Source organism: Stegodyphus dumicola, chromosome 8 (assembly GCF_044657685.1).
Source record: "Stegodyphus dumicola isolate Sdum_Otavi_A_Nest chromosome 8, ASM4465768v1".
Classification (NCBI taxonomy): Eukaryota; Metazoa; Arthropoda; class Arachnida; order Araneae; family Eresidae; genus Stegodyphus; species Stegodyphus dumicola.
The window spans coordinates 34,702,172-34,813,120 of NC_140775.1; the positions used below are offsets into that span (position 1 = coordinate 34,702,172).

At 32.0% G+C, this 110,949-nt stretch overlaps 3 protein-coding genes across 5 annotated transcripts; 2 read left to right on the forward strand and 1 right to left on the reverse strand.

The window, feature by feature from the left end:
• Window positions 1-10,350: 10,350 nt before the first annotated feature.
• On the forward strand, window positions 10,351-45,441 carry LOC146995704 (spermatogenesis-associated protein 7 homolog). 2 transcript variants are annotated; one of them, XM_085821735.1, is made up of 10 exons: window positions 10,351-10,656; window positions 13,326-13,397; window positions 16,274-16,363; window positions 21,961-22,008; window positions 23,383-23,507; window positions 30,704-31,102; window positions 37,042-37,250; window positions 38,248-38,325; window positions 38,523-38,580; window positions 44,831-45,441. In XM_085821735.1, exons 2-10 carry the CDS (start codon window positions 13,379-13,381, stop codon window positions 45,134-45,136), a joined length of 1,332 nt encoding a protein of 443 aa, XP_085677861.1. In that variant the 5' UTR covers window positions 10,351-10,656; window positions 13,326-13,378; the 3' UTR covers window positions 45,137-45,441. The 2 variants fall into 2 exon arrangements, with proteins under 2 accessions (XP_085677861.1, XP_085677860.1); XM_085821734.1 differs by having other exon boundaries at window positions 10,351-10,622.
• An 11,351-nt stretch (window positions 45,442-56,792) lies between these two features.
• Neurochondrin (neurochondrin) lies at window positions 56,793-59,627 on the reverse strand. The gene has a single exon (XM_035355426.2). It carries the CDS (start codon window positions 59,364-59,366, stop codon window positions 57,315-57,317), a length of 2,052 nt encoding a protein of 683 aa, XP_035211317.2. The 5' UTR covers window positions 59,367-59,627; the 3' UTR covers window positions 56,793-57,314.
• Window positions 59,628-59,763: 136 nt separating this feature from the next.
• Window positions 59,764-107,841, forward strand: LOC118185554 (RRP15-like protein). 2 transcript variants are annotated; one of them, XM_035355425.2, is made up of 5 exons: window positions 59,764-59,897; window positions 80,295-80,682; window positions 96,813-96,898; window positions 102,749-102,905; window positions 107,505-107,841. In XM_035355425.2, the coding sequence occupies exons 2-5, from the start codon at window positions 80,350-80,352 to the stop codon at window positions 107,622-107,624; spliced, it is 696 nt and encodes a 231-aa protein (XP_035211316.1). In that variant the 5' UTR covers window positions 59,764-59,897; window positions 80,295-80,349; the 3' UTR covers window positions 107,625-107,841. The 2 variants fall into 2 exon arrangements, with proteins under 2 accessions (XP_035211316.1, XP_035211315.1); XM_035355424.2 differs by lacking the exon at window positions 59,764-59,897 and adding an exon at window positions 60,456-60,730.
• The last annotated feature ends 3,108 nt before the right edge of the window (window positions 107,842-110,949 follow it).

Sequence of the window (110,949 nt, forward strand, 5' to 3'; positions counted from 1 at the left end):
CTGTTCACCTCATCCATTAATTTTGGAGACAGAATCATGTCTAGAGACATTTTTTTCTGAGGACAGTATTTTATATAACAGGAAAAAAATAATAATAATGCGTCTCCCTCAAGGTGCAACGAGTACTGATAAATTTAATTGAAATTACAATTACGATTGTAGTTAATACAAATACAATGTTACTTTAACGGTTAGAATTACATTATAGTTCCTAATGGCAAAAATATGAAATGAGTGTTATAGATTAGTATACTTATCACAATATTAAACTTTTAATACCGTTTTATTTTATTTAGCTTATCACAATATTGAGCTTTTTAACACCGTTGGTACTGAAAAAAGGTTTTACTACTGTCATGAAATGTATATTCGATAATAGTTTCTCATTGATGTTTTTCTTATATATTTTTCTGCATAATTCATAAATGTTTGCAATGGAAATAATTCTGAGGCTTTTATAATACTTCTAAATTTTCATGAAATAAAGTTCCATTAAGGTTTACTTGAAGGAGACTCTCAATGCAAGCACTCGATAAGAAGTTATGCTACATTTACATATTATGAAATGGTTGAATGTACAGTATTTACTTGTAACAGCGGTGCTCAATATATCGCGTTTTCTGAAAGAATGCATATGTTGCCTAAAATCGAATTTAAATCACTATAATCAGAATAATTGGCTAAAGTATTAAATTGTAATTTTTACAGCATCAATCGAATTAGTGGATTTTATTGAAGATAAAAATGTGTTGATATTGACAAGCTATATTAGTTTTTGTACTATAATGAATGCTAGCTAGTAGCTATATGAATATAATGCATGTACTATAATGAATGCTAGCTAGTAGCTATATGAATATAATGCATGTACTATAATGAATGCTACCTAGTAGCTACTCTAGCTAATAGCTAGAGTAAAACTCAGGATATGGTAACATTAAATAAATAAATAAATAAAATTTAAAAAAAGAAGAAGAAGCAGAAAACAAAAGCGAAAAGGAACTGAATACATTCGGAAAGAGAAGGCTTACTATGGTGAAACATTAGAAACGTGTAGACAAAGTGTTAATACTTATATGTGAGAAAATACTAAGGACAAATTAAAATACATCATAACTACGTTTGGTGCTTTCTATATTATTTGTATCAATATTAATATAAGTACCGAAAAATACTTAAAAAATAGGTATTTTCGAAAATTTAAAGGAACAAAATTGCAGTCTGAAAATTTATAGCAGCGGAACTTTTGAAGTAATTTGATGCCTTCTGAAGGTCGCCATGAACATAACAATTTATAACTGTCAGCTTTTACAACTTGGAAGCAGATAAACTCTATTGTTTGGTAAACCGGACTGTCTAGTAATGTTTTCGGTACTGTCTAGTTTCCGGGAATGGCGATGTATGCAAGCTTTTTCCTCTTTCTGCCCTAAGAATAAACAGCTCATAGGGGAATTCTGAAAAATATATAACCCTTTCATATATGTACTCCTACCCTGATATTCACAATAGCGTTTCTTTATTTAGATAGCTTTGAGCATGCAAATTCAGTAAAAATCAGAAAAAAAGTACCATACTTATAACAAAGCAGGTTATCTCAGTAAATGAAGGGAATTAAGTACCGGCGATGGCAAGATTTTCCCATGGTTTGAAGACTAAGTAATTTATTCCTTTCAGAAAATTTTCTCGGAAAGCAAATCATCACTTACGGATAGAAGAATGTTCTAAGAACTACGGGATAAATTTATAATGGGAATAAAAGAATGAAAGAAATCGGAAACTCTTTTCTAGTAATCATTTTACTCCTCGAAAGTTGGTTTCAGTATCACCTTTTTAAGGAAATGACACATGAAATGGATTTCAGAAACTGAATCTCGAAATCATCAATAACTATCCAATATTCTGCATTTGTAAATATTTATTTAATTTGCATTTCAACCAAATGTTGAAAACAAAGCGGAAAAAAATCTCCTTGCAAAAGGAGAAAAAAAAAAAGATTCTTATTCTTTTACAGTGATATTCCATTAAATTATATCAGAAAATCATATCACTGTTGGATGCAATAAATACTAATTTCAGACATGTTACCTGTTTATGTTGTTAACTCTCTTTTGCAACTAAACACTGGTAGTTTTGCCTAAGTTTGAATTCCGGCGAATGCGTTCGTTGCTTGGTATTTTGGTGAATTTTAGGTTGAATATACCAAACCAGTTTCCCTGAAAAAGTCATCTACAAACGCATCCTTTTCCTCAAGCAGGTGCCCATCGTATGCTGCCTGACGAATATGCAAGAATTTTTCTTCTTTTACACAGCTTTCATAATCACATATTACCCACCAGCGGCCTAGCGGTAAAGACGCTGAACACTGGTAGTTCGGTCCGTGGTTCGAATCCCGCGAACGGGCTGTCTGCATGGTCGTTTTCGTGGTTTTCAACATGTGTAACGTGTATACGAGCCAGTTTCCCTTAGAAAGTCCTCCACGAAGGCATCCCTCCATTTAGGCAGATAACCCTCGTGTGCTTTGCCTTTAATAGTACCATACCAATAGTACCATAATCACATATTATATTATTGAACATTTTTAATTTGCAAAACTATAAGTTATGGAAAACTCTATGACATATTTATTTAGATTAATAAAAAGATAAAAATTAAATGCGTCATCGGCATCATTTTGTTAGTAATATCATTATATAATCTATTTTACTTTTTTTTTTTTTAGTGTACTGGGGAATTAAAGAAAATTTCTCAAAAGTATCATCATGTTTTCGTAAACTGATATATAGTGTTAAATTATTATATTAAATTTCAGTTTATTATAGCAGAAATCGTAAATAGCTGCATTATGTATAGCTCTTGCTTCACTGAGCTTTCGGAAGTTAATCTGCGTCCATCCGCATAATCGAGAAGCAGGTCGATTTGTTTCTCAGTGCAATCGCTGTGGGATCTTAATTCTACTGACCGATGTTCTATAAATTTAAAATATTTTGCCCTGCCTAAATTCTGTAGCTCTCTACATTCTAAAACTTTTGCCGTTGTCAAGTGCCAAATTCTTAGAATTTCGCCATCCCTAAATTTTCTTGTTCGATGCCTCTTTAAATTCTAAGAATTTTTCAGCCATTAATCTGCCTCCTGGCCAGACGTGTTTTTCGATGCCACATATGTCACTGAAAAAGGTTGAAAAATCGGAATTTTAAAAGCAAACTTCCTACTTTTCATCAAATAAATTTTATCGATTAGCAGTGTTATGGAAGCATTAAAACATTTATGTAATAAATACACAAATACTTCAGAAACATTTTTTTCTCTCTACTGAAGAAAGGCCTGTCTCTGACTACCTGCGAATTTGATTAAGTTTTATCCAAAATCTACGTCAAAGCGTTTCTTTTTGGCCTAATATTTAATTTTACATTGGCATGTTCCTGTCCCTGCTTGATGTTGACAAGATTTATTCAAAACTGACTGTTCTTATTTTTTATTTTAAAACAAACAATTTAAATGGAAATCCTCAGTTTGCTTTTATTTATTTAACTAATAACATTTGATAATGTGAATTGAGATCTCTAAGTAATTTGCGTATTTGAAAACAAAAAAATTTTAAACACCAACTTTGAAGCTTTTGTTTTGGTTTGCTTTATTTTTCCTTCAAAGCAAGGGAGAGCTATCTGCCTAAAGGGAGGAATGCCTCCGTGGAGGACATTCTAAGAAAAACTTACTCGCGCCCACATTATGCACAGAGAAAACCACAAAAATTCCACTTTGAAAGGTAAAAGTGTCTAATTTTTTAGAGCGAGATTTTCCTAACAATGAATTTTAGCAATTTAATACAAGTGCTATATTTAATTAAGAATTAAAACAATGTTCTTTTGTGATTTACGTAAGGTAACTCTTTCTGTCAAAAATAATCATATGAAAATGCACCGAATTTCAGTACCATGTAATTTAGTTCGGAAACTGAGAGGTATCTGTGACATCTTGTCTATATGTAGAAAATTTTTAATAAGGTTATTATGACTGAAATTTGTTTCAAAATATTCAATCAACCAATAAATGCGATGAAGGTAAACTCCCCTTTTATAAATATGAAACAAGATAAACGAAATAAATTTGTGGTAAAATGAATTACAAACATTATGTCGAAATGACTGACACTGAGCATGTGTTTGTTATTTTAATAGTAATTTAATTATCAATTACATGTAGCTTTCAATAGGAATTAGGTATTTTAAGCCTCTTATAAATTTTTTCTTAGCGTTAAAGCTCGATAACATGAATCAAAAACAGAAAATTAGTTAAACTACACTGTCTCACTAGTCGTAAGATTACATTACTGAAATATGCATATAAAAACAAATTAACATTCTATAAACGTACATTAAAATACCGAAACGCAATAAAAATTAATAACATTTATACTTAAAAAGCAACAAAGCCGGGCTCATGTGAATCACCAGAAGAGGCGCCAAATTGGCTATGCGAATTCGAAAATTACTTTAATTATTAGGGGAAATAAGCTTCGTCAAACTTAAATCAATAAAACAAACCAAAAAATTGCAAGGAAACCTGGAAATTAATGCAATATGCATTTCAGTGTTATTTCTTATTTATCAAAAACGAATTTTTTAACGTTTTCATTTGAAAATTATAAATAATTGGCTACATTATTTCTCTGAATTTATAAAACTACGATTAAAAAATACTTTAAGAATTATGGTATAATTATGCTATAAGAGTTATGACATTTTGATTTAATACAATTACTTCTGCTTAATACAAGTGTAGCTATTTTTATATTTATATGGACGCGTATTGACCTTTCTGCCTCAGGTGAAAAAATATCTTGGCACGGCAATTAAGTTTAGAAATATGCACAAAATTAGTAACAATGCAATACAAAACTTCCTTTTCTGTTTTGGATTTCCAGAAAAAAATATCTTTTTTCGTCTAACCAAAGCATGGACACAAAACGTGTTCCTTCCTCCGTAAAGGCAAAAGCAGCCCATCTGCTTAATCGCCTATAGGCGGTAATCAAAGGACAGTAGGAAGCCATCACTTAAGTGAAACGACTCGTTGATCGCCCTACAAGGAGGAGGGAAGAAAATCTAACAAAGGCCGTTTTCAGGACAATTTTGGTTCACTCTAAGTGAAAAAAAAATTGTAAACATGGTTAATTTTTTCTGCAGTTTTCGAGACGTAAATAGATTTGAATGCGAGCCGCCCGGTGGGTTAATCTTCCGAGAACGTTCCTTCTTTAGCTCATATTCCAAGAATATTAAGTGAATACAATTATTGCAAAAGCAATTGAATATTCATTTGCACTACGGCTTGGTAGTTTACTAACGAGTTAACAAAACTTAAATTCTGCTTTTTGTGTCTAACAATACAACAATATTTTAAATATTTAGAAATAAAATATTAAATTAGAGATTTAATTGGAGCCTCACCAGTTGCCTAGCATTTGAAGATTGTTAAATACTAATTGTTTGCTGCTCAGTCTAACCCAGGCTGCATTGTTAAATACTAATTGTTAAATACTAATTGTTAACCAAGATTGTTAAATATTAATTGTTTATTAAAAGTCTAACCCAGGCTGCATGGTTGGTTTTTGTAGTTTTTTATGTTCTCTTTACAAAGATTCTCTATGAAAGCATCTTAATCGAATAGCTCCCATGTTCTTTCTATGTTCAAATAACCAACTAACCTAGTTTAAGCGCGATTTCCAAGTGAAGTTACTAGTAAAATCCGAATACTCATTAAAAATCACGTAGCTAGCCAATCGGGAGTAACATGAAAGATACGGAACCAATAATTGAAATGTTGTTACGGTACGCTGTTTCTTAACTTAGATGGTCATTCCTTAATTAAATAGCCCACCAACGGCCGAGCGGTAAAGACGCTGAACACTGGTAGTTCAGTTCGAGTTTCGAATCCCGCGAACGGGCTGGCCGCATGGGCGGTTTCGTGGTTTTCCAAATGTGTAACGTGTATACGAGCCAGTTTCCCTTAGAAAGTCCTCCACCAAGGCATCCCTCCCTTTAGGCAGATAGCCCTCGTGTGCTTTGCCATAATTAAATAATCCAATCCTTAATTAAATATAATTGATTTGTAAATTCTACTAGAACTTACGGTAAGAATTGAAGTGGAAATAAGTAATATGGTGTGCAATCTTGAATAATATAAAATTAAAAATATTTGCATAGAAAAATGTTTGCATTCAGACAGAAAGTTTTTTGAAATATTTGCAATTACTTTATAAGAAGGATTTATTAATAACCGTAATAATTACTTATTATATTACTGATGATTAGGATTCAGTTCTTGACAATTACATTCTAAATTAGAATTTTAAGGATATAATGAAAATACGCTAAAAACAATTTAAAATAAATTTTAGGAAAATACATTTTAGGAAAAAAAATGAGTTGATTTTTTATGTTTTAAAACTTCTTAAATTCATTTAGTAAACATCGTATCCTCGTTGTTTATTGAATCCAGAATGTTGGTGTCGTTTATATAATTATTCTTACTTGTCCACAGAATCTGCTGACTTATCCAGCCATTAAGTAGCTGCAGATCATTTCTACATAACCATTGAACTTCCATTAATTCAGTCTCTAGAGGGTTGTATGTTTATATCCTAATTTGACTTTTATAAAAAATGATTATTCTAAATATTATGTTTCTATAAAAATATATTGTGCTTTAAAAATATGGATAATAGTATCAGCCGCTCTTTCAGCCACTTCAAAAGCAACAGTTTGTTTAGAAATAAATTATGCAGTTAATGTCATAAAATTCAAATAAATATCAAACGAAAATTCTCAGTTTTAGACAATTCGATTTAAACGAAGTAAAGTAGCAGACGATAAAACGCCGAAGGTAAAAATTCACTCTTACAAAAACTTACTCTTAAATTTTTTAAAAAAAGAAAAGATACGAGAGAAATTTTAAAAAAAATAGTTAAAAATTTGAATAATATCATCTATAATTTAAAAAATAGCCTTTCATATAGTATTAATAAACATTTATTACGCGTCATTGAGGGAAAAATGTCATATAATTAATTATCCGTAAAATTTTACTTCATGTTTAAGGTTAAAAATAGCTGTGGCAATTCAGTGTAACAAAAATCCATAGACCACATTTGGCGTTATTATCGCTCAAAAAAAAAAAAAAGATGCCAAATTTCAAAACGCGAAGATATGTAAATTCGTGTATATCTTAGAAAATTTTGAATAAAAAAGTCTAATTTTTTGCAGATGTGCTTAAAAATACACCTACTTTATGATGCTGGTAAAAATTTTATAGGTTATAATTCAAAATTTTTTTCGAAAAATCTATAAAAATTATTTAAAAATAGAAATTTAAAAAATAAAACGCAAAAAATGGGTAAATTTTATTTGGAATGAACCAAAATTCCGAAATGTGAGAGAAAAAATCAAAAAAGTTTAATAAAAAAAGAGATATTAATAAATATTTGCCAAATTCAATTAACATTGAGGAGCTAAAATTTTGAGAGCTAATATTTTAAAAACTATTCGTACGATTTTTACAAAACTTGGCATTCTGGCATAATTTAAGTCGTAGAATCGAAATATGTAAAAACATTGGTATGTTATTTCAGAAAAAGTCCGATTTTGTGTCAAAATACCTATGTTAGAATAGTACTATATATAAATCTAATATATATCCTAAGTCGCGCTTTCGAGACATGAAAAACGTAGTTTGAATTTTGTCAATCGGCTAAGTAGAACGGGAGATATAGCACTGTCCCTTTTTTTTTTTTGAGCAGTGTACTTCGTCACCTGATTAGCTCTCATTTTCGGCGAAGTCAATTAGTCTCTGCGCTGCTTTATTTTCGACTGGAGATTTTGCTTTCTGAATTTTTTCAATAAGTGCGACCACAGTTTCAAGAAGTTTCTGAATATTTTCATCTAGCACCCATGATATGGAATTATCAATAGTTTTGGGAACCTACCTTGGGGGAGTTAAAATAATTTTCTCCCCGAATAGAAAATATTTGAATATATAAAGTAATGGGGAAGACAAATCTAACCAAAATAAGATAATCCCTTAATTTTTTATTTTTAAAATTTACATTACTCGTATCCCACAACAATTCTCTCTATAGAAATCTATTAGTTGAAAAATTTTAGTTTCGCTCCAACGAAATGCAGCCATGTGTATTATTCCAAATGAGGAGAAAAGCACGTGATAACTCAAAGCAATCTTATTGGCGAGAGACACCGATTTTATCGTACGCTAGTGAGCAGTAACAACACCGACTCGGTGTTGGCAGTGAACACCAGTTCTGAAATCTCGGCAGAGAACATGACCGATTTTTGGCGCATGCGCAGATCCTTAAAATTGTTGCTCTACGAGAAAGTCGGCCGAGAAAATCGCTAAGTGTAGACGGGCCTCAACACTTATAAATGTAATAATTACTTAAAATGATCTTTCAAAATATATTACCTAACTATGTTACTTCTAATTAACATTTCTTACATGATAAACAATTTCTCAGATTGAATTTTCCTTTATAACTTAAATACATATTTTGAATATAATGCCACTCATGATATGTCCCCATATATATATAAAGGAAAATATATCACATTTGGTAAGTGATTGTATATGATACAAACTAAACAACGGAAGCAAAGGAAAATGAAATGAGTTAAATCAGAACTGTTAAAATGAATAAATTATTAACTTTTATGCATCCACTTTTTATTGATATTTTATAAGAAACAATACATATCTTAACAGAATTATTTAATAGGTAAATATATACAATACATGTTATAGTTCCAGAGTTATTAATACTGAACTATATATGCTAAACTAAGAATAGTAATTATTAAATTAGAAAGAATTATTATTATTTTATTGTTCACTTTCAACCAAATATGATCATTATTAAATTAGAAAGAATTATTATTATTTTATTGTTCACTTTCAACCAAATATGATCACTATTAAATATCATGGTTTACTAAATCCCACAAATTTACAGGAAAGGTGTAATAACATAGGAGCTGAGACATGGTAACGTACAACTTCAGCATTCCATAAGCCGAAAAATAGCACTTCTACCTACATTGCTATCATATCATATGAGCTCATGCTCATCTAAAGGCGTTTTTTTTTTTTCCGTGTATACCTAATATTTATCTTTACTGTAATGCGACCACGCTAACCATATGCAGTGTTAGTGTTTGCCAATAGCTCAACACGTAGTCAAGCCATAAAAAAAAAGCATCGTAAGTACACTCTGTTGAAAAATGAACCGCCATTTTTCTTTATTTAATACACCCCCCCCCCACTAATCACATATGAAGTTTGTTGCTTCAGTAATTATGTTTGACACATGCACAATTATATACAAGCCGCCATTACGAAATATTGGCGATCAAGTATCACGCTACAAAATACGACATATAATCCAAGGTTTCTAAAATATCCTAATTTTTGAAAGGTTTGCAATTAAATGGTTTTATCATTTCAATAACTGTTTGCGTAAAAAAATATTATGTAATTATTAAGAATACTGTTTGTAACAAACCTTTCTTTCTTTCAAATTCAAAAATTCTGCTTTCAAATTTCTCTCAAAATCATTGGCTATAAAATGAATGGAACAAATATGTGCAGTATTTGGATTCCATTTCCCAGCTCGCCTACAGCGTTGAATCCAAATACTTTTTACTTCTTGATTTGAGGGAAATTCATGGTATGTTATATCCTTAGTATCTGGATTACATTTTGTTTTTATGTAACTATTATTGCACACAGCTACAGTAGATCGTGTTCCAGGCATTTTAAATCAAACATTTAAACAACACTGCTCAAATACAGCAGAACAGCGTCGATGGGAAGGAATTTGGGTCTACGAGTGACGTGTTAGTGACGTCATAGAGCATGCGCAGTAGCTTTCGCTTTAAAAATGCGCCAACCTTATAAGAATGTGTGTGTGTGTGTGATTACGGCAAAGCCTCGAGGGCTATCTGCCTAAGAGGAGGGATGCCTTCGTGGAGGACTTTCTAAGGGAAACTGGCTCGTATACACGTTACACATGGGGAAAACCACTAAAACGCCCATGCAGCCAGCCCGTTCGCGGGATTCGAACCTCGGACCGAACTACCAGTGTTCAGTGACTTTACCGCTCGGCCGCTGGTGGGCCCCTTATAAGAATGTATTTTACTGATCTTGCATATGATCGTCCACCTCTAGATAGTTCGTCCAACTCTGTGCATGCGCTAGCCACACAATTTCGCCAAGACCGTAAATCGCCAAATTTAGTCATGGGTTACATTTCCTAGGGAGGAAGTGCCCATCGGAGCAGAAAGACTTAGCGGCTGCAAAAAAAGACATCTGCTTACTTTGTCTGTATAGCTTGTAAACAAACAAATTTCAAGTAATATTCGCAAATGACGAATCAAATTTAAAGTTCTAAAAATATGATTTGAACTCATAAGCAAATTTTTACCAGATAAGATGAATGAGTTAATTAATGTACATTATATCAACAAGCTCCTTGATGCCTGTAAATGATCTGTCCTTCTAAGCTTACTTAAACAAACTGACTCTGTTTTTAACATGACTTGCCAGCATATTAATTAAAATGGGTAACTTTATATTGGATTATAATTTAATTAAACGGTACATTCTTAGAAATTTTCATTTATGTTGGTTTTAATTCCTGCTTTATGAAGGAAAAGTTTTGTTTGTGAATTTTATAATTATTATTAAAAATTTTGTTGTTCTGAAAGAATGCTTTATTGTAGAAAAACTTTTTTGATAAAATCCTAGTATACGGTGCAGCCTTGGCGTGATTTTGAGAATTATCGCCAACACCAAAAATAACCCAAAGAACGTCTATGTATATACTATATACTATCACTATATGCATAGTATATACTATGTATATTCTTTGAATGACCCGTTTACTACTCATCGTATATGTCCCGTTTTTACTGCTCATCATAAAGTCACCAAAAGTAGCCAAAGCCCGTCTGCACCGGATACTTGGATTAAACCACTTCCCCCCCCCCCGAAGTGATTTTTAAAAGTTGTTTGATTTTCATTGTAAAATTGCAAATTATGATGGAGTTAATACTTAAGGTAATGTTGAGATTAGCTCTGAAAACTTTCTTAGGGTTGTTAAGATAAGTTATGAAGTAAAATGCAGTAATTTCTCAAACAGCAGTGGCATTCACACATGTGTTTGCTTGATATCATTAATTGTTGAAGGAATGTATACATCTTATTTGTTTGAAATATGCTGTAATGTGCCATTTTTATTCTTTATTTATTTATTTTTGTCAGACAGATTACAATACAAATCATTAAAGGAAACTTTTTTTTTCATATTCAGCGCATTAATAAATTATAATTAAAATATAACTATTAGTGCTTTATAGGTGATTATAACTGAAATAAAACTGAGTATTTCTTTGTGAATTCTTTTACAATAGAAGCACTCTAAATGCTCGTCTATCTGAACATTGACTAGTTATCCCACCAACCAGGTTTAATGCTCACCCTTGTCCCAGTAATGTATGGCTTACTGGTCTTCCAGATGGGAATGTGTTGTGTGGGCTTTACTGAGTGAACTGTCCATGTCTTTTATGCAGGGCTGGCACTAGAGCTGGTGCAACCAGTGCAATGGTACTGAGCAACTTTTTTTTTTTTTTTTTTTTTTTAATTGAGAGAAGCATCCAGCAACAAAATTTAGAGAAGGCAAAATTTTTACAATTTAGAGAGGCACCAAATAGCAGAATTTAAGACCCGCAGTGATTGCACCAGGTGGCAAAATGCCTAGTGCCAGCACTACTTTTATTTAATGTCAATGCTTCCATTCTTGCCACTGTTCTGTAATATTGTCTTATTGCCCCAATCTGTGCAAGAGTTGTACCATGGGATAGTACATAATAAAAGATCCAATGGAAAAGTAATAACTTCCGTTAAAGAGGCAAATGTACATTTTCTGGCAATTTACTGCTGTAGGGGATTTCTTTCAAATAGAAATACATAAATGGGAACATTACTGATCTTGAGAAAAACAGGTTCTAAGGTTGACCGATGCAAAAAACAGCCCCTGTTCTTAGTCATTGAAATTGCCAATTTCAAATGTTGCCAATGGTTACACAGTCACTACCTTAAAAAAGAAGTACTCATAAATGTTATTTCTTAATAATGTAATTTCTTAATGTTATTTTTTCTCTTTTAATTAAAACACAGCTATTAATTTTAATAGACCATTTTACTATGGCCTATCAGTAGTTCTAATCCCAGCAAACGGCTTAGCTGCATAGGTGTTTTCGTAGTTGAAGATATGAATGAATATGAGCTGGTTTCCCTTAAAATGTCTCCAGAAAGCCATCTCTCCTCTTAGATAGATAGCTCTGATGTGTTTTGCTGTTATCAAATAATCTAATTCATACATTTTACAACTTTCCAGTCAACATAGCAGTTTCCAGAAATTCTGAATATTAATTATTTCCTTTTGTTTCTTATTTCTGCTTAAATGTTATTCCTTTATATATCTGTTGATAAGGCTCATTCTGAATGTTATGTATTAAATAATTTTCAAACTGACAGCGGAAGGCTTATATAGGAATTAGGTTTAATGGATACATGAAGTAAACAATACTTTTAGAGCACTGTAATATTATGTTCAATTGAGAGTTTTAGCTTTCTCAGTTTTTGTTTTACTGTATTTTCTCATGTAATATTCCCCTTTTCTTTATTAATTTTATTGTCTAAAAACCAAGAGGGGAAAAATTATGGAAATAATGTAATTTTGAAGGAGGCAGTTACGGTAAAAACATAATGAATGAAAAATAGTTATGGGTAAATTACAGGTAACTATCACAATATTATTTCATTAAAAGAAATTTATATTCTGATCAAGATATATAGTAATATTAACATTACAATAAGTAATAAGTAATTTTCATTTCTACTTCTCCGTAACTTCAATCTCACTTGCTTTTATTGTTATCTCTTAGCCTTATATCATCCAAAAATAATTAGAGAAAATGGACTTGCAGCTGACTTAGCGAAATGGCAGCTAAATGTCAGTTCATACTTGCTTCACTGTGCTGGGTTGGTTTTTGTATTAACCTGGCATAAATTTCAACAGTTAGAAAAGAAAGATTTGGCATGACCTTTACTTTCAAATACTTAAAAAAAGTTCTGGACCTGGCTCTAGAAATATAGGGAGCGTGCATGAGAAAATATGGTAACACTTTAATAATAGTGAAATTTAATAAATTCATGATAGTTTATAGTTTTGTTAAAAGCAAATAAAATAAATTGTTTTCCAGATGACTTTTTTGATGCAGAGCCACCTACCAGTGGATATGTGAAATTGAGCCATATGAACAACAAAAGTTCAGGTTGTTAATTTGTATTATATATATTTCTTAAAAATTCAAGATGTAGGTTTTGTTAGCAATGAATTATTATGCATTTAAATATAGTTTTTTTAATTTAATATATACACATCTACTCAGTTATGTTCAAAATTATTTTTGCAGGCATAAAATCACTGATTTCTGAAATCTTTTGAATAAATTTGAATGAGTTCATTCAAGGTGATGCATAATATCATAACACATTAATCCTTATTGAAAAACCAAAGACAAAAGCCTACAGCTTAAAACTGTATAATGAAACAAATAAAATTCAAACAATATCTGACAACTAAGGAAAAAAAAAAAAAAAAAATCAAACAAGTTGAAAATAAATGTGTTTTGATGTTAATAGGAAATGTGATCTCTTTTAATGCATGCACACTGTCATAAAGTGGTTTTATAATCTCAATTAAATTAGAGTTTGATGGAGTAAAAATTCCACTCATCCATTAGTATTGTTCTTCAAGACACTGAGATGTCAAAAAAAAAAAAATTGCATTACATAACTACTTATCCAAGACTATCTTTTAAATTCTCTAGAAAGATTCAAATTACAGATCAGGAAATTTGGCTAGCAAGCTTATTCTGTGAGTGCCTTCCATTTAAAAAATTCATTAACTGCTTGCAAAATATGGTCACATTTTGTGGTCTTTTCCCGAATGCACTTGCCATGTGTTTTGGCACCTGTGAAATAGAAGCCAAACACATTCCGAAACTTTGTGCACATAACAGCATTCCAAGACTTTGTGTACGTAAGAGAATACATGCATAAAAGAAATGTTTTCTGCTATACTAGTAAATATTTGTCTCCCATCTAGTGTCTCCATCCATTTCAGCTTAATGTTGCTTTAATAATTAAGAATGAAATAAATTCTTTATAATAATAAATGCTATTGTAATAATATTATAGTGCTTTGAAATAAGTGGTATGTAAATGCTATGAATGAAATAAATTTATTGCTATCTATAAACTTTCCTTATAACAAGATATTTTTACAATTAAAAATGCATCAAAATGTTTAGCAGGTGCATAACAGAAGAGTACCCATTTTATTATCTATGAAAAGGGAGTCAAATTCATGTGCTTCTATAAAAAATTCTTACATAAAATTATTAATCTTTATCTTAGTATCTTTGAATAAATACGGATCATGCCAAATGCATGCAGAGAAATGTCATCACTTTTAGTATACTACCATTAGTCATTACTCTTTTGTATACCATCTAATGTTCACTGTCACAATATTATATTCCATAATATGCTGGTGATAATATTTCATGTACTTAGTTTCCTTCATATAAAAATACATTTAGAATCAGGTGTTAAAATTAATATTTACTCTTCACCGAAGAAGAAACAGGCCCATTGGTATAGATTCCAACTTTTATATTCTCTTTATATCAATGCAAGCAAGGTCTCTTTTTTGTTATTAGTTATAAAACTTAAACTTCTGGCTTCTTTCATAAGTGGTGTCTGTTTTACTAACACATCTGTATATATTGACTGTCCCAACAAAAGTGCCACATTTAATATACCTGAAAATGAGCTATGAGCTTTGTGTCTAGAAAAATATTTTCACATACTTACAATAGTTGAATGTTCTGATATAGGAATGGTGAGTATGATTTGATCTGGCAACACTGGCATTTTATCGTTGATGCATCTTCATTGCAGCTTAGTCGACATAGAGTCCTTACACAAACGAATAGTAAGTTTTGATAATGAAAACTCATTACAAGAATGGCTAGTGCTTTGCACTATTAGGGATGCAGGTTCAACAGCAGACATTAAATTACCATGCTGTCAATACTACAGTCAAATCAGTTGAAAGCATTGCTGTTGTGCACAACAGTGCTATTGCAAGTCTCCCAAAAAATCCAAACTTGAAACAAAACAATTTACCGAGGAAATCGAATTTGTTATTAGTTAACTCTGTTGGCAGATATATAAAAAAGTAATTATAAATTTCTTTGAGAGAGTCTGGTGCTGCTGAGCAAGTCGTGGAAGACGTAAGCCAGGCATTTTTTTAATTCTTAAATCGGAATATTTACCTATTGTAAGGTTGTAAGTATAAAAATATTTTACATTTTCTGAAAATAAAGCATTATTCTGGATATATTAAATCCAGTGCTTTTGTTGGGACACCCTGTGGCTTACTACAATGCAAAATACAGTAATTGCTGCATTCTGTAAACTCAAGCTACCTAGCAGGCAAGTGCTTACTGTATTGTGCAGTTACAGGCAGAAACTGATTTTGAAAAGCAGTTACTTTTCTTCTTCAGTTATGTTCCTATTTTCTCCAATTGATCCGTATATTTTATTTATTTTTTCAGTGTTTTAAATTGTTTCTGTCTTAAAAACAAAACAGCTATCTTGTAACTTCTATGATTGTCTGCCCTGCTTCTAAAGAGCTGACAGCTTTCCATTCAAAAATTCTTTTTAAGTGATATATCAGCTGGGAGGAACGGAATTACTTTAACTCAGTATGTACTGAAATCAGAATCTGGATTACAGAAATTTATTTGAAAAATATTCTTTGTGCAAATTGCTGGCATGCAGTTAGATCATATCATGCCATTATTTTCATTTTATTAACAGACTATTGAAATTGGATTGAATAACAATTAGGTTTATCTTTTTCTCATGTAGAAAAAAATAAATCAGATTAATTTATTATTTCATGAATTATCATTATTTTTATGTATGTAAAAGTATTTTAGACATCAATATTTATCTTAATTAATATATATTTCGTGATTAATTTTATGTTACATAAAACTATTTAATTATATTTAATGTATATTTTATTAAAGTTATTTACTTAAATTTATATACATACATGTATTTTTAATCATAGTTTTGTGTCCAGAAAGCCAAGATATTACTAGTCAATATCTTGCTCTTCAGCAGATCGATGCTCATCAGCGTATGATAGCTAGAGCTAAAGGTTTGTATTTTTCTCATTTCATTTTTTTAAGTGTAAAAATGATATTTTATAATCGCCAGCTGATTATGCTTTATAATTTTAAATTACTCTTATTGTTTTAAATCATAGTAATTCCATTCTAGAAAGATGATAGAAGCTGAAATAAATCTTTTCATAGATGTAATATGAAAATAGGGAAGCAATTCCAAATAATTAAGTATACAAAAAAAAAAAAAAAAAAAAAAAAAAAAAAAAAATTGTATGTAATAAAAATTTTAATCATCATGGAAGAAAACAAATATGATACCAAAGAATGTTTCCTGCAATGAAAGAGACATGTGGGGACAGTGCTAAGGTTCACAGATGCTGTGAAACTATAAAATATGGAAAAAACATGAATTCTAGAAAACGGCATTGTGAACATGTTTGTGGGAAATAATGGTGTATAAATTATTTTTGTGCTAATTAATTAAATTCATTTTATTTACACAATTTAAGTAATATATAAGGTTGCCTATTTCTTTAATCAATGTTTTATTCAGTTCATGTTAAGAGAAGATGCTTTGGTTTGAGTGAATTTTGGATGCATAAAAGAAATATGCAAGTTTGCAGTTGCTCACTGTAAATAGAGTTTACAATGCATATGGCTTATAATGCATATTGTATCAGTTAAATCTTACTGTATGTATGTACATTACACAAATGCAGTACAAAGTCCGAGATCCAGATAATCTAATATCCAGAATGATCTGAAATCCGGACCTCAACCCACCACCAACCATTTTTGTTATAATTTTTTTTTTTTTGTATGCTTTATGCATGTGCATTTGATTTTTCTCCCCTCATAATAAAACATGCGGTAAGTCCCGATTCGTAATCTCGCTTCGGCACTAAATAAAATGAATAAATTGAAGAAATAATCATTTTGGCATAAATTTGTATGATCCATAACTTGACTCTGTAGCTGAGTATCTGCTTAGCCTACATGTCAAACGAAAATATTCTACATAGAAACTGATTGTTGTTTCTATGTAGAATGTTTGAAACAATCAATGTAACTTGTTGATTTTACACCAACTAATATTTTATATCCTTAACTCAGGCCTGGGGAATTATTATTTATTATATTTTTCTTTCATCACCGCATGTTTAAACAGATGACAATTTGAGTAATGACTTGTGCAGCGATGTTTAAACAATTTTTTTTTTGTGTTAATAATTGAATAATGAAGAGTACTGTAATCTTTTCTGTTGAATTATGCTTGGCACTGATTACAGATTAAAGTTAAATTCGCTAAGAAATGTTGATGAGGAAAGATTTAACAAAAATTTCTTTTCATATGCTAAAAATAGATGCTGTTAATGATACTCATAGGCTAAAAGATTACATGTAGTGCTCTTTGAATTAAGAATAACTGATTTGTTTTTCACATAAAGACCAGAACCAGCACCATAGCTCACATGGCCACACCGTGTGGCAGAATTTAGGAAAAAAGATTAGTTAACAGAAATTTTTCATTGCGATGACAATGCCCCAATCAGCAATCTATTTAACGGATGGTGAAATCTGTAGTATGGTTCTAAATCCAGAAAATACACTACCAATACAGTCAAAAGTCGTTAATTCAGACACCCATATTCCGGAATGATCTATAATCTAGACCTCAAAGCTAAAAACTTTCTGCGCATAGGCATTTACGCGTGTGCATAAGACCTTTACGACTGCACATATGCGTGTGTGCAAGCGCAGAATACGTTTTCACATGCGCCTTTAGTGTAAAATGGATGGTATAAGCTAAAATTATCTAATTATCTATTTCAGTTAATGTTGATGATTGCGTTGTTCCTTAATCTTCGAATTGGATCCGGCTTATTATTTTTTGCAGACTGTAAGAGCAATTTTATAAAAGTAAGCTTGAACTTTCGATTATGTCAAATAGAATTACCGATGCTGAAGCTCCCAAAGGATCTACAAAACGAAAGTATGTTTCGATGTCCATCAAACAAAAAGTGGAATTGCTGCAAAAAATGGATAAAGGCATATTCTTTGTTTATCTAACCATTCCGAAATCTGTTTATCAATTTCACGTTGCTCTGCACAGGAGGGGGGAACGTCGTGGCGCGCAATGAACTGGAAGTTGATCTGTCAGCACTATCCTTATCTTCAGAGCAGATGTTTTTATTTTATTCGGCTTATAATTCCTTACTAAATGTAGTATTTCATCTTGATGTACTCCGTCTTTGATATGATTTAAATCAAATTCCTCATCGTTATAAATATCATGAATACAAATCAAATAGTTTTCTGGTTGCAATTTTCTAATTTCGGCTATGCGTAATGTCTGCTTTACGCATGCGCGCGTTGAAATGTTTAATAAAGTAAACAGATAAATGTTAAGCTTTTTTTTTGTAAATTTTGATACCCTTTAGATCATAATTGCTCATTATTTTATAAATTATGGTTTCATATTTTTAATTTTATAATTTCTGCATGCCATCGTACCAGATTTAAACTGATGATCTATAATCCGGAAAAATCGATAATCCGGAATTGCCGAGTCCGGATTAAAGACTTTTGACTGTAGTGAAGAAAGTGACAGAGAAGTTATTGAAAACAAAATAATTTCACTTGACAGGTTAGTCGGAATTCTCGACCCAGCAATTATAGGACTTGAACAATGGAACTTTGTAACTGAACAAGAAATTAAATTTATCTATAGAATTAAAAAGAAAGCACAAAAAATAAAACTATTTAGCAAACTAACATTGAAAGACATGTTTAATAAAGTAAACATATAAGTATTAAGCTTTTTTTGTTATTGTTGTTGTAAATTCTGATACTCTTTAAATTATAAATGCTTCATTATTTTATAAATCCTGATCCATATTTTTAATTTTATAATTCCTACATGCCATCTTACTAGATTTAAACTGATGATCTAATATACGGAAAAATCCCAAATACAGGATGGCCGAAGTCCCAACGAGTCTGGATCTTGGACTTTGAACTGTAGCCTGTTTTATGCAGCTTTGATTACTCTATAAGTCTTTGAATATAATGTCCATAAGTCTTTGAGTATAATGTCCACAGATGCAGGAGCTTACTGCATATATAAATAACATATAGTTAACAAAACATAAAATGTGCTAATAAATGTAAATGATAAAATCAATTTGAAATTGATTTCCCTATTTAAGTTAGATCAAAATGCCTGAAATTTAGTAGTAGTAAAGTTAATTGTTTTAATAAAACTGTTTCATTATTAGCTTTTTTGACTGTTCATGCATAAGAGGTGTGATTATAGGTTGGTTTTGAAATTGTCAAATTACCATATATTCCGGCATATAACACGCACTTTTACTATAAAAAAATATGATCGAAATTTATGGGTGCATGTTATGTGTCAGATATAAAAATGATAGCTTAAAAATAAGGAAAAAATTAGATTTTTACATGTACCACCAAAATGCTGCTTATTTAAAAGAAATGACATACCTTATGAAATTAAACATTGTCATTATCTGATAACATGAAAAGTTCATCATATGTGTCTTCCATTATATCTTCAGGCATATCATCAAATTTAGTTTTCATCTTCATCATCATTGTTATTTTGATCCATAAATAAATACCGTATTTGATGGCATAAAAGACGCACTCCTATTTAGAAGGCCCCACACACATGTAGATGTAGAAAAAGTTATGTGTGTCTAGACCTTTATCCAGGCTAAAAATAGCATTCAGTACTGAAAGTTAACCCGTGTCCTTCACGTATAAGATGCAGGTAACTTTTTTGAGACCAAATTTAGGAAAAAAAGTGCATCTTATATGCCGTCAAATACGGTAATCATTATCGATTCATCTTTCATCGACACCAACATCTTTGCTGCAGCACAATTTCTGTTTTCTTTCGCAAAATGGCTCAGTAGGCTCGATGTAGGTAGGAGTGTAGTTGAATTCTATTGACTGCAGAGGAAGGATCCTATTGGGTACACTGTGATCAACAGTGTGCTGGGGGGAGGGGCTAATCTCTTTTCAGATCCATACTAATTTAGAAGGGCGGCTGAAGGGGTGGGGAAGATGAAGTTCATTAGAGAATTAAAATAAGCCTGCTATGAATTTAATTATTGGTTAGGTATTAAAATTATTTTTAGTTATTCAAGCTACAGGTATTAAACCATGCAGTTTGATATATTACAATCTGTTAATGCTTAAATACGGTAGTAATTAATTTAAAGTTTTTTTTAAATAATTTTTAAGCTTTAAAATATGAAGAGAAAAATAAGTACAAATTAAGTACAATTATAGAATGTCCCTGAGGATGGCTTTGGGCTTTTTTCTGTGATCTGTTGAATTAATGTTGTAATTTTTAGAAGAGTGCTTTTACAAACATAACCCCAGACTGGGCATGCATATGTGTGTATGTCACATAACATGGTCTTATAAATCAGTAATTTTTTATCAATCGCCAAAAAACTGTTTCGAGCGATTAAGGTGCTGAGTGTGGATTTACTATCTCGAAACTTTGTAATTATGTGTTTAGTGTGGGGCTTTCATGTTAAATGATGATCTAAGATCCCAGGTATTTGACTTCCTTAGCCCAGAGAATAGGAGTATTGTAAAAGGAACATTGCCTTCAATAAGCAGTAAACATAACAGCAATGGTTTTTCCACATTGATTTTTATTTTCTATTTGGAGATCCAGAACTCAGGGGAGTGTATGTGTGCTTGTAGCTGTTGTATTGCTAAGCTAATAGATGCATTTTAGGTGAGGATCGCAGTGTCATCTGGGTATATAGTGAGTGTTGTGTTCTGTGCGAGTAGAATATCGCTCGCATAAATATTAAAGAGCAACGATGCCAGGAGCACCCCTTGGGGGACTCCTGCATAAATTTTTTGTTTGGTGGATAATGTATCTTTGATGCGAGCGATAAAGTATCTATCTGAAAGATAAGAATAAAGTATTGTAATGATGTGCTCTGGGAAGCCCAGAGTGATTAATTTGTAGATGAGTCCATTGAGCCGAACACAATTGAGCACCTTAGTTATATCAAGAATAGCAGCAGTATTAATTTTTGCTTGAAGTCATGAAGATATGTTCAGTTACCCTGTATAACTGGTAGACAGCTGAATGACGCTTTCTGAACCCATATTGCTGGGGGATCAGGAGTCCTGGATTTTCTGCATAATTTGTGATGGCTTTCAGGATAACAAAAAATATTGCTTTTATACTAACTGCATATATATATAAGCAGTTAGTATATATGTATATATATTATATTATAGAGACATTAGGTTATTTTAAGTAGGAGACGTGAAAATTGAGCAATGCCCTTGCCGGGACTCGAACTTGAACTACTCGAATATGCACCGAGTGTACTAACAGTTACACCATGAAGGTACATATCAAGATTTAGGAGGGGCGGAAACAGATACCTCTCATGTAGTTTGCTATAATACTTAGTAACCTGATCCAATACCACATTAAAAATGGCTTTATATATATATCCACATACATACTGATAATTTAAAATGGTATCATTTAAATATGTAACTTATTTTTCAGATGTGCCAGTTATTGTTTTTGAGTGATTAAGCTATTGTATATATTTTGCAGGTTGTGTAGATACGTCACATCCTAGATCTCTGCAGAGTTACATAAGTGGTAAGTGCAGAATAAGTTTTAATCAATTACTTTTATGTATATTTAATATATTGTTATAATAATCATTAAATTTCTTTGATTATATTTTTACATAAGAAGAATAATATGTCTAATATGGTATATATATATATGTTTTTGCCAGTCTCTTGTAAACATTTTGATGCAATTCCATGCTTCATTTTCACAGAACTCAACAGCAGGTGTCCAGTTTAGTAGTTTCGATAAAAATTATTACTTCCATAAATATACTGTTAATTTTTATTGAATTTGAAAATCTATAATTTTAAAAAAATTTTCCGCATAAAGGGTCTACTCTGAAAAAAAAAAAAAGAAAAAAGAGGGGGAATAAGAAAAGCTGTTTCAGCAAAAAATTGTCATTGTTCTTTCTAAATTATATATGTGTATTTTTCTTGTTTATTGAGATTTCCAGGATATTTCAAACCTGTTTTTCCATAAACAGGCCAGGTTAGGTTACTGGAATATGGTAAAGCTGACAAAGGCTATCTGCTGAGGAGTAAGAATGCTTTTTGTGGAGGACCTTCTAAAGGGAATTGGCTCATATTCACATAACACGTGGGAAAAAATATAAAAACCAACCATGCAATTAGCTTGTTCAGCTGGATTCTTGTAGAATACCAGTTGTGTTAACCACTTTGCCCCACTTTCCATAGACAGACCTTCGAGAACACTTTTTACCTTTTACAGAAATTAAAATTTCCAGTCAGATATAAAGAATTAACTATGTAGAGAATACTTGTAGTAGCAAAAAGGGGCTTCTTTTGAAAGAAATTGTAGTAGGAAAGTGCTATAAAAATAACAATGTTTAGCCCCAAATAATAAATCTCATCATGATATATAACAAGATAGCAACCCTAATGATTTATACAGCTTAAAAGAGTTATGATTTTATTACATCCAGAATAAATATAAAAAACAAAGTTTCACCTTAATTTTATATTACACAGAAGCTGTCAGTTTCATTTAGCACTGCTGAAAACATTTGTAACTTCTCATAATGTCATATGAATTCTATCAGGTAGAAATCTAGATAGTGGCACACAGTACTGTATTCCTTTCAGCAATTTGCACTGCTTCACAACCTTACAACAGATTAATTTTTCCCCCTAAAAAAAGATCAGTATAGCATAAAAGCAACACAGGATTGGTGGTTTGTTTTTCCCTTTTATATGCAATGACTTTACTGTATAGCCATTTATGATGCAATATGAATATACTATCATAAGTTTTAAGTAAAAATAGCAACTGCATAAATTTTTATTACTTTAATTGGATTTATTTAATGTATGTTTCTTTTTATTTCATTGACACACTGAAATTATTTTGTTGAGTAAAAATGTTCTAATATTCTTTAAGTTGCCGATCGAAAAAAGAAGAAATTATGGCAGGATTCCTGTAAATCATCAGCATTTCAAGGGAAAGAACAGTATGATATAAATCAGTCAAGTTCTTCAAGAAAGCCTATTAATCTTTCGGAAGAGGTATTTTTGTGTACAGTATTTTAAAAAATTAGTATATGAATGTTACACTTCATATCATGTTTCTGAACTGTATCTTAAAAGCATATCACATGAAAAAAATTCTAAATTTTGTTGCATTTTTCTCTCCTTGAACATCAGTTGTTACATTATTTTCTTCCTTCACGTTCAAACGGGGTTCGTGTGGGTTTGGAGTGAATAACGAAGACACTTGATGAAGTATCAAAACAAACTTTATTTAGCCAATATTAATCAGGACAGCTCCAAAATCACGTTTACAGTCATTGAACTGTTATAAACACGCTGACACGTTCAGCAACACAGCCTTCACACTGTCAGGCAATAATGGTAGAGGCAGCTTCACTGCAAAGCACTCGAGTACAGCTCCCAACTCTGCTTGGTCATTCTCAGAACTCCACGTACTCTCGAGACTCTCCACGTGATGCACTTGACGATACACAAGAGTATAGCTTTCGACTCAGCACAGTCTGAGACAAAACTCAATGATGCACTAATTCACGATGCACTAAAAGACTCTGTCGATGGACTCGATGACCAACTCGGTGCTAGACTTCGAGACACTCACTCAATGACTGACTATGAGCTCGCTAGACAGGCACACACATTAACTGACTGTGGACCAGCAGGATTTTATATAGCTTTCGGCTTGTATTCGAGAGCATTCTGGGCTAAACTGGAAAGAATTCGTTCCAGAAGGTTCTCCATTAGTCCATGGTATATAGCCAATTCTGTCACCACACGGGCAATTTCTCGCCAAATGTGGCGACCCTGCCTTCCCTTGCCATTTTATGGCAACCCTAAAACTGCTTTGCGGGGAAGCCATCTCACCGCACCTTGACATTTCGTAACACTGCCTCCTCCCAAGGACTGCATGTCCTGGGCAGTACAACCCTTGGTCAGAAGCCAAATTCGATGCAAACAAAACATAATAAAACAAACAAATAACATAACTAAAGAAATAAATATATACACTATTTACAAATTAGATACACAAATTAAACACATCACAATTTTAAAAGAAACAAATATTTACACTATGTTCAAGTTATATACGCAAATTAAACACATCACAATTTTAAATTATACAAATTAAAGTTAAGAATGAATTTCAGTCTCAGTCTTTTCATTAAAATATACCCGGGTCAAATACTTTTCCACTGCAGTTCTTAGATGCATTTCTGTTTTGCATATCACAATTTGAAGATATAGTCCTTTCAGGCTTGTCGTCCACAGGAAGATGTGAAACAGTTTGTTAATCACTCTGTAGTTTATTTGCATCGTGTGTACAGTTCTTCTCAGTAATTTTAGCAGTTGGTACATGCTTATTTATTTCTATTTCCTGAAAGCCAGTTCCGATGTTTACACCAGGGTCATGAATGGAATCTGATTCTTCCCAAACACAAGTATCCTCGCTTAAAATCAAGTTCATGTCTTTACAACTTGTATTAGGACACACATACTCAGTTTGTGAAATGGGAGAATCTTCTTGCAATATTAGTGCACTCTGTGTAAGCTGTGCATTAAATTCTTCCATCTCTGCATCACATGTATTTTCAGATGGTTCAATTCTTGCTAACTGCGACTTCGTAATTTCACTATCAGTTTCGACGAACTTAACAGTCGCATTTTCACTTTCTTCCACTTCCACTTCAGGCACTTGGGAATCAGGAGCTTCTTTCACGTCTTTTATTTCTTCATGTTTTCATTCTGTTTCTTTAATCCCGTTAGATGCTTCATCCATCATTTCTAGATCTTTCTCAGGCAGTTTGTTAGTTATTTCCTTCATTTTTTCATCCTTTGATTCTTCAGAAGCCACTTCTCTTATTTCTACCTCATCTTTTATGGCTCCAGTTTCTTCTGCAAGTTCCACTTTCACCTGTTGGAGTTGTTCTCACACCTTTTCTTGGCCGACGTTTATTTCTTCTTGCCCAGCTTTCATATCAGCCGTCATCTCTTCATATCCAGTTTTTATCTCAGCACATCCAACTTTTATCTCAGCATATCCGACTTTCAACTTCTCCTGTCCGGCTTCCATCTTTTCTTGGAATTCAGCAAAGGCAGTCACGATCTGTCTTAATAGATCTTCCATTGGTCGTGTCACAGGCATTCACCCTTAAATCCCACTTCTGACACCAATTGTTGCGTTTTTCTCTCCATGACACCAGTTGTTACATTATTTTCTTCCTTCACATTCAAATGGGGTTTGTGTGGATTTGGAGTGAATAACGATGATACTTGATGAAGTATCGAAACAAACTTTGTTTAGCCAATATTAATCAGGACAGCTCCAAAATCACGTTTACAGTCGTTGAACTGTTATAAAAACGCTGACACGTTCAGCGACACAGCCTTCACACGGTCAGGCAATAACGGTGGAGGCAGCTTCACTGCAAAGCACTTGAGTACAGCTCCTAACTCTCCTTAATCATTCTCAGAACTCTACATACTCTCGAGACTCTCCACACGATGCACTCGAGGATACACAAGAGTATAGCTCTCGACTCAGCACAGTCTAAGACAAAACTCGACGATGCACTAATTCGCGATACACTAAAAGACTCTGTCGATGCACTTGACGACCAACTCGGCACTAGACTTTGAGACATTTGCTCAATGACTGACTAGCTCGCTATACAGGCACACACACTAACTGACTGTGGACCAGCAGGGTTTATATAGCTTTCGGCTTGTATTCGAGAGCATTCTGGGCTAAACTGGAAAGAATTCGTTCCAGAAGGTTCTCCATTAGTCCATGGTATATAGCCAATTCTGTCACCACACGGGCAATTTCTCGCCAAATGTGGCGACCCTGCCTTCCCTTGCCATTTTATGGCAACCCTAAAACTGCTTTGCGGGGAAGCCATCTCACCGCACCTTGACATTTCGTAACACTGCCTCCTCCCAAGGACTGCATGTCCTGGGCAGTACAACCCTTGGTCAGAAGCCAAATTCGATGCAAACAAAACATAATAAAACAAACAAATAACATAACTAAAGAAATAAATATATACACTATTTACAAATTAGATACACAAATTAAACACATCACAATTTTAAAAGAAACAAATATTTACACTATGTTCAAGTTATATACGCAAATTAAACACATCACAATTTTAAATTATACAAATTAAAGTTAAGAATGAATTTCAGTCTCAGTCTTTTCATTAAAATATACCCGGGTCAAATACTTTTCCACTGCAGTTCTTAGATGCATTTCTGTTTTGCATATCACAATTTGAAGATATAGTCCTTTCAGGCTTGTCGTCCACAGGAAGATGTGAAACAGTTTGTTAATCACTCTGTAGTTTATTTGCATCGTGTGTACAGTTCTTCTCAGTAATTTTAGCAGTTGGTACATGCTTATTTATTTCTATTTCCTGAAAGCCAGTTCCGATGTTTACACCAGGGTCATGAATGGAATCTGATTCTTCCCAAACACAAGTATCCTCGCTTAAAATCAAGTTCATGTCTTTACAACTTGTATTAGGACACACATACTCAGTTTGTGAAATGGGAGAATCTTCTTGCAATATTAGTGCACTCTGTGTAAGCTGTGCATTAAATTCTTCCATCTCTGCATCACATGTATTTTCAGATGGTTCAATTCTTGCTAACTGCGACTTCGTAATTTCACTATCAGTTTCGACGAACTTAACAGTCGCATTTTCACTTTCTTCCACTTCCACTTCAGGCACTTGGGAATCAGGAGCTTCTTTCACGTCTTTTATTTCTTCATGTTTTCATTCTGTTTCTTTAATCCCGTTAGATGCTTCATCCATCATTTCTAGATCTTTCTCAGGCAGTTTGTTAGTTATTTCCTTCATTTTTTCATCCTTTGATTCTTCAGAAGCCACTTCTCTTATTTCTACCTCATCTTTTATGGCTCCAGTTTCTTCTGCAAGTTCCACTTTCACCTGTTGGAGTTGTTCTCACACCTTTTCTTGGCCGACGTTTATTTCTTCTTGCCCAGCTTTCATATCAGCCGTCATCTCTTCATATCCAGTTTTTATCTCAGCACATCCAACTTTTATCTCAGCATATCCGACTTTCAACTTCTCCTGTCCGGCTTCCATCTTTTCTTGGAATTCAGCAAAGGCAGTCACGATCTGTCTTAATAGATCTTCCATTGGTCGTGTCACAGGCATTCACCCTTAAATCCCACTTCTGACACCAATTGTTGCGTTTTTCTCTCCATGACACCAGTTGTTACATTATTTTCTTCCTTCACATTCAAATGGGGTTTGTGTGGATTTGGAGTGAATAACGATGATACTTGATGAAGTATCGAAACAAACTTTGTTTAGCCAATATTAATCAGGACAGCTCCAAAATCACGTTTACAGTCGTTGAACTGTTATAAAAACGCTGACACGTTCAGCGACACAGCCTTCACACGGTCAGGCAATAACGGTGGAGGCAGCTTCACTGCAAAGCACTTGAGTACAGCTCCTAACTCTCCTTAATCATTCTCAGAACTCTACATACTCTCGAGACTCTCCACACGATGCACTCGAGGATACACAAGAGTATAGCTCTCGACTCAGCACAGTCTAAGACAAAACTCGACGATGCACTAATTCGCGATACACTAAAAGACTCTGTCGATGCACTTGACGACCAACTCGGCACTAGACTTTGAGACATTTGCTCAATGACTGACTAGCTCGCTATACAGGCACACACACTAACTGACTGTGGACCAGCAGGGTTTATATAGCTTTCGGTTTGTGTTTGAGAACATTCTGGGCTAAACAGGTAAGAATTCGTTCCAGAAGGTTCTCCATTAGTCCATGGTATATAGCCAATTTTGTTGCCAAATGTGGCAACCATGTCTTCCCTTGCCATTTTATGGCAATCCTAAAACTGCTTTGTGGAGAAGCCGTCTTACCACGCCTTGACATTTCGTAACAGTATTTAAAAAAATTAGTATATGAATGTTACACTTCATATCATGTTCCTGAACTGTATCTTAAAAGCATATAGCATGAAAAATATACTAAATTTGGCCCAGAATTAATATGAGAATTTATGTGAGGAAAATATGATTGATTTAATTATATTTATTGCTTATTATGATGTAGCATGCACTTTTACATAAATTTTATAGAAGGTAGTTTATTGCACACTGTATTTTCTTTATTGTTTTATTTAATTTTAAAATTCTTTTTTTTATTAAATTAAATTTAATTCAATTTAATAAAAATATACTATACTGGTTCGTATAATATAAGTAGTAGCATAAAAATGCTCAGGCATAATTTTTGAATCAGTTTCATTATGGATTCAGACTAATGAACAATAAGGCTAGTATTAAAATTGCCTCTTCTCATAAAATGTTAACTTTTGTTTTGATTAAAATGAATTTAATGATAATAATAAGTCTTTATGCAGATATAAAACTGCTTACTAAATGCTTCAGCCATTTATTTATCAAAAAATCTGGTTGCAGTTAGAATTTTAATAACTTGTAGTACATTTTATTTTATTACATTTAATTAAAAAATTAATAGTTGTGGAAGAAAAATTTTCATCATAGTTTATGCATCATATTCCCATTTAAACATACCCTCATCTAATTTGTATTGATTTTTTCACTAAAGGATTCATTTATATTGCATAATGATATATATATATATAATCACTTTAATGTCAATAAGTAAGCAATTTATAATATTAAGTAGTTGTATATTCTTTTCGAAAATCATTTCAAGTAATAATGAAGTAATATTTTAAATTTTGACTTTGTATAGGTTTATGTGAAGTTCCAAAGTGTTTAAAATCATCTATTTATAATAATATAATAGTGCATATTGTTATGATATACTAGTGCATGTGCTTTTATCCAGGGTACAACCATAACAGTTCAGTGAAAAAACAACTGTTGGACAGTGTATACAGAATGGTTCAAATGGTCCTAGACAAATTTTAAATGTAGATCAAGAATACAAAACAAACCATTCTTATTGAGGAGCATGTAACCACAAATGCCACTTGAATGTACTAGATATACAAGAAGAATATTAGATAAATTGATGCAAGTAAGGTAATATGATATATTTATTAGAAATATGTATGTCTGCAATTTCAGAAGAAGTTCTTTCCATCCATGACAGTACATGCTTTGCAGCACTGATGCATGGATTGGCAAATATGTTAAATAACAAGCCTCTCAATGACTTTTATGTCAAAGTCAATCAATATCAGAGGCTATGGAGCTTTCATATGCAAAGCTTCTGAAATAACCACACAGGAAGAAATCAAACAGAGACAATTCCAATAATTATAGTGACCCCCTTCAATAAAATAAAATTAAAAAGTTTTTCTATCTGGCAAACCTCAGTGGCTTAAAAGATCATAATACATGCTGCCCAATATAATTTCTGGCTAAGAATACTTTCTAGCAGATATGGGTGGCATTTGCTGCTATATGTTCCTTTGTAAAAATGGTTTATTTTTGCATTAGGTTTAGAATTTACCTTAGATTTTGTAACCATGCTATATAATGTGATATTTAATAAATATGTATTACAAAACAAATACAATATAAATTAGTTGATAAATTATTTACAGTAAGGTATTACCAGATTATTAAATATTATCAAAGTATAAAAATACTCTGCATCATATATTTACTGTATTTTACTCTCTATGGTATAGATGAAAATAAATGATTCTGGTGGATCCTGCTTGATCAAGAGGAAATAAAGCAATAAAAAACACTGTTGCAGTTTTACAAAATAATAAAAAATTCAAAATCATGCTTCTTCAAAATGCTACTTAAGCAATAAAACACAGCCCTATCCGCAATTCTGTCTTCATTCATCCCCAATTTCAGACCAACATTCCATATAATTCAATAATATATTACTTTACAGTGTTCATTTCACTTCTTTGCTTCGTAATCAATAGCCAAATGGATAAAACCTTCATGACTGAGGGTATGCTCTGACCTGTTTTTGGCTCCTGGTATCTAAAGAGTTGGTTGCATACTGTTTTGTGGTTTTCTGTATTTTCCCTAAAAATTGTAGATGTCATTGAAGCACACATACTTTGGAAAAGATTTAAAAAGATTCTCACCTCCTTTTCAATTTTTAATATTATATGTGTAAATGTGAAATCCCATTAATTTTTATATTTATGAAGTATGATTGATAATATAACTGTTTCTTTACTAGGATAATAGTGAAAGTTGCACTGCATTGTCTGTTGATAAGGCAATACAAACTGGTATTCCACTCACTACATTTGGAAGCAAAACAGCTGACAAGATATCCTGGTATTTAGAAGCATTACAACAGGGAGAGCTGATGGCAGAACCTTTTATTTTCTTAAATGGCTCTACAAGAATCTCAGAACATTATAGTAATATAGATTCTGGAAAGCGAAAACAGAAGAGGCTTGTTAAAGGAGACATAATGCAGTGGCACAAGGAACATTTTATACAACCGAAAAAACCTTTTTCACCAAGAATTTTAGCTGATCCTGTTTCAAAGTCAAAAGTAAAAGAAATGCGATGCTATAATCCACCATTCAGGAGGAGGAGGAGGCAGCAAACTAGCTCACATTCATCAGATGTAAAGTTGTATATTTTTCTTATATTGTTTTCTAATATCATATATTTTCATTTCATGTAAGAAAATTACCAATGAAAGGCATAATAATATTTTGGGGAAAAAATTACAAGTTATTCATGAATACTTTAGGTTAGGAAATTTAGTGGAAACAAAGATTGGTTAGAAAAACTGTGCTGCTAAAAAAATACTATTATAAAAAAATATGGGTACTTTTTAATTATCTGCCCCTTTTCAAAATGTCACCACCATTGATGACGAATTTTTCACCAAACTAAGGTGCAAAAGAGAACAACCATTTTCAAAAATGTCAGCTCACTAAGAATTATATAAAACAGCAATCAATTGTGAAATTTTAAAATGTAAGAAACATTCATAATAAAATGCTTACCTTTCTGTGTGTATGCTGTTCTTCCTATGAACACAATGATCTGTTTAGCTTGAAAAACAATTAGAGAACTGCAGAAACTTGGCATCATGCACAACTTAACACTGTGCACACTTTCAATTCTTTATATGCATACAGTGATCTATTTTCACTCAGAGAATTACACGAATTTGGCATTGGTGTAGAAATTTTTATCCATAAAATTTGATCATTTATGAAGTATGCAGTGTCATTGAATGCAAATTTGTGCTTGCTTTACTATTAGGCAAAACACCATATTTTAGAAGAAATGCTACGCTTTTTCATCAGCCATCAAACTCCACGTGATTACAATTCCTTATTTAAAAAAAAAAAAAAAAAAAAAAAAAAAAAAAAGAACTCAATGCAACAAACAAGCACTACTGTGTAATTTGAGAAAAACATGGCTGTTGTTGAAAATAGGCACTCTTCTGCTGCACATTCATGTGCATACATGGGTTGTCATGTAAATACATTTTAGTGATGCAATGGGTTGCCTGCTTTGGCAACACAACACATTGCCTGGTGAATACTTTACAGGAGAGTGTAAATAATCAAAAAGTATCAAATGCTTGCAATGAAAATGAATATGTGGTTAAGAATGATATGATAAATTGGTTATGGCTGCTGTCACTAAGAAAAGATTATAATTTGAAGAACATTTATGATGTTTAGGAGGCTGATCGTTGCTATTGGTCATTACCTATTAAATCACTGATATTTAAAAGTTGTGCTGTATATTATATTATAAATGTATGTGTTGTATATTATATTATATTATAAATATATGTGTTGTATATTATATTATATTATAAATGTGCTGTATATTATATTATAAATGCATTATAAATGCTGATGGAATTTTTCTGTGCTTTAAGTCAGTGATTTAGGTATTGGCATAGACATGCATTTTAAAGACAGTAAACATTTGTAAGGCCCATAACATAAATAACAGATTTAATCCTAAAATTAATACAGCTTAATTTCCTTAGCTTAAAAAAATAAAACTAAAAATTACCATTTAGTTTCAGATTTATTAAAATTCAGATTTTATATTGTTTACCTGAAATTTTGGTACTGTTCTGTTATTGGGACCAGATTAAAAAACGTATGTATGCATGTGCATATATGTGTATATCATACACACACATTTGTATGCATATATAAACATACATAACCATATACATCCATTTCTGAATCCAATCCTGATAACAAAACAGTACCAAATTTTTATGAGATTTGATGATAGAAAATTCTTGAATGAACTACATGTGCATTTCTTCCAGTTACTCATTCTTAGTGTTCATCAAAGAGGTGATTCAATCTTACTTTGCCATACTGGTTTGTAATTCATTTTTGTTTCTTTTCAGTTGTGAGAGAGAATGTTTATATCTACAGTTAATTACTATTAGTGTCAGATAAACTTTTAACACTATCTTCACATTAGGAAAATAAAATGCCAATGTATTATCATCTAAAATAGTGTTTCTTAACTGGATTTACTCCAAGGACTGGTAAAATATTTCGGTATGTTCTCGCGGACCGATAAGTTGAATAATTCGACCCATTGGCACAATTTTTTCACATAAATGAATCATGAAGACAAAAATAATTTTTAAAGCATTTTATTTGTTATAATTTGCGTATATACATTCAACTTAGTTCATTGCATCGTTACTTAGTAATATTGCATCGAGAATAAAACTACCAAAACTTAACTAAAACTCCAAGAAAATTCGAATATGAATGATATATTTATTTTTTTTTAATTAATATAATAGCAAAAACAACAATGAATCAAAATGTAAACAGCGTAGGCAGATACAAAATAAGCAAAAAATAATTTACCAAATTAAAGGAAATTAAAACTAAAATCAATGATATTGCTGCTGGTCTCTGTTGCTGACTAAAGTGCCAATCCTAGACGTTAAACCAGTTACATCAATACGTAGAGCAGGCCCAAGAGCAAGTCGATTTCAATGTTTCATCTTAATAACAGTCATAGCCAAAAATGTAGTTTCACACAATTAAGTTGAGGAAAAAGGCAATAAAATCTTCAACGCCTTTGCATGAAGATTGAGGTGTTCTGTTGCAGTCTTTATCCAGAACTGATATATATTTACTGAATTGAACTGTGATTTAAGTCCTAGATCTATAAGCTAGTTCAATAAGTTCTGTTTCCTCGACTGTAGTAAGATTGTTATGGTAATTATCAATAAATGGATTAATTATCCACAGATTACCTGAACGCACATCTTCTTCTGGGGGATAATACTGATCAAAAGTCATAGAAAGTTAATTTAAATGCTTCAAAATGATGCTGGTAATGCTCTTCTGATCCATGTCATTAGCATTAATGTAATCAGAGAAAGAAACAAACATATCAAAAGTGTTTTCTTCCGCACGTTTGTACCAGAGTTTCATTTTCTTCTTGAAAGCATCAATCTTATTGAAAAAGTTGAAAACAGTATTATTTTTATCTTGAAGACTTAAATTTAGTTCGTTTATCAGTGAAAATATGTCTGATAGATATGAAAGCAAGGCTACCCATTCTTTGTTCTGAAAATTTCTGCTCAATAATGATCCCTTCTGATTTAAAAACAATTGTACCTCATTTCTCAACTCACAACCAGTTAAGGATTTTTCCTCTGGATAGCCTGCGTATTTCGGCATGCAACAATAATTGTACATGATCCGATATCATTTCTTGGCATAAAGTTATAAACAATCTTGAATTAAGGGCGTTACTTCTGATAAAATTTACAATTTTTACCGATTCCAGAAGAATGTCATTCAGTTGTGGGGACAATTTCTTACTCATGATGAATAATGCAGTGAATGACTACTACTAATTCTTTTGATGCTACGTCTGTTATTCTCTTTGCAACACCTGTATGTGTTCCAGTCATAGCAGCAGTGCCATCAGTACACAAACCAATGCATTTTTTCCAGTCAATGCAGTTACTTTCAACGTAATTGTTAACTGCCTTAAATATTTCAGCACTGGTTGTTTGGGATGGTAGTTCGATACAGCACATCAATTTTTCTCTAATATCATTGTTTGCATAGTCAGTTTGACGAACATAACATAATAATATGGCATTATTTGAGATGTCAATCGACTTATCCATTTGGACAGCAAATCATTTCAATTTACGAATATCTTGCAGTAGTTGACTTTCTATGTCGTATGGTAATTCACATATTCTTCATCCAATAGTATCATTAGACAGAGGCAGAATTTTCATTTTATCTGCAGCAGATTGGCCCAACACACCTCTATCAAACAAAGTTTGACAAGTTCTTCAGTAACTGAGTATGGTTTCTTCAATTTGGCAATATGCAGAGCAACTAAATATGATTCTTTTAAAAGTGATTTATCAACCGAGAAACATTTTTTAAAAGCATCCTTTTGACATTTCATCTCCATACTTTTTCTCTGGAAAACATCCAGGGGTTTGCTTTCCAGTTGTGGGTACTTCATTTGTAAATGCTGCAAGAGCTTGGAAGGTTTCATGCTTTCATTGGAAAGAACATCTCTACAAACAACACATTCAGGTTTTCGACAATTTTCTTCTGATTGTGGGCAAAGGACAAAACCATGGTTCAAATAGTCTGTGATATAGTGCCTTACAAAGTTTTTTCTTTTTTAGGCAGATTGTGGGCTATATTCACTTTCATCTGTATTCGAAGGTGAGGATGACGTACTTGGTTTTAGATGGAGAATCCTTTCTTTGCACGAAATTTAGTAATGTGCCTTTTGTTTTCTTGTTACTCACCCTGGTTATTGATTTTTAATCTACATAAAGTTAAAGAAATAGTAGTTATAACGCAGTATTAAATTCAGTGGTTATTAAAAACTTACACTGATGTATAGTTTTCAGTTGTCCAAGCATGCAGAAGAATGTAAGCAAGATAAAAAGCGAAACCTAACCAAAGACACCTTAAACACTACGATAGATATTCAGCATTCAAGTAATCGGCAATATTCAAGACAGACAGGGGCACACTAACTGGTGTACTAATTGTACGGCATTGGCAATTTATGAAAGGCGATTAGGTACATAGTTGCCAGTTTGTTATATTTTTCATCATCGATCATATTATTTTCTAAACTAGTAAACTATTGTTATTGTAATGTAGGTGCTGTTGTAAAATTGTTTGTCAGCCGATATGATACTTTGGGTTTTGGACAGATAGCTGGATATTTTGCGGACCAGTGGTTGTGAAACACAGATCTAAAAGATGTTACAATCAGAATTTATGAGGATTTTTTTGGATTTAGAACCAGTATTAGAAGTCATCATTCCTCTTCTGCCTAAACATAATATTCTACTTTTTTAGAGGTATGCGTTAATTAATTTTATGCACCAGTATTGATTTCTTTTGGAATAAATATTAGCATTTGCACATTATTTTGTAAAACTTAAAATGAGCACAATCCAGGAAACATACAGCCACCATTCAAGAAAGGTTCAGCAAGCCAGCACGTGAAGTCACCTATTCCAAGGTGGTTTGAAATTGTAACTAGTTCTGCTTCATGAACCTTTCTATCTGACCCATTTTGAACTGTTGAATGTTAAACCCTGAGTTTAACATGTGGAGAGAGTAGCAAGGAATGACATGATCTTGTAGAAAGTACTGAGTATTGATTTACTAAAGAACAACAACAAAAAAAAAAAAAAAAGGTTTAAAAGTATTTGGATATGCTACAGATTGCCTTTGAAAATATGTCAGAACAGTAAAAGCACTATTAAGAGGAGTTGTGAGAAATGAATGGGATATTTACTGAATATAGAGATATATGTTTGATATGGCTAAGTTCACATTTATTTATTTGTTTCATGCCAGTAATGAGTTATTTCAGTTCTTCCAGGATTTTTTGCTGGCTTTCACATTTGACATAATAAAAATGGTTCAGTTCTCTCATGCTTCCTTAGATTTTCTATGTTAGGATTTCCTTCTTTCTTTGATATAAATATTGTTCATTTTACCATTCTTCTCAATATTTGTAAAGAGCAAAAATTGATGTGAAGCTTATGTTTATATACTCCTTACGTCAGTAAATTATAGCAGTCAGTATTAAATGCTCTTACATAAATATTTAATTTACTTTGCTTCATCTTTTTTTTTTTTTTTTAATTTCTTTCCAATTCTTGTAACATTTTAGAATTGATGAAATTAAGTATTGGGATTTATACATTTTTGTGATTGTAGTCATTTGGTTTAGAATAGGCATTTCATGGCTATTTCTCCAACTGGTCTAGCTTGTAAACATGGCAATGATTGCTGAAGATGGTTGATTGTTCTAATTTGCTAAAATATCTGTGCAGGAATGATGACACATGTTACGATTGTAAATGAGGAGAGGGTAATTACAGCTTTGAGGTAACAGTGCAAAATGAAAAGCAAATTATCTGTGATGGATTGGCAAACTATGAGAGTTGGAATGCCAATTTTCTTCTCTTTCTTTGCACTGCTGCTATTTTTTTCTGTTTGCAATAAGAATTAATCTTGATAATTTTTTTCCATCCAGACATTTGAAAGTTATGATGAAGAAACAGATGATGGTAAAGATGAAACATTAAATATTAATGCAGGCAATTCATCTGTTGAAGAAGAAACACAGATAAAAAAGTCTGCAAATGAACATATATCTTATCCAAATAGTCCATTTAATCCTGTACTGCAGAACTACAAAGAAAAGTATCAGAATTTCATGGATGACGCACAAGTGTTAAATAGGTAATTAAATTTGATTTAGTAAGAATAAAATGAATAGTATTTAGGTATTAGGTCATTCAAGCAAATGAAATTTTATAGTTTCCAGTTTTATAGTTGTTTAATTTTAGTGTTGTAAAACTTGCATTAAATACAAATTACAACATTCCCTTTCCTTGTGTATGGATTTTGTTGTTCAGAGGCCTATATTTAGAGTAAAGAAGCCATCAATTTAGTACAACACACTTTATTTACATGAATAATGAATAAAAAGATCACACAGCATATATCATCTCACCATCTCCGTACGCTCGAATGACGGACGTGTTGGAAGAAGAGACAGCTGCGCCAGCATAATTAATATGCATGCACATTAAAAAAAAGTTTGCTCGCCTCTCCCCAACAGATTTCTTAGATAAAATTCTAACAGCAACTGTAACATGATAAATTATTTTTGTTGCATTATATATTAGCTGTCAGAACTTCATTTTCCAGTAATAAAATAATGCCAATAAGATATTAATTGCTCAAAGAAAGCATAATAATATGTCAGTAAGATGGCTGAAGGCCACACATGTAAAGATGCTTATTAAATTAATTTGTACCAAATATACATATACTGTGATTATTTCTGCAATGTGTAGATAGCTATTGATTTTTTAACTAAATCAGAAAGGAAAAATGTATTAGCAAACTTTAATTTAAACAGTTTTCCCCCCTTCCCTTTTTAAGTGTATCATTAATATATTCTATAAGAAACATACATTTACATTAAGCTAGTATCAAATTCCAAAAAGGTAGAGAGTTTAAATTATAGAAGAAAATAACATAAGTTTAATTTTAAAATATGTATATATGTATTAATTTGGATCATATTTTTAGATAAATGTTTTCATGTTACTCTTTTATCCTTCTAGTATTGTCAGGTGTGTCAATCCGTAAATTTTTATAAATGCTGTATTAAAATTATTTAAAGTGTTTGATGATTTATCTATGCTGACTGATAATATTTTTATTACAGAAATGAAGAAGATAAATACCTTAGTTTTCTTAGTAAAGTCACAGAGGATATTTTACGAAGTGGTATCTACTCTGATAAGTAAGTTTATAGATCATTAAAATTAATCAAAGTGCGACTTCATCCTGATATTAATATTCAGTTAGAAAATTAAGTTTTTATTTTCAATTCATAATTGAATTTTGTCTTAATTATAATGTTGATGTTTCTTAGATTACTTAATAGGCTACTGGTATTTTTAAAATTATTTCTAATGAGATTTAAATATTTTACTTTAGGGCTATTCAGCAAGCCTTTGAATTTCATATGCAGTTCTTTGAAGACAGTGTTGATAAGGTATTTTCTTTTTATATGTATTGTAATATGAAAATATTATAATTTTATATTCTAGTTGTGCTATGACATATTTACTTGAATATTATTCCTACTTGAATACATATTTACTTGTTGTTCTGTTCTAGGACCATTTAATGGTAATTTGTTATTGAAATTTTTTTTTTTGCATTTTGCACTACTTATACTTTTCCTTTTGAATATCTTTCATCGAACAACATCTTTAAAATCAAAGATCTTTGAATCATATTGCATTATTTACTCACTTCATATTCTACTTAATATAAAACAAACCTTATTTTATTTTAGCTTCTCTAAATTTTTGTTTAAACTCTTCAACTTGATGAAAAGATCAGTTAATACCTTGGTGTGCAAGAATTACAGATAAGTAAAAAATTAGCAGAACAAGCAAAACCAACTAAAAGATTCACAGAAAGGTTTCTTAGAATCTAGTGTATTAAAGTATATGTGTATATGAAATATGACATATCCTGGGTTATGTGGAAGGGTATGAATCACAAGAGCATTGCATTTCAGTTGCCTGTGATTCACAAGTGCAGGTAGAAGCTAGGCCAGCAGAGATGACTGACGTATTGTTGAACTTAACCTGTTACGCTACCATCCAGTTTTGAGGTCTCTTACCTTGCCACCATCCACTCAAGAGAACTTTCAGTTTGCTGTGTATTTTGAGTGCCCCTTGTCACATGGACACTATATAGACATCTATGCCTTCTCAGGGATTCAAACCAGGGCCCACTGATATAGAAGTCCATTTCAATAACCACTATGTCGGCTGGGCAGCTTCCATGCTTTGAATGGTGCTGGGTTGCTATCACAGTGTGGTATGTTCAGCAGATAGTTGTGTAAATGACATCAAGTGTGACTGGTGTGGACGAGGAGTTAAGGATTGTACACAGCATTGCGTTATTGGAAACAGCTATCCAAAGGTTACTAGTGGTTGGCCACAAGCAACAATGACAACTAAGAGCCAGTATTTTGACACATTATACGAAGGCTATCCAGAAAGTAGATTACGTTTTGGAATAAAAAAATAAACAAAGTATAGGAAACAAATTTTATTATATACAGATGAAAGCCACACTCAAATACTACTTTTCTACATAGTCACCATACAAATTAAGGCATTTATCGTAGCGATGTACGAGCTTGGAAATTCCTTCGTCGAAAAATTCGGCCGCCTGCGCCTTCAACCACTTCGTTACCTCTTCTTGTCTTCCATCTTGCACAAAACTTGTGGTAACCAAGCTTTTCGCTGATGATTTCGTGCAACAAACTTCGCGAAATTTGTGGAAAACTCAAAGAAAGTTCCGTTATTGTCAAATTTCGATTTTCACGGACTTTAGCATCGACTTTTTCGAGAAGTTCGGCGGTCACTATGCTGGGTCTCCCACTTCGATCTTCGTCGTGAACATTGGTTCGGCCATTTTGAAATCTTATGACCCACTGACGCACTCCACCTTCAGTGATAATGTTGTCCCCATACACTTCACGAAGCTGCCGATAGATTTCTATCGGTTTACAGTTTTTTGCAGTCAGAAACCTTATTACTGAGCGCACCTCGCAGGATTTTCAATTAACGCAGACATTTCAAACCGTCACAGTATCTGAACGAAGCACAGCACGAACCTCTCACTAGCACGGCTAGATGCAGACTGAGCTGCGCAACGCTCTGACCCCAAGATGGCCGCGCTAGCCCCGCCCCTAGCGGACACAGACGGAAACGTAATCTACTTCCTGGATGGCCCTCGTATTATCAAGATACATTCAACACACTACAGTCAAAAGTCGTTAATTCGGACACCCATAATCCGGACCTCAAAGCTAAAAACTTTCTGCGCATGCGCATAGGCGTTTATGTGTGCGCGTTTAATGTATAACATACGGTATAGGCTAAAATTATCTAATTATCTATTTCAGTTAATGTTGATGATTGCGTTGTTCCTTAATCTTTGAATTGGATCCGGCTTATTATTTTTGCAGACTGTAAGAGCAATTTTATAAAAGTAAGCTTGAACTTTCGATTATGTCGAAAAGAATTTCCGATGCTGGAGCTCCCAAAGGATCTACAAAACGAAAGTATGTTTCGATGTCCATCAAAGAAAAAGTAGAATTGCTCCAAAAAATGGATAAAGGCATATCCTTTGTTTATCTAACCGTTCCAAAATCTGTTTATCAATTTCACGCTGCTATGCGCGGGGGGAGGGGGAACGTCGCAGCGCACAATGAACTGGAACTTGATCTGTCAGCACTATCGTTATCTTCAGGGCAGATGTTTTTATTTTATTCAGCTTATAATTCCTTACTAAATGTAGTATTTCATCTCGATGTACTCCGTCTTTGATATGATTTAAATCAAATCCCTCGTCATTATAAATATCACGAATACAAATCAAATAGTTTTCTGGTTGCAATTTTCTAACTTCGGCTATGCATAATGTATGCTTTACGCATGCGCGCGTTGAAAGAAATGTGTAATAAAGTAAACAAATAAATATTAAGCTTTTTTTTTTTTTTTTGATACCCTTTAGATCATAATTGCTCATTATTTTACAAATTACGGTTTGATATTTTTAATTTTATAATTTCTGCATGCCATCTTACCAGATTTAAATTGATGATCTATAATCCGGAATCGCCGAAGTCCCGAAGAGTCTGGATTAAAGACTTTTGACTGTATTAGACATCTGTTAATGTATTTTACCTCGGTCAGCAGATTTGCATAAATGGTTTACGTTTTTTAATACCTGAAACACAAGGGCAAGGGGCCAAACAAGGGGAAGTTCTTTTCACAGATGAAAACTGATTGAGTCTCATTAGCAATTCTGGATGTCTAAACATCTGTTGAAAGCATGAAACATGTAATCACCTCTCTAGATTTGCAGAAATATGCTAGTTTAAAAATGGAGGGAATGGTGGCAATATGGAAGTTTCATATCTTTCGAGGTGGTTCAGTCACTAGTGACAGATATTTTGCTGACATTGTTCCTTATGCATATCTTTTCTGGATTATTATTGCTTTTCATGGATGTTGGTGCTACGCGTCATTGTACAGTGGCTGTAGCTTAGCTATCACAAAGAAGATATTTGGTGCACAGGATTGGCATGCGCATTCCTCGTATGTAAATCAAGCCAAATACATGCCAGACATTTTTAGCAGATGCCCAACAAAATGTTGCCAGCAATGATACTGCAGCTCTGATTAGCTGTATAAGAGAAATGGGCTATGGTGCCTCAAGAACGTGCTGATGCCTCATACCGAGCATGAACAGATGATGCACATCCCATATTGCTGTCAAACATGATCATATCACTAGCTGAGAACTACATTTTTCTTACCTGCTGCTTATTATACAGATTTTTTTTGTGTTTTGCAGTATTGTGCTGAAAGCTCACTTTTGAAGATCTGTTGCATTGCCTTTTAAAGGAAGTTGTTCACAAAAATTCAGTCTTTTGGTCTATGATACAGATTAATGTAGTTTTACATCTCATTATTGTGCTATCCTTTCTTCTATCAGTTTGGAGCACTGTTTTATGACAATGCATGTGAAAATATGTTCTTCTTATCTTAATTTTTGCAGCTAGTATGTTTTCAGTTCTTACATTTAAAAAAAGGGCATGTTTGTAAATCTAAGACAGATATGTTAGAGACTGCTATGCATTCAGAAAGGTATCTATTACTTACATATTAGAACATCCACCTTAAATGGAGTTTGGCAGTTTTTTAACCAAAAAAAATAAAAAAGAATGATGATTTAAAATTTGAATATATATATATATTACATATACATATTAAATTTTAATTAGGTATTAATCCCAATAATCAATCAATAAATTTTCTTTTACTAAGTTGGTTTGTTTTTTCTTTTGTTGTTCAATTTTATAATAGTTGCTCCCTTTAGCAATTTTGTGGCAAAATACTGTATTCCTGCAGAATATTACTAAAGTTTCTTTCACCAAAGCAAATCCCACAAGTACATATTTTAAACATAGAGCTTAAGGCCCCCCCCAAAAAAAAATTGGGCTACAATAAAAAGAATGTGTATGGAAATTGTGATGTTTCTCAAAACTGAAGAATTGTTATATGCATGATTATCACAGTTTGGTCTCTTCAACGAAGTGGTTGCAACAATATTTAAGCACCAAATATTTTAAATAAAATTTATAAAAACCATTTGGAATCTTGTATAGCTATATTTATTTCATTTAAACTCAATTATAATTAACAAAAATATTTAAAACATATCTCCACTGTGAGAATTTTGCTGCATTTATCTTCTTCACAGGAACCTTTTTTCAACGATTTTATTTCATCTGAAAATTTGTTATATCAGGTTTCCACAAATATAAATTTAATACTGCAAAATGAAATGTTGGAGAAAAGCCATTTTAAGTTGCTGTGTGATATATTGTGGATTAATTTCTCGTACTCTGAATATTAATCAAGCTATTACCAATCCTAGTAGACTTGCCAGAATGTTTGCAGTTAGAGAAATCTCTATCATGAAGCTTTTTAAACTGTTTGTTCATAATTGCACTAATGTGTGCATATTACAAAGATTTTTTATTTTTTGAAATCCAGTATTTCCTTTCACAGAAAATAGATAACATAATTGCTAGTAAGTCCGTCTTCAAAACATGCTAAATTCAACAAAAGTTTATTTTGACACTAAACTCAACAAAAGTTTATTTTTACAAACTATAATGATAATATATTAAAATATTAGCTATTGGATTATTTATATAGTATTCCATAGATTACGAACCATGTTTTATTGAAAATGTACAACAATGCTATCTATTGTATAAACTGAATATTATGTATATCTCTCTAACACTTACATGGAAATAATGCCATAATTTAGAGAGAAAATCATTGTTGGAGAATCTCTATATTTATATATACACTGATGGGAATTCAAATTTCGCACTTCATGCATAGGTGTGGTGCTAGAACTTGGAAATCAGGTTTGCTTCAAATGTGTGCTGTAAAGATCATGAGCATTATTTATCTCTGAAATTTGACGTATTGAGTTGATGTTAGCCAAGAATGCCTTTAAGACAAAGAAGCCCTTATCAACAGCTCACCGAGTTTGAACGAGGTCATGTAACAGGGCTACAAGAAGGTGAATTTTCTCTCCGCAAGACTGCAGAAAGACTTGGCCAGAATGTATCCACTGTGCATGATTGTTGGGAGCAGTGGTCAAGAAGATTGCATTCCAGGCAGCCAGGTGTAACTCCTGAGAGGCAAAGCCACCGTATTCGGTGTACGGCTGTGGCACATTGTACTGCATCTGCAGCAGAGATACGAGCTGCAGTTGGTACCACAGTGACACAACGAATTGTTTCAAATCCGTTAGTTCAAAGACAGCTCCGAGCCAGGCGCCCTGTGGCATGCATTCCACTGACTCCAAGCCATTGCTGTTTGCAACTTCAGTTGTGTCAAACTTCAGTTGTGTGGAATGAAGATCTGTTGTGTTTTCTGATGAAAGCAGGTTCTACCTTGGTGCTAGTGACAGCCGTGTGTTGGTCAGGAGGCCAGGGAAGTGCCTGCAACCTAACTGTCAGCAGCCTAGACACACTTGTCCTACACCTGGAGTCATGGTCTGGAGAGCAATTTCCTATGACAGCAGAAGTACTCTCGTGGTTATCCCACACACACTGACTGCAGATTTGTATGTCAGTCTGGTAATTTAACCTGTAGTACTGCCATTTATAAACAGCATTCAAGGGGGAGTTTTCCCAACAGGATAATGCTCGCCCTCGTACCACTGTCGACATGTTACTTTGGCCTGCGAGATCACTAGATCTGTCGCCAGTTGAGCACATATGGGATATCATTGGACGACAACCATCATCCACAGCCAGTATTTACAGAACAAGTACAACAAGCATGGAACTCCATGCCACAAAGTTAAATTTGACACCTGAATGATACAATGCATGCACATTTGCAAGCTTGCATTCAAAATTCTGAAAGTTACACCGGCTATTAATATAACGGCATTTCACATTTCAAACGCATTTTTTTTAGTTTAAATTAACCTGTGATCTTGAAAATTTAATCAATTAAACATATTAGCTAGACAAATGCATTTTCCAAATTTCATTTCTCTACAATAAATTTTCCTTGGTGTTGGCATCCCCCCATCAGTGTATTTATAAACACAAGCACTGTCATTAAAATGCATTTTTTTACAATAATTTGCAAATTATGTTACTTTACTTTATTTAGGATAAACTACAGTCACTTCTTGAACAGGTGTTGGAAGGTTTAAAAGTAAGTAATGATGATTCAGATGAGTTTCTACACAGGACTCCATTATTTTCACTCAGCAGGCCCAACACACCTCCTGAAAAAGAAGATCATGACATTGTAATGAATGGTGATGAGCATTTAAGAACTGAAATAGATATCCTTACACAAAAAATTGATGACTGTAATCGTAACATTCACTCAAGAGATCAGTCTGAAATTTCATCAAGGGATGATGATGTACTTCTAGATAATATTTCACAGTTAAAATTAACAGACTCCTGACAAATGATAAATTATAATTATGTTGTGACAATAATTTAAAAATTGAATGCTAGATATTTATTTTTATGATTGTTATAAAGATCATAAAACATGCATAATGAACATTATGCATGTAAATTTTGTTAGAATATTCACATATCTTTCAAAAGATATAGCTTTATGATATTTTTTATTCAAGATGTTTTAAGTCTTTCATTTTTTTATATACACATAAAAGTAATATTTATCATACATTTTATGTGTACATATATGATCAAGCTCAAGTTTATGTAGATGTGTATTTTATAATTTCATCGTCTTCTCTAATAAAAAAAATTAAATATTTTTATTGTATTCAGTAATATATGCATAAAGGCAAGTACTGTCGTGTGCAAAAGTTTAAGACCACACATGGAAAAATCAGATTTATTGGAATTTCGCAACAAAAGCATGTTATAAATGAAAAAATAGACTTGCAAGGTTATTGAAGTGTAGTCAGTATTTTGTCAGACCTTCTTTATTTTTTATCACTGTCGCAATCCTTTTAGGCATGCTATAAACAAGAGACTGGCAGTAAGCTTGAGAAATCTCTGTACACCACACATGCCTTATATTTTCAACAAGTTCTGTAGCAATGGATGGTAGCTTCTCCGTGACTTTATTTTTTACAATACACCACAGATTCTCTATGAAATTCAAATCTGGGCTGTTACCTGGCCAATCAAGCACTTGGATTTGAGTAGCCCTCAGATAGTTCTTAACATTCCTTGCTCTGTGACACGGGAGCCCCATCATGCATGAAAATTGAACTTCTGTGAACATCCAAGTGAAGCTTCAACTTGTCACGTAAGAAATTAAGGTACCAACTGCTGTTCATTGTGGCTTTATGTTAGCAGCAGTACCAAACACAGACATTGCAACCCATATCATCTGGCTTGGAGGGTGTTTGACCGAAGTCGTATATCTCTCATCATATCTTTTTCCAAATGGGCAGCCAATACATTTAGCATGTGCAGAAAATTGCTGCACACTTGACTCATTAGAAAATAACACTGTAGTTCACTGTTGTTCGGTCCAATTCTGATATTGTCTGGTGAAAGTCAATCCTTCCTTTTTCATACTTTGAGTAAGTCAAGGTTTCCAAGCATGTTTATAGGAAAATAAACCATAATCTTTAGTCAAATGTCTTGAAATAGTAATTGAACTGACGTTAGTACCCTTTGCAGGCAGAACAGCTCTAATTTTATTGCAGGGGGTTGTTGGACATCAAGTGATCATCCTTATCACACGATCATCACGTACGCAAATTTTTCTTGGACGACCGCTTCTCTTAAGATCTGTATAATTTCCCGAAATTTTGAATTTACTGATAGATTGATGCATGCCTGTCTTGCTGGTATTTACCTTCAAACTTATTTCACATTCAAAAAAGCCAACTTCATGCAGGGCAGCTATTTTTTCCCATTTTTTAACAGTAAGTGAAGGTTTTTTTACCCATTACAAGAATTATACAACAGCACTGTGTATGCAAAATCTAGTAACGAACTACTGATAAACGAGACCACATTATATTTATAGCAGTAGAAAGCGTTTGATGCAATCAATGCGTGAGATAATGCAATCACGAGCGAAAATGGTGCTATTTGTTAAAATACAGGAAAATGTCTAATGGTTTTAAACTTTTGCACATGACTGTACATATGAAACATTACACAATTTTATATACATACTAAGTCATTACATAAAATTTACTTAAATCTAATTAAAAACAATAAATAGCTTAATTCCCAGATTATCTCAGGTGTAAATACAGAAACTTAGTATATAAAAAAGTATAATTTTAATAACAAATAAAATAGAATAAAAAAGTATAATTTTAATGTAGCATATTAACTTTTTCTATAGAAAAAGTATTCTTAAATCATATTGTTGCATGCGTACGGGTTCGTTATGAATTGAATGCAAAAGTGCGATGAAAAATGAATAAGATTTATTATTATCACAAATAAATAAAACAAAATACTCAAATTTTCTCAGATATTCTTACAGTATTACAATATCTCACAGTAGTTATCTTTTAACTACTCAAACGTTCAAGAGAACTTAATTCAAAACAGCTAAAGAAAGCTAATCCACGAATTCGCTACAGTCAACAAGAGTGGTCTTCTAAACAAACTCTTAAAACAACAACAAACTAACTACAATAACAACTACTAATTGAAAGGTTTTCTTGCCCCTTATATAGGCTTTTTTTTTTTTTTTTAATGCGCGAGAATTTTCTAGCCCTTTCTCGAAATCAAAAAGATATATTTATTTATTAAATGTTAAATGCACATGCTCTTGTATTTTTAATTTTCCAACTTAGCTTTCCTTTAATACTCGTCATGCGCTGCACTACACGGGAAATAAAACAATTTAATTTAAAAGTCTACTAACATCAGCTGTTTAAATACCAAATTCGTAACAATATTCTAATTCAGAAACTGTAACATTCGAAATGCATTTAAAAATCTTTTATTTAATTAAAGCCATTATTATTATTAACTCCAACATGTGCATAATTTAAAGAGATGCTTTCTGATTACTTGCACCTTGATTAAAAGTCATCAACTCATTCGTGGAAAACATTTTGCTACCTTCACTGCTCATAGATAGTCTTCTGTTTACAAACAGTAACAAAAAGCAGTAGTATTTTGTAGGAAAGTAAATTTTTGAGAAAAACGAAAATTCATAAAGCCGAAATTTACAATTCTACAGCTGTAGATACCGTTTAGCAAAATGAAGGTTACACATAGAGTGTGCAAATCCATGTGTATTGAAACACATGCATGGTATGTACATATAGGATTTGACTGTTGTCATATACATATTAAAAATTTGGCAGTTTTAACCAAATGTTTAAATTGCAGGTGTTGATTAACTGAAAGTACATATTTCAGAAGGGCATTTTACCAGTATAAATTAAGAAGTGATTAAAATCTTTTATTTTTCCATTTAAACTCCGAAATTTTTATTTTTTATTTAGTGATAATATACTTTTAGAACTATAAAACTTAGAAAGGCAGATTTTTATTTAAAAAAAAAATTCCATGTGTTATAATACTGTACCATGTGATTTCACCATTTCACAGATTGTGTTTTCTCATAAAATTAAGCAGTGATAATTATGTAAAGGTACTTTTAAAAAATTCAGCATGTTTCATGCCAGCCTAAAAGTGCTTAATAAATAAAAAATATATGAAATATAAACAGCAGGAACACAAAGTTTACTGAGACAGTTTCACTATCAGAAAACTTATTTAAATGATAAAATTTTAAAAATATCCTTTGGATATTGCAATCAAACTGTTTTTAAATGGATATCTTGTTTTGCAATCAATTCTGATGGGTACTTGGATTGGAATTTTGGCTTCTAGTGATGAATTGTTCACATAATGAAATTTAGTAATATGTATAATACACATACATATAGAGAGTATGCAAAAATATTCAGAATGAAAACACTACAAGCAAGCATTCTGTAATTATGAGTTAAGGGCTTCCTATGCCTATTTGCCAAGTGGCTTCAATCTGACTACAGCAGATTTTCCTTTCATTTTTTTGCTGTTTGACTACAAAGAACAGAATGTACATGAAATTTTGTACAACTAGTTTTTCCATTTCAAAAATGGCAATATGTAAAATGAAGACTGTCGTGACATGGTCATCCACTGATGAACAGAAAAAACGAAAACACTGAAAAATTGTTACATGTGGTGAAGATCCCTGACCAGATTTCTAAAAGAACTATTATAATTCATTTAACAATTCTTTAGGAAGAATGTGGTCTGTGCTTTATACAGTTAAAAGTCTTTAATCCGGACTTCGGCGATTCCGGATTATCGGTTTTTCCGGATTATAGATCATCAGTTTAAATCTGGTAAGATAACATGCAGAAATTATAAAATTAAAAATATGAAACCGTAATTTATGAAATAAAGAGCAATTATGATCTAAAGGGTATCAAAATTTACAATAAAAAGCTTAATATGTATTTGTTTACTTTATTAAATATTTCTTTCAATGCGCGCATGAGTAAAGCATACATTACGCATAGTCGAAATTAGAAAATTGCAACTAGAAAACTATTTGATGTGTATTCGTGATATTTATAATGACAAGGAATTTGATTTAAATCATATCAAAGAGGGAGTACATCGAGATGAAATACTACATTTAGTAAGGAATTATAAGCCGAATAAAATAAAAACATCTGCCCTGAAGATAAGGATAGTGCTGACAGATCAATTTCCAGGTCATTGCGTGCCGCGATGTCCCCCCCCTTCCCCGGAGAGCAGCGTGAAATTGATAAACAGATTTCGGAATGGTTAGAAAAACAAAGTATATGTCTTTATCCATTTTTTGCAGCAATTCTACTTTTTGTTTGATGGACATCGGAACATGCTTTCGCTTTGTAGATCCTTTGGCAGCTCCAGAATCGGAAATTATTTTGACATAATCGAAAGTTCAAGCTTACTTTTATAAAATTGCTCTAACAGTCTGCAAAAAATAATAAGCTGGATCCAATTAGAAGATTAAGGAACAACGCAATCTCCAACATTAACTGAAATAGATAATTAGATAATTTTAGCTTATACCATCCGTTGTACATGAAACGAGCTTGCGTAAACGTGTTATGAGCATGCGTCGACGTATATGCGCATGTGTTAACGCATTATACGTTGACGCATGCGCAGAAAGTTTGTAGCTTTGAGATCCGGATTATAGACCATTCCGGATTAGACTTTTGACTCTATATATATATATATTTTTTTTCTTTTCCCAACAGTAAAGAAAAGTGTCAAAAAGTAAATCTCTGATGAGAATGAGGTGCAAGAAAACAGAAAATTGTTTTGTGCAAGTAAAGCAATATTATTGAAACTGATAAGTTCTTTGATATGCATAACATAATAATTTTAGTATCTTTTTATGCGTGCTTTTTAATGTGTATCATTTAAGTTCTCTCTTTAAAAACAGTAAACTCTGCATATTTTTTCCCTCTCCCAGTTTTCAAATGGTAAAATCAATAGGAAAATGGGGGGAAAATAGGCAAGTAAATATGATATACATACTGTAAAGGGCCTTATTTTTGTGATCCCGTCATAATCGCAAAAATTTAAGCCTCGCGAAATACTTTTCTTTTCCACCTCAAATAATTAATAAAAATTCAGAAATTTTTCACTTACCCATAATTTAATGATTTATTGCACAATTACAAGTTTTTTCTTGACAACTTTCTTTTTTATAACTATTTTTTGAATAATATACAACAATATTTCTCTAATATAAAACAATAAAATTAATAGAAAGCAGCTCATTCACTTAGAATACTTTTTCTCTCATGTTTGGCTTCAATACCGTTAAATACGCGCAAAAGCCAAGAAATGTGAATCGGTTGTAGTCGTGATATTCGCAAGTTCACAGGTTCTTTTTCGTCTAGAAATTGAAGCTCATTAGAATACCACTCAATAAACTCATTCTTGAGCAAATGCTTGAACTCGCCATTTAGACGGGAACGAGGGGGGGAAGAACTTTTCAGACAAAAGGAAGTTTCTTAAAATGCTTTATGCAAAAGATGTACTTTTGGAATTTTTCAACTTTCTCAACTTTACTTAAGTACTTTTGAAAGTTCTGTTCATATAAAATTCGCGAAATTTTCAGCTCACGAAATCACTGATATATTCATTTTCACGAAAATTACGGCCCGCGAAAATAAAGGCCTTTACAGTATATATAATTTAAATTATTACACCAATATTTGTTCACTCTGGATTCTTAATGCATATGCACTTTTCATAATTAATATTTTAAATGTGTCTAGAATGAATGAATGATTCTTTTTAGTTTTTCTAATACCTTTCAGAAATGAGACATTTTACAAACTTATGTTCCAGTCTAGCGTGATGCCTACTTACAAGAAAATTTACAATTAATCTATGGCTGGTATTTACATGATTCAATTAAGCAATTTATATTTCTAATCATACTGTTAAGAAAAATTACAAATTTAATCTGATTTGGGGGGGACAATAGGAATTACAATGAAAGGTACTTACTCATTATCCACGTTTCCACAAAAAGTTGCCAACTTGGTAAAAAATCTTAGTTCATTAATCTTTATGGCTAAAGGATAATATTCTGTTGATAAAATAATAATGAAGCATTTTTGTAAGAAGCAAGAAATTTATGAGAAAAAAACAAAGATAGGCAATTGATATTTACATTTTCACAACCTGTTCAGTGAAATCACAATAAAGTACATTAAGTGCATAAATTCACATGCACTTGGAGGTGGCTCTAGTCACATGTATACTCAGAGATATGCCCAAAACACAGCAATTTTACCATATGTTGAAACTGGATGTGCTGATAGTCTGAAAATACCAAATGAAATAACAAAAACACAACTTTTATATTTCAAATTGTAATAGTTAATATTGCTTCATGTTTAACTATAATTCAAGATACAAACTATACTTCTAAAATAATCCTCTCAGATGATCTGTAAAATAGGTAACAAGTGATTCAACTATAGTTTTATGCTGACAAAGAGCTGGGAGTCAGAATATGATCAACAGTAATCTCAAAACTTCGGAATGACGATTTTGTGTACACTTTACCACAAGCTACACCCAATAAATTGTACATTTTAAAACTCAGATAAGCATTTTCAACCACTTTTTAGTAATTTAATAAAATACATCCTGTAATTTAAATTTCATTTATTTTCAACCATTTTCATTCTGAATTTCATAATTGCTAATTTAGAGAACAAAACACTTATTTTTTATACTAATTTCTTTTACAGTTTCAGTGGCGTAGCGAGGGGGGAGCAAGGGGGTGCAACGAGCGGCGCCATTTCGTCTCCAAACAAGATTTTCCGGAAAATTTCAGTTTTTATTTTGATCGATTTCTGGAAAATATATTTAAAATTAATAACTATTGTAATATAATTAATTATTTTCTTGATTTGCCTGATAAAATGTGTAATAAAATGTTTGCAGTACATCAACCACAACGTTCTTTCTGACCACTATATTTCTCCAAATTAGACATATATTTGTATTTTTTTAAACGAAATGCACGTATATCTCCCACTTTTTATTTTAAAACGATAACACGACCTTGTCCCGAATTTCTCAAACATATCTAGTTTCCAAAATCCGATTCCATAATCTGGAAATGACATTTTGGGAAAATCCTAAAGCTTCCGCTACAATGAATTGCGTTTGACTCTTCTGTAAACGACTGATGGCCTTCCTGGCTACCGATTCAACTAAGTCATTTTGCTGAGACATCGTATATTTACTTCTACAAAGCATTCAACGCATGTCAATTGTTTTTAATCTCCTATTACAAAAGGAATACTGCAGGTCACTCCTTACTCCTTATCTAAAACGCATAGTTTTCGACGTCACAGACTAAATTTGCATATTCCCAACTTTGTAAACGTTATAATTTTCCTTTATAATCTCTTCTATTTCCTTTTATTCAAAAAGGTTATCGATTATATGGTTATTTCATACCGAACCCACAATATCCCCTAATTGTTTTGAGCAGTGAATCTGACTGCCTGACATTACTCCGCAGTAGAAAAGAAACGGAACCTAAAACTCCACTACAGATCTATAGAGAAAATGTTTTTCCAAACCGAAGAGTCGCACTTCAAATACTACTATTTCATTATCAAATGCTAACTACGAACATTCGTTCAGCAAATTAAAATAAATTTTCATATATTTACGAGGGGGAGTCAAATGAAAACCATAATTATTTTTTTAAATATTATTTATTGGTCACACAGGGTACAGAAGTAAATCACTTTTCAACATAGTCCCCTCCTCGTTCAATGCAAGTCCGCCAGCGCTTCAGAAGAGCCTGAATACCTGCAGGAAAAAAAGTCTTTTGGGCGTCGGCGCAACCACTCGTGCACCACGTTGCGTACCTCTTTATCGGAGTGGAACTTCCTGCCGCCCATTGCTTCTTTGAGATGACCAAACAGATGGAAATCGCTCGGTGCGAGGTCTGGCGAGTAAGGGGGATGTGGGAGGTATTCAAATTTCAGGTCTGTGATGGTCGCAACCGTTGCACGCGTCTTATGGGGCCGTGTATTGTCGTGTTTCAGTAGCACACCAGCTGACAGCAATCCACGTCGTTTCGTTTTGATGGCAGGCCGGAGCGCCGGTCTTCGTGCTTTGAAGAGAAGGCAATTAAGACGTCATCAAAATAAGGTACACAAAAGTCGAGACTGTTTCATACCTGATTCGTAAAGTGTTTGAACGTTTGAGCAGCATTGCATAAGCCAAAAGTCATGACCGGAAATAGTCCGAAAGGCGTAATAACTGCAGTTTTTGGAATATCAGCTGGGTTAACAGGTACTTAGTGATATGTCCGCTCAAGACGCTGAGCGTCTTGGTTTAGCGGCAATTTAAGGTCCGGCAGTTTCAATATAATGTAGTATATCGCGCTTGGGTTCGGAAATACGCATAAGTGGGCGCATGTTTGTAGGGAATTCTCTGAGATGTTGATGCCATGGGGAGTTACCCGAAATCAGTTTAATGTTCAAATCTTGACTATTGCAAATTAATCCCGGATAAGTTAAGCTGGTTGTGAAATCTAACAAACGGCGATTCTTAAGATCGACAAGCAAAGAAAATTTTTGAAAAAAGTCAGCACCAATAATATGACTTGAAACAGTAGCAATAATGAATGGCCATTGGTAGTTGTGGCACAATCCTAAATGAACAGATATCAGGCGTTCACCAAAAGTTTGAATAGGAGTTCCATTTGCTACATAAAGTTGTAACTTGGTAAGGCATTTTTGTTCGTGAAAATGTGGTGTAACGACAGAAACACCAGCCCCGGTGTCTACAAGAATCCTGAAGCCCGAATTCTTTTCGATGACGAAAAGGTGTGCAAAATTCCGGCCGCTGCCGTTCACAACTTCGAACAACTGCCCTTCTCATTTCCCTGGTCGTTATAAGGTGAGCGGCATTTGTTTGCCTTGTTTCCAAATTTGTGGTGGTAAAAACAAATACCCAGAGGAGGGCTTTCATAACGTTTCCTCGGTGGGCTACGATGTGTATTTTGACCACGTGATGTGGAGCGGTTGCGCTGAAAAGGTTCAGCTTGGATGGCTACTAACTGAGCAACCTTTTTGGACAAATCACCAATTTGAGCTGTAATGCCACAATACCTGGACCAGGAGCCTGCACTGCGTGTATTTGCGCTGGAATGGCCAGCTCGTGAATTTTATCAGCGATTTCGGGAAGATTTTTAAGTGGCTCGCTACTGGTCGCTAAAATGGTTTGCATGTTAGATGGGAGTCTATTCATCCATAATGTTTTAAGAATGTAATCCGTTAGGTTACCGGTGGCTAAGTCTGACATTTTAGACAGCAATTGAGAAGGCCTCATATCACCCAACCGTAAATCGTGCAACAACTGCTTGATTTTAACTGTGCCGGATTCTTCATAAACAGAAATTAATTTTTTTTAAGATTTGTATTTGTTAAGATTTGGATTCAAAATTATTTCATGAGCTGATTGCAGTACCTATGATTCTAAGAATCCCATTATGTTTCGGCTACGCGGGGCTTGACGTCAAAAGGGACAATTCTCAGAACCCGCACAATTCCAGGAAATACACGTAGCTAGATTACCATTCTCACATACTACAAAGACCTTGAACGCCAAACAATAATCGATTATCGCTCAAATTGGGATCACAAGATCCTTCAGAAGCAGAACTTTCGTATGATTGGTTGTCTGTACCCGGGACCGAGGTCCAGCCGAGACATTTTCGGTGAAGTTTGAAAAAATCCCACGTAGCCGCAATAGGTTTCCGTAGCTAGGTGGGACTTCGCTTCCAACAGGGATCTTTTTTCTAGGAATCCTCCCATTTAAACCAGTGCTACCAGAATCTCGTTTCTCAGAAAAGTCCCATCTAGCAGGGACTGTAGCCATATGTGATAACCTCTTAACGCAGCAATCGCTGTATAAAATTCAGTTTCGTCGGCAGTAATGTGACTCAACGCGCATCCAATTGAATGAACCATAACGATGGGTCTCTGCGACAAAAGGACGGTGGCTTAACTGCCACTCGCGTTGTGAAGCAGCATCGTAGATCAATCAAATATGCACAATAATATGTATAGAATATGCACAATAATAATATGTATAGAAAAATAATCAATATGTAAATAGTGACACAGTTTCTTGGTACTTGAAATCAGAGAAACTGGCGGCTCAAATGCAGCAGACGATACATATATCTGCTGAAATTATGACAGACATATATGTTGACTTACCAGAATGTGGCACAACGCTTGAAATGACAGGTGAAATGGTCCGTCTCACTTGCATCTCATCACACTGGATAACTTACTGCTGCTCAGAATTTTGACATATAAACTTCATATTCGTGCAACATTGAAGGTTGCTATTCGTAATAAATACGGGTCACCAATTATGGAAGTACATTTTTTTTAGACAGATCGTTAAATAATTATAACAATTGAATAGAATAAATATTATTTTGTTTCTGGTTGCTATGGGTTACCAGACTGGTAGAGTTGAGTTGTAATAAGCAAATTGCCACATATCTCTTTATCTATAATGTATATTAAACTTTTAATTGTTTAAAAACTGTACTTTTTAAAAACACTTATATAAATATGTAAAATAAAGAACACCTTTTTAACTAATTTTAGATCATCGTATGTCTAATTTTTTCGTCGACACAGATGCATTTCCAAATCCAAGCCTAGTGTAGTTAGGTAGTGACTATTCTTAATATATTTTTTAGTATTTCATGGCAGATTCCGCATTTTATTATTATTTGCATTATTTTCTTATTACGAATATATTCTATATATTATATTACTGAAAGTTGTTTTAGGGGGGGCACCACAAAGGTATTTTGCCCCGGGCGCCAGTTATGCTCGCTACACCACTGTACAGTTTATTAGTACACATATTTTATTACCGAAAAGAGATATATTCTTAAAATATAAATACAAACACGTATAGAATAATTATATATATTTTTAGCAATTACGCACTTTCATACATGTTCTTTTCTTATTCCAAAGATTCACTGTTTTGTTCAGAATTCTTCTAATTTATCTAAAGTTTATTGAAACGCTACATATATAAATTTTTCATGGAAAAAAATTAATTTCTATGCATATTTATTGACATTTATTCTATTTTAGCAAGAGATTAAATTGCTGTTTCAGCTAATAGGAATTTTAAAACATTTTAGCATATATTTTTCATTTTTATATCAAAAGTAAAGCATTTGTATTGAACTGAAGTAATTAGAAACAAATTGGAAAATTATACTGGAAACATAATTTGGCTGATAATTAAAAGAGGAAGAAAAGCAGTGTTCTCCCATTGGATTATTTGTCCCACTATTTCAGCTAATAGACATTTTGAAATATTTTAGCATATATCTTTTCATCTGTATTTCAAAAATAAAGCATTTTCATTCAGATGAAAGAGTAAAAAAATGAAGTTTAAAAAAAGAGAGGGATTTGATTGTCAAATTTTTACTAAGTTATAAATTGTAGATTCATCATCCCCTGTAATGTAACTCACTTTTTTTAAGATAATAAAAATTAGTTTTAGAACAATTTATTGCTAATTACATTCTTTATTAATTATCACTGCAAACATATTAATGCACTTATTTCATTTCATGTAATGAAATTACAGTATGACTTATACAACATCTTGTATTCATTCATACATTTGTAATTACTAATATTACTGTTTCATTGCTTATAAACAAAACCATGCTTTATTGGCCTTCACAGAAACCAATTTTTTGAGTAAGTTATATATAACAAGAACTAGTATTTGTGCAAATGATTTAATAAAGAATTAATATGTTGTACTAAATTGGCAGCTGTATATTTAGCTCAGTAACAAAATATTATTCCAAGTAGGAAGATAAAATAGTTTTTAAACCAAAATATACACTTATAAAACAATATCACTTTGGAAATAACTTCCAACATCCCAATTATTGTCTACTTAAACTTGAAAACAAAATAATAAAACCAACTCTTCATTCACAGATTGTAATAAACCACAAAATAAAAACTCAAAGAAATATTCTACCAATTAAAATATATTATTAGCACTTCACAATTTTACTGAATTAAAGTTTTACTGAGCAAACATTCAAGTTCAGTCATTTTATGTTGCTTGCATACTTTTATTGAGTCACACTCTAGAAGTGCTATCACAGCTTGATTACTCACTTTAACCAAAGCACTCAGAAAAGCTTGATAGGTAGATTTTATATTACCTTCCAAACCTCTTTCATTAACTCGGGCAAAAGAGGACACAATATGCTGTGGCCAACCACTTTCTACAAGAAAACTAGCAATCCAAGGCATAAGAGGTAACAAAGTAGAAAGTGCCTGCATTCCTAAAAACCACAATTCCATAATGTCTGTCCACACTTCACGATATTCTCTTGTGATGATAAATGAAGGTATTCCATTAATATCTTCAACACTGTGAGCATCCCACAGGAATTTAACGCTTGATGACAAAAATCCATAGAAGCTTGTTTCACACGATTTGACCCTCTTATAAAATTGTCGCATAATCATTAAACCCAAAACAGAAAAATTTGCTTTCAGTGGCAGCATTTCCAATTTTGGAGTTAGTTGAGGTAAGTTATTAAATAAAAATTTTAAGAAGAAAAAGAAGTCATCTGTTTCAGCAACTACTTTAGATTCTAAAACCACAATATTCAAAAATATACCACATAATGTTGTCAGCGAAACTTCTTTATCAGAAGATGGTGTTTTTAAATAAGCATTCCACTGATATTCCATATGATTAAATAACACTGATAACAAATCATTTTCTAACAACACTTGACGAGCTTTGTCATCTGCTGTTAAGTGACATAGAGGAGAAATAAAAAATTGTATTGTCTTGCAATCAGTTAATTCTTTACCATACGAGGTCATAGGGGAGGATTTTTTACATACATCTAAAACAAATGGCAAAATTTCCAGAACATCATCCTGCAAAGCAAATGTTTCCTCAGCAAGCCAACAACACATCACACGAATTGTGGCCACAATAACATCTTGTATATTTGCTGATTTCAAGGAGTCTTCTGAAGTTTTCCAGTTTATGGATATACCTTTTAAGAAATTTATAATTGATTTGAAAGCCATGTTTATTGAATTTAGTAATGGTTCTACATGTGGCCGATTTGGCTGAAACAAATTTTCATCTACCATTATGCCAATAATGCGCTCAAGGATACAATAACAAGAACTCAGCAGAAACAATTCTCGACTAACCTCTTCTGCAGACCTTTCCTCAAGTAGCATATGAACTTCAACACTCGTAATTTGTACTAGTACAGTGAAAAATAACCTCGAGGATTCTGAATCTTCAGTGAACCATTGAGAACCAAATTTGTGAACAATTAAACCGGCTAGTTTTAATGCAGGATCTCGTTGAGCTTTTCCTACTTTACTCTGGAGTATATCAATCAATCCTTTCTGCATTATGTTGCTGGTTTCCAAGTCCAAGCTGTTATTATATTTTAATACAATAGTAATAATATAATTGCAGACTTCAAACTTTTTCATAGAATTATCCATACAAAATTGCATTGCTAATATTTTTAATAAATCATTTACTAGTACTTCATAAGGTTCACTATAGTCTGTCTGAAGCAAAAACATAATTAATGCACTTAAAGTTTTATCATTATTCGACAGTTTGTATTCGTTATATAATGCATTTATAATGCCACATTCTAAAAGCTCTTTTTTACAAGTTTCATTACTGTTCATAGCTATTACAATATCTAAAGCATCATTAATGGTGTCACTAATTTCATCGTGATCAGGAGACTCAAAAACATCAACCAAATAAGGTATGAAAGAAAGAATTTGAGGATCATTTAATAAATCTGAATCTAAGCAGAAGCAAGAAAGGATAGCAAACCCTAAAGTTTTATACGCGTTTATATTTGAATCTGATTCATCATCAATCGTCAATAATCTTTTCAGAAACTTAAATCCTATTGCCTCAAACACTTCTCTCTTTTCATTTGCAGATAAATTCTCGGTCCGGATAAGTTTAGCAATGACCATCAATGCTGCAAATCGTTCAGTATCTGATTTAGCAGCTTTCCAGGCTGCTGTACATTTTCGAACAGTTTCCATCTTTTAGTAAAACGTATGAGAAAAACAGCTACGTCATGCTTTTAAACAAGAAGTCCGTTTTTACCAAAACGAAACGTCACGCTGAAGAAATGTTTCCCGTTTTTTTGCAGATACAGATAAACGCATTGCTGTAATACTGCATTTGCAATAGCAAATTTTTTTCTACATATATAATTAACTGAGTGTCATATTATTAGAAAAAGACTTTCGGCGAAATACTGTTGTTGCCTACTTACTATACATGCGACTGTAAGGTCAACTTTTTCTTCAGTTCACTTCACACACGATAACGTCTATTCTGTTGCTTGTTGAATTTTAATATGATTTCCCATAAATAAATAGTTAACAAATTATAAACAATTCAAATAGTTTTATTTATTTTTTAAATTTTAATAGATATATATTTTCAATTAAAATGTTCATTTCATTACAAATATTAATTGACAATCAATTTAAAACAAAAAGCTGGCAAACAATTTGATGTTTACTGTCAACATATCAACACCATGCGGTAAGGTCGGCTTCCTATTTGTAAGTAAAATATCCATATTGTGTTTGTCGCCTAACGTATATTTGTGATTTAATTTTTGAACAGTTCTGTCCAAGCGATTTGCCGTACATTCTTATTTAATGAATAATAAGTTACTTAATGGATTACGAATAGTTTGTTAAAACATAAACCTTCTTTCACGAATTGTATGCAGCTTCATCTCAGTTAATAATTTACATTCTTGTTCCGTGTGGTCAGTTCATATTCACGTTTATTATGATCGGTATGCTTATATTATGAGCATATGTATGAATATTTATAATAATATATTTGCAGTAACTACTGAAGTATAGATAAACTTCAAAAATGGCCCAAGTGTGTTTTAACACAGATTAGTTTTCTAAGGGATAATATTCGGAATGGCATAAATACAGTAAAAATAATCAAGTTTTTTTTTTTTTTTTTTTCCAATGCATTATACGGTACTGAAGTTTGGGGGTTTTCCCTTTCTCAAATCTCGAATATTGAAACCGTTACAGTTTGCAGCAAAGCAAGCAATTGACTTTTTTTTTTTGGCAGCTGTCGATTCCGATTGCGTAATATCATGTGCTGCGGAAGAATTAAGGCGCATGTATTGAGCAATAACTTTTGCAATATTTCATAGAGATAAAAGAGTTTTACTGTACTTGCTAAGCAGATTATTTTTGAGTTTTTTGGGGCTATTTTTTATATGATGCACATATCGAAATGTCTAAAGCATTAGTTAGCCACAAAATCTAAAGAACGGCTACAATCTAACCCCCTCCTTCCTATTTTACCAGTTATGCTCGACTATCCGGAATTTTCAGATATTCGGCAATTTCCGAGTATCCCGGTAAGTTAAGCTTTTACTGTTAAAGGATGACTGCATGAAACAACTTCCCGTCTTCTGATTTCAGAAAAGTTCCTTTTTTTTTTTACTTATTTTTACTTAAATTACTTTGCTTGCAATATCTGTTAAGGAAAAACTGTTATACAATGAAAATTTAGAAAATGTTCAGAATTTTGATTTAAGTTAAATTATTTAAATATTAATATAAGTGGAAAAATAAATTACATTTATTTTTAGGTACCAAGCGAATATAATAAATATGGCTTATTATTTATTTTCTCTATTTTGAACTGAAATTTCATCATTAAAATCTTGTAATATAATTTAGTTCTACATAGTTTTTCTTTTCTCTCATTGTAAACTAGTTCTGTAAATTGAACTGTTATTTAAAATATATATATATATGTATAAAAAAAAAGAATGTAATTTTTTTTTCCATGGTTGAGTATTGCTCATTCTCTCTTAATAAATACTGAATTTCTCATAATTTAAATTGCAAATCTAATTTTTCTTTTAAGGTTATGCAGTTGTGTATAATGTAATTAGACAGGTGCTTATTTTTTTTTTCTTAAAATGTGCTTGAAAAGTGCTTATAGATACTTATTGTTTTAACTAAAATGTGGCTATGAACCCTGGCTCCTAATTTTTCTTTCTTTCTTTTTTTTTTTTTTTTTTTTTTTTTTTTTTTTTTTTTTTGGTCAAGCCAAAAGTTAACAAGTGTGTTATTTTTGAAATCTTCAGTTAGAGGTCGATCACAGGAAATTTCTATCAATTTTCTTCTTCTTCACGAGATAAAATTTCAGGTATATTTGAACAAAATGAATTTGTAATCCAATTTTCATTTTCATAATCCTTGGAAATATACTTGTTGAAATTTATCAATGAAAACCAATGATTTTTAATGTTGGATGCTAATTCTTTTTTTTATTTTCAAATTATTTTTGGTTAGAAAACTTTCTAAAAGTGGCAAAAAACTTAAAATATTATTATCCAATTCTTTGATTATTAGCTCGAGTTTTTTTATCGTTGCCTTTATTTTATCTCTAATGGTAAACAAATTAACACTTTGTCCTTCTAATCCAAAATTTAATGCATTTAACTTTCAAATATCAGCTAAATATACTAAATGCGCTAACCATAATTCCCTAAATAAACATTTTTGCAATTCAAATTTTGAATCATAGAGGAAAATTTTAATTTCTGATCAAAGTTCAAAAAGATAATTTAAAACTTTGCCTCTGGATAACCAGCTTACTTCGGAATGTAACAAAAGTGTTTCATGTTCACTGCCCATCTCTCGGCATAAAATCGTAAATGTTTTTGAATTTAGAGCTTGGCTTTTTATAAAATTAACAATTTTCACAGCTTGATTTAAAACAATTTTCAGGCTTTCAGAGATTGTTTGGGCTACTAAAGCTTCACGATGTATGGAGCAGTGAGTAAATATAGTTTCAGGTGCGGCTTTGAGAAATAATCCCGGAGTGTTTTTCTGTTAAAGCCTGAGCTCCGCCATTGCATATGGCAATGCACTTACTCCAAGAAATACTATTCTCAGACATAAAATTGTCAATTATTTTGAAAATTTCACTTGCAATTGCTCTATCATTAAAAGATTCACAAAATAAATACTCTTCAGCAATTCATTTATCTTCATCAAAACGTATGTAAACTATTAATTGAACAAAGTTCGTTATATCAGTACTTTCATCCAATTGCAATGTGAAATGTTCACTGTATTTTATTTTTTTGAATAAGTGTCTCTTTTATGGAATCTGCCATTTCATGAATTCGTTGATTTACTGTATCATTTGATAACGGAATATTATTAAGTTCATTAGCCGCCTTTTTCATTGAATACTGTTAAAACAATATCTTTAGCAGCTGGTGTTGGATTTCAAAAGAATGTAGTTTGTATTTTGTACTTACTTTCCTTTAATTTTTTACTTAATGTCATCTGGCCACTAATTATTATTGTTAGTTTAGTTTCTGGGAAGTGGCAACAAAACAATTTATAGAATTAGCAAAATATATGTTTATGTAGTTAGGTTAGGCTTATCAAAGAAGAATGACATGTTATTTACATGAGTGATGTTTTACTTGAGTTAATAAATGAATACTTTAGAATATTTTTAGTAGTCTCTGAGAGTCCATGATATGCTGGTAGCGTAATAGTTTATTTTGACACGTAAGCGAACATTTTTTGGTACCCCCCTCGGGACACAAGAGACATTAGTTTGGAACTCTAAAGTATAAAAGTAAAGAAGCTATTAAACTTGAAAAGAAGATTCACAGAGCTGCTTTTACAAAATCCTTCAATGTTTTAGAAGAAATTTTAAAGAAAAATTAGATAGATTCTTCTGAATTACAGTCGGAGCTTAATGCTTTTGTTTCGAAAGCTCAATGTTTGGAAGATATGCACACACGTTTTCTTAGCACACTGTTCAAAAATGAAATTGAAGCAGAATTGAAGATTATTGGGACAATGCCATCAAAGTCGAAACTAAAATGAAAGGTATTCTTCAGAGTTTACAAAACGTAAGTACTTCAAGTTTAATTTTGAATGAATCTGTTAATGAGGATGCATGCAAACATACATTTAAGCTTCCAAAGCTTGAATTACAAAAATTTGAAGGTGAAATTAAGGAATGGTTATGCGGGCTGTGGAAACCCTTGGTGTCACTACAGATAAATGTGCTGCACTTCTTCATCCTTTAGTTGAATCCTGCTTGCCTGAGAATTTTTTAACCTGGCAGCACACGCATCCTAATAGTAACGCGAGAACGCGCGTTGGGTCGAGTAGGCCCGTGCGCAGCTTCCTTTAATTCATGCGACTTATTATTGAACCAGTAATATATATTTTATACCACGATTCATAAAAATCAAGAGAAATTATATAATTGAAAACTATGAATTAATATCTAGAAAAATCTTGTTAAATATTTACATCACATATAGTGTTGAATAAGATAACAGAATAAGGTACAACAGATAATTGAATAGTTGAAGAAGGTAACTAAATTAATGAATTAATGCATTTAAACTTTTAATACTGAAACAATACTTACATATGAAGCTACAAACTTGACGCTGGTATATATTTATTTGCACATATTAAACACTATGGAGCTATGCTCACCGCAAACATTTTTTTCACATTTTGTGAATGATGTTTTAGATTTTCTGTCCTTTACAATGGAACATAAATGGCATTTTTTCATTGCAGCAGCTTTTAATTTTTTACAAGGAGGATCCTCAACTTGTTCAGGCTGTGTTCTGTTTAATTCTATTCACAAACTCCTGGAAATATTAGATTGGATTCTTCTGTTTTATTTGTGCTCCTTTAGAAGTTCTAATGCAAGATCCTTCAAAAAGAGCCTCCTTTTACGGTACTTTTCTTCAGGTTTATCGGTTGACAATAACAGGACGTGAACGTTGACAGCAGCTGTATTTAACATACTAAAAAATACGACCATCGGCCATCTGTTGCTAATTCTAGCTGTAGAATATAATGCCAACATTTCGTCTACTACATCCACTGCACCTTTCGTCAGGTTATAAAAAGTAATAATTTCAGGTTTTTTGGCATCAGCAGATGAAGGATTTATAGCATCATCATTATGCATAGTTGATAATAAAAGCACACATTTATTCTTTTTTGGGAATACAGTCAAAAGTCGTTAATCCGGACTTGTCGGGACTTCGGCGATTCCGGATTATCGATTTTTTCGGATTATAGATCATCAGTTTAAATCTCGTAAGATGGCATGCAGAAATTCTAAAATTAAAAATATGAAACCATAATTTATGAAATAAAGAACAATTATGATCTAAAGGGTATCAAAATTTACAAAAAAAAAAAAAGCTCAATATTTATTTGTTTACTTTATTAAACATTTCTTTCAATGTAAGTTGTTTAAGTTGCTTCGTTTTATGTGATAATACTTTCTCTTTAATTCTATAAACAGACATAATTTCTTGTTCAGTTACAAAGTTCCGCTGTTCAAGTTCCGTTAATTGCTGTGCCGAGAATACCGACTAACTTGTCAAACGAAATTTTTTCGTTTTCACTAACCTCTCTGTCACATTCTTCATGTCTTTATCCATTTTTTGCAGCAATTCCACTTTTTGTTTGATGGACATCGAAACATACTTTCGTTTTGTACGATCCTTTGGGAGCTCCAGAATCGGAAATTCTATTTGACATAATCGAAAGTTCAAGTTTACTTTTATAATATTGCTCTTATAGTCTGCAAAAAATAATAAGCCGGATCCAATTAGAAGATTAAGGAACAACGCAATCATCAACATTAACTCAGATAGATAATTTTAACTTATATTGTCTGTTATACATAAAACGTGCACGCGAAAACGTATTCTGCGCTTGCGCACACACATATGCGCATGTGTCAACGCGGCACATGCGTAGAAAGTTTTTAGCTTTGAGGTCCGAATTAACGACTTTTGACTGTATATGACACTAAAGTCATATATTTTTTTAATCTGAAGAGCACTGAATGCAATTCTTGTTTTCTGGAGCAAGTGCATTCCTTCAGTATTTCTCTTTTATTTTTTCTTATTGTTCCAACAATTAGAAATTTATTTTTTCTTATTGTTCCAACAATTTTTTTTTTTTTTTTTTTACCTAGAAGGTCTTTAGCTAGACCAACACTCGTATACCAGTTATCAACTGGTAAGGTTGATAACTGGTATATGAGGTTTCTTCCTGAGGTTTTCAACACAGGTTTCTTCCTGTGTTGAAAATAGGTGCAACAAGTCTCATAACAAATTTGTCCGTCCTGTTTTCCAGTTTGTAGGGACCTTCAGGTTGCATCCCTGCATATATTTGTAAATTCCAGATATAAAAGGTCCATGAATCAACTATAACAAGCATTTTAGTACCGTACTTTTCAGGCTTACTGGGAATATATTGCCTGAAAGGACATCTGCCTCTAAAAGGTTCTAATTTTTCATCGATGGTGACGTACTCACCAAGCCTGTGACTTCTTACAATTATTTACAAATATATCAAACACATATCTTACAGAAGCAAGTATATCAAGTTCTTTCCTCTTCATACAGTCTGTAACATCATCGAATCGTAGACAATGTAACAAAAATAGAAATCTCTTATAAGACATAAGTCTGGTGGAATATTTCCAGTCCTGCGCCATCAGTGGCCCAAATATCTTTCACATTAATATGGGAAGATTTATGTACTCCACAAAGGTAAAGAAGACTGATAAAGGCTTTTATTTCGATTAAATTAGTTTTTTTTTTCAGTCACGGTATCTTTGAAAATTATCCGCAATCTTATGCATATAAATATTCGTGCAATCAACAATGCGCTCTAATATGGTATTATCGAACAGTAGTAACCAAGAGTCTGTAGAGGACAATACAGTTCTGACATCACCAACATTCCCAGGTAGTTTAGTGATAATATTATGTGAAAGTGTTCTTATATTTTGTTTTGGCTTTTTTTATTCCATTTGTAATCCCATCATTCTGAGTATAAAATTCGCCTAAACTGGATGCATCTATTTCATTATCTGAATCAAATTCTTCTTCCGTTGAAGTTTTATGAGCACTAAATTGCTCTTCATCAATACTTTCTTCATCATCATCTCTATTTATTGATTCTTCATCTGTTGATACTTTGGCAAGTAATGTTTGAAGCCGTTTCATTTCATCTTTATAGTTTAAATAACGATGCATCTTTTAAATTCTTATACAAGCGTTATTAAAAAAACACGAATGCGAGAACGTGCGTTGGGTCTTTCAGGCTCGAAGGTTCAGTTCCTAGCTAAAGACGTCTTCGAGAAATATGACCTTCTACACAATGGAAAGGGGATGACCTTGGAAGCAGGTACTGGTATACTGAACCATTTTCATGAAAGGGGAGAGGTTTCGCAACTCATTGAATATTTGCCCGGGCCTCTAAGACCGAACGCGCATTCTCGCGGCTTAAGAGTCTGTCAAAAAGTGCAAATGCTGACCATGGTCCAGACCCAAAATGTAGACTGGACAGTTTATTAAAATTTTTGAAATCAGAGGTAGAATCCGAAGAACGCATAAGTTTAGCTATGGCTGGCTTTAGTTTGAAGAATGAAATGATCTGTGGAATTAAAACTGTTTACGAAGGACTATCAATGGCAGCAAGTTTGTTGAGTGTTGGTTCTCCTACTAAGAAGTGAGTGTTTTGCAGTGGAAAACATGATTCATTTAATTGTCTTAAGGCTAAAAAAAATGCCATTTTCAGAAAGGCAAAACTTTTAAAAGATAAAGGGCATTGCTTTCGCTGTTTAAAGGCTGGTCACTGTGGAAATAATTGCAGGAGTTCTATTAAATGTACAATTTGCCATAAAAATCACTGCGTAATTATGCATTTAGAATTGCTTAAAAATAAAACAAATGTTAAGAAGCCTATGTTAAAAACAGCAATGAAAAAGAAACTAGCAAGGAAGAAAGTTATGTGAATCTTTCTAGCAACACACTACAAATAAAATTAATTGGAAATAATTGTACACTTTGTGTTCAAACTTTATATGACACAGGATCACAAAAATCATATTTAAGGAAAAACTTAATTTTTACTCTAGGCCTAATACCTTCTAGACAACAGATTTTGAGCCACGCCCTTTTTGGAGAAAAATGTGCATAATGTCTACAAAATTAAGCTAAAGAGTTAAGATGATAAATTTACTTGTACTTTTGATATTTATGAGCAAGATACAATTTCTGCCTTAAATAGGCCATGTATTAAAGAGCTCCAGTCCATGAATGACACTGAAGATTCATCAGGGCCTATTGATCTTTTAATTGGTGCAGATGTGGCTGGTTGACTTTTCACCGACAGAAAAAGAGTACTTTCTAGTGGTATTGTAGCCATAGAAACTTACCTAGGCTGGACACTAATCGTTAAAAACACCAGTGAATACTGAAAGGGAAGATACGGCAATAACAATTGAAACAATGTTTGTGAAAGATGCCAATATTTCTGACCTTTTTCCTTAGATATCGTAGGAATATCCAATCCTCTCGAAGTAAAATCGTGAAAGAAAAAGGAATTTCTCACGAAGAAATATTTTCAAGAGACTAAGAATTAAGGATGATGGGCGATATGAAGTTACCTTACGGTGGAAATATGATCATTTGCCTCTCCCCACCAACAAAGATATAGCAATAAGAAGACTTGAAGTCTCAGTAAAAAGGCTGAATTCAGAAAAATTATTTGATACCTGTGATGATGTCTTTAAACAATGGACTGAATTGGGAATAATAGATAATGTCACAGATGCACATGTTTCATACTTTCCTGGGATCCAGAATCCAGCTTATCTGCCTTTTCGAATATATTCCGCTAGACAGCTGTTATCAAGCAAATCATGGGAAGGACCTACTTGGTTATTAGAACCGTCCTCTAACTGGCCCATCACAGAACAAAATTTTGATGAACATTATAGCTAAGGAAAAGAGAAAAACAAAATCTGATTTGCATTCTTCTATCTGTTCTCTAAGTTACTCAAATACTTGTAGCTGCAAAACTGATGAAAAGAAAAATAATGGATGCAGACATTACGTATCAAGTCTGGTCAAAGTGATATGGTTGATTGCTTGGATAAAAAGATTTATCTTTAATTGTCTGGATGCAAAGTTTTCGTGAATTATTTTCAAGTTTTCTTTGAGTGAACTGACAAAACATAAAGTCAGGAAAAAGAAATTGAGGCTTCATTCAAATATAGTTGAAATGTAGTTTGCTTTTGCTGATCAAACACCTTTGCTTCCTGACGCCTTCACAAACTATCCACAAGCCCTTCCTATTCGTCTTCTGAAGCCCCGTTCACATGCAACGCTCCTTTGCACAGCTGCCATTAGCAAGAGGAGAAAAAGGAGACATGAAAGAGTTTCATCTTTAGGACCCATTCAGAAAACCACCCTCTGCCTTCCCTTTACACCTAAGCCTCTGTGAACAATCACGTCTCCGAATTGGTCGATTTCTAATACTGTTTACACATTTTTAACGTAGTTTACTGTTGTTAATTATGTAATCTGTACTTTCACAACTGGTACCTGAACTTTCCTAATGGTTCCTGAAAAATATATGCTTTTAATATAAATATATGTTAATTATTATTATTATTTTATAAGCTGTTATTTAGGATGCTTGTTGCTATGGTTAAAAGATAGTTATAGATTTTTAAACTGCTTCCTGATAAGATTTAGAACTCTAACTTTGTAATGATTTAGAACTCTAACTCTGCTTGTGGATGTGGTGTAACGCATTTGATTTTTGGAGGATTAGATTCTTTTCAAATTTAAAGTTGAAAAGATTTTTTGAAAATATTAACAAATAAACTGCAAATCTCAGAATATTATAGTTTGCACCATAACACACTGTAGAGGGAAAAAAATTAAATGAAATTTTTAGCATAATTTTTTTTAAAAAATATTTTAGAATTTTTGAAAATCTTTCATATTTTTAGACTTTTTGACGCCTGATATTAAATATATTAATTAATAATATTTTTGACGCCTGATATTAATTTTAAAATTTCATATCTAAAAATATATTGCTTACAAACTTCCGACATTTTCACGGCTTATAAAACAAACTTTTTGCATTTAAAAAAATGATAAAGGAAATTAATTGGATGTTTTTTTACTTTTTTAAAAGATATGCAATAAAGCAGAATGGGAAATATTGGTTCTTCTTGGGCATCAATTCGAAACATCGGTTTCAAAGTAAATATTATAGTTTGCACCATAACACACTGTAGAGGGAAAAAAATTAAATGAAATTTTTAGCATAATTTTTTTAAAAAAATATTTTAGAATTTTTGAAAATCTTTCATATTTTTAGACTTTTTGACGCCTGATATTAAATATATTAATTAATAATATTTTTGACGCCTGATATTAATTTTAAAATTTCATATCTAAAAATATATTGGTTACAAACTTCCGACATTTTCACTGCTTTCTTCACGGCTGTGGTATAAGGATACCACACTATTTTTATGACATTACTTATACTATATAAGTTGTTATTGTTGCCAGTTGTTAGTTCAGCGTGAGATCGGAGATATTTCTAAGTTAAATTTCTCTTAAGATGCGCTCTGCATTGCGTTGTGTTTAACGTTCTTATTAGATTGAAGCATAACTACTGATTATACTTATTCATATTCTAAACACTTGTACGAGTATTTCTGTGGAAAATTCCAGACCTTTGAAGTGTTTCTGTTGATAAAATAAATTTAATTAAGCTATCATCGGACTTGAGTGCAATGACAATCATTTACGAACTATTAGCAATCTATTACAAACCCGTACGCATGCAACAATATTATAATTAATTGATGTATTAAAATTGTTTTGAACGTGTTTTACAAACCAAAAACAGGTAAGAAAAATTCTGCTTGCGTTTTGTGATTTTTTGCAATTTTTCTGGCCACATAAGGTTTTAAAAAAAGGTTTGTAATTTATGTTTATATTTACCAATTGAATAAATAGCACTAGGTTTGATTTATATATGTGTGTGTGTATTGAAATTCAGTAATAAAATTTTAAAGATTTGAAATGATTAAATGTCTATTTAGACAGTTTGTATTCTTTAAACTGCAAATGCGAACTGAAAAACCTTTTGCATTTTTTTTTTTTGATAAATCCTTTTACTTGAAGTCCTGAAACATATACAAGTGTGGACTAAATTATTTATTATTTTACTGATTATTTAAAATTATATACTTTATAGAAACAAGGATGGGTTTTGCAAAATACTGAAAAGAAAAATTATTTGAAATGAAAATGTGACTGGGATCATATTTGTTTTAAAGATTTTAGATAAAAGTGTATTTTATGAGAGCAATCCCCAAAAAAAGGTCTATTTTTTAGGGACGTAGAGAAAATTTTAATACGGTTGTTGGCAACACTGTTGTGAGTGGTGCCTTTTCCGCTACCACATAAGCACGCAGGCGCTTCGCTCGGATGCTCAGTCTTGGCTTGGCAGCCATTCGAAATGGAGCTCCCGATAAATGTTACCACCAGGTGCGAAGTGCGGGTAGTTATTCGATTTTGAACGCAAAAGGCGTTAAACCGGTTGAAATTTAGCGCCTATTGACTGAAGTGTATGGACAGTCGTGCATGGATGTCAAAAACGTTTGCAAGTGGTGTAGAGAGTTTCCAGCCAGTCGTACTGAAATTCATGACGAAGAAAGGAGCTGGAGGCCGTCAATTGCCGACGAGACAATCGCGAAAGTTGAGTTCGTATTCGTTGAGCTTCGCGATTGTTGAGTTCGTAAAATGTGTAAAGATCGGAGGATCATCTGGATGCTCCTGAAGCTCCTCAACACTTCCTGAAGGGCATGGCGGCAAGCTGGTATGACATGGGCATTGTAAAACTGCCACAGCGTCTACAAAAATTCATTGACCGAAATGGCGATTATGTTGAAAAATAAAGCATTCTTCAATCTTTAAAGTGATGTAGCAATTATAGAAAATAAATGGTTCTTTGTATATCTAAAAATATAGGAGATCTTTTTTTGGGGATTGCCCTTGTAATTTTTTTCTCAGAAACTAATTCATTAATTGCAAAATCATTCCTTGAAGTTATTAAGAACACTCTAATAAATACAATATAAAAACTGGGGGGAAATTAAGGGACTAAGTCATTAAGAACACCCTAATAAATACAATATAAAAACTGGGAGACATTGAAAATTGTAGGAGAAGATAGACATTTTAATTGTATAATTTTTCTTCAAAAATTTAAATAAAAAAAATTACTAGCAAAAACTTTTTTTCAGCTTAAAATTATTTTGCCTCACAAAACCATTTGATAATATTCATAAAAAGTAGATGAAAATGCTTAAATTTTTTTTAAAAAAATCATTCAAAAGATACCGAGTCCCTTGTCACGTTGAAGCCGATATTCACTTGTCTTAACTTTAGTTTTAATTTGAACGATATTTCTGGAATACCTAGCATCAGATAACCTTGTCTGTATTTTCTATAATTTCCATATCTTGTACAGTTCTATCTAATTTTTAGGGGGATGCTATCACATCCCCAGACATCTATCAGCGCGATTGTTTCGCTGACAGTCCAGCGAGCAGTAACTAAAATTAAGTGAACCACGCAATCGCGCAGTATAGTGCGGGAAATCTCCGCATTTGCCCTGCTCCCAAGAGGTAAGGAACATTCAACTAAATTCTACCTCCAATTCGGCGAGGCAGTTAATGCTTGTTCCCATGTGAATGGGGCACGTTGGAAGAACCGGGTTTTCGCTACCGGTCGAATCCCTTTCTTGTGAACGGGGCTTGAGTGATGAATGTGGTAGAAATATGACTCTATTTCTTGTTATGAAGACATACAATTGCAATTTAAAAGATTATTCAAAAGAATGGATGTTTCTGCTTACACAGCATTGCTACTGTTTATTCAGCTTTTTGAAGTTTTAGTGCACTTGTTTAAAAATGATAGTACTCGTCGGAATTTAAAGACTGACAATACTTTATTAGATTTTCAGTATGGAGCCTCCTCTCCTAAACTTGCAATAACTGGCTTTGGATGCTGTCTTGAGGGCCTCTATTTGGTTTACAATTTATATGATTCTGATAAATGTGGAAATACAGCATCAAAAGCTCCATCAGTAATACAGAAATTGGTCAGAAGTATTCTGCATAAAAACCAGAAGTGGAAGAGAAGTCAGCCTATGTAAAGACTAAACTTATAGATTTTATGAAACTTAGTTCTTTTATGTTTTTCCTTTTAAATTTTTCTTTAACATTTGTAGTAGGTTAAGTTGTTTCCAAATAACTTAAGGTGGGAAGATATTGGATTTCAAAAGAATGTAGTTTGTGTTTTGTACTTACTTTCCTTTAATTTTTTACTTAATGTCGTTTGGCCACTAATAAACATAGTTTAGTTTCTGGAAAGTGGCAATAAAACAATTTATAGAATTAGCAAAATATATGTTTATGTAGTTGGGTTAGGCTTATTAAAGAAGAATGGCATGTTATTTACATGAGTGATGTTTTACTTAATAAATTAATACTTTAGAAGATTTTTAGTAGTCTCTTAGAGTCCGTGATACGCTGGTAGTGTAATATTTTGATGCATAAGCCAACAGCTGGTAGTATAAGGTTTTCTCCAATAGTGTGAGACTGCCCAGTCTAAGCAATTCTTAGGCTTACCAAGTAACTAGCTTCCAAAGCTTTTTCACTTGAATAAACAAAACCTTTCATTACTTGTCTGCTATTTTTTGAACTCTGATAATTTCCTCTTAAAATATTCTTCAAATTTATCCTTTAAATTGGCATTGCTTGGATTCAAGATGTCTTTTAAAAAACTATGGTTTCATACTTTGATTGAATAATAGTTCACTGCAAACAATACATTGAGGTTAAGGATCCATTTCATCTCCATTCCAAGTAAATCCTAATAATGAATAACTTTCATTATATTTTCTAGAAACAATTTTTCTTTTCTTTTCAGTAGTCTTAGTACTAGTAGATTATCCTGGATCCATCACCTGTGAATCTTCACTTTTCCGCTTAGTCAATTCCAGCTATTTTTCCATTTTGAAAATCTAGGTTTGTTCTATTATTTTTTCACAAATATTTAAATGCTTAATATATTACTAGCAGGGTTCGTACAGTCCTTAAAAGTCCTTAAATTTTTTGAAATCGATTTTTTGTCCTTAAAAGTCCTTAATTTTGGCCAAAATCAGTAGAAGGTCCTTAATTTTAATCATCTGAAATTTCTCTGTGTTTTTACCACTGCCATTTTGAGTGTGAATTAGCATTTTGGAGGAATATTTTTGGCAATTCACTGACGTGTATGGTTATTATTTGAATGGGTTCATGGCTTATAATTTGTTTCTATTTCTAATATAAATGATGGGATACTCGAGTTTCTAAGCAAGAACTGAAACATAACCATTTCGAAATTCATTTTTTCTAATAAAGAGCTCTTAAATAACTTTTCTCTTTTGGGGTTGTGAATTCTTTTATTAAATGGTTCTAAATTTGACAACTTGTCAACATTTTGGCGATTTTAAGATCAGTTTCTATAGAAAATTTTTAATTCCGAGATCTGAAAATTTTTCGATGAATTTTTTAAAACATCATAATATTGATAAATTTCATTAAAATAATGTTAATATATTAGAATTATATTTAAAAAATAAAATTAAAATAAAACATTTTTATTTTTCCCTGTCATATTATAAAGTTTCATTTTGGAAACTTATACAATATTTTAAATCTGAAAAATAAACAAGCTATAAAGCATAATTTACGAAATAGCTCTTTGTAAAAGTAAAATTAGCTATGTAATTAATTAAAATGTCTTCTTTTTAATTTTTTCATAGTAAGCGTTGTTTCCCATGTAATTGTCTCAGATTATTCAAAATTCTCAGAACATGCATCAGTTTTCTCTATAAAATTAATTTTACACTTTTTCCTTCCTTTTTTTTTCAAAACATTTCTGGCTTTTTTCTGTTACAGAATTGGTTGGGATAATTTGTCTTTTGACAAATTAGTATTTTTGACATTGCAGTATGGAAAGTTTAGAAGGATTTGAAGGCAAGATTTATAGACCCACGATTCTAGAAGATTCGACAAATATGTGACAAAATGAAAAATGTCTCCATGGTATCAACACGTAATGGATGCATTTTACAGAAAGTTTGCGATGAATTTCTTACTTTTTGGAGAACGTCTGCATGAACAATGGAAACATAATATTTGAATGTTTTACTCCTGATACTAGAATCTTTTTTCTTAACATGTTTATCTTCCCTTTATTTTCTCCACTTTTCACTAGACAAAAGCATGGAAAATATCAAAAATGCTTCTAATCTTATCACTTGGCCAGGCATTATAGAAAGAGAATTTTTTATTAATAAAGAAATGGAAAACTTACAATTTAAAAGATTCATCTAATGTGTCTAAATGCATCGTACACAGAGCTGGTGCTATGCATTTTCCCACCTGATGCAATCTCTGTGTATCCTAAATTCTGCTTCCAATGCCTGCTCTCATTTCTAAAAGCTTTGCCATTTCTAGATTTTGTTGTTCTGTGTGTCACTAAATTCTAAAAATTCTGCCACACCAGCTCTGTAACTAGCCTTTACCATGTATATTTCATATTTCTTCTGAATGTTCATATTACTAAATAAAATTAGCCGCTTTTTCTGTACATTTGCATTTAGAGTTTTTTAGAAAACAGAAATCCTTAATTAAATCCAAAAATTTTAAAAGGAAACACGTTGAAGAAAGAAACCGAATACATAAAGAAAATTATTCTTCAAAGATATGTGCAGTTATTATTATTTAAATTACCCAATTGTTTATCATTTCAGCCTTTACTATAACTTCCCATTTCTGTTTCCTCATATGATAGAGTTACTGAGCCAGAATAAATTAAAATTAAATTGTATTATCTTTGACCACTAGTCCACATTTTTAGTTTGAATTTGACTGTTCTTGTTTAATTACATCACCGTTAGCTGTAATTGATTTTGTTAGCATCAGAACATGCCTTTATGTTCTAAGTTCTTTGTCTGATATTGTAGTTACTTTCAGATACAGTGATAATTTGCTTCACGTCTATCGGGGGGGGTACTATTTAACTTTTCCTAGATCATGTAAACCCTCATAGGTACATTGTGGAGAGGTTGACAAGTTAGGACATAAATCACACAGAAACTAGCGAGAACATTGGTTTGCATATTGAGACAAATTTCTAATTATTGTCAGAAAAGATTGATAATTAAAGAGAAGGAATAAACTACAATAAGCGATATAAACTAGCCAAAATATTTGGGAAGGCTTGTAGAGACATTAGGTATTTTTGAAAGCAGGAAAGATAAAAAATTAACAACGCCTTCGCGGGGAATCGAACCGCGGACCTCTGGAATACCGCTACCAGTGTGCAAACCACTACACCACGAAGGGTCGCCAAGAAGGTAGGAGAAATAAATACCTTATATATTCCTCCTTTTAAAGGGCGACTGGGATTTAGGGAATCGAATTGCCAAATCCTTTGTGTGGAGAACCATCATCCAATACCGATCAAGTAACCATCAACACGATCAAGTAAAACTTATTCTTTGCATCTACTGAGACTTTATATAAAACAACTTATCACCTGTGGTGCTTTAATGGCTTATTGGAACCTTAAAGTATATTAACTGGGTTATAACACCTGAAACTCTACACACGTTGATGCTATGACATTAACTGCATTAAGCAGAGGACTAACTTTCAACACTTGCCAACTGTGCCTACATCAGGCCTTTCAGGTTTGTTCCAATCAGCAGGTCTCTCTATAGGCAAGCAGCAGAGGGACAACATTCAGTCTTTTGTTATGAATCATGCTGATTATGATCTCACTTCTCATTTTAATCTATGCCGTTTGACATAAAATTTCCCTACTGTTTGCTAAACCTCTAAACTGACCAAGTATGTGACAAAAAGAGAGCAGAAAAAAAAAAAAAAAAAAAAGCATAAAGCTAACTATTAGTAAAATGTAAATGTCACTTATTTTCTTTTAAATATGTCCAACTATTATAAGTGTAGACTGCTATTACTAGACTCTAGACTGACCAAGTATGTGACAAAATGAGATAAAAAAATCAACATAAAGCTAACTATTAGTAAAACGTAAATGTCACTTATTATCTTTCAAATATGTGCAGCTATTATATAAATATTTAATGCTACTTGATAAACTGCATAAATTATTATTATTATTCTCAAACTTATTAATAATTATGTTAGTTAATTCGTGTTTTCTAATAATGCATACTACTTAGGGATCTATTTTATTTTTAGGATGGTATTACAAAAGTGAAATTCAGGAATAGAATAATATTTTTAATTGAATTTATTCAGTTCCCATTTGCTCATAGGTCCTTAATTTTTTCATTAATGGTCCTTAAAAGTCCTTAAAAGTACTTAATTCCCGTGTGCAGAAATCTGTACGAACCCTGTACTAGTTCTTCAAAAACAAACGACTATATTCTCAAATCATGTAGAAAAGTAAGGAATACAAAGCAACAAGAAGACAAAATACCTGCTGTTAGAGACAGCAAACCGACGTGAAAAATTATTCTCCTTGAAAATTGAGCAATATGAGCCCAGAAATGATGACATAAAGTGCTGACATGCTAATAAATCGATAAACTCTAAGAGAATTCTTTTAAAAACATCATTTATTGCAAATTTTGTTATGTCTACGGCTAAGAGAATATTTGTGAAATGTACAATATAGAAGAACCATGAAAACTGCCATGCAGACAGATCGTTCTCCTCTTGCTAAAAACTATAATTGGCTATCGACTTTGAACAAAGCTCAGATCGTAAAAATTTATGGGTGTTAGAGAAAATCAGAATGTTGAGATTTTAATTTTTGAATTTAATGGTTAAAAATACTTTGCTTCTTTGTGTACCAACTTTTGATATTTATTGTGTCATTGTGAGCTATCAGTTAATACTCAACAAATGAGTACAGTCAAAAGTCGTTAATTCGGACACCCATAACCCAGAATGATCTATAATCCGGACCTCAAAGCTAAAAGCTTTCTGCGCATGCGCTGCGTTGACACATGCACATAGGCGTTTGCGCGTGCGCACAAGACCTTTACGACTGTGCATGTGCTTGTGCGCAAGTGCAGAATACATTTTCGCGTGCGCGTTTTATGTATAACGGAGGATATAAGCTAAAATTATCTAATTATCTATTTTGGTTAATGTTGATGATTGCGTTGTTCCTTAATCTTCGAATTGGATCCGGGTTATTATTTTTTGCAGACTGTAAGAGCAATTTTATAAAAGTAAACTTGAACTTTCGATTATGTCAAATAGAATTTCCGATGCTGGAGCTCCCAAAGGATCTACAAAACGAAAGTATGTTTCGATGTCCATCAAACAAAAAGTGGAATTGCTGAAAAAAAATGGATAAAGACTTGAAGAAGGTGACAGAGAGGTTAGTGAAAACGAAAAAATTTTGATTGACAAGTTAGTCGGTATTCTCGGCACAGCAATTACGGGACTTGAACAGTAACTGAACAAAAAATTATGTCTGTTTATAGAATTAAAGAGAAAGTATTATCACATAAAATAAAGCAACTTAAACAACTTACATTGAAAGAAATGTTTGATAAAGTAAACAAATAAATATTAAGCTTTTTTTTTTTTTTTTTTTTTTTTGTAAATTTTGATACCCTTTAGATCATAATTGTTCTTCAAATTCAAATTACCGTAATTCAAATTACAAATTCAAATTACCGTAATTTCATAAATTACGGTTTCATATTTTTAACTTTAGAATTTCTGCATGCCATCTTACGAGATTTAAACTGATGATCTATAATCCAGAAAAATCGATAATCTGGAATCGCCGAAGTCCCGACGAGTCCGGATTAACAACTTTTGACTGTATAAGGCTTTTTTTATTTCCTTGATCGGCGGGGGGAAGATAAATGAACTGCTGAACAGTATTTATTTTGTGAATCTGATAGAGCAATTGCAAGTGAAATTTTCAAAATAATTGACAATTTTATGTCTGAGAATGGTATTTCTTGGAGTAAGTGCATTGCCGTATGCAGTGGCAGAGCTCAGGCTTTAACAGAAAAACACTCCGGGATTATTTCTCAAAGCCGCACCTGAAACTATATTTACTCACTGCTCCATACATCGTGAAGCTTTAGTAGCCCAAACAATCCCTGAAAGCCTGAAAATTGTTTTAAATCAAGTTGTGAAAATTGTTAATTTTATAAAAAGCCAAGCTCTAAATTCAAGAACATTTACGATTTTATGCCAAGAGATGGGCAGTGAACATGAAACACTTTTGTTACATTCCGAAGTAAGGTGGTTATCCAGAGGCAAAGTTTTAAATCGTCTTTTTGAACTTCAATCAGAAATTCAAATTTTCCTCTGTGATTCAAAATTTGAATTGCAAAAATGTTTATTTAGTGAGGTACGGTTTGCATGCATTTATTTGATATTTTTGGAAAGTTAAATGCACTAAATTTAGGATTAGAAGGACAAAGTGTTAATTTGTTTACTATTAGAAATAAAATAAATGCAATTATGAAAAAAAGTGTAGTTAATAATCAGAGAATTAGATAGTAATATTTTGAGCATTTTACCACTTTTAGAAAGTTTTCTAACCAAAAATAATTTGAAAATAAAAAAAAGAATTAGCATCCAACATTAAAACTCCTTGTTTTTCATTGGGCCCACCAGCGGCCGAGCGGTAAAGTCGCTGAACACTGGTAGTTCGGTCCGAGGTTCGAATCCCACGAACGGGCTGGCTGCATGGGCATTTTCGTGGTTTTCCCCATGTGTAACATGTATACGAGCCAGTTTCCCTTAGAAAGTCCTCACGAAAGCATGTTTCCCTTAGGCAGATAGCCCTCGAGGCTTTGCCATAATCACACACACAAACATTGTTTTTCATTGATAAATAATTTCAATGTGTATTTTCCCGAGGATAATGAAAAAGAAAATTGGATTAGAAATCCATTTCATTCAAATGTATCTGCGATTTTATCTCATGAAAGAAAAGAACAATTGATAGAAATTTGCTGTTATTGAACTCTAACTGAATATTTCAAAAATAGCACACTTGTTAACTTTCAGCAGAACCGTAAAAAAGAATTTAAAGGCATTTCAAATAAAGCCATTAAATTTTTATTGTCTTTTTGCACTACCTATATATGTGAACAAGGATTATCTTCCATGTCACATTTAAAAAATAAATACAGAACGAAATTAAATCTGGATTCTAATTTGTGCTTAAAACTAAGTGAAATAAGAGCAGACATAAAGAAATTGATCTCGCTTAAACTGGCCCAAATTTCACACTAAATTTTAGAAGTAAAGTATTATAACTTAAATTTTGATAATTAAAATGCTAACCAAGTTTTAATCTAATGTCTTTTTTCATGTGTGCATATTTAATACAAATAGTCAATAAGTTGTGCAGATGGCAAAGTATTTTTTTAAATATTTCTATTCAAAAATTGAAAAATAATCATTGTAAAATGTAATGGTGGAACTAAAGTTTTTCAATTTTTGTTTAGATGGTATATATTAATCAAAAGGTTGAGAACTGCTAACAATTATCACTAATAAAGAAGCCAAATCATGAGCTTGGCACGAAAGAAACATGCCTCCGTCCCTCCAAAAAAAAAAGTTCCTAGTGGAAAGGCTTTAAATGGAAAAGTACTCAACCCATTTTTCTATAAAAATACACAAAAAAAAAAAAAAAAAAAAAATTTAGAGCATTTTTCATTTGAAATCAATACACAGAAATTGAAATTTATTAATTACTAGAATTCAAATCTGTAATATATATAGGTATGTATGTATTTCTAAAATTTGTCGGCTATTTTATTGATATGTTTTTTTAAATCCTTGTTACTTTCTTGTACCATTTTGTTTAGCATAATGTATTGATTTTTTTTCCTCTCTTTTCTGTTTTATTGCTATATTTTATAAAAATATTTTCTTGTATGATTTTGCTTAGCATAATGTATTATTTTTTTTCCTCTTTTCAGAAAAAATATTTATAGTGACAAGATATTATAATATTTCAAGGAAAAAATTACCATTATGTCTTCAGTGTCTGTAGAAGAAGATGAAAGTGAAATGGACTTCAGCACAGATTCTGCTAATAGTATTGCAGAAAGTGATAGTGCAGATGATGAGGATGATGAAATATCTGGGAATGCAGCTTGGGCAGATGCCCTCTCAAAAGTCCTGAACTGTAAGATATCTAAAGAAAAAAATTTTATATTAAGTAAAGCTAAAAAAGACTCTGAAATCAAACCTAAAGACGCAACACAAGTGGAAATTGTTGATGAAAGTGGCAAATTAATCAAAGAAGATAAAAACCCAGATGAATATAGTCAGAAGAGAAAAGCAATGCTGGATAAGCAAAAACAGGTAAGTTTTCTTTTATGTTTTTTGGGTACTATTCGGTTTCAAGGGTCATAAAAAATCGCCAAACTATTGTTGATGGCAAAGCTGTCAAAAATAATTGCGGCAAGAAAGGAAGTATAATAGTAAATAACTATCTAACATTGATGTTTTAATTTAGATGAAAGGTTAATTTCATATAATACATTTTTATTATTATAATTTATATGAAAAAGGCTAAACATGACTGAATGGAAGCATAAGAGTAAATAACTATTTCAGATCATTATTATAATTTATATAAAAATTGCTAAACATAACTGAATGGATGACTGCATCGCTATTTCGCTACCAACTTATCGCTAAAGTATAATTTCATCTCGTTGGTTGTTCAAACATAATTTTCTATAATGAATGATGCCTTTTCTTTGAAAATATTCTCTGTAAAGTGCTGAAACGCTCACTTATTTGTTTGCCCCTTTTTACAAGGGTTAAAAACAATTGGATTTTTGTCAATTTTCTTTTATTTTTTAAGTGAAAATAGGTCCATGTGTACATAGATAAAGTCAAGGATGTGCGCAGTGCCATTTTTGTGCAATTCTAGGATTTTTTTTTAAAAGTGAAAATAGGTCGATGTGCATATGGATACCGAGTATGTGCAATTCTTAAAAATGCATCAAACAGTGGATGATTCTGCACTTTACCCAAAATTCTATTGCCGACTTTTCGTCATGGGCAATTCCCAAATTGTTAAATCCATAGGATATCAAAAAAGGATTTAAAATCAAAAGAAGATTTAAAAATTAAACTTGTATTTCAATGGCGTCTTAAGAAATATAGAACTACAGTGGCTCCCAAAAGTGTTCATACACTTATGATTTTCATTGAAATAGGGCTGTATCCATTAATTAAAAGTAAACTTTCTGAATGAGATTTTAATAATAAGATCTATAATCTGTTCGTAACAAAATTACATGAAATATTTTTTAAATATAGCAAAACTTTATTTTTAAGAAATTAATAATCAAAAAATGACAAACATTTTATCTCACAAAAGTCTTTGTACACTGAAATATTTTTGGATAAAATCAAAATTAGAATTATTGTTTGCCACTTTTTTTTAATTTTTGCATTGTGGTGGCATTTAAAAAATCGTTTGCTTTAATTTTTTATTGTTTACTTCATAATATTTTATTTATTATTGAAAAATGGGCCGCAGTCGGAAAGAAATTACGAACAGTATTCGAAAATTGCGTGTGTTTGTGTGTATTTAATTATGGCAACGCACACTAGGGCTATCTGCCTAAGGGAAGGGATACCTTCGTGGAGGACTTTCTAAGGGAAACTGGCTCGTATACACGTTACACATGGGGAAAACCACGAAAACACCCATGCAGCCAGCCCGTTCGCGGGATTCGAACCTCGCACCGAACTACCAGTGTCCAGTGACTTTACCGCTTGGTCGCTGGTGGGCCCATTCGAAAATTGATAATTTTTCACCGTAGTAGTCGTAAATCAATTCGAAATATCGCTAAATTAGTTAATTTAAACCATTCTATAGTGCAGTGTGTGATAAAACGCTTTGAAGAAGAAAATCGAATTGAAAACAAGGTAAGAAAAGGTCGACCAAGAAAGTTAACTAAAGGTGATGAGAGATTTATTATTAGAAAATTTGTAAAAAATCCATGTTTGAGTGCTGAAAAGTTTTTGCAGAATTTAATGCAAAGTTTTCTACTTCAGTTTCACCTGAACCTGTTTGACGTGTTCTTAGAGAAGCTGGATTACATGGGCATTCTACCCATAAAAATGTTTTTGTTAGTGAGAAAAACAGAAAGCATAGGCTTTCATTCGCAAAATCAATGATAAATACACTCGAAACGTACTTGAATAATGTCCTATTTGCTGACGAAAGCAAATTTAACATTTATGTTTCCAATGGTCGAATAACAGCATGGAGAAGAAAAAATTAGGAACTTCATTCTAAGAACTAAGTTGGAACAGTTAAGCATGGCAGTGGAGGTGTTCTTATGTGAGGGTGCATGGCAGTATCAGGACTAGGTAATTTGGCATTTATTGATGGCATAATAAAGCATTCTCTATTTAAATACTTTAAGAGACAATTTAAAATTATCAGCCCAAAATTTGGGTATTGGAAACAACTTTTTAATCATGATAACGATCCTAAGCATATGGCTCTCAACATTCGCTTGTGGTGTTGTGAAACTCTATAATTGTACACAAGTTTTGAAAACACACCTCAGCCACCAGATTTAAACCCCATAGAACACATTTGGAAAGAACTGAGGGTTAAAGTACGAAAACACAACATCAAAACGAAAAGCGAACTCAAAACAGTCTTGATGGAAGAATGGATGAGCATTAATACAGAAATTAAAAAAAAAAAAAAAAAAAACTAGTAAACTGTATTTCCAGACATTTAAAAGCTGTTGTGAATGCTAAAAGATATCCTACTAAATATTAATTTAACAAAAAATGAAAATATTTACTAATATGTCAAGATTTTTTTTTTTTTTTTTTTTTTTTTGAAGTGTACGAAGACTTTTGTGAGATAAAATGTTTGTCATTTTTTGATTATTAATTTCTTAAAAATAAAGTTTCGCTATATTTAAAAAATATTTCATGTAATTTTGTTACGAATAGATTATAGATCTCATTATTAAAATATCTTTCAGAAAGTTTACTTTTAATTAATGAATAGAGCCCAATTTCAATGAAAATCATAAGTGTACAAACACTTTGGGGAGCCACTGTATATAAACGTATGCAATCTGAAATCAGCGCATACGCTAGATTAGGCGCGCTGTTAAGTGGGCGCGTTTGCTGGATTTGGCGCTTTTGCGCATACATTTTCGCTGCAATTTTTTTACGCCCCTCAAAATGGAATAGTACTGTTTTTTTTAATCTGGATTTCATTTAAGTAATATTTTTAGTGTTTATGCATATCAGCATTATTTATTATTAAAGTAAACGCTGGCTGCTCTCCTTTTTAACTTTCACTTGTCTCTTGCTTTCATTATATTTTCAGACAATATAAATTTTAATTGAATAAAAATTTATACTGCCTTACAAGTTTCCTTTAACTGTAATGTGGATTTTATGGTCTAAATAGAAAGTTATTTTAACTTCCAGTTTAAGAACTGTTTAGTGGGGAAAAAGAATAATTTTATGCCATTAAGCACATAGTAGAATTCTAACCTTTCGAATCAGCTTTAGCAGATGGAAAATATTATCCTCAGAGACAAATAAGCACAAAGATTGTAGGTATAGAGGACTGATATGTTAAAACTGTGATTAAGTTGTTAATATATGATCATGTACCTCATTTTCTGTACCCTAGTCATTACCATGAGCTGATTTTGAGTGATTAACAAGCCATAATCATATTCAGCATGATCATGTTCCACTATGCTTACTGTCTTTTTACTTCTGGAAAACGAAATTACTCTGTACATACTCTTCAGATAGCTGCTTTGGTTGCTATAGTGGTTAGTGATACCACTATTATGCTATATTATGGGACCCAGGTTTGAATATAGAAGAAGCCTTGGATATTTGTAAATGTATGGAGACTGTGTGATGTAAGGGCACTTAAAATACTTGAAGGTGGAAAGTCTTCTCAAGATGTTTGGTGGTGGGAAAAAGGGGAAGAGAGGCTGTTGGATCCATTCACCCTGTGTTCTCCATCAAAATTGGGATGGAATAGTACAGTAAATGCAATGGTATTATGCCTATAAAGTTGCTGGTGTCCTACCCACTCCATTGTATCCTGTTCCTTATGTTCAGAAAGGCTGTATATTTATTATATCAACCTTGCTGTCATGCTAATACTAAAAAAATCTTATATATCATATGATATGGTAGATTACCCCCCCCCTTTGGAAATGCTCAGAAAGTTTTCTTAATGATTAAGAATCTTTGCTATTGAAAAGCTTCATCAAAATGCTGTACTTAGCAAGGAAAATGTATGCAAATACAGTTCTAAATTTTAACTATTTATAGTAAAAGTATATTTATGGGTATCCTTTTGTGATAATTAGCAATTTTTGGTGGTACATGGATTAAGATACGAGTACCAGAAAACAAGCAATTTTTGTGCCAAAAATCGCCACTACACAAAATGAAAATGACAATTCAAAGAATTGAGCAAACTCGGTATCCATGTATACATCGACCTATTCACTTCAAAAAAAAAAAAAAAAATTCCAGAATTGCACAAACTTGCCATTGCGCACTCCCTTTATCCATGTACACATCGACCTATTTTCTCTTTTAAAAAAATCAGAGAATTGCACAAACCAGGCATTGCGCACTCCCTTGACTTTGTTCATGTACACATCAAACTACATTCACTTAAAAAGTCAAAGGAGCAGCCATAAAAAAAAATATATAATCTCAATAAACTGCATTTTAAATAAAACAATTAAATAATATAAAAAGGGAAATTCATCTTATCACTACACAAAGAAAATATCCACTTACCTTATTTACGAATTACCACATCTTCAGTCAAACAAAATTTTTAACAGCATCCTAAAATTATCATAATTAGAATCTGTATACTGGCATTGCCACATAAATTCACAAAATAAGAGGAGTGAAAAATATCCTCCGTAGCACCATCATAGTCTGACCATATGCATTTCCTTCCTACAAACAGGACATTTAATAATGGCTACTAAGTAAACCTTCATTTACACACCAGTCAAGTAATTCTGTTTTCCCCTTTCTTTCCAAATCATACAGAAACTTCAAATTAATCTTACCACGTTCAGCCATTTTACCGTCTAAACCAGAAAACAAAAAATGTACTTCATAACCAACACACATGAACAAGCCCTTACAATTTCGCCGTAATCATGCAACCAATTACGTCATAATAGGGTTTCCATAACATTCAACTATTCAGGCTGCCATAAATAAACCATTACTTGGTGATAAATGATATAACTTCCCGATAATATAAGGCGTATCCTTCTCTCTACTCTAAACCTATTTAGAGTAAAAAAAAAAATCTTTTCAAAGGAGATATGTTCTCTGCTAAATGTCATTTTTAATTTTATGTTTGCTGTTTAGTCTTGTATGATTATTTTCATAAACTTTTGCTTTGTTCACTCATGAAGTTAAAAAAAATCGGTCATTGATTTTTATTTGTTGATTAAGTTAAGAAGCTCAAATTTTACACATACACTCTTTGTAGATGGTAATACAGTGTAGTGGAGCGATTTTTTAAAATTTAATGTTGAAATGACTATTATACATATTTTTATTTCATGAACAAACTAAGAACCTCAGAATTTTATTATTTGCATCATTGAATAGAGCAGAGAAAATTTTTTTATATAAGTTATTAATTTAATTTCTGATTTTTTTAACAAAATTTTAAAAATCACTCAATTTTTCTAAAATTACAATGTCTGAAAATGTATTTGGTGTAAAGTCTCAAAATTTTCACATATCATAAAACAAAACTCTTCACTCTCTTTTAAAATAAGATTGATAACAAAATGTTAATTGGGCAATTTTCTAGAAGTTTTTTTTAAATATGTTACGATAAGGCATTAAGCAAAACAGAATTTTCCCTTTTTCGTTCCATTTAGATTTCCCCGGACAGTGTGGTTTCAAAATTATTAAGCTTTCATTTTATGCCACTTTTTTTTAATAAGCTTTTACTTAACTCGATACTGTTTGTCACTGTGGTCAAACTTTACGACAAATTATCATAAAGCTTTCTTTCCATGATAAGCTATGAACTCAATATTTTGAACAGTCACTCTTTGTGGATGACAGTGCACTGTCATAAAATGATGTTTAATTAAAAATGTTTTAATATATAATTTGTAGTTTGATAGAGAAGAGATTTCTAATGTATCTATGTAATCAGCAACTTGCCTGACCTAACATTTTGCCAAAATGCTTAGATTCATTCAAGAGTGGTTTTAGCATAAGTCCTCCATTAGTTGGAAAGACAGATTATTGCATAATTCAAATCCATTCATTTTGATCTGCAAATAAAGTGATCTAAAATGACATCTTGCTTATGTCATAGTGCTTCTTATCTTAAAACTATAGCAGTGTTTCAAATTTTGCACAGACTTGATTATTAATGAAGGTTCAACAGGAAAGTATTTTTCATGGAATTCATGTTATTGAAATTTGTATGTAAAGTTAAAAATACGTATATATTTTATCATAAGATAGTGATAACAGAATCAGTGGAAGTAAAAGAGTGATTATTCGTTGTTGAAAAATGACTTTTCAGTTGATTGATTTGATTGATAACACAATAATTCAAACTAAAAAGAAAATAAAAAATTGAAAACAGTTTTTTAATTTTATAAAATAAGCTTAAGCTTTTATTTAAAATTTATAAAGTAATTACTAAACTAAAAGACAAAAAAAAAATTATTATAGAGCTGAATGGAATAAAGAAATAAATAATTATCCTTACAAAATTCATCTGCAATTCTGTATCATAAACTGAAAAAAACTTAGGTGCCTAAATAATGGAGTATAACTCTAACATTTCAAGCTTCCCTGCAGAGACATGTTTTAATGCCATAGAAATCGAAAGGTTCTATTATGGGGACATTTTTAATAATAAATCTTGAACATTAAAGGCTAATAATCAAATTGCATTTTCAAAAGTATAAATCATTATCTCTATAAATTTATTGAGGACATGGGATGCCCTCAATAAATTAATTATTCATGATATAAAATTCACGATTTCATTATTCGCAATATAAAATTGTAGATGAATTTTGTTCAGAATTGTTTAAACACCTGGTTCCATTAAATTATATAAAACATTGTTTTTGTTTTAGTTCATCAGTTATTTTATGTGTTTTAAATAAAAGCTTATTTTTATAAAAACTTTTTCTCTTCTTTTTTTCTTTTTTATTTAGTGTAACGTGTTTTACTTATTGTTATTTTTTATTTTAGTTTTATTTAATCATTTAAGATGCAATAATATAACTACCTTTTTTATCTGCATTTGTTTTTATTTCATAATTCTCCTTTAACCTGGGAGAAGTTGGCCGGGGCACAGGGTCATCCCATGCGTCGAAAACCAACAATCCTGACTGGAAATATTTCATGTTAATGAATCATTCTTCTAGTATCCTCCTGTCTGACACTCCCCTTGGAATGTGTATGTTATTTTTTCTTGTTATTTAATGTGTATTGTTATTTTTGCTTTTCTGCAAGAGAAGCAATCGTTTCTTGGAATCCATGAGGGAATGGGGTGACCCCATGCGACCGTTACTGCTTTGAAATTTTTCATTAGTAGCAGTTAAGCTTCGTGCTCTCGAGTGTTTCCGTTGTTGGTCTGTTGGATTATTTGATAAATAATGACTTACAAACGTAAATTTACCGAATATGAAAAGAGAGGGAACGTTTGAGAACTCTATTAGATGAAGTTGAGTCTTCTGAAGAAGAAATTGATCAAGATAGTGAAAATGAATCTGATGAAGAAATATATAGTTCTCATGACAGCGACAATGAATTTGAGCAGAATGATGAAGACGACGAAAATCCTGATTTAGTAAAAAGTATTTTTATTAGCAAAAATAACACAGTTTGGCAGAAAAGAAAACCAAATCAAAAAGAGAAAACGTCTTATCAAAATATAATAACTCATTTACCAGGATTAAAAGGAACTACACGCAATATAATGGAGCCTCTAGAAAGTTGGGAATTGTTTTTCAATGCTAAAATGATACGATTCATTGTAGAGTTACAAATATTTATATTGAAAAAATATTGGTAAATTACACCAGAGATCGAGATGCCCAAACGACAAGCACATTTGGGGCTTTTATATCTGTGCAGCTTGCATAAATCGTCACTTACAAATACGCAAGATTTGTGGGCTACTGATGGATCAGGCATTAAAGTTTTAAGGAACACAATGTCATATAAAAGATTTAATTTTCTTCTCAGGTGTTTATGGTTAGACAATGTGACCAATTGTGAAGCTCGCAAAAAATTGGATAAACTTGCGGCTATGAGAGAATTTTTTGCCGATTTCAACGAAAATTGCCAAAAGATATGCATTATTGGTGAATATGTTACTATCGACAAAAAATTAGAGAAATTTTGAGGGCTATGTTCCTTTCGTTAATAAATACCCAGCAAACCAGTGAAATATGGAATAAAAATATTTGCCTTAGTAGATTCAAGAACATTTTACAGCTATAACATGGAGATATGCGCAAGACAACAGCCAGAAGGTCCCTTTAGAGTTGAAAATTCACCATTTGAAATTACAAAACGCCTGTGCACCCCTTTGTTTGGATCAGGCAGAAACGTAACAATGGATAATTGGTATGCGATTCTCTAGCAAAAGAACTTTTGTCAAAGAAGCTAACTATTGTAGGAACCCTGAAGAGAAACAAGGTTGAAATTCTCACCGAGTTCGTCCAAACAAAAACTACGAAAGTTTATTCTTCTATATTTGGGTTCCAAAAGAATGCAACACTAGTATCGTATGTGCCTAAAAAATCAAAATGTGTAGTTTTGTTATCTACAATGCATCACGATGATGCCATTGAGGAAAGTGATGATACCAAAAAACCAAAAATAATTCACTTTTATAATGCAACAAAAGGTGGTGTAGACAAAGTTGATGAAATGTCATCATTATATTCGACAGCTCGAAAAACCAGCAGATGGTTGTTTTTTATTGTGTGTTGAACGTCGCTGCAATAAATGCCCGAGTTGCATTATTGTCAACAAAGATCCTTCCCTTGCAATATCGAAATAGGAGGAAATTCCTAAAAAATTTGGCTGTATCTCTTATACTGCCCCACATAGAGATAAGAAAAATATGCCTATTCTTCCTAAAGTGCTTCATGAAAGCATCAATAATGTGACTTCTAGTGGATCAGAAGAATGCCCATCAAAGAAACCAAAACTCGACAAAGGTCGATGTGCTATGTGTCCAAGGTCCAAAGACAATAAAACTACAATTTCTTGCAAAGTATGTGATAATTTTTCATGTAAAATTCATTCTGCCTATGTTTGCCAGAAGTGTATGTCAGCTTCTGATCCCTGATTAGGTATGTAATTATTTTGAATGGAATTTTTTCTTAAATATTGAAAAAAGTTTTCTTAAGTAAAGAAGTATAGTTTCTGAATAAAATATTGCAATTATTGTTTATAAACAAATGGTTTCTATAAAATTTATAACACATTTTCTTAATGAAACTGATTGGGGTGACCCAATCACCCCGCACGATCTCCAACGTCAGTGTTGGGTGCGCGCCTTCTGCCGGGTTAAAAGAGGATTTTCGCAAAAAAGTCAATAGAAATAAAAAATCAGTAGAAATGAAAGAAGACTTAAGAAAATAAAACAAAGACATTTGAGAAGGGAACATTCTAGTATAAACCCAAAGGTGTGGAGAAGTCAAATGTATGAGTCTATAAAGGCTGTCTGCCTAGAAGGGATTCTTGAAGATTTTCAAAGGATTATTGTTTCTTCTTATGTTGGTGGTAAATAGCTGAACCTCCTTAAGGATAAAGTTCAGATGGGTGGTCCGGATCCGGCCATTTGGTGGAAGGCGACCTGGAGCCTGACTGTTATGAATCTGAAAGGTTGGTGAAGCTATAGGGTAGATGATGCGAATATAAAGCCTCTTCCTACCCCAGCTCAGACATAGGCCTCTTCGTGGCGCCACTACATAACCTAGTTGAGGCGTGCTACTCAACCAGGGCTAACTATGTTTGGGTGAGGAAGGGCTGCGTTGAGGGGGTCACGAGTCTGGTTGCGAGTACAGGCTAGGCCCTCCTCGCAGTAAAAGGTTTCAATTAGTGGCTTGTCGTATTAACAATGCTATAGACATAGGTCACATTTGCTGACAAATCCCACATGCCCATTGGGAGTGCAGATGTTGATTAATGTTGAATGGGCCTAATTTTTACAGTTTGCGAATGAGTCGGCTGGCAACTCAGTGCCGGCCTGTAAAGGTATCAAATGGTGGCTCGTCACTTTAGTGACACATTAGCCCACGGTTATGACAGCTAACTTTAATGGTTAGTTTGTTTTTATTCCATGGTTATTCAGGGTTCATACAGTCCTTAAAAGTCCTTAAATTTTTTTAACTCAATTTTTGGTCTTTAAAAGTTCTTAATTTTGGCCAAAATCAGTAGAAGGTCCTTAATTTTAATCATCTGAAATTTCTTTCTGTTTTTACGACTGCCATTTTGAATGTGAATTAGCATTTTGGAGGAATATTTTTGGCAGTTCACTGATGTATATGGTTATCTTTTGAATGGGTTTATGGGTTATAATTTGTTTCTATTTCTAATATAAATCATGGGATACTCGATTTTCTAAGCAAGAAGTGAAACATAAGCATTTCGAAATTCATTTTTTCTAATAAAGAGCTCTTAAACAACTTTTCGCTTTTGGGATTATGAATTCTTTTATTAAATGGTTCTAAATTTGACAACTTGTCAACATTTTGGCGATTTTAAGATCAGTTTCTATAGAAAATTTTTAATTCCGAGATCTGAGAATTTCTCAGCGATTTTTTTTAAAACATCATAATATTGATAAATTTCATTAAAATAATGTTAATATATTAGAATTATATTTAAAAAATAAAATTAAAATAAAACATTTTTATTTTTCCCTGTCATATTATAAAGTTTCATTTTGGAAACTTATACAATATTTTAAATCTGAAAAATAAACAAGCTATAAAGCATAATTTACGAAATAGCTCTTTGTAAAAGTAAAATTAGCTATGTAATTAATTAAAATGTCTTCTTTTTAATTTTTTCATAGTAAGCGTTGTTTCCCATGTAATTGTCTCAGATTATTCAAAATTCTCAGAACATGCATCAGTTTTCTCTATAAAATTAATTTTACACTTTTTCCTTCCTTTTTTTTTCAAAACATTTCTGGCTTTTTTCTGTTACAGAATTGGTTGGGATAATTTGTCTTTTGACAAATTAGTATTTTTGACATTGCAGTATGGAAAGTTTAGAAGGATTTGAAGGCAAGATTTATAGACCCACGATTCTAGAAGATTCGACAAATATGTGACAAAATGAAAAATGTCTCCATGGTATCAACACGTAATGGATGCATTTTACAGAAAGTTTGCGATGAATTTCTTACTTTTTGGAGAACGTCTGCATGAACAATGGAAACATAATATTTGAATGTTTTACTCCTGATACTAGAATCTTTTTTCTTAACATGTTTATCTTCCCTTTATTTTCTCCACTTTTCACTAGACAAAAGCATGGAAAATATCAAAAATGTTTCTAATCTTATCACTTTGGCAGGCATTATAGAAAGAGATTTTTTTATGAATAAAGAAATGGAAAACTTACAATTTAAAAGATTCATCTAATGTGTCTAAATGCATCGTACACAGAGCTGGTGCTATGCATTTTCCCACCTGATGCAATCTCTGTGTATCCTAAATTCTGCTTCCAATGCCTGCTCTCATTTCTAAAAGCTTTGCCATTTCTAGATTTTGTTGTTCTGTGTGTCACTAAATTCTAAAAATTCTGCCACACCAGCGCTGTAACTAGCCTTTACCATGTATATTTCATATTTCTTCTGAATGTTCATATTACTAAATAAAATTGGCCGCTTTTTCTGTACATTTGCATTTAGAGTTTTTTTAGAATAACAGAAATCCGTAATTAAATCCAAAAATTTTAAAAGGAAACACGTTGAAGAAAGAAACCGAATACATAAAGAAAATTATTCTTCAAAGATATGTGCAGTTATTATTATGTAAATTACCCAATTGTTTATCATTTCAGCCTTTACTATAACTTCCCATTTCTGTTTCCTCATATGATAGAGTTACTGAGCCAGAATAAATTAAAATTAAATTGTATTATCTTTGACCACTAGTCCACATTTTTAGTTTGAATTTGACTGTTCTTGTTTAATTACATCACCGTTAGCTGTAATTGATTTTGTTAGCATCAGAACATGCCTTTATGTTCTAAGTTCTTTGTCTGATATTGTAGTTACTTTCAGATACAGTGATAATTTGCTTCACGTCTATCGGGGGGGGGGGTACTATTTAACTTTTCCTAGATCATGTAAACCCTCATAGGTACATTGTGGAGAGGTTGACAAGTTAGGACATAAATCACACAGAAACTAGCGAGAACATTGGTTTGCATATTGAGACAAATTTCTAATTATTGTCAGAAAAGATTGATAATTAAAGAGAAGGAATAAGCTACAATAAGCGATATAAACTAGCCAAAATATTTGGGAAGGCTTGTAGAGACATTAGGTATTTTTGAAAGCAAGAAAGATAAAAATTAACATCGCCTTCGCCGGGAATCGAACCGCGTACCTCTGGAATACCGCTACCAGTGTGCAAACCACTACACCACGAAGGGTCGCCAAGAAGGTGGGAGAAATACCTTATACAGTCAAAAGTCTTTAATCCGGACTCGTCGAAGCTTCGGTGATTCCGGATTATCGATTTTTCCGGATTATGGATCATCAGTTTAAATCTGGTAAGATGGCATGCAGAAATTATAAAATTAAAAATAGGAAACCGTAATTTATAAAATAATGAGCAATTATGATCTAAAGGGTATCAAAATTTACAAAAAAAAAAAAAAAAAAAAAAAAAAAAAGCTTAATATTTATTTGTTTATTTTATTAAACATTTCTTTCAATGCGCACTTGCGTAAAGCATACATTATGCATAGACGAAATTAGAAAATTGCAACCAGAAAACTATTTGATTTGTATTTGGGATATTTATAATGACGAGGAATTTGATTTAAATCATATCAAAGACGGAGTACATCGAGATGAAATACTACATTTAATAAGGAATTATAAGCCGAATAAAATAAAAACATCTGCCCTGAAGATAAGGATAGTGCTGACAGATCAACTTGCAGATCATTGCGCGCCGCGACGTCCCCCCCCCCCTCCCGTGCAGAGCAACGTGAAATTGATAAACAGATTTCGGAACGTTTAGATAAATAAAGGATATGCCTTTATCCATTTTTTGGAGCAATTCCACTTTTTGTTTGATGGACATTGAAACATACTTTCATTTTGTAGATCCTTTGGGAGCTCCAGCATTGAAAATTCTATTTGACATAATCGAAAGTTCAAGCTTACTTTTATAAAATTGATCTTACAGTCTGCAAAAATTTATAAGCCGGATCCAATTCGAAGATTAAGGAACAACGCAATTATCAACATTAACTGAAATAGATAATTAGATAATTTAACTTATACCGTCCGTTATACATTAAACGTGCACACGAAAACGTATTCTGTGCTTGTGCACACGCATATGCGCAGTTGTAAAGGTCTTACACGCACGCGTAAACGCCTATGCGCCGAAAGTTTTTAGCTTTGAGGTCCGGATTATGGGTGTCTGAATTAACGACTTTTGACTGTATACTCCTCCTTTTAAAGGGCGACTGGGATTTTTAGGGAATCCAATCGCCAAATCCTTTGTGTGGAGAACTATCATCCAATACCGATCAAGTAACCATCAACACCATCAAGTAAAACTTATTCTTTGCATCTACTGAAACTTTATATAAAACAACTTATCACCTGTGGCGCTTTAATGGCTTATTGGAACCTTAAAGTATATTAACTGGGTTACAACCCCTGAAACTCTACATACATTGATGCTATGACATTAACTGCATTAAGCAGAGCTTGACTAACTTTCAACACTTGCCAACCATGCCTACATCAGGCCTTTCAGTTTTGTTGCAATCAGCAGGTCTCTCTATAGACAAGCAGCAGAGGGACAACATTCAGTCTTTTGTTATAAATCATGCTGATTATGATCTCATTTTAACCTATGCCATTTGACATAAAATCTTCTTACTATTTGTTAAACTGACCAAGTATGTGACAAAATGAGACATTAAAAAAAAAAAAAAAAAAAAAAAAAAAAAAAAAAAACCAGCATAAAGCTAACTATGTATTAATAAAACGTAAATGTCGCTTATCTTCTTTTAAATATGTCCAACTATTATAAGTATAAAATATTTAATGCTAGTTGATAAACTGCATGAAGTTTATTTTATTCTCAAACTTATTAATAATTATGTTAGTTAATTCATGTTTAGTAATAATGCATACTACTTAGGGATCTATTTTATTTTTAGGATGGTATTACAAAAGTGAAATTCAGGATTAGAATAATATTTTTAATTGAATTTATTGTTCCCATTTGCTCATAGGTCCTAATTTTTTTCATTAATGGTTCTTAAAAGTACTTAATTTCCGTGTGCAGAAATGTGTACGAGCTCTGTTATTAGTGAATCCTCACTTTATATTTTCCTGGGATTTCACTAAAATCTCGCATAAGCCGCCGTTTGGTAGGTGTTGACATTGTGCGTCTTGGGGCCCCTTGTCTGGCCTGTTCCTCTTTTAATTGTATGGTTTTTCTGGAGTCAGTGGCAAGAGCTATAGACTCGGCCATGGTACGGTTGAGTTCCCGGCCTTGCGGCTGCGTGCTCGCGACGGTAGTAGTAAATACCACCTAGACTACACCATAATTTCCTAATAAACAAGTAATTTTGCACAATGGGGGGTGTAGTTCTAGTCCTACAAGTAGCAAGGGAGTTAATCTAAAATGAATTACTGTTTATCTGTAGTTTGGGCCATTAATTTAAGGAACTGTTAACAAATGTGAAACTTCCAGTTCTAAACACTTACAACTATGTGAAAACATATGTTAACTGAAAATTTGTTAATAGTTAGCCCATTTGGTCTGCTTTAGTCCAAATATTACCTTATTTAATTTTTTCCTCCTCCTCATTCTTTGTAATAGTTTCACGTAAGATGACCTTAGTTGTTTTATTGAGATGTATTAGGGTGACTGAATATTCTCTGTAGCTCAGCTATAGGTTTTTTTTGGGGGAAGGGGAGATTGTTTCTTGTGGATAAATTTATTGCTGATTTATTTTTGTAATAATTTTGTTTTGAAAAGTGTCAAAAGTAACTGAAAATGGCAACTGCTGAATGCTGATAATGGAAAGTTGGATTATCAGATATGCCTAACTTTTGGAGGCTAAACTGTCAGACTTATACTATTTTATAATTTTGGACCTGGTGGTTGTAGCTTAAAAGGATGAACATATCCATAGAGATCGAATATTCCAAACAGAGCTTTGTTTGAAGTCTTGATTTTTCTTTTTTCACTGTTGGTTGGTAAATCTAGTCCTTCAGAAATGAATCCATTTGCACAAAAATAATATTGTTGCAAATAAGAAGTGATGTCTTAGAATGAGAATTAACACAAGATATGAAACCATTTTTTAAGTTTCTTAATGATGTCAGAGCCTGGGTGCAAAGACATTAAAAACAATATGTTTGGGTTATTAATCAAAGATGTGGTTAGGGGTTAACTAAGGATGTGAATTTGTATATGCCATTTTTAATATTCTATAATTTCATCTGCTAGTCTCAAAAAATTATTTTCTGTTATCTGTTTTTAAATGGTATATATTCTTTATGTATGAATTTTTACTATAATGAAAACTGATACATTAGGAGCAATGAATATGGATACATCAGACATGTACAGCCTTTAACCTGGGTGAGACAATGGGAAAATAAACATCCAAAGGATTAACATTGTTTTAACTGACAAATTTATAACACATAACAATGTTATGCATAGACTTACCAACAATAGTTTCTTTTAAAAAAATCGTACATCTTTAGTCAAATATATAAAAGATCATCATCTTTTAAAAATAGACTGGAAGGAAGTTAAGATCATCAGTACAACCACCTTCAAAAACAGTCTTAAAATTAGATAAGCAATAAAAATTATTCTAGGCCATTTTTCAGTACAAAAATTTCAACCATTTTTTATGTGAGAAGATTATAGGAGAAGTGTATAAACAAAAACAGAAAACTATGAAACAAGATACTAATTAGATTCCAGCTGACAAAGCAAGCTGTTCTATAAAAAACTCAGAAGTGAGTAAGAATTTAAGAGTATAGAATTTAAACTTCAGCCTAGTAATGAGTAAAACTTAAATTACATAAGAAGTTCATTGTATTGAATTATAAGAAGGGGTTTGAAATTATGATTTTGTACTTAATATATTTTTTCTGATTTTGCTATTTTAATATAGTGGTTGTATATTTTCAGAAAGCATTATGGGAATCGATGTGCAGAGTTAAACCTGATGTAACAGATAAGGAAAAAGAAAGAGAACTAATGAGAATAGCTACAAGGTATTTTTTTTGCTGTAACAATCCTATATTTATAAAGTTGTAATATACAGTACAAAGTCCGAGATCTGGACGTCCAATTTCCAGAATCCTCAATGACACTTTTTTTTTATGCTTTACGCATGCGTATTTGATTCCCTCTGCCGCCCATATTAAAACACGTGGAGAGATCCAATTCTTAATTTCACTTCGGCACTAAATAAAATGCCTCATTAGTGAAGAAACAATAATTTTAACATAAATTTGTATGATCAAGAATTTGGCTCCAATCCATATCTGCTCGGTATAAATCTCAAACCGAAACATTCAACATAGATACATTATTGATTTTACATCTGCTAATATTTTATATCCCTGATGCCAACCTGGCGAATCGTTATTTATTATATTTTGCTTTCATCACCGCATGTTTATCAACACATGACAAATTGAGTAATGACTCATGTAGCAATGCCTAAAAAAAATTTCTATGTTAGTAATTGAATAATAAAGAGTATGGTAACCTTTTACGTTTATATTACGCTTGGCGATGATTACAGATTTAGGTTAAATGCGCAAGAAATGTTGACGAGGAAAAATTTAACAAAAATTTCTTTCCATATGCTAAAAATAGATTTTCTTAATGATACTCTTAGGCCATTAGTGCTATTTGTATTAGGAATTACGAATTTGTTATTCACATGAACCCAGAACCAGTGCCAGGGCTCATATAGCCGCACTGGGTGGCAGAATTTAGGAAGACAAAGAGAGGCACTTGGTAGCAGAATTTCAGAACCCACAGGAGACTGCATCAGGCAGTAAGATATGTAGCGCCTGCCCTCAATAACCCTTAAGTATATGTGGGAATTTATTTATTCAGGACTTAGATAAGCCTTTAGCATGTGCAAGAATTAGACATAAGTATAATAAATAACTAATACAATTCAGGCTTAATTGTCTCAGTGCGTGTTAGAAGCAAGATAAAATTTAATGGAGCAACTTGTCTTAGTCGTCAATCTCATGATACGCAGCGAAATATGTATAGTGAATGATAGCTAAATTTCATGATGATAGCAGTGAATCTGAAGGTTTTCGAATGTCGCAAACCAAAGGTGAAATTTTCTAATTAATGGATTTTGTAAAGAAATGTGGTGAAGCGGTAATAAATGAAGATTATATAAAGGAGTTAAAGGAGTAGATTTAAACTCGTTATCTAATATCCGGCAAATACGGAATCACGGGTATCCCGACGAGTCCGGATTTCGGACTTTGTACTGTATATATTTACAAATAAAATTATCTAAAAAATAAGAAGTTTTTTAATTTATCAATAATTTCATCTCAAGTTTTATGTAGGAACATATCATTCAAAGATAAAAAGGAAGCTCAATTCATCAAAGACTACATGCAAAATCTAAGACTTTTAAACTGCACAAAACTTTTTTTCAATTTTAAACTTAAATGGGAACAGCAGAGTCTTCAATAAAAAAATCATTAGTTAAAATGTCTTTCACTGCTTTCGAGCTGCAGTTTTATTGCATTACTTTTCATTACTCGCCCCCCCAAAAAAAATTGCTGTTTTCTCTCGAATTAGCATTATATTTACTGGAGTGCCATATTAGCACACTTTAAGTCACAGTATTAAAAATTCTTAATTTTTACTAACAATCATCCATGGAATAGATCCTCAACCAATAAAAGTTTTATGATTTTTGGCCCTTGTTAAAAGGTCAAAATATCACAGCCACCCCTAATCAATGCATTTCATGTGTACCAATTCCTTTAGATTTTTTTCCTTTGAAATTTAGATGCATAAGAATTTAGAGTAAGTAAACTAGATGCATATCAAAGATTTCCAGCTTCAAGAATTCGCACCCCAATAAATGAGCCAAAAATAGTTATGATTAAGAAGAAAGAATTGATTTCAACTTCATCTCAAAATCAGTAACAAAGGGGAAAAGGAGCTTCATTCATTCATAGCGAAATTTCATTCTCACTATAATGCAGAGCTTCTGGCTTCAAGGTTATTTCTAATTGTTGTGGATTCATTAACAGGAATTGCTGATAAAATAGGAGTTTGGTAGGCACTGGTACAACTAGATTAGATTGTGAATAAAGGATCCTTTTCGTCTTCTATGTATGAGAAGACAGAGTTGTTTTCTCTTTCCCTAGTGAGAAGCAAGGAACGGGAAGCACACTTGAAAACAAAGGTGTGCTTGAAAATAAAAGGACTTTTTACGTTGAAATTGTGAGAAAGCTTTTGTAGAAGGTAAATGGATATGGCAACTTTCCCAACCCCCCCCCCCAAAAAAAAAAAAAAAAAAAAAACTTGGAGCAATGGCACTATTTATTGTTTACTTGTTCCTTGAACAGTACACAAATGTATTATTTTCATAATATACGTTATGTTCAGGTGTGATGTACCTTGAAGAATTTCCCATGGCAAATGAGAAGAGGAAAGTACCCTACTCATCTTTCTTGGGGTGCAGTAGAAAATATGTAATTGCTGTATGGTTATAATTGGTTCAAAAAGGCTGTAACAGATTGCAACTGATGAATTATATTCATGGCGATTGCATCACACAATGGCGTTTAATTAATAAATGGGTTAAATACAAAAGAAATTGCAAAAAAAAAAAAAAAAAAGGCTTTGTTTTCGGCTTCCTTTCTTTCCTTGAATTAGATCAGAGAGTAGCAATATGAAGGGAAAAGTGGGGGATATGAGGATGATTAGTAGAAGTTAGTCGGAATTAAAGAAAAAGAATTAGCACAAAAAATGAAGCAACTTGAACAACTTACGTTGAAAGAAATAAGTAAAAAATTAATATTAAGCTTTTTTTTTTTTTTTTTAGTAAATTTTGATTTTTTTTAAAATTTTTTTGTAATTTTGAGGCATTTATGATTTTTGATCATAAATGTTTCATTACTTCATAATTCACAATTCCATATTTTTAATTTTATAATTTCTACATGCCATTTTACTAGATTTAAACTGATGATCTAATATCCAGATAAATCCGGAATCGCAGCATCTGGATGACTCCGGATCTTGGACTTTGTACTGTATTAGAAATATAATGATCATTATTAAGTTGATGACTGTGGTATTAAGCAAATGATTGGTTCACAATTGCACATGAATGTGTGTTTGCCTTGGTCTCATTAATAACTCCGCTGTAAGTTTTAGACACTTAAATCTTTTCTCGTTGCAATAAATGGAAATAAAATTAAATATTTTTAATGTGCTTAATGTATTATTTCAAAACAAAATTTTGGAAAAAAATTTAAAGCTTAGTAATTTTTTACATTTTAGTTGAGTTAGCTTAAATTACTTATTATGCACACAAGCACTGTCTGCTTTCATAGATAACTTTCTGAAGAAGATTGGCTTGTATTTATATTATATACAAAGAAAACCATTTAAATCATGTGATTTGTAATAATGATGTATATAATCATACAGAGTTGCTGGGAGAGCTGAACATGGAAAAAACTATTGATAATCATTGATCTTGTGCACTTGGCCACCTCTGTGGCAAAATTTGAGTAAACTAATCAGTTATAACATAAATTATCTAAAATTCTTTCATATAGAAATACTGTTGGATAAATCTAGGTTGCATAATGTATTATTAAATAAAAGAATAATTATCCCCTTCAAGGCATCTGCATTACTGTAGACTTTCTTCCAATCACTGCTCAGGATTAAAACAAAGATTTTCCGAACTTATAAATGCTATTGCAACTCTTATTCATCACTTTTTCGCCTGCTGCTGCCTAGGACAGTCTTGTCTCTTCACTAAACTTCTTTCCGTACTAACTAAAGTGTAAGCTGCGTATGTAGAAATTGTGGCTCACGTTTAGCTTCCCTAGTAACAATTCAGCAAAAACATATTTTTGAAGAATTGTTCCTGTTCAAAATAAAAGTGATGCTTTAACCATCGAGTCAAATGTGATTTTCCCTCCAGTCATTATGTATGCAGGAGTTTCTTGGTCATGCCTAAAACTGGTTGAAAGTTCTGTCGATGTACTAACAAAATTACTACACACACACATGTACATATATAGGTGTGTGTGTACACATGAAAACAAATTATAAAATTTTTTTTCATGCATAAAGCTGTAGAATTAAATAGTTAATATAGCTAGCTGTAAGTTTTATTATATATGTGTAAAGCAGTAATAGTATGTAGATCTGCAAGTAAAAGTATAGTACATGATATATTGGAATACATTATTAGGAACTTAACAGATGTATGAAAGTTGAAATAAAAACTGATATCACACATAATACACCTTTATCACACACAACCCCTATCAAAAAAAAAAGTTCATATATCCCCCCTTCATTTAAAGTCCCAGTAACAGAAACAGTGGGGGGGATAAAAAGATCTGTAGGTATATATCTGGTTGTAATGAAAGTTTTTCGCCAAAAAACATTCTTAACATTACATAGTTAGGGGGAAAAACATAAAAGCAGTATCTTTAGTAAAAGTAGTAATTACCACCCAAATCTATGATTTTCTCTATGATGTTTGGTGGTTTTTCAAAGCCTTTGGTCCAGAAATTTGGCGACTGTGAGTCCAAAAACAGATCAACCTCATTTCAGACGTCTTGTGCAGAATGGAATAAAGCACCAACAAGATGTAGCTGCAGATTTGATAAAAGGTAGAAGTCCAAAGGAGCGATGTTGCTGTTATTGGTGGGTGTGACAAAAAATCCCATTCGAGCCCATACAGAGTCCAGCCGGTGAATGCAGACACGTGTGATCTTGCATTATCTTTATGGAACATTAGCTTTTTGCACCAGAAGTCATTTCGATATTTTCCCTTGATAGCAGCATCAACATAAACTAGCATCTTGCTTTACACCTTACTGTTAAGGGTTTTACCTTTTTCCTGATACTACTGTGGAATAATATCATGGCAGTCCCACCAGATACAAAGTATGATCTTTTTGTTAGTCAAATTGTACTTTGTGATGCTGCCGGCGGGCACATTGGGTGCAGACCAACCTCCTTTTCAGCCTGTGTGTTGTTGAAGTAAATCCACTTTTTATCACAAGTGATGATCCTGTCCAGAATTTTGTCCTTCCCTTGATATTCGAGCAAATTAGTGCAGGCCCCAAGCATGTCTGTTCTTATCTGCTTGAGTTAACTCATGTGGCACCCAACTATTGAATTTGTATGTCAAGTTTGTGTGATGCATAACATGACTAATGGACATGGCACTAACATCTAATTCCTTAGCAAGCTCTCAAGTGGTTACATACTAATTTTCTTCCAAAGGTTCTCGCAGGCGGGCCTCAGCAATATCAGTAGGCTGACCAGAGTGCTCTGCTTCTTAAATGTCATAGTCCTTGTTTTTGAACTTTCAGTACCAATCCTTCACAGTGTCATATGATAAAATGTTAGTAGCTAAAGATTTACATATGATTGGTGACATTTTGTAGCTGACTTTTGCAATAGAACTGAAAGTAAATGATGGTTCTAATCTGGAACCATGATAGTTCCATTTCAGACACCTTGTACTTAATGATAACGATACTTTTTTTACAAATTTCACAACATAGTGTTCTGAAGCAAGTCTTTCTTTCAAATGCCAAAAATCGTGTAACACAATATATTTTAAACACACCAATGTGACTGTTTGTGTTGATGATATTTGCGATGGCGGGGAAACTTTCGTTAAAACCTTATATATATATATATATCTGTATGTATATTACATATGAATGTACACTTGATTTACTTTTACTTAATATTTTTTTCAGTTTCTGAAATATGTATCACAGTTTTTTATGTTGCAAAAGAAAAAAAAAAAAAAAAAAAAAAGGTAGTTTGCTAATGGTATATTTTAATTTCCTCTTCCCCAGAGGTGTTGTGCATCTATTCAATTCAGTGAAGCAACATAGGAAGGTTTTAAATAGTAGCAAGCTTCAAGAGAAGAAAAAGCCAAAAATAAATGTTATAAAGGGTAATTTTATGGACATTCTGAAAGGACATTCTAAGCCAACTGAAAAAAAGGTCCAAGTAAGTTTATTGCTGATATGTGTTAAATAATATTCTTAAATGTATGCAAATATTTAAAAACAAATTTTTTTTAATGTTTTGTTTGGCAATTCTTCATAGAGCAAATAATATTTAATCTCTGGTTATTAAATAATGAAGAATCTGTATGTATGTGTGTTCCTCACGCTGTAGAAAATCAGTGATAGCTGGAGTCACTCAATTTTGAATATACATAGTCCATCACCTGAATTGACGCACCTCAAAGCCCGAATTCTGATTTTTTAAAATTTATTTCACATTTTGTACAAATTGAATTTATTTTATTAGCAAACTCAGCGATTTAAAAGCAGGCAGGGGCAAGAGTGCTTAAAATAAAATATTTTATTAACCTCCACCATGACATTTGGCACTGTTACAATTTGGCAAAATGTTACAATTGGCACTGTTACAATTTGGCAAAGTTATATATCTTTCAGTTTTAATCAAAAAACTCGGATATATAAAAAGCAATGTCTTACCACTGCCTGAAATATAATGCTTTTATCTTCCATGCACTAGCCTGTTGCCATTTTGCAAAGCATATTTAACTTTAAAATGTAATTTGTCTGCTATTGATTAATAAGTGATTAAAAAGCAATAAACACAGGCCTTAAGAATATTTTTTCTACTTTTTAATCTGATTGCTCTAATAAAAAAATAAAATATTTAAATTGCATTTAAATCATGAGATGTCCACTTATAAATATTAAGTATTTTTATACTCTAGCTAGACTCTTTAAAATTATTATATATTCATTTCTTTTTCATAAGTATTATTTTAGGCAGCTAGTCCTCTAAAAAAGATCAAAATTGTAGTACTTATTAAGCTACATATTAAATTGAAAAATGAAAATTTGAATCTTAAAATTGTATTAATTTATTTAGTTTTATGTTTAGTTACTTTCTCACATGGTGTTTATGAATATTTAGGCATTTATGATAAAATGTCCATAGTATATTTTTAATGTCTTCAGCATGGAAATATTCCATTTAGCCAGCTCACAAATTACAATTTTGGTTTACAGTTTTTACGCATGTATCATGAAAGAATGTTTGGATGTGGTAAGAAATTAATAGGAGCAAGATTTGAACCAGAGGAAAGATGTGTAAAAATATTCAATCTGAACTCTATGCCTGAGTTTTCATAGGAATATTTAGACATAGTTTATCATCTAACACAAAATTTCTCTGTGAACCACAAATTGTCCTTGAAGCTTACCCATGTTGTCTTTCTGAATTTCCAAAAAACACAAAAATCTCTAGACCTTATTATGAGTGAAAACAAAATATGGTGAACTGTACATACATTGTTGTAAAAATTATAATTGTATTTTCTTCTACATTATGTGAAAGAAAGGATTTTCATCACTACCTTGAGTAAAAACGAAGTACAGAAATTGACCTGATGTATGTACTGATCTCAGACTTAAGCTTACCAATATAATTCAAACATAGAACAGCTGTGCAAGAATTGGAGAGCTTATCTGTCTCATTAATGTGATGCTTATTTAGCAATATAAAATTATATTAATTTTAATTAATTGTATTTTAAAAATCTAAGTATACAGGTAGCACATGTTAAGCTAAAAAGTTGCTTTCGTAGGGGACGAGTAAAATGGTCCGTAGAACACCCTTATTTATAAAAATGGTCCCCATTTTGGGGTCAGAGAAATTTCATCTTTTATCACTAGCCATGAATAAGAATTTTTAAAGGTATTTATTGTGGTGTTTTCTTGAGAATATCTGACCCAGTTTCCTTCAATTCTGAGTTATCTAGCACAAACCTTTGATATCCTCAGCCTTTTGTGCATGATTTTTTTCACTCATCCAACATTTATGTCCATTTTTATAACAGTCTAAGATACTGTCACTTTTTTTTTTTCCTGTCATATTTTTCTTGTTGCTAGCACATATTTCTTTGTAACTACACTGTGGCCTGATCTGGGATCATCATCATCTTCAGTGACTTTCTTCATCCTGTTTTCATTTGCTTCCTTAAGTAGGTAAAGTGCAGTTGCTCAGACTGAAAATTGGACACTTACATTTTGATAAAACAATTATCAACATCAGAACTTATTAAATAAAATGTAAAATAGCCTTTGTAAATTAATGTTTAAATACATGTTGATTTATCATAAACAAAAGAGAAAATTAGCTACCATTAATTTTTAAAACATTTTTAAACTTATAGAGTGAAGATTCATCTAGAAATAAATGACGGATATTTATAACTTTGTGATTTTTCTAACTTAAAATGCAAATTTCAACATTTTTCATGAGCTTCTTGTGTCAGTATTAATATATTAGTTTAATTATTCTTTGCTTGCTAATTTTCCTTTTGATGATTAAGAATGAGAAACCAGATCTTAGGAAATTCATATTTTAATGATGAATTGTCAGTAAGAAATAATATAGAAATAGTGCAACAGAGTCATTCAATAATAACATTACATAATAAAGTGATTTAAGACAAGAAGCACCGTTGGAAATAAATTGAATTCAATGAAGTAAAAGATTTTTTTTACAGATTCTGAAGGATTTAAGTACCAAAGAAAACTCAAAATTAAGTGCTTCTAAATTGTCTGTGAAAGCAGAAAATCATTTGGGAGAAGAGCGAATTAAGAAACAATAATAATTATTCTAGGGGAAAATAATTTCAGTTGATGAGAAAGTCTTCATGAGCAAAATCAATCATTTAAAAAAATTAAAATTTGCAAAATTTTATAAAAAAAAAGATTTTTCATTTTGAAGGGCAGTTTTATTTATGAGAAAATGCAAATTTAATGTATTTTGTTTGGATGGGCGAACATATGTTTGGAGAAGGCCAAATGAAGAGTATAAAGAAAAAATATTAAAAAACCTATTCTTAAACTTTAATCGTGGATTGATAATGACATGGCTATCAGTGTTAGCTGCTGGGGCAGGTAACCTACATGCATCGATGGAATAATGGATCAAAATAATTATTTACAAATTCTGAAAGAAAATGTTAAAGAGAATTAAAAATTAGATATAGATGATTGTTTTCATCTTTATTAAGATAATGATCTAAATCATAATGCCTTGTATGTTAGACTGTAGTTTCTTTATAATTGTTTTTATGTTAATAGATTTACCTCCTCAATCTCCAGACATAAATACAATTAAAATTTATGGGCACATTTGTAAGAAAAATTAAGAAATCATTTCATATCCACAAAAGCATTAAAAGAAGAACAGTGAAAATTGCTTTTAATTATTGCTAAAATGCAGTCCATTCAATTTCAAACAGATTAAAAGTTGTTATAGTAAATAATGGCTTTATTAAATTTCATTTAAATAATCCAAATTAATTAAAACAATAATTACATTCTAATTTTGAGATTACCTTTTGTTTTTATATTTTAATTTTTTCAAACTTAATACAGAAAGGTTTTGCTTTATTGTTTCTTGAATTTATATGTTCTTTAAAAGAGGAAATAAAAATGGTTTATATCTTTAAATTAATTTCCTTTTATTATAAGTCATTTCATAAAGCATAAAAAAGCAGGTCTCTGAATTTAACTTTGAGCCAATGTAAGTTATTAAGAGAGGATTTCAGTCTTATGGTTAATGATTTAATAGCAAAATAGCAAGTTAACATAAAGTTTATACAAATAAAGATGATAAAATTCATCAAAAAAAATTTAAAGACGTCTAATCCAGGAGGGAAACACTATGAAAATCTTCCTTGACATTTCAGTGTGAGGAAGAAGATAATCCTGAGTATGTTATTAACCCCATGAAATCTAGGAAGTTTTTAACCTAGAAAAATTAATCAGCCAATTATCATCTAAAAATATTTTTGGCTTGTTTAATTCTCTTCCTGTTAATGAGAAAAATATTTATGCTCATAAAACTAGCTTAATTTCTTATCTGCATACTCAGATACAAAACATTTCAATATCTTTTTCTTTACAGATTTTCAATTTTTTGATGAAAGTAAACCAGTCATGCATGTTCAAGAACATTTCATATTATCAATGGTTAATAGATCTATATTTTTCTTTAAATTCCTTAAAAATTCTATTTTCTCACATGAAAATGCAAAAAAAAATTTGTATTCTTTCCTTTTGTAAAAACTGCCGACAAATTGTTGCTTTCTATCCAAATTGTGTAGATGCAAATATCATGATATTAAAGAAATATTATCAATTTAAACTATTGCAAAACCTTAATAAGATGTTAAAAGAATAATTACAAAATTATAATTTCCTCTCATATTTCCACATTAGTTAAGTACAATTTTGTATTAAGTAAGAATTAGGTTAATAATAGATATGTATTACATTGTTAAATATTACAGCAGAATTTTTGCAAAAGCTATTAAGTAAAAACAAATTTCTGTTTCTAGATCCACAAAAAATGATTTTTCTAGCTTTATAATACTGAATACCTTTAACAATGCTGTACCTCTGTTTATTTTATCATGGTATATATATATATATATATATATATATATATATATATATATATATATATATATATACACACACATGCATGTTATACAGTTTATCTCTGATATGTTATTTATGTTGTATAATCTTTCTTTTGCTCTTTCAGGAGGAAGGTGCCCTTCAAAAGACAAAACGAGAAGAAACTTGGAGTGTATTAAAAGATGATTTCATGATGGGAGCAGAAATGAAAGATTGGGATAAAGAAAATAGTGATGATGATAAATAAATATATATTGTTATGGTTTTATTCCTAAAAAATTACCATTGACACAATATAGAATTTGGTCATTCAGATAAATATATTACATAATGTTTAGTCAAATTTTAGTTAAGTTATAAATGCCATATTATGCTAAATGTAAGATGATCTTTTCCTAGTAATGTCTTCCTGAAAACTATATTAGATATCTAGCATAGCATTTAAAAATTATATTGCAACAATACATCTCATCACTTTTTTTATTTTTCTTAATTGAGAAAATACACCATTATGCTTATATAAGGGCACATGGGGGAAACTAATAATGCAATTTTTTACAGTTTCTAATGATCGTCAGTATTAGAAAGAGTGGTTAGTTTTAAGCTAATTTTTTTAACTTTATCAAGTATTTAGAAATTATTGCTTTCTACGTCATGATAAAAATTGGGGATGAAAGTGGCTTGAGATGCCATCCATAAAGTTTGTGACAAGTTTTATTAGAGGTTTTATCGCCAGCCTACAAATAGCAGGATGATATTTAGATTGCATCATAACAGAAATTGATTGTGATGGAATAATTATGGATTAAATTTGGTAACAGTAAATACGACACATTAAACATCATTTCTACATACACTGATGCATTCAAAGATGTAATACCATCATTTTAAAGACTAGTAGTGATATTTCAACATAGCTAATTGAATGGAATATTAGCATGTTGTTGCATTAGTAATTACCTTGATTGTCTCTCAGCTGTGGTCCTCGGGTGAGTTTGGTTGCTAGGGCTGATGCCCCATTAATTATTAATTTATTTCACAGACAGCTAATACTAGCAAATATTCTTCACAAAGTATCCAAATGATTTCTTGGCCAGTATAATGACATGTTTCTTCTTGCTTATTAGGAATGAGAAGAAATGTTTCATTGAGTAAATGCTGTTTTACATCTTTGTAAGAAAGATGAACTTAAAAACTTTGCCAATATAGTCAACAGCTTTCTAAGGCAGTATGATGATCATTATTATTATTTGGGCTTTTGCAAAACATGCAAGGGCTATCAGTCTAATAAAAGGAATGCTTTTATAGAGGAGTTTCTAAGGGAAAAGAAGAGAAGAAAGAATTTGAGCGCTTGTTGAATTGATGCCATGCCTAATTAATGATTGCCACATTTACTCACATATTTTCCTATTATTTGTTACTAATTTTGTTATACAAAAATCAAGAGGGAAATATTATAGGAATTACAGTAAAAACCAAACAAATTAAAAGTATTAATGGATAAACTACAGGCATCTATCTCAATATTATTTCTTTCAAAAATCCTACACTGTAATAAAAATACACATTTATATTATCATTACATATCTAATAAGATACCTTCATTTCTACTTTATCTTAAACCTCACCTTTTCTCATTATTGTCCACTGCTAATCTCTGGGCCTCAAATCATTTTATGGTACTTGTCTTTGTCGTCTGCTACAACTTGTCTTCACCGTTCAGTCTATTTTTCCACGACAATGAAGCATCTTGGACATTAAGGTACTAATATTCTCTTGAAGGTCGTCACTGTTAATGCGTCATCAAGCAAAGTATACAAATTCCATGAGGAAATCAATTAGAAAGAAGAAAACAATCACTACATGAACGAATCCATTTTAATATGTAAGGAAGCTCGCTTTCTGAACGTCTTGAGGAAAGGGAAATATAACAAAGCATAAAAAAATTTCATAACATTGTGTCGATGTTTCTTGGTGATTATTCTTGAAGTTTGCTCATTGGGCATGTTTAGCTGTTTGATTTTTCAAAATGTACCACTCTATGTGTCAAGTTTTTTCTTATTTAACCCTTTAACTGTCAAGTTATTTTGATGATTTTGGGTACACAAATTGTCAAATTTTTTTATTGCAAAAACCAAATGTTTAGTACAAAATAAAATATACTTAAATAGTTAAAAATTGATATTTTGACGTACATGGGTAAAATTTTTAAAGTTTTGTAGCCACTGCATATTTTCTTTGAGGCAACTGTCACTCAACATGGCAGTTGCAAAGTTCGCTTCTAGTGAAGCATTATTTTCTAAAAATAAAAATAACTATTTCCTAAAACATAAATAAATATAAGTGAATACCTATTAGTAGTTCAGTAATTCAGTCTTATGTGGTACAACTGGAAACACTTTTCCAAGCACAAACCAACTCCACAATCACTACACCAGAATCGTGATTCCTTCCTTACCTTTTCCCCATTTTTATCCTTTTTCGAACAACACACTTTGCACTGTCTTGTAGGCTCACATTTTGCAGGAATGGGATATAAAATGTCGTTCAGTAAGACGGGCAGGGTTATCTATTAGTAGGTGGTCTGCCAACATTCTTTTGTCCAGAAGCTGCATCATCATATTTATGTAAAAGCTCTTCTACAACTTGGATTCGAAATTCTAAAAATGTAATACGTTTCCCAACTACATTTTTATAGAGCAAATATGATTTCCAGAGTACCTTTTCTAGTAAATGTAAAAATATCTTTTTATAATATTTTATCTGACTTTTCGGATTGTTGGATGAAAGGATATTTCCTGATCACAGCGATCTACATCACCCATAGTTAGACCGTAATTAGAAACAATCTTCGGCTTGAGTATATCTCCATTTTTTATTTTTCAGGCTGACCATGGAAGTATCATGAATACTGCTCATCAAACACACATCCTTCATCTTCGGTTGAAGAATCTAAATCATCTATATAACGTTTCAAAGAACTGGACGCTATTTTACAACAAAAAGATCCCATGCACCTTGAACCAAATAACCTCTAACCTTTGAAATCTTCAGTAAAGTGCTGTCATCTATTGAACTGAGTGCACATTAACTTTTCCCGAGATACAGTCGGGTTTGACAAAGAGATGAAGCCGAAATAAACGTCTCCCGATATATATTCGGGTATAACAATACGATGTACTCAAAAAAAAAAAATTACCCCGAGTTAATACTCGGGCGTGACATTTTCTAACACTAGTGCTGTGCCCAAGATTATCTCAGGCATGACAGTTAAAAGGTTAAGGAATTTTTGTAAAATTATGCAGTCAGAAAAGCAGTGTTATATTAAAATTACTTTTATTTCAAAGTATAATATTTATCCCTTTCAGAAATATATGTTCCACCTTAATAGTCGGATTAAATTGGTATATACAGTAAATTCCTCATTAACTGGGGTATTACTGATGATGATGTTCGTGAACCCCTTCAATGGTGACTTACAGAAATCTTCCAGGACAAGACATTCTGGTCATACCATTTAAGAAGTTAATCCATCAACAATTAAAAAACATAAAAAAGATGAGTAATCTGTA

What these genes read in the sequence shown, in the direction of transcription:
- LOC118185554 (XM_035355425.2), top strand. Translation starts at nt 80,350, where the DNA reads ATGTCTTCAGTGTCTGTAGAAGAAGATGAAAGTGAAATGGACTTCAGC. An exon ending in CTAATGAGAATAGCTACAAG is followed by an intron (nt 96,899 to 102,748) that starts GTATTTTTTTTG and finishes CCTCTTCCCCAG; the next exon opens with AGGTGTTGTGCATCTATTCA. An exon ending in CAACTGAAAAAAAGGTCCAA is followed by an intron (nt 102,906 to 107,504) that starts GTAAGTTTATTG and finishes TTGCTCTTTCAG; the next exon opens with GAGGAAGGTGCCCTTCAAAA.
- Neurochondrin (XM_035355426.2), bottom strand. Translation starts at nt 59,366, where the DNA reads ATGGAAACTGTTCGAAAATGTACAGCAGCCTGGAAAGCTGCTAAATCA.
- LOC146995704 (XM_085821734.1), top strand. An exon ending in CTAGCTCACATTCATCAGAT is followed by an intron (nt 31,103 to 37,041) that starts GTAAAGTTGTAT and finishes TTTTCCATCCAG; the next exon opens with ACATTTGAAAGTTATGATGA. An exon ending in TTGAAGACAGTGTTGATAAG is followed by an intron (nt 38,581 to 44,830) that starts GTATTTTCTTTT and finishes TACTTTATTTAG; the next exon opens with GATAAACTACAGTCACTTCT.